The following is a 108,890-nucleotide window of genomic DNA, read 5'->3' as shown; positions in this document are numbered from 1 at the left end:
GTGTTTAGCAGCTCTGTCTTTGGTGGGCTTTCAGGGGTTTATTGAGGGTTTGCACCGCTGTGAAGCTGCTGCTGCTCGGTGGGGGGTTCCAACGTTTCGGTGACAGAGAGAGATGTTAACAAAGCCTTGACTGGAAGAAGAGGCTGGGAAGTCTTAAGTTAAGGAAGCAGATTCTAATTTGGTGACCTGGTCTTGCATCAATGTCTTAATTCAATGGCATCCCGGGAAGAATAGTTACGGAAATGTCTGTCACGCCGTGGCCCGCTTGAAACGCTTCAAGATTCAGTCATTATTAAACTCTGTGCTCCCAGTGAAAATAAGAGCAAGACAGCATCACAATATTAAATCATAGTTTCTCATTTTTACGTGATTCATTTGATGATCTGGAACGAAACAGGAGCACGTTAATAGGATACGAGCTCGAACAGAGGCATAGTAACGTAACTTTTTCTGAAGGCCTTTTAGTTCTTCAAGGACTCCTGAGTCCCAGTAGTACTCTGTTTGGGAACCGCTTTTTTTGCTTGTTCATGCAGTGGTGAATGTGATGGCGCACAAACAGCAAAAATGACTGAGTGGCTGCACTGCTTATGTTTTTTTTCTTGGGGAATGAATCCAGTGGGCAACATTCTCCCACTATGATGATAAAGTGCTGCAGTTTGCAGAAGCTTCCCTGAGGTCCTGAGAAATTCTGTCGCCCCGCAGAAAGCATGAAACAAAGCTGACAATGAGAACCCATGCTGGGCCAGATACTGCATCTGAAGAGATGAAAATGTAAGAGCCTACAACCAGTGAAAGATGGCAAGTTGTGATGTCGTCGGGACAATCTCCCCAAATTACAGTCTAACAGTTAAATCCTCATAGATCACCTGCACTGTAAAAATATTTTCCTTCTCAGTCGGCTTCTTATACATTTAATGACCTCTCCTTCCATAAAGTAAAGAAACATTTGATAACAATTTTGCTTTCAACCAAACCGTTAAAGCTAACCCCCCCCCCCCCACCAGCTTTACATGAGCGTGATTGTTTGGTACAATTTGCAGAAAGCTGCAGCGAGCTCTTTGACTTAAAGTTGAATGCTAAGAAAACCGAAGCCACTATTCTTGTTTCGACAGGGTTAAAATGTCACCAATGAGCCTGGAGGGACAATAACAGAAGACAATTACTACCATCCAGTTCCCCCTGCCTCCCACATCTAAGCACAGATCACAGCCATCCTTTATCCTCTTCAATGGGAATAGCACTGGGCTCACTGTTCGGCCTCAGCAGGCCATGGCATTGGGTTCGGAAAGCTGAACACAGTCTCGCTACTCCTCTTACCTGTTCTTCCTAGGAACAGTTATTTACACCGAAATCAACCACACAGCAAGGTCGATATCAAAGCTTCTTCTTATTGTCCTCCTCTGTCTCCTTTTCCTCTTCCTCATTTTCTATTCCATGTGCCTTTGCTTCTTTACTCCCATTCTGACTTTATTCTTGTCTCACTAACTGGTTTTACTACATCCCTTATTTTAACTCAAGTACACAGTCCTCAGGTGCATGATCATAGAGGACATATTAGGAGGAATGTAAGTTGCTCCCACAGACAGCGAGAGCCATCCTGCTAACAGCCACTTAAACTTACAATACTACAATTAGTGTTCAGAGTGCTGCGGTGATGCACTCTCTGGTGTTGTAGATGCTGCCGTGCAGCATCTGGACATGTCCAACGCTGAAGTTGACTCCACCGTAATTTGTGAATGGTAGTAAAACACAAGGTGGGAAAAGACGAGAGGCGTCTTGGTATCTGTCATTGGATGGTCGGGCCATTCATCGCTCTGGTATGCGTGGCTGAAAAACACAGGTTGGCAGTATCTCGGGGAGCCCAGGAGATTCCTACTGCAGCTGGAACAGTGACGTGATCGTCCAAGGGCAAAGGCATATTGTCAGAAGAGCTGCGATCGATGCCAGTGAAGTATTGATTCTGCTGATGATTGTCTGCGCGAGCGGCCCTTTTCAGGCCGCTTCACGTCTGAATGAAAGGCATGCATAGTGGCAGCAGTCCTCATATTGGTTTTGGTGACTGACTATGAATAGCAGAAATAAGAGCTTCTCGTGGAGATCATTATTTCTAAGGCGGCGGACGGAGACAGACAGCAGGGACCTATTCTGAGGCTTTACAAACACATCTGTCTTCGCTCCCAGCCCAGCAGCGTCCATGTTTGAAACGTGAACGGATAAGCTTCAGGTTGATTCCGTACATTTCAGTCTGTTGAAGATCTCTTTGGTTGAGTTTGATGAAATAAAGCCTTCAAGCAGTGATGAGTGTGCTCTAAAACTCACCCTGGTGTTTTGTATGACAGCACACACTTGGTGTCCTCGTTACACACCACTATTTGTTCTGTTTTTCAGTTCAGCAGGTTCAGGATTCTTTACACTGTTGGCACTGCAACGCTGACTTTAAGGCTTTGTGGCTGTTTCTTTGCTCGCAGCGAAAAGCAGAAAGGAAACCGTCTGCAAATGCTAACCTTAAAGTACAAAAAGTCACCTTTCTTTAACAAACAAGCTATGAGTGTTACTGGATGAAGGTCCAAGAACAAAAGTGGCAATAATGTAGGCAGAAAGGTTGTCTCCACCTTGAAATGTGAAAGCTTTCAAAGCATTTGTCAAAGCTCTGCTTCATCTAACAAGGTCTTCGTCATTTTTTTAGTTGCCTTAAGTGAATACCATGTCCCTCGCTATGTCGCGGTTCACCTTCACTGTGTCGCAGGTTTTCTTGCCAAACACATATATCTCAGATTTTCCTCTATTTTGTGGGATTCTGCGGTATATATAAAGTTTTACATTTCCACTATTTTCAATATTTTATGGATAACATAAGCATTTTCTAGCCTAAGCAAAAATAAAAACATTAAAAAGATAGTTAGCATTCATTCATTCATTCATCTTCCAAACCACTTTGTTCGTTACTAGGTCGCGGGTCGTGCTGGAGCCCATCCCAGCAGAGTTATTGCAGAGCCACACACAGACAGACAATCATTCACACACGCACACACACGCACACACACGCACACACACACGTACAATTTAGTGCAACCAATTCACCTAATTTGCATGTTCACGGTGGCAGGAGGAAGCCGGAGAACCCGGAGAGAACCCCCCACAGAGAACCCCCACAGAGAACACGCAAACTCCTCACAGAAAGGCAGCAAGTCTGATTTGAATCTGCAACCTTCTTGCTGTGAGGCAACAGCGCTACCCATTGCACCACCGCACTGCCCTTAAAAAGATAGTAAAAAACAACAACATGTAAACACATACAGTAATACGCTGCTGTCAGAAGAGCTGTAAAGCTCTCATCAGCTGTGCAGCAAATGTATTACAGTAGACTAGAGGGTGGGTTGGTAACAGTGCAGGGAGGGTTCATAAAGGCAAAAGTACACGGAAAATAATAAAATATGGTGTCGCTACTTTGCAAATTGTCATCAATCGCGTGAGTCCTGGAAGGGGAATAAATAAATAAATAGTACATTTTACCTTCACTTTGTTTTTGACATTGTGGCTACTGAACCAACGCTGAAAGTCTGTCTGTTCCCCAGAAACAGCCCTCATTTTGCCTCTCTGGCTGAAAGCACTTCTTGCTTTGAGTGTTCATTTCACTCCCAATATGCAGGCATTCTTTTTACAAGTCTCAAATGGATCGTAAAGGAGAAGTCTATCGGCAGTCTGTGAGTGCACCCACTTACAGGAGAGACACCAGTGGCATTCAGCGCTTTGAACGACACAAATGCATTTATATCACCTTACGGTGCATTCTCATCTTCGTTCCTCCTGAGGGAGTTGAGCAGAGGAATTCAAAGGTAATGATCCTAAATGAAAGAGATATCGTTGATGTGGGGCAACAGGTCGCCCAGCGTCGTTTTTTAAATCACCTCCTTGAAAGCAATCTGCACTCACTCATTTGAATGTGTTCTTTGCTCTTTCATTCCGAGTGCTGAATTTTCAGTTTTCTCTTTAACGTCTCTGCGGGATACACAAGAAAATATCCATATATTACTGTTATTGTTTTAATTGTATAGTTTTTCTGCCTTCGAGACTTTTCTCTTTAAAGTTCACCAAGACTGAGTTTTGTCCTTAAACCATTGGTGCGCTTGCACAGGGCTTTGAAAACAGATATTCTGATTAAGGATTAGTCACAATGCACGTATCACGTATATGGTTCACGCGGGACTCGACTTGATGCTCGTCTCTAAAGACTCCCATGCAGGAAGTCTGACGGACTCGAACGTCACTTCGGATTCTCGGGGGAACATTTCAGCGGTGCAACAGAGCTCTGAGCTCAGGGATTTAAAGCCACACATGAAGAAACTGCCCCCTTGTGACCCCTGGAAAGGCCAGCGTTGACACAGTTCAACTCACACAATAGACCAGCTGAATGGAACAGGTGAAAAACGGGAAGCTTTGGGTTTTATTGAGTGCGGCCAGAGAGAAGCAGGAGGAGGAGGAGGAGGGAGAGACCACTTGTTATTTTCTCTTGTGAGCCATGATAACGGTTTAACCGTCAGTTTAGGACGTCCAAGCCTCTTGAGGAGGAAATCGCTCAAATCTGTCACACACCAATGGAAATTTAGGACGATTAGTGAGGCAGCAGAGGCTTAACGTGTAGAAGGAAAGATTTTTCTGAAAGGTGGAAAGTATGCAGTCATCGCTCACATCAGAAAACAGAATGAATCTGTAATCAATAATTTTGACACCAAAAAATATTGTTTATAAATCCAAACCACAGACATGTGCTTCCTTGTGCAATGAGAGCACTTGTAATAAACACCAATGAGTCTCTCTTTGTCGGGGTGAAGTCAGGTGGTGTTGGTTTTAGTCTTTACTTTAAAACAAATAAAATAATCATGTTAATAACTTGTAAAGTGTGATGACTTTGTGTGAAATAGCATTGTCTGTTCTGAATTTATGATATTGGAACAAACTGCTAGACCAATTCAAGAAATAATGGATCAGCGATCAGAGCAAAATCAAAGATAAACAATAAATAATGAGTTAAGCAATATTCCCAAACATTATTTGTTTTCAGATTCTCAAATGTGAGTAGTTTGCTGCTGTTCTATGTCATTGAAAATTGAATATCTATGAGTCTTTGGCTGTTTCTGACAAAAAAAAGAATTTGAAGATGTTGATAATTTCATTAATAAAACAGCCGACTCAGATGCCCAAATATTTCCTTTATTTTTTGTCCGAATTTGTAAAGGTGTTGAAAAAAATTGATTGTAATTCATATTGTATTTGTGTCTTAAAGTGTTTCCCTGCAGCTACTATTGTTTGTTAAATCTACCAGCCAGTGGGTTTGATCAGGTATTGATAAAGCATGCCATGTCTTGAGCACTCTACCATTATTCTACCAAATATTAATTGTTGACCTCCCCTGGAAACGGCTGTTATTCTGAATCATTAAAGAGAATAACCTCTTTCGTTTGCGTTATTCAATGTTTACTAGATGCTGCACAAGGAGGCATAAGCTTAGCTTTTCCTCATGTACCGACACCTCCGTTCTTGACTGTATTTATATCTTAAAGGTCTGCAGGCTCTTCATGCTATGTAAAGCAGATGAGTTGGTTTGCAGGTCATTAGACACTGTTTACAATCTGTGTTTACTTCCTTCCTGCAGAGGTGTAACAATAAGGGTTTGATGATGAAGAAAGGTTGCAGTTACAGTGAAATCTACTTCTACTATATGTTGGGAATGAACTAAATCACGTGTCGGTGTACTGAAACATGCATTCCTTTATGCTTTAAGTATTTGGCATTAATTAATCAGATTATATATCAGAAAATCAATTTCCCAATATTGGTTCTATATTATGGCAAAAGTTTGAGCCAAGTTCATGAGCATTTCCATTTGAGTTGCAATCTTGGGTCAACTATGAAAGGAGGAGGAGAAAACTTTTATATACTCAGCTGAAGCTTGTTGCCATAACTCACTTTAAGTGCCCCTGAACATGAATGAATTCTGAATGGTTCACGTGTCGGAAGAAAATAAAAAAACACTGGACCTTGTCTCTTCACTTGCGACATATGACATACGCGTGGTTGTTGATTCCAGAGATGCCGCAAGACAAAAGTATCAGAGTTCAGCGAATCACAAGGTTTATTGAACAGAGAGAATGAAATATTTTCTTTGCAGAGGGTTCTTAATTGTTGTAGGACCTTACTTGGACCATTATCCGTCCAGGAGAGAGCCCTGAGAGTTGTTGCTCTTTAACATTTATGGGTCTAGGGAGTAAGGGTCGACAAGACAGTGGTGAGGCGAGCCATGATGGACGGCTTAGAGACAGTGTCTCTGAGGAAAAGACAGGAGGCGGAGCTAGAAGTGGAGGAGATATAGATGCTGAGGTTCTCCTTGGAAGTGACCAGGTTGGACAGGATTAGAAATGAGACAATAAGAGGGACAGTGATGGTTAGACGTTTAGGAGATGAGGTCAGAGAGACCAGCCTTTGATGGTTTGGACATGTCCAGAGGAGAGACAGGGACTATATCGGTAGAAGGATGCTGAGGATGGAACTGCCAGGGAATAGGGGCTAGAGGTCGACCCAGGAGAAGATACATGGAAGTAGTGAGGGAGGACGATGCAAAGGACAGGGTGAAGTGGAGAAGGTTGATTTGCTGTGGCGACCCCTCACGGGACAAGCTGACTATGCTTTGCATAACTATCTGGAACAGACTGACAAAGTGAAATCTGTGTCTCCACTTAGCATTTATGTTTTTTCTTAGATATTTATTACATAATTGAAAAACCTTCATTATACCGAAGACGTGTGAAATATGAAAGCATAGCATTAAGTATACAGGAACACAACATTATGGAATTAAATGACCTTACTCTGTTCTATTGGTTGTCTGACAGCAGTGGATGAACTTTAAAGCACAGTTACAATGTGCATAACACAAGTGCATGATTTAATGAATATCTTATCTGAAAATGTGAACGCTTTTAGAAGGACAGTCGTCTTTGTAGCTCTCTACCGCATGAAAATGCTGGCCTGTGGTTCTGAATTATTCATGTCTCGCACCAATTTAAGTACTTTCAAAAACTGACTGAAAGATCTTTTTTTCTTTTTAGTGGCATATCACTTTGATTCTGACTCGAGCAGTCTTTAAATTCCGATGAACAAAGCAGCAAAACTTACAATCTATATCAGTATTCTTGCGAGGAACAACCGACCCTCTTGAATGTCTATCAAATTACTTTTCAAGCTTTTGACCAAATTGAAGTCAACACATGTCCTTTATGTGGGCTGATCCTCATGGGGTATTTTCTCTTCAACCATTTGATTACCCCATTATCAAGTCTTGTGCTCCAATGAGAATCAAAGCACTGGAGGGCAGGAAGTTTGGAAGCAGAAAGTGTCGAACATTCTCTGATGAGTCAGTCAAGACCTTGGCTGCCACATCTCTTAAGAAGGCTGAGCAGTTTGAGCCTCTGTTCCGGCGCCTGATGAGGATGGTTGTATTAATGAGCAGAGACTCCCCAGGGCTCAACCTCCTGCAAAAGACTTCAGAATAACAGGGACAAAAAGTCCTGATTTGTAATTCTGGAGTGTGCAACTCTAAAATAATATGCCATTATCATTTCTCTGTTTCCTGCAGTTGTGTGAAAAAACAACTGCTAAATCTAACCTAGTGTAACGTAGCATAGCATAGCATATACAAATATTCAAAGTCATGAATTTTATGGTGCTAAAAGAAGCGCAATACTTCCAGCAAAGGTATTGCAACAATGGTGAAAAATGCTTTGAATAATGTAAAGTTGCTTTCACACCAGAACTGTTTGGTCCGAGTTCGTTTCCTCGGATAGTCCGCTTTGTTTGGGCAGGTATGAAAGCTCATCCGAACTCTGGTGCGGATCAAGTAAGCGACCTCTGGTTTGCCTAAAAACGTGAGTCTCGGTTCCCTTGCAAGTGAACCCTGGCGCGTTTCGTATGCAGTGTGAACCATGTGATGCTTTGTCCCGCCCATCAGCGTCTCTGAGGCATGATGATTGGATGATCTGTCTGAGGCGGAATCCCTTTTTAATTGACAGTGAAATAAGCGAATCAGCGATCTTGAAGCATAAAACACCCAAGCATTTTCCAAGTTTTTCATTCCGTTGTTCTGAACTGACCCGGAGACTTTAGCGACTTCGCCTTTGTTAAAAAACAAGAGAAATAGAAAAAAAGAAAATGACAAATAATGAGGACATAAAGCAAGAATGAAATATTGCAAAGACAAAACTGAGAAAGAAAGGAGACAATGAAAGTAACTACTTTAATAAATGTACTTCTGATAAAATATTTCTTTCTGACGTGAAGGGAAATACTTCTCTTCTACCACAGAGGGGAACATCGAGAAGTATTCGCCTCTAGTAAATCCTTTCTCTTCTCTAAAGTTAGACTGCACTACTATGAACAAATCGTGTATAATCCCTTGGAGGTTTGGGGCTTTGTGCTTCTCCTTTGCCACCGTCTGTCTGCAGGCCGGTCTTTGTCTACGACTCACAGCTATGACTGTCAGAACTCTTGAATAACTCCACAGTGACCTTCACAAACCATGTCAGGCTGAAAGCGTGGAGCTCCGTTAGTGCTGTACATCAGCAGAGTGTCAGAGAGGAAGAGGAGGCGGAGGAGGATGAAGTGCACGTCGCGAGAATCATTGGATCATAATACATACTCTGTCTGTTTGGAGGGTTCGAAGGGTTCAGTGGAACACCAAGGACGCAGTATTTTTCAGACGGACATCTGGAATGACCTGTGGAATTATGATTCAAAAGGCCACTTTAAAAGATGTTCCTTTAAAGTTTAAGAGGCGGCCAGTGAAGTAAATTAAGGTCAAAGTCAACGTTCACCGAAGCCTTAAATCTCAATCTGTGCTGTCAGATTTTATGAGAGAAGATCCTAAATTATGACCATAATCTTTTTCTTCACCCTTTATCATATTTCATACCAAATTTCCTGCTTTTCTTTGTTCTTCTTTATTTCCCTGTTCCCATTTGTCTTTCTTTCTTTTACTGTTTATCTTTAATTATCTTCATCACTTGCTTTTTATACACCCTCTTTTCCTAAATCCCTTTTGTTTTGAGACCTTTCTGTCTATTTTTCTTGTCTTTTTACCCCTTCATTAATAATTTCATCGCTCCTTTCATAGTTTGTTTTTTGGTAAAACAATCATTCATCATTAATTTTTCACCTACTTGTCATTCTATTAGCTCAGCATTCCTTTATCCTCTCCTCTCCTGTGTGGCAGTATTAAATGACGCCTGGCTGACAGTTACTCTCTTTAGGGAAATGAACAGCTTTGTGTGTCGCTAACACTTATTTTCCTCGAGGTGATACTCACGCTGCTTCTGCGCTGATCCAAACACCAGCCGCTCTTCTGTCTGAAGAATTAGCAACATCACAGGAGACGCAATCGAAGAAGATGCTCTTTCATTTCACCTTGTATTCATTGCACACTCGGGAAGACAAGGAATTGTTCATGGATGAGCTCCGACCCAAAAGCCTGGCTGTCTTAGAGCAGAGGCCTTTTGTGCTTTTTGAATCCCCCCAGTGCTTCCAAAGCAACCAAAAAGCCTCCAAAAACACGCTTTTGTCCAGCCTCATTTGTTCCCCTTTTGGTTTCAGAGTGACTCTGCTTTCCCTGTAAGAGGTTTGCAGTGATGGGCTGCTGTGGGCCAACCTGCAGCTCTGTTTATGGGGATGTAGTACCGACAACAACCCCTCAGCACAGCCCCGCTCCCTGACTACACACACGCACAACTGGATAATGAAATTCAAGGGTGGCTGATCCACAAGGCTTCAGCTTTGTGAGGAGGCTTTGAACTTGCACTGATCGACAGAAAGAATTCACTTTGTTGTTTAAACCCACAACACATAGTATTCACCCACCCCGCCACCATCTGTTCTTCCAGCAGGAGGGGGGTGGGGATTTGTGCAAACATGGTCCTGTCTGAGCTCATATCAGCGACCTGGCTTTGCTTTTGGTTCTCTAACTAGAGATGCGTTCCTGTCGACCCCGAACCCTACAGAGGTCACTGCAGATTCAGTATGTCAGAATGAAATCAGGGTCCACTCATTGAGACTGCAGTCCTGAACTCAGTCAGTTGGTTTGCTCTGTCCAAAGAAGCAAGCAAGCAACTGAATGACTGACCAAACAAGCAACCAACCAACCAATGGACACAGTAAAGATAATACATGAATTTATAATGTGAATAAACTATGGTTGGCCCTTTATCTGATTTTCAGAGGACTTACTTGAAACCAAGTTTTGCTCTTTTACTTACTGATAATTCCTTGACACTGAAGGGCATTTTCCTTTGGGCCCATGTGTTTGGCCTTACCATTAAAGACCACATGAGCCCCTAATGTGGCTTCATGGGCTATGATTTTTCACATTCTACACAGCTGGTGGACCATTCAGCATTCCATTTCTTGTCATATGTGAAACTGAGATATTTCTACAGCTCCCAGTACAGGAATACAGTACTACATTTTTGTTTAGTTCTCAGATTTCACTTAAACTAGAATCCCTTGCAGCCTTTCACAAATACCTGCTGCACCGTTTATCCACCCCCACCAGCGGTACCTGATGACACGTGATGCAGACACTTGTCAGGTGGCCTTTGACATGAGGGTGATTTGTGCTGACATGCTTGGGTGCTTCCTCCCACTTTGTATTTCCATCCCTCTTTCTGTTTCCTCCCACAGAGAGGTCACTGGTGTTGATTTTTCAACCACCTCTCCTGTCACCAAAGAAAATGTAAATCGTGGAGAAGGGCAACAGGTGGCGATTAGCCTCTGTCCAGCAGGAAATGATGCGAGCGCTTGGCAGATACATCCCCCTTTTGCCTCTAGGATAGAAGCACTATCCCGAGCCTAGATTTCTAAATTCAAGTGTCATGTATTAAGGTGGCAGAGCGTGGAAGAAGAACCAATAGCTTTCAGGGTTTTCTTCACCACTCAGACTCTCCAGAGCTATTTAGATTTAATATTGTGTCCAGCTTACCTTTCAAGCCCACCTAGTGCTCCCTGCTCCGATCAGCAGCCCAACTTTATTACAAGCTGGTAAAATTAGTGCACTGTAAGCTGTAAACGATATACCACACAATAAAGTCAGGAAAATTATTAATCGGACTCAAAATTTCCAGGGCAGGTATATCATACATTTTTAATGATAAGAGCTGAAAAAAGCTTCATTTAGGTTGAATAAATAAACATTTCCTTACATATACCATTAATACGACAATCAAGTCCATTCAGAATAAATTTCAGTGTGGAACTTTTTGTGGACCAAAAGCTGGGCCTTTTGAAGATGCATTAAAATCTCTATTTTAATTTTTCAATAATTTAAAATAAATAAAGGATAATTAATAGAAAAGGTAGACATCATTAGTTTAATGGTACTGTTCCTCTTCCTCTTTTAATAATATTTATTTTCATGGTTTTAGACTGGCTGCAACAGTAAAATGAAGAAATGTAGTAAAGAAAGAAATAATAAAGTTCGAAGGAGCAATAGGAGGGTAGAATAGGCAATTGATTGAAAATGCATGTGGGAGGAAAGCACACAGATTGGATCAGGAAAAGGAAAGATGCAGTAGGAAGACAAACAATAACGTGATCTGGTAAGAAAAGAGGGAAAAAGTTAAAAACTTTGAAATATGAAGTTCTAAAATCAAGATAAGGCTAGGAAGACGAATAAAAATTTTAAGACGAGAACTGATTTGATGATAAGACACGGCCTCAGTGTTGGTTTGAAATGATTAATGAAAGGACGACCGTATCAAAGAAGAGAGACTGGGGAATCTGGTGAGATACATGTGTGGGGTGATGGCTCGATTCCTGGTTCTGAAGTGTTCTTGAGCAAAGCACTGAGTGATGTTTGTGTGAATGACACACATGGTCTTCCTCACCACACACACACAAACACACTCCTCCATGGAGGATTAGGTATAAGCCGGAATGAGGGACGGAATCATCAGCAGGGCAAGCTATCCTTCCTCCACTTTATCCGTTCTTCTTGCCTCTCGGCTGCCATCCCCCCCTCTTCCCGCAGCAGTGCTACACTGAGTGACAGTAATAAATAAAGACCTCATTGGATTTGCGATATTATTGTAATTACGGCAAACGTGAGACACAGTTGAGCGGAGCAGATTGTCAAGAGGCCTCTGCTATGCATCTGTTGCTGTAAGACACGTTGCTCGATGCGGAGGGTCCCTTTATGGCACGAAGCAGGAAGAGAGTCGTGTATGAGAGCCTAAAAATACTCGGGCTATGAAAAAAATGGAAAACCTATTTACTGGTCCAAATGAGATTTAAAAACAAACCTGATGGTAGATTATGCTATTATGATGGGATTAGATTAGAATCATAAATTATGTTCCGTGCAAATTTGTGAGGAATATTACAGGCTACGCATTAAAGCCAGGACAACTAATGTACATGTAAACATAGACATCACGTGTGAATGATGTAGAACGGCTTAATAAAATCATCCGTAAATATTTTCATGTTTGCGTTTCCTCCTTCAGGACTTTGGCTAAAATGTGGAAATTATTCTAACCTCGGCATGTTGAGCTGATCTTCCTCCTTGAAATGCAGTAACAGAGTGCATGCTGGGAACATGGACTTGTTTTCATTAATAATTTCACGTTTGTGCAGCCTACTATGGAAAGATGGTGTTTCTCTAAATGCCCTGTGACCTGGTGTTAAATGTTTTAAATATTTCCCAACTCCTTATCCATGAAAACGATGTTATATCCTTTTAGAAGATATATTTGGAATGTAGGGATGATTCCAAGTCCAGGACTTATGCTGTGCATCTCATGACTGTTTGAGCCATACAAAATGAAAATCTCCTGGTGGAGGAGTAGCTGGTTTTTTGTCATACTACATGTTTTAATTGTTGTCTTATAACAGCAACAGAGCAGTTTAAAAAAAATTACAACACGATTTAAGTGTGCCAGATTACAAGTTACGAACTTTAAATTTAGGAAATTTGCATCAGAAGGAGTCAGCTGCTCTGGAGGAGCGCATACTAAGGAACAGGAGGGTGGCCTAGACTGACTCCTTCCTCCGTCCTCCCCAAACTTCCCCTCACCTCTTTGATTTGATTTTTTTTCATCTTTTTTGAATTCAAGGCCGTTCTGCTCATCTGAGAGCTCAATTTATTCCCCAGCAGAAGTTGAAAGAAGACCCCCCCCCCCACTCAGAGCTCTTTCTCCCACTGTGAGAGTGGTTTTTCTGAAGAGGAGGAGGTTTTCATGAAAGAAAGACAAATCTCTGCTCGTCGGCTTGATTATGGCGACATTCGCCCGGGGTTGAGAGCTACGGTTTCTCCAGGAGCTGGGCCTGTACGCCTACACATGCTAAGTGTTGTGAGTTTGTAAGAAATGATGAAGTGTGGCTCAGCAGAGGGATGCGATGATGATTCTGGCTTTGTCGGGGGATGTTTAAGGAATATATATATATATATATATCATGCTATTTGTCTGGTAGAATAAATGTGAGTGCTGGCTCAAAGATGTAGTTACGTTTTAAAGTAGGTACAGCCCACTCTGTCGGTAGATCACTTTATCGTCCAAAAGGCACAAAACAAATTGTCATGTACACCAGCACCCCTGAAAAATGAGCGGTGATCAGAAGCTGCAGGCAATGTGGCACAGTGCTTAATGATGATTTCTCCAAAAGTCTGGAACTGGTCTCTAAAGATCTATTTCCCTTTGAGTAATCGGGTCAGGTAGACACAGAAAAGCTCCATCAGGGAGTCAGAGAGCTGTGACTGGAATGTGCTCAGCTCCAGCCACAGGAATGCACAATGAGTCGGAAAGACGGTTCAGGTGCAGGTTTTGCATCATCCCTCCTACATGAAACAGGTTACACTATCTTTAATCTCCGACAGAGCAGTTTGACACGACTGCCGCAGCTCCTCTGTGACCAGGTTGTTAATGCGCTGATGCTGCGAAACGTCTTTATAGCTGCTGCAGAGAAACACAGAAATGAGCCAGTATTCAGGTTCAAAACACTTCAGGTGTCCTCAGTGAACACAAGTGATGCCTTTTACATTATATTGTCTGTGTACCGTCTGTATGCACTACCATTCAGGATGTTTATACTGTGTTTAGGGTGGTCTCATGATCTTTTTTCTGTTGGAGTCTTTGGCCTCAGCTGCAGACGGCTGCAGGAACAACAAGACTCCGGTACAGCGTGTTTACATATTTCACATAACCTGTGCTGGTGTGCCTCCAGGCACCTGCTGCACCTCTCACAATGCCTCACCCGGAGCAAAATATCTCGCCTCTGCTCCGACAGCCTACATCTGTTTGGTAAGACAGAAATTATAGCTTTGTACCGCTCTGCCATCCGGAGTGAGATTTCTCTGTGTTGACAGGCTGTGGACAGAGCGGTGCTGCTGCTCTGTGTTTACTGCATCTCAATGGCAGGAGGAACTTGTCTCTCCTTGTTCTGAACCTCCTCCTCCTCTTTGAACCTTCTCTGATTTGCTGACAAATCTGTAGCTAACGTTTTCCACTTAAAAATACATAGATCAGTTACTTTACATGCTTTGGACGGGTGAAGGGTAGAACTAGCCTCGGCAATTGTCACATTAGAATTAATGCAAATAGTACTACAGATGAACAAACAAAAGAAATGTCATTTATATTCAACAGATTTCAAGAAAAGTATTAGAGTTAACAGTTGTTTCAATAGAAAAAAGGAATTGTGTTTGAGAACATTGTTAAATCTTTTATTCAGGAAACTATAGAGTAAATATTATAAAAGTTATTTTAAAGTTATTTTTATATCATGATCACTTTATGCAGGTCATATTATATATTCAGAAAATATATATTTATTATTACATAAAACTGTAATGTGGTTAACTGGTCATTTAATTTATCTAAAGTGGAAAGCTTAATCTCCTCCTCCTCATCATCATCATCTGTTTTTTTTAGACATAACAGGAAAGACTGATACTGAAAAGAAAACTTACTCTTATTACATCGGTTTAAAGTTCAATTTAAATGAATAAAAAAAAAAATGTAAATTTGATTAAATATTTTTTGACATAATAAAAAAAACGAAAGCAAAAGCTTTTTCGGTGTCTCCGACTTAGTTCACAGTCTCAGTAGAGATGTCCATCCTCATGTTCAAGTTATTGTTGTATCTGTTTAAAGCAAACTTCACATACGCGTAAAGGAATTCGTTCTCACTGCCACACACTGATAAGATTGACAGCTGGCATGATGCATTCTGGGACATTTCCAAAGCATGATCCACCACTAGTCTCCTGTTGATTGTTCCTAAAGTGCAGAGTAATGCCAGTTTTCATCACCATATCTGTTCTCTCCCGACTGTCCTCACTGTGGCGTTTGGAGTATGTGAGTCACCAGTGGGTTCCACCAATCAGAATAGCTTTACCAAGAGGATTTTCTACCGCCTGTCTGGTACAAGGATTGTTTGTGGCGACCAATGTCTGGGAATCACAGCAAGCTGATTAATGAATGGAGCAAATGAAATATGAAACCTGTAGTATCAGCATCTTTAAATAGCTTTTTGTTTGCTTGCCCAACAGTTAGAAATAAAGAACCATTTAATGTACAATGATTTCAAAGTCAGGAAAGCTGAGAATAAATAATAATAGAAAAATCTAATAGTTAGTCATTCTGACAGGACAGAACCTTGTTTGTGTAAAAATTTGAAGTCGATTGGGTTACTAGTTTTTGAGTTATGCGCGCGGACAGACAAACAAACAAGCAAACAAGCAAACAAACAAACAGACAGACAAACAGACAGACCCAATTGCAATACCCTCACCTCCCCTTCGGCGAGGGTAATCAGCCGACCCCACAAAATTAAGGAAATTGGCACCGATCTTCCTTAATTTTGTGGGCCGATCGGCCAGCCGATCGATTGGTGCATCCCTAGTATTTCCCTAGTAGTTAGCGGCGCTATTGATGGATGGATAAAACGCTGAGAGATGGACAATGAAACAAAACCACTATGAGAATCCTATTCCTAATTTTTGTTTTGCTCTCATCAAAACTATGCACTTTATTGAATGCTCTTGTTTATTTAGTGCCGACCTTCACTATTAACTATGAAAAATCACTTTTAGCAGTGAATAACGGGATTAAAGATTGACATCCTGCAAAAGGTAAAAATCCTTCAATGACTGAATGCCAGTGAAACAAAAGCTGAAGTGAATGCTATCGTATCTCAGATCTAACATTTATGAAGTGCTTTCATCCAAAGTGCTTTGCAATTTTGTGTCTCATTCAAACACAAACACAGAATGTTACTCACTCGTAGCAAACTAATTAGGTAATTAGGCTATTCAGTGATCAGGGTGACCTCATCCCCTCCTGTGTGGACAGGAGAGTTTGGGAACTGAACCACCAACTCCGTTATTATTGGATGACCTTTTCTACCTGCTGAATCACATCTCTGAGTCCAGCAAACCCTCACTGGTGTGCAAAACCTCTAGCTTTCAAAGTTCTGTTTCCATTAAATAAAATGGCAAGTCTCAAGAGGTTCAAACAGCGATTTGATTAATTTCAATTTCTTTTACAGAGCGCAGAAGAGGAAAGTTGAGGAAAGACTTTCTAGTCCTTCTTGAACAAAACCTGTTGTAAAATCAGTATTTTAGGGAGTTAGTGATGCTACAATGAATTTAAACTAGAATTCCTCTGATGGAGTTGGTCCTTGGAGGTAATGCTGCGTTCAGAGTCATGCTAATTGACTTGAATGTGCAGATTTGTGATGAGGTGCCTATTTGAAGGGAGCAGCGGATATGACTGGCTCACAATGGTCATGTCAAACGTTGATCGGCTTAGATGGAAGAGAAAACGCCTTCAAGCAGTTTCAGTGTTTTGGAAGGTGGAAGCGGCCGTTCGCTCAGAGCGTAACTGAGGCTGCTAAATAACTCTTAGATGTACATGCGTTTTCATAAAACACCTTACAAATAACTGAAATGGATTGAGGAAAAGTTTAGGAAATATGCTGATTGACATTGAATTTTGAACCACATTCATCCGTATTCCTTCCCTCTGACAGGAAGACATTTGATCCAAGACAGATAAATGCAATACGGCGCCATTTCCGTGATGAGGCCACAAATAGTTGGCTTGCTGCTGCCGTCACCGGGTAATCAGCATCACAAATGTGGCAGTCGAGTTTTTGTTTTATATCCTCCTGAGACCCAGACCGTTAGCATGTCCTCTGTAGTGGACATTTGTCCATTACAGAGGACGCATGTCAACGGTCTGGGTCTCAGGAGGCTATGCCTTTCAAAAATTACAAGACATATGAGAATATGCATTTAAATTCCATGTGCTTCAATAATATCTGACGACTGTATTCCCACCCAGATATTCAATTACAAAGGAAAACTAAAATAGCTGTCATGTTTTCCTCATGGCGCCAGGCTGCAGCTGTTTTTTCTTTTCCCACAAGGGTCGAGAAAGACTTTGGGTTGGAGGCAGAGGGATAGTATGTGGAGTCGTCACAGAGCTTTGCTAAATATGGATGGTGCTGCCATAGCATACCATGCCTCTACACTACAAAAAGAGGCAGGGAGACACACAAGAAGAGATAAAATATCAAGTATGTCAAAGAAACAATGCAGCTAACATAAAAAAAAACAGTGAGAAAGAAAAGGCAGCAGTCTTTTCAGGACAGTATTAACAGTTCCGGTCCGTTGCCCTGCCGCACCTGAGTCACAAGCCTTCTCCGATGTCGCTCTCCTTCTAATGTACCCTAATTTGTTTCCTGTCTTGAGGTAAAAATATCTCTTCCAGCTTCTCTCCTCAGCTCTTTACTTCCTTAGCCAGCACTTTTCTGCTTTTCTCAAGGGTCACAGGAGTGTTCTGTTTCACCTATTGTCGGGACACTGACTCAAATCCTCCTTCCTGTCCTTTGGATGTTAAGTGGTACTGTGCAGAACTTTCTCAGTGCTCTGTAACACTTTTGCACGCTGGATATTCATTCGTAAGAAAACATCAGGCTCTTACGTGTCACAAGCAGATATTGGGTTGACAGATGGGGTATTATCGTCTGTATGTATTGAGCAACACATTGGCGCATTTGTTTCTTTCAATGGACTTGGTGATGTATAGAATAACACCACTTTACCGGTGGTAAGTGCCGCTTGAGAAGCTTTTGTCGCATTATATTGAAATAAATGTAGACTGCTCAAAGAATTAAGTGGAAACTGTGACTTCACTGAAAAGAAAAGATCAATTGTTGAAGCACCGCCATCAACCGTGAGCCACATTCAAGGAACCTTTGCTGATCCTTCTGGGGTCTGCAGCCCCAAGGACCCCCGGAGGGTCCTCGGAGGGTCCTTGTACATTCTTGACAAGTATCTCACAGTAACTGCATGTCATCTCCGCTGCCTGATTTTTCCTGTGGACTGGATGTTGTGTTCACTTGAAAGGTGATGACTGCAAATTGCTCCCTGAGGGGTATTGATTTGAGGAAATTACCTTCAGGGTGATTGGACTGATGCAGACAGTTGATTCTTTCTTCTTCTATGGGTAGTCTGGCGCTGGTGCCCTGCAAGTCAACATGTCAATCATTTCTAACATTTGTGGAAATACTTTTCTGCTAAAGCAGAAATCCAGAGAGTTTTTACGAGTTTATGAACATGCATTTAGGTTTTCTCTGCAGCTGTGTGAAATGTTTGAGAATTAAAAAAAATTAAATTTCTCTACTGTAAAATCCCTAAAATCCCATCAGCCAGGATAGAAAGAAGCTATGGTTGTGAAAGGAGCATGGCTGCTTGATTTGATTTATGCTGTGCAGCATTTTCCAGGCATTGACCAGTCAGCGGTGACCTGCACAGCCTCACATAGGCATTAACATCGCTGGCGTAGATCATTGCTGTAAATGTGACCATGCATTTTCACGCATCTCTATCTGGGAACCCTGTGATTAATGAGAAACCATTCTAAGATGTACCCACTCACACATTATCAGTGTGGATGCTCCCCCCATGACCCTGCAAATGCTAAACAGTTATAGAAAAGGATGGATGGCACCTCTGGTGATGAGGTCTAAGAGGTGAAGGTATGGTATAGGAGATGAATACTGTTCTGTTTGTGCATCTCATAGTACAATATCATAACATTCAACCCATGCCAACACAACTTGTTTCTTGTCGATATGAGTGTGAATATCTGCAGGTGTACCTCCCATTTGTACCTGTGGTATCGGAGCCAAGGGTCATGTGATAGGTGAAGTTCAGCAACTGAAATAATGATACTCTCCTTTTAGCCTTTTAGCTGTTTTTTGACAGTCTAATAAATATGGGATGATGGGAATGTTTGTTCTTGCCAAAAAGTTGGTGCAAGGCTAGATTTTATCTTTTTAATACATGCAGATAAATAACTCAACTTTTTTTTTTAAATAGCCTTTCCATTGCTTGTATTCATCCCTCAGTTTGCATTCTGTGAAATTCATACTTCAACTTATTTTCACCACCCACATATGAGGAGAAAGAGGACCAATTGATCATAGACCAATTGCCTGCACTCACCCACATGCTGATTCTCTCCATTGCGCCCAAATCCATAGCGGTGTAACGGACTGTGATAGAAATCACTGGGCCAGCGCACCAGTCATGCCTCGTCCTGGTCATAAATGCAGCTGTCAGGTCTCCAAGCAAATAATTGCCCTGATGCTACGCTGACCGTGTGGGCCGACATCATTCAATACAGCACAGTTGTCTGTCCAGCTTCCCTCCATACAGACTACTGGAGCCAATCCTTGTGACTTAAAAGGCTGTCAGGGAGACAGTTGAGTACAACGTCTGGGATTGATGCTGCAAAATACCCTTTTTTTACTGTGAGTTGCACCTTTTCCCCATCTACAGAGGGCAATAAAGCATGCACTCATTACTCCATACATTCTTCAATTCCCTACTCTGACAGTTAGATAAAAGTGCACGGGGCGATATAGTACATTTAATGCAAAGTAAAGGAGTTAGTGTGGAAACATTAAATCAAAAGAATATATTCATCACTGAATCATCCTTTTCTTGCTTTACTGATAATGGTTCCACCTCAATGATCAGACAAAAAGTATTTTAAAATATGCCTGAAAGATGCAAAAGTTTTCAGAAGAATGCTTTTCAAAGCCATCAGAAATGATCATGCTTAAATTATTATTTAAGTGTTAATGTATTTCTCCTCATTAAGGTGCGAAAGGTCGAGAATTTACATCTGCATCCATCTAATCTAGTACAGCGATAAACTGGATAAGGCACTACCCACTACACCACCATGATAGAAAAGTAGGCGTTATTCTAATTTTCTAAGGAGACAGACACGTGAATCTCTATCTTTTGCTGTCTTTTTGAAATGAGATAAGATAATGCAGGGTGAGAAGATGTTTTAAGATTACTGCAAAGCACAAAACTGAGGTCGTGATTCCCCCCCAAACAGATTTTGTTCTTTGCTGCTTAGAAGTCGAATTTTATTTTAACTAAAGTTATTATGGCCTGGCAAATTTAGGTCAAAATCAGTTTTGCTTACAACAACAACAAAAAAAACAACAGAAAAGTACTGCTACAGTGTCAGGATGCAATTGGGAACAACATAATTGTTACTGTTAATATACAGCTGGTTTGATGTAGCTGCTAGCAAAAAGAAACCCTGCAAAGCTGTTTATCCGTTCATAAATCTCTCTCTCTCTCTCTCTCTCTCTCACACACACACACGCACCACAGTATCCTCCAGCACCTCCAGTAACTCCAGTACGCAGCATGACGCTCGCTAGCATCACGTCTTGCACAAACTGCAGGCGTATCTCTGATAGCAGGGGGTGTTTGGAGTCTCTCTTTGTGTGTTTGAGTGTGTGACAAATGGTAACAGGGGATTCTGCAATATATTCTCACTCACAAATAAAAAAAACAAAAACAGAAACAAAATATTCCCTGAAAAGAAAATCCTGCCTGGGTTAGGTTAGAGCTGCTGAGCACAAAACTCAATTATAGAGGAGAGAGAAAGGAGATTGGATTACAGGCTACACAAGCGCGCGCACACACACACACACACACACACATGAACACCTGCACACGGCAGCTCATTCTGCTTCTTTAACTGTCCACCACTTACCCAATGATCAAGACACACATCCCAAAGTCCGGTGGAGCATCAGGTTTTGTGGAGCTGTGGCAAATGTGATTTCTGTGAACGGCTGCAGTGGACATGCACACACACACGCACACACACACACACGCACACAGTGAAAGCTGGTCCGTGGTTAGAAAAGTGAAATGTATGTTAATGTTGCAGTGTCGAGCAAATGTAATCCTCTTAGTGGTTTCCTGTGGAGATTCCAGCCCTCGCTCGCTCGCTGCCTCTCTGTTTGTACCTCTATCGCTCTTATTCCGGTAACGAGAGCAGTAAGGGATTCATATGAAAACTATTCTTAGGTGTGAACATTCTACCATCATTAGGAGGAAAGCTATGCGGTGAGGTAAACAATTCCAGGTAATGCTGAGATAAGCATTTTGGAGTTGGTTTATCTCATTTCCTAGTTGTTGTTGTTGTTTTTACATTTAACCTGGGAAGCATTACTGAGTGTTGTTATGCCACCTTTGCTTCCTAAAAGTAATCAGAATGCCTTGTTGCGTGGTTGATTTGACTTCCTCTCAGAGGGCAAAGCGCTCTCAAACGTCGCACTGCCACAATTTGTACACTTCTTCGCTTGATTGTCTTGTTCTTTTATTTAAGTGCTTCTTCTTTTTCCCTTGGTTGCGCGTCACACACAAGAAACAGTATTAAAATGTCATGTTGTTTATTCGATGCTGTTACCCCTGCTGCCAGTCCAGAAAGGGAACGACTGGGCGACTCGCGGTCCTGCGGCTGGTGCTTTTATTCTGGTTGTGTTGAGCAGTCTGTGCAGAAGGAGACGGATCAGTGTCCAGTCATTCAGTGCAAGTCAAGCTGAAGACAGAAGCTTTATTTTAAATTGGAAAAATAATCGGCCCAAATTATTTAAAAAAATCAATTATCACATTAAAGGCGCAGATAGACGAGATTGTCAACTTCAACTTTTCAAAGCAGTTTCAGTAGAATCCAGTGGATTATATTTTCCCTTGATATTAAGAATTAGCAATTTATTTATAAATTAGTAATTTATTTTTAATGTATTGTTATTTTGCATCAAGTTAGTAATTTAATATTAGTTTTATTTGTTAAATGTTAAATTGTTAAATGTCGGTGATTTATGTACTAAGAACTTTCAACGGAAACAAGACCGCAAAGGCTTTTTTGAAATGCTCCTCTTAGACAGGATGTTTGACTGTATTTGTACTGTAATACATGCTACTGTGTGACTGTACCTGTACTCTAACATTCTATCTAATAAATATATTCATCTTCATCAGCATTTTTGATGCAAAGTACAAGAAACCTGATTGCCTGGAAGATCCAGAGTATAATGTAATAAACAGTGAAGTGATGTCAGCTCGAGAGGGCGATGTGTCGAACACTGGAACTGAGCTATACTGTAGTGTGGAGTAGCAGATGAGGAACATCTGCCAAAGATGGATTCCTAATGCGGCATTAACGAGAGATAATGCGCGACCTCGAGTCAAACCAGAGTTTACAGGGCATTCAACAAATGAGCGAAAAACTTGAACTGCACATTATACTACATTTTATTTTGTTTGGTACATATTTTTGACAACCTACACTTCATAAAGACAGAGATAATCAATAAATCATGACGTTTAGGAAAGGGACGCATGAGAGAAGAGAAGTCATGCTCGTGCTGTTTGCTGAGCATTTTCATTTCAGTATGAGTTCACTGACCTACAGTGAGTGTTGATGCATGTATTCATAAGATGTCCCGGCATCCCTACAACCAGGGCATTCACCCATCAGCTTAATTCTGCTTTCACTCCTGCTCCTCGCACCTAAGCCCGATTACATATGTTATTTTTTTTGTGTAGCTCAAAGGGTAGAGGCTGGCATTCAAGATTCAAAAATCTTTATTGTTATTATGCTAACATCACAAAATTGTGTGAAGGACCACGGCTTAAGGCACACAGAGGAACATCAAACGAAAAACAAAATCTTTTAAAACAACGAGATGTATGCACATCAATGGAATCAAAAATCAACTAGAAGATCATGCACACACACACACACACACACACACACACGCACACTCATTGCTGCTGCTCCTCTCATTCACACGTTAGTACATCTCGTTTCCCGTGTCAGGTTCCCTTTAGCCACTAAAGCTGCTGCCCCCCTGGTAATCCACACATCCTCATCAGTATGTGTGTGTGTCCGTGTGTAGCCGGCCCATCTTGGATTTGTCACCCATAAACTTCCCACCCCTCTGTTGCAAATTTAGGATTTTTACCATCACCAACTTCTGGAATAGGTTGTGCCATATTTCTGGGTTTATATTGGCAGTTTTTATTTTACTTTTTTACTGCCCTGCTATGGCTGGCTATATTACTGATGCAGGTTTGCACCCTGCAAAGAAAGTTCTGTTTCTTATTTACAACCTGCCAGAAGGTACGGAGGGCAGAGTGATGTCTGCTTAGTCGAGATGCAAAATCTTGTCCAAATAGATCACTGTTATTTAATTAGATTCAGTTTGATCTGCACAGCACCCTTTTTTAGAATCTTTGGTTCCAAAGAAGACAGATTAAAAATCACGACAGAAATCTTTGTGCAATTATAGCCTAAGACCCAGAGTTCAGCAACCAGATCCATTCAGTTACTAAATCAGCCTATTAGCATCGTGAAAATGTCGCACGAATTAAATGATTTCTGTTTCAACGGGATACTGAAACTTGTTCATGCATTTATTTTTAGCAGGCACGATAATTTTAATGGTGTCTTTACGGGTCTTATTAAAAAATCAGTCGGACAGCTGCAGCTCATCCAGAACGACGCTGGCAGAGTCCTAATCAAGGGTAAGAAAGCAGAGCATTCAACCGATCCTCAGCTCACTACTCTGGATTTCTGCATGTCAAAGGATGGATTTTTGGCTCGCACCACTGTTTCTATGGTCCCTGTGTCTGTACGTAGTATGAAAATATGGCATTTCATTCAGATAAATATGATGATGCATCTGCAAAGTGCAGATCATTCAAAATAAGGCAAAACCTCACTGTGGCTAATATAGTCAGTGTGAATGCAAGCTAGAGTCCTGCCAACTCTAGCCAACAGGACATTCACTGACCCTTCCCCTTTGATTTGATGGGTCTGATGTTACAGGAGCAGCTTCACAAAACTTTATCCAGACGGGTTTCCTCCTTACATGGCGTGCATTACTGCTCACAGCTGCCCCAAATTAAAATTCAGTTATGTAAGCTCCCCACAAGATATCAGACGCATCAAAGTAGGTCACAAATCAGTCGTCATTAATTTTTAATTCATTTTCTACATTCTTATTACTGTACTTTCGGCTTGTCCCGTGAGGGGTCGCCACAGCAAATCAACGTTTTCCACTTCACCCTGTCTTTTGCATCGTCCTCCCCAACACCAGCCACTCTCATGTCCTCCCTCACATACGTCCATGTATCTCTCTAGCCCTGTTCCCTGGCAGTTCCATCCTCAGCATCCTTCTACTGATATAGTCCCCGTCTCTCCTCTGGACATGTCCAAACCATCGGAGTCTGGTCTCTCTGACCTTATCTCCTAAACGTCTAACCTTCACTGGCCCTCTTATTGCCTCATTTCTAATCCTGTCCATCCTGGTCACTCCCAAGGAGAACCTCAGCATCTTCATCTCCTCCACTTCTAGCTCCGCCTCCTGTCTTTTCCTCAGAGCCACCGTCTCCAAGCCGTCCATCATGGCTGTCCTCACCACTGTCTTGTAGATCTTTCCTTTCATCCTCACTGTCACACCTGATACTTTCCTCCACCCGTTCCAGCCTGCACACGACACTTCACTTCCTTTCCACATTCTCCATCACTCTGCTCTGTTGACCGAAGGTACTTGTAGTCCACTACCTTATTTAGGTCTGTTCCTTGTAACCTCACTGTTCCTCCTGGGACCTTCATTTTCACACACACACTCTGTTTTACTCCTGCTCACCTTCATTTCTCTTTTTTCTAGAGCAGACCTCCACTTCTCTAGATTCTCCTCTACCTGCTCGCTGCTCTTACTGCAGATCACAATGACATATACAAACATCATATTCCAAGGAGCTTCCTGTCTCACCTCATCTGGTAGTCTATTCATCACCATCGCAAACAAAAAGTGGCTCAGAGCTGATCCCTGGTGCATCCCACCTCTACACTAAACTCCCGTTACTCCTACTGCACACTTTACTGCTGTCATACAACTCTCATACATGTCCTGAACTACTCCGACAAACTTCTCTGCCACTCCAGACTTCCTCATGCAGTACCACAGTTCCTCTCTGGGGACCCTGTCATAGGCTTTCTCTAGATCTACAAAGACACAATGCAGCTCCTTCTGACCACTAATCCTTTGGGATTAATAAAGCATTCTGAAGCTGTACTTCTCTATCGCTAGTCTCAATGCAAACATTTTGTCTGTGATCCTCCTCAGCATAAAGCCATACTGCTGCTCACAAATACTTACTTCCATCCTTCATCTAGCCTCAACCATCTGTTCCCATAACTTCATCGTATAACTCATTAGCTTTGTCCCCCCCTACACTTTCTACGACTCTGTGTGTCTCCCTTCTTCTTGAAAATGGGCACCAGCACACTTCTGCTCCATTCCTCTGGCATCTTCTTCCCCTCTAGGATTGTATTAAACAACCCCGTTAAAACCTACCTCTCCGAGACACCTCCATACCTCCACAGGTATGTTGTGCTGCCTTCCCATTTTCTACATACCTCTGAGGTTGAAAACAATGATTCAGAAACTTAAATCTGTGAATATCCTATCATGACTCTCAGTGTCAATACAGGGGGGCTGATGCGTTATAGAAAACTATGTTCATCTGGATGTGAGGGCCTGCAGGTGAATCCGCAGTGAGAGCTACATTTAATTCATCTTTTCATGAAAAGGAATACCTATAGGATAAAAGAATACAAGAGTCACTTGCTTGCAAAGCGATCTACACAGATTAATTATTCACCTTTTCTTTGCTTAGTCTTGTTCTTGTTCCAAAGGGACACAGAAGACAACCGGCATTTGGAGGTGATGCATGTGGGCCGGTGGAAAGGCACTGCTTTGTGCAGCACAGACAGCTTGAAGCTGTTTGTCAAACAGATAGAAAAATATGTTTTCGATATTTCATCTTTTTCATTGGAATGAAAATAACTTTTGTCACTTGAAAAAAAATATTTCAAGTGTATGATAAACGACTCCCCCGTAAGTCATGCAATCAAAAGAAACAATCTCCTCAGACTGAAAGCCAGCTGCTTGAGTTATGCAACACAATGAGGAAATACAGTATGAGATTTACCTCCTGTGCTTTCTGTTCACCTGCATCTCCATCACTGCCAAGTTTGTCTCTCTTCTTTTGTGCTCCATATGCTGAATTCTTATGAGAGGCTAAGAAGTAGTTTCCTGCCTATTTATCCATACAATGTTGAATTGTCTGAACTAAGACTGAAGCGCAGCGGTCAGAGCAGCCTAAAAATGTTCTGCTGGACTTGTGGGGTTGATTGTTCATTGGAACTGTTGGGCGCTGACAGATAAATTCTTTCTGATTGCGGTCTCTTTGTTGCAGAGGTGCAAAGACACAAAGCCTCGCCATCACATCACACCTGCCTTTATCAAAGACCCTCTCAATATTTGCAATTACACAATTCTCTGTCTGTTGTTACCTTTCTTTTTTTGGTGTGATGAAAGTTGGAAGCTACTAACCAGCTTGTACATTTCTATTCCTGACCCTGCAAAATGGGTCATGACTGCATTCTGGAATAATCCACGCAGCACAGCTCAAAGCTCTAGTTTGGTTCTTTATGCAATAAACAAAATGTTTTGCTCTCAAGCAAGTGCTTCTATTGCATCAAACGATCTTTTTAAAATATACAAATGATCCAATTCTAACATTTCAATGAACCAATTCAGCCTGGAAATGTTGTCCTCTTTTCTATCATCACCCTCGCTGTGGCTAATCACTCTCTTTGTGGTGGACCCGCACATGGGCCATCTGTTTGATGATCCATAACCCATTACATGCTCGATGCTGATATTTGGCCGTGGGAGCGATAGCGGTGACGGTGGGGTGGGAGTAGACAGCAGGATTTATGGGCACTGGGAGGCCAGCGATCAGCCAGTGATTTGTCATGTCTTACCAGCAGGTTCTCTAATTGGACTGGAGGCACTGGGGGGAAGTTGAATCAATAAGTTAAGTCACAACTTTCCAATTCAGCCTTTCCCCCCCAGATGAATATGTGTGTGCATTAGCATAACAATGCTAACCCCATGGCAGAGCACAAAGTGTCCTACTTTACATTCAGATTCTTCAGCTCCTAACTAGCTGGCAGTGGTGACCAGATGAAGGATGGCTCTCAGGAAAGCCATGGGAAACTGTGCTCGGGCCATTAGGGATTCAGCCTGATCTCTGTGCTGTTTCTCACCACTTTGAATAGTTGGCAAAGACGGATTAAATCAAGCATCTTGGCAGATACTGTGACAGTTTTACAGTAGATGTCCTTCAGCCAGACGGCGCTATAACTTTACTTGTCTTACACAGCTCGCCTTTTGAGAAATTAGCATGTAATCTCTTGGCATTTGAAGGAAGTAAAGCAATTAAACAACAGCAAAAGGGTATGTTTGAATTAATTTTGACCCTCATTTCAAGGGTCCTGAATTCAAAATTCACACCTAAAATACTATAAACATGTTTTCCTGAATTTGTAAGTAAGGTGATGTTAAACCAGAGCAGATTTGTTGTCATGTAATGATATTGATTTGTCGAAACTTTATCCAGATACAGATTTCTGAAGTACAAAGAGATGTGGCCAGGTTGGGTGGCTGTAAATATAAAGCTGTGGTGACAGAGCCAGGCTTCCCTCAGGGAGAAGCGTGTGTGTCCCCCCCCCCTGCTGCTTGCGGGGCTGTAAACCATCACTTGCCCAGATTGAATTTGCCTCAGTAATAGCTTTGGTTTCTATCAGCTCCTTGGCCAATTTAAGCCCAATTACGCTTTGTTAACCTGGCAGGCTGCCTTTCTTCACCCGTCTCCATGTCTTAAATGAGTTCAAGGAGTATAACTGACAGCTGCACAAAACTGAGGCCTGTTAAAGTTTGGCTCAGCCTTTTTGTGCTTGATTGGATTTTAATTGAATCTGCAATTTAAGCCCAGTGTGGGGGCAAACGAGCTCTTCCTCCCTCTTTATTTATCCGTGGGGGGTTGACTCAAAGTTGCGGGATAATTTTCTGCTCCGTCCTGCTTGATTCTCAAACAGGCTCCTCACTGGGAGCCTCCCATCATGACCCCAAATTCTGGTCCACCACTTATCTTCATTCCTTATCACTAAACTGCAGGGAATATGATGCGAAGGCAGGAACCCCTGCCCTCCTTCTGCTTGATGAATAGTAGTTAGCATAGCATAAATATGAGAATTTGAAACCTGTCTTTGTCAGAATAAAACCCCCTTCTCCGTCAAGTCAAACTTTTAAATCATAATTGGAAAGCTTGTTTTACGTGACTAATCTTTTTCATTGTTGATAATTTCAAATAGAACTATTGCCTCATACGTTTTGCATTCAGGGGGTTTAAAAATAAAATAAAACAAGAACTGGAAAAGTTGGAAAATATTCAAACATCCTCCCTTGAATCCTCCTTAAATATATAATTAGTTGTCTGATCCTTTTAATGATTTGTTCAGCAAAAATTTGCATGTTAAGAATTTTTGCCACTAAAATTATAAAATGTAGTGCACAACTACTGGTTGTCGCTCGGTTCAGAAACACACTTTCTACATTCACTTTTGCGTTCACATATATCAGTTTGCCAGAGATTCAAATCGACAACTTACCAGCCAGAGGTCCAAAATCAAGAAGCACACTCAGCTCTGCTCTAAATGATATTCTGTACCGGAATGAACTCTGAGAAAGATATGGATCTATTTTTTCTTTATGTGCACTCTCTTTGGCTGAGCTGGATCAGTCTTAAATCTCATCAGAAGCAGATATCTTTCTCGGGGGGGGGGTTGGTCGTACCTGCTGTCTGCAGTGCAGACCCATCAGAGCAGGAGGGAGCAGGTCAGGTGATGGTGAGTTCAGCTTTAATGTGAAATGTTTGCTCCCCTTCCCCGACCACTTAAAGAGGTCTGTGTTTACAGCGAACCAGGGGTCAATCCTATTTTGTTCGGTGTCTATTCGGGAGGCAAACAGGACAAGGATTTGGAATTGAGTGCAACCTCCTCCTGCAAATCCCTCTGAGACGTCAGCAGAAATGGACTTGCCCTGTGAGCTGTGACACTCGTTCATGCCAGTTGAAGTTCCCTATGCTTTTAGCTGCGGGCTAATTATATACAACTCCAGTGAGACAGAAATATCCTCATGAATGACAGCCTCAGAGCCACAACAGGACACCGATGGCATGCCTGCATGCACACATATCTCTTATTAACACCAGTGACCTCTTTACCCAGTTTACATGATGCATGCATGATGCACAATGTTGTCATTTAACAAACAGCAAACTAGAAAAGCACTCAGAGAGCGCAGACCTCCGCCAAGCAGCTCATTCCCCTCATAATTGTATTTTCACCATCCACATGGTGCTCTGGATCCGCACCAAAAGGTTAACAATTGTTCTTGGTGTCTTTATACACAAACCGTGAAAGCAAAATTACTTTTAAACTGTTTGTCTAGCACTGTTGTCGGCTCACGTTTACACACAAACTGATTTTTGAATCCGTAAATGTGGTTTTCAATGTTAAAATGTAATTTTTTTTTCTGAACTCATTCTGGATCCGATCTAGATGAAATTCGGTGTAGATATAGAGGTCTCAACCCTACATGACTGTGTCAAATTCAATAAACATCGGTCAATAATCAACCGAGATATTAAGGAACAGATTCTGAAGCTCCATTATTAACTGTTCCTGGTAACGTTTCCAACATTTCCTGAAAATCAAGATCCGTCAGTAACCTTTTGAGTTATGTTGCTAACAGTCAGACAGATACATAAAGGCAGATATAAATACACATTAGTGCAACATGCACCCACAATCTTACCCTTTCTGTAAATAGCAATTCCTGTCAATCTTTTCCCATGAATTTATTTATTTTTATTCATCTTCAAGATGAGAATTACCCCGCAGCCTCAAGTTCTGCTGTTCTGGTCTAATTGGAAATGACTGCCCATTCTGAGTTTGCTTTGAACCTCTTTTCCCTTCATATCACAATCCAATAGAACTTTATCTGATCAAGAGAAGACTGCCACTAGTCAGAGCATGGCAGCTACGATCACATTGGATAGTAATGATTGGGATGCAATGCTGTCCTCACAGTAACTTCATATCCTTTAAGTTCAAACAGGTATGGTTGACTGTTTCTTGATTCAAACAGAGATTGGGAAGGATTGGCGTACTCAGTATGACAGACTGATCTCAATTTCTCCTTGCAGTGAGGACCCTTTACCCAGCAGCAGTTCCTCTGCCTGTCATGGTGCAGCCGTTTAAAGTGCTGCACCTCTGAGTGCCTGTCACAGTAAATTTACTCTTGTATTTTTACCAAATTGCTCCTTGAATACTTTTTATTTGTAGAATTTACTTGCTGCAAAGAAAACAAATTGCTAACAACTTCTGCAGTTCTAAGAAAGCTTTGATTTTACTTCACCTACAAATACACATGCAGATACATCTCCTTTAAGTTTAATGTTTGCAGAAAAAAATATAGCCGTGCAGGGTCTCCTCTACCTTCTGAGCTCCTCTATGAATTTATGTCCCTGAATTTGAAATGTTTTCAACTCAGAATGAAACTCTTCATCTCTCTGCCTGGAGAGAATGTGCATCTTTTCTTTGACTTTATGTTCATTCACCGTCACACTGGTGTTTTATGTTCTACCTTAACTTGTGTCGGGGAGATGGTAATTATCGAGCACAACGGGGACCTTCTCCCCCCCCCCCCGCCCCCCATCAGTTATTTATTTTGACCAAATAGTTTTTTTTGTTCCTTATTCTGCAGAGACCTTCAAGCAAACAGGTAGTTTGTGTCTCATTAACATAACACAAGTATTATTTATATACTGTTTGGCTGCCACTGCTCTGGGCTCACTTTATACATACAAATATGAAAACACTCTACCAGTCTATAAACCTGATTCAGATCTGAAGTGTGATGAGCTATCATTTTCTTTTATTGTTGTTGTGACATAAAGCTCAAGAGCAGTTCTGATTGGATTGAGCAAATCATGCAGTGGCTCATCTAGGGCCATGCCTCACAAATGAGGTCGATGTTGAGGTATGCATTTATATACTTGTGTGTAGACATTAAATCTCAGAATATAATCATGTAAAATGACATTGAACAACAACTGTGATTAAATCAAAATGTGGTTTTAAATACAAATCAATTTTTTAAGACTGTTTTCTTTCCAAATGATTAAAAATATTAAATCAATTGGACATAGTGAGCGACAGGTCCAGTTCCTGTTCTGTCCAGGCTGAGGCTGGATTGCATCCCCTCGGGGGTCAGGTGCACCATCGGCCCACCTCACTTCTCCACCCAGCAGGTGGAGCAGAAGGGAAAGATGCTGAGCTATGACAAGAAACTCTGGTGGTCTGTCCTGACCTGCCTTCAGCTCCTGACCTGGTTATACAACTGGAAAATTTAAAGATTGGTGTCAATAGTTTGAAATGATAATTTGTTTGTACGTCAACTAGTTTAGATTTGTTTAACAGTTAGTCCTTGTCAGTATAGTCCGAGGTGGTGGGTGTCTGTTATTTCAGTCAGAGGGGGCCATAGATCGTTTGGGAAAGATACAGCTTGAGAAAGATGATGCCCACATTCTCATTACTGCTGAAGGTCAAACCTCCTCTTCCTACTCCTCCTCCTCCTATCGGAGCTGGAACCTAAATGTGCATTGAGATTTCCCATGGCACATTTAGCCTTACATAAAACTCATTACACATCTGGCCGCAGCTGTGCAGCGATGCAAATACGCAAACTCACAATTAAAAACACACACACGTGCACACGCAGCTCCTTCAACGTTAGTGGGAAAGGATCATCTCCATGTAGATTGCAGCAGTTATATGAATGAAAATACATGCAGTACACTGGATGACAGTGTACTGCAATTCACCTACAAATACACATGCAGATACATCTTGTTTAAAAGCATGACTTTTGGTTCATCATTTAGTCCAAAGTCCTTTTTTCTTTGAAAATTCTATTAATTTTGTGAAACAAATTAACTTTCAGTGTTTTTTTATGTCTTGAATTTGAAAAACTCTGAAGTTCTGGTATGATTCTAGCATTTTTAAAGTTGTGTGGATTGTATCATTATATTTATCTGGCAAATAAAACCTTGTAAACCTGTGTAGGTCCTATATACATTATTACTTTATCTTAGGACACCCTGCTAGTTCAGATTCTTGCCAGTGGTATTTTGTCTTTTATTTTTCCACATCTAGTTGTCCCCCTTTACAAGTCGCATTTGCAAACATTCATTTACAGGTTTTCTTTTGTACACTTGGGAATAGCAAGTTGATCCCTGCCACACAGCCAGGGAACTTCAGGATAGCTCCAGGCAAAATAGACTCCCTGCTGCTATATACTATTGTATATTTTATTTTATTAGGACATGTGGAGCGTCAGGCTGTTACCTGAGGCTACAGTTTCAGTTAAAATGTCTAACTTTCTGTCCCTCATGGAGCAAAGTTTCCTCATTTGCTCATCATCCCCTCCTTAAGCCAGCTGTCCGTGGTTATCCCCTTCGTGAAGCGAGCTATTTATCATTGGGATGACTTGGATTTATGGACTGTTAGACGGCGTTTCTGTGCATGTGCGGCCACAGGAGTATTGATTTTGTTTTGGTTTTATTCTTGCCACAAGACATTTTCAGCTCAGTGTTATGAGTTATTGGCAAATAACAGACATGCAATAGGGTGCAGATTAAGTGACTGAAGTGGTCTCAAGCCCTTCTGCCTCTGTGCTCTGTCATCGTGCAGTTGGCCGTGGTGCTCAAGGCTTTTAATCAACCCTTAAATGGTTTCCCTTCGTATGCGGCAGGAATTCTTTTGTGTTTTACAGCCTTAACAATCGAGGATGATACGAGCCCGGCATGGGAGATGAATTTCTTATGGCGTAAACTGGAACATTAAAGCCTCACTCAGACGTTATGGACCCCAGAGAGACCATAGAAACTTGCAGAAAGCATGGAAACAGTTCTGATGCTCCTTTATGTGACTTTAATTTATATTACCTCTAATATTACCAGTTATGCCTTAATCTATTTCATAGTCCTGTTCTATATCTGCCATGTAAGATTTCTGAAGGACAAAGTTCAATTTGGAAAAGCTAAGCAGTCGAAGCAAAAGATGTTTTGCAAATGGAAATGCTGATTGCTCATTATATACCTGCAACTCTCAAGGCAACTATTGTTTCAGCACTTGAATGTACAAATGCAGCATTTCAACCCAAATGAGACATTTTATTGTATTCATATGCCCAGACATATATTTAGCTATCATCATAACTATGACAATTGGGTGTGTGTAAGTTGTGATAACTGGCCTTATTATAATTGGCAGACATATATCAAGCTGTGCGTTGTTCGTGTTTCATATCTGTTTACTGCTTTGTGTTGACAGAACGACACTTCATGGAGGCCACAGTCTTGTCAGGAGTGTACCTGCTACAGCGACGTGGCCATCTGCAGCCCCATCCACTGCCCCAACCCACAGTGTGACTTCCAGAAGGTGAGACAACTTACAGAGAATGTTTTTTTTTATTTTTTATGTTGGGATAGAAAATAGAGTGGATAGTTCTTACAGAGAGAAGTCCTTAGTAAGACCTTAGTAAGGGTTTGTTTGTGTCACTCACTCTTGAGCATCTTCTTCTTCCTCTTTCGCCTTGTCCCGTCAGGGGTCGCCGCAGCAAATCAACCTTCTAGAATCCGGATTGTTGTTTATTAATACCACCAATAATAGCTATAGTAACCTAATACCACATGTGGTGTTGAATATACATGGTCCCCTTTTAATTTCTCTTTCTTGCCCAACTTCACCTTGAAATTCAGATCCTCTTTAAAGGATTTAATTAATCACTCATCTTTGTGAGTAATGAAAAACCATTGTGCAGGGAAGTCTGCTGATTGCACCATACGATGACAAGAACTCCCAGACTCGCACTTCCAGCCTACCTTCTTAGCTCATTTGATTTCACGGGGAGTAGAACATGTTCCCTGAGCTCTTTTTTTACTTCATTCTTTTTTGGCTCCTTCTCCCTGTGCGTCTTCTTGATGTCCTCAAATACAATCCAAACCTGCAGCTAAGACAACAATCGATGTCTAATGAATTCCACTCTGGTGGCTAGCTACCCAAGGCTAATTAAAAATGAGTGCTCACCAAGATGTGTGTGTGTGTGTACCCCTCTAATTAGATAGCTCTTATAATGTGACACCAATGCAGTGCTATGGTGCCAAGGTTTTTAATCCTCTGCCTCTCTCTGACTGTAGGGCTTTCCTTTGAAACCCAATGCCGTGAGCTACAAGCTTCAGTGTCTTATAGCTGTCATGATCTGTACTGTACCCATAACATATCTGAAAATGGACAAATCAAACTTTGGTTGTTATTGTTTAATTGCTGTATGGCATAAAAGCAGCCGATCTTCCTATCAGAGATGTCAGAACCTGCATATATCAAATATATATTCTTTCAGAAGCAGATTTTTTCAATTTTATTCATGAGCTAATTGGCACATGGTAACAGCTCAGATTGAGATTTATTTTCCTTTTCATGAATTGTTAAAATTAAACTCCAAAAATGTCACAAAAATGTTGGCTCATTATTCAGTCCTACATTATTGCCATTCCATTCTTCCATACATTCAGCTTGACAGTTAAATTTCTCAATTCTTACCAACGCTATAATTACAGCACATATATAGCTTTAATACCTATTTATATGCTATCACCGAGATGACAAAGTGCTGTGTCAGAAATAGCATCGGCATGAATAACTTATCTTTTATTGTCTGGCAATAGAAAACCTTCGGAATATAGGAATGCAGCGCTCCAGTGGTAAATGAACTACTTAAGAATAAAGTTGCTGCTGGGAGAGATGGATTTGTCCGATGCTGTCAGAAATCAGTCAGTTGAATTCATTCTACTTTACTTTGATATTAAAATGTTATGTGTTTACATGATTCATGATTCGAGAACAACGTGAGGCCTCTGGGTGTTCATGACAAACTAACTGCTAATCTCAATTCCCCCCCATCTACTGCTGCTTATCCATTCATTTATTGCTTTACTGCCTGTTCACTTGTGATTTGTCTTCTGCTGCTGATTTGTTGCACTTCCAGTCAGGTTCTCTTCTGAAGCTCTTTTGGGATCGTTTTTTTCTCAAATTATACAAATTGTGTTTTTCCACTGCTTCTGTTCCCGTTCCATTTCTTTTTTAGTCATGAAGAAACAGCACATTAGCAGTTTCCTAGCTTTTACTCGTCTCCGATCTGGTTCCTAGTAGACGTTCGGCCCCAGCTGAGGGGCTGCATGTGGAATCATTGTAATGTGTATTTTAATGCACGCATCATACATTAGATCCCTATGTTTTCATTATTATTTTTGTCCGGTTGTGCCATGTGTTTCACCTGGATAGACTAATTGATTTGTATTCATGCTGGTTGGATGATTTGTGTCCTCTGTGTTGCCTTTCATTCTAACCAGTTCTGAAGGAAATCATAGATAGCTCAAATATAATTATTGCAGTTCTGAATATCCTTTCCGTGAGTTATAATTGTGTTCCAATTATATGACGTTACTTTCCTGCAATGTTAAGCCAACAAATTAATACTTGAATGCATTCATAATAATGACATGAAAATTGTATGAAATGTCATTTCCGATATCAATAATGTATGAAAATGTAGATGTCTGCAATGAACAGTTATTTATTGACGTAATCAAATACATTTGGTTTATAATAAGTTCTACCAGTATAATTTCTACTAGTCATTCTATTTCCATTGAATCCCACCTGATCTGATGTGGATTAAAAGGTTTTTGTTATGTGCGTGTTCACGCAGTTCTCCCACAGCTTCTGTGAATATTCATGATTACGTCTTTCTTCAAAGGGTGACCGTTTGAGGATTCCCGCTAACAAGTGCTGCCCGGAATGTGTCTCCTCCCAGGGCGCCTGCAAGCATGAAGGATCCATTCATGGAGTAAGTGACTTACCCCTAAAGTGTTTGATTGCAATTCTATAATACAACACACAAAACAGAGGAAGCCCTCCTACAATATATCACCTGCCAGTCCAACTTGATGGAGGACAGCTCATTGTCTTGCAGCATTTTATTTCCTGAGGCTCTCACCAATGACCAAAATCCAATCTCAGGTTTACTCATATCTTGTCTTTGGAGCTGGAAAGCCCATCCTCTCTCTGATCCAAAGACAGACAGGAAAGAGTGTTGAGAGAAGATCCACTGCAGTGGGGATCTGACAAGAACCAGCTCGGAGATTCCACTGGCTTTCAGTCCACTGGTGAAACGGCTCCTTCTTGACTGCATCTTCACCTCTGCTCCTTTGCCAGAAGGACGCGTTTCCCCACGTCACAATGGATGATGTACGGCTAGTTGTCCGTTTAGCCTATTTAACCAATGCTTTTAGGAATACTTGCAATATTAAGGATTTTAATTCTACCAGTAGCTGACTATTTTGTATCTGAAAGTATTTCAGATTATGAGTTTCACCTTTTTGCCTCTGGATATTCAGAACACAGACAGAGTCAGCACCCTGGAGAGTCATCATTTGGCAAAAATCTGACAGACGCCTATTTTCAATATTTAATACAAAAAGCATCAAATACTTGCTTGTTGTTTCCCATAGAAATCAAGAACACATCTCCATTAAAAATCCATTTAATGACACATTTTAACTCGACAGGCCAAAGAAGGTGTTGCTGCAGGTTTCCCAGCCGGATGCCTCAGAAAGCGAGTGAAGCCGGCTGCTTGCCTCTGTCCGTCCGACTGTAGGCAACGCTGATATCTCATTTAGAGTCAAAGAACCACACTGAATTCATTCATCCACAGGCCGATGTATAAGAGATGGGTATGGAACTCTATTTAACACCCAGATGGTTGCGTAACTATGGGTTCCGCTAATCTAGTTCTGTCATCTCGTCACACTCACTGCGTGCCTCCAATGGGCGTTGCAGTGAACCCCAGACCTGCTGAAACAACTTAATGTACTAAATTCAGCATATCAGTAATCGTGTTTGAAGTTAATGTAATTTGATGGTAATATGAACTTACTACAACTCATTTTATTACCCCCCCCCCCCCCCCCCATTCCCATTCTGTTCTGTGATTTGAGATTGTAAATTCCACAGAGAGCAGAACAGCTTTTCCATCCTCCAGCCTTTTTTTCTTATTCCTTTATTTTCCAGTGGTTAGTGTGTCTGTATGTAATTGTCTGTTTGTCCGGTTTCCACAGCACGGCAGCCAGTGGAGTCCCTCGCCCTGCACCGTGTGTGTTTGCTCCAGAGGGGATGCGTCCTGCGATGCCCGCCCCTGCCCGTCTCTCACCTGTCCTGCAGACCAGCAGCCGTTCACCTCACCTGGAGAGTGTTGCCCCAAGTGTGGCCGCGGTGGAGGTGAGGTCATTCCATTTTTCTCTGTTGATGGTGATCTTACTTTCTACTTGTGTGTTGATGCCAACTGAAGAAGAGCACACCGGTGAAGGAAAAAGAAAATGCCACAATGTAGTTTCGTGCAAAATGCATAAGCACATCTATAATTCAGCGCAACTCAATTTATTAGCACACCCAGACATGGTTATACCACATATAACCCAATGCAGTAAGCGTTGTCACATTGAGCACCCACAGGTGTGGTCAGGTGATGCAATGATTCTATGAGATACGATATGCTGTTTTATCCACCTGCATCATACCCTGGCCTACTTGATTGACCTGCACACGCAGCAGCCCCCCCTCTTCCTCGAATAAATATTGATGCACTTGCTCGCATGCAGTCGAATGGAATAGTTAGAAGGTGGTGACAGAGAATCCATGACCAATTATCCCTCAGCGAAGAAGGGTGCCGCTTTGGAGCAACTGACCCTCAAAGGGAATGACACTCTGGACGCAGAACTCGCGTGTATCGATTAAGAGTTTAAATACAACCATTATACACCTCATGTCTTACATTACACTCATATTGTGTTGTTGACCTAGCAAAGGGTCCATGGAAATACAGGGGCTCGTCGACGTACGGCCACAATTGGTTCCGAGGGTTTTGTCGTATGCCGACTTGGTCGTAAGTCGGCCCATGTTAAAATACCGTAAGTATATTATGCTGCACCGTGATTCTGTGAACGAGGAGTAGACGGAGACAATTTTCTATCAGGAGACATCGGGGAGTGAGACCGCAAAACTGTTATACACTCGCTCGATTTCCGGTATGTGGTAAAAAACACCTTGTAATCAGACACACAAAAACCAGACCTGTGCGGCATGAAGTCGGACGACGACTGTACTAAACGGCATTTACCATAGACTTTAGACCAGCCACAGCCACAGCCATGAACACCTCACATTAGCTCACTTCCTCTTTTTTTCCGTAAATTGGAGCTTCTGCTCTCTTCAAGTCTTTAAAGTGTTTGGTTAGTTCTTTTATCCAACTGACAGAGATTGATGCTCCTAAAGCACTGGTGCAGCAAGAGACCGAATGATTTCAAATCACCGACACAAGAGAAACCGACTTCTTAAATAAATAACAGTAATTCTGTTCAATGAATCATTCTTTCTCTGGAGACAAACCCCATTATGCATGCTGTTTTGCCTTGCGGAGATTAATTCACTTCCCTTAACACTCCAGATTCAGCAGCATTGTCACATTTATTATTTAGCAGTTCCTGGTGTGAGATCGCTCAGGTGCTCGTGTCCCACGGGTCGCGGTGTGTGGCGTCTTGTATCAGAACCGATGTTGTCATTGCAAACCCTGAGCTTTTAGAGTGCACAGAACAGAAAGGGCAGAGCTGGAAAGTTAATCATGACATAATGATGTCTTGGAGCTGGTATGATTCATCCCAGTGGTGAGCGGCTAATTAGTTACTGAGTATCAGCCCCACCCCCCCATTGTAATTCAATGATCGCGAGTGCAAATAATGCTTGAATAGTCAGCTCATTACCTGGCACCCCTTTTCCCAGGTTTCTCATTTTGTGTTAAACTACGTGTGTGTTTCAGAGTCTTGCTCCTGGCAGGGGAGCGTGTTCAGAGACGGCGAAGAGTGGAAACCCAGCCACTGTTCCAGATGCGTCTGCAGCAACGGGGAAGTCCAGTGTTCCGTTGCAGAGTGCCAGCAAGTCTCCTGCAAACCAGTGAGTCCCTGGAAATACAGAAGTGTTGTCGAGCCCCTGTATTTCCATTTTTGCTACGGTCACACTGACAGCAGCGGTGCTTCTGTTTCTGGTCCTTTCTGTGTCCTTTGTTCCGATTCAGAAGGCCTAACCAATTATCAGGCGGTTCCTTCAATGGCCAAAAGGCCTTTTATGCACGAAGCACCAGTCTGACACACTTTCACTGATTTTGCAGAGAAATCCACAATCAAAGAAAAACATCTATTCCCTACCTATATTCCTCTCCACAGACTGAAAATAGAAGTCTTCCATATAGACATATAAGACAATGCTGACCTTGTTTTCTGTCCCACTCCATCTAGCATGGTTGATTAGGTGCTCGTCTTCCCTTTCAATAATAGAGTCACACCTGTTGACTACTTTTCATGTCAAATCCCATTTTATAATGAAGTGGAATGTGATAATAAACACTGCGGCTTATCTGTTTGAGATTCATTTGGTTCTGTTAATGGATTCTCACACACAAAACCTTTTTTCTATTCAGCATGAGAACCTAGTGATCCAGCCGGGCCAGTGCTGTCCTCAGTGCATGTCCAACCCCTGTCTGTCTGCTGGCAAGCCACACCAGGTAGGTAGACAGTGTGTGTGTGTGTGTGTGTGTGTGTGTGTGTTTGCAGCTTGAGGGTGGTCTAAGTGTGTGTATCTTGGCAGCATGGCGAGCAGTGGCAGAAGACTGCCTGCACCACATGTGTGTGTGACCGGGGTCAGTCTAAATGCCACACACATACCTGCCAGTCCTTCACCTGCGAAAAGGTAAGTTGTTTCACACACACATTCTGCTGTATTCATGATTTTATTTTAAATGTTCTTCTTCTTCTTCTACTACACAGTTAAAATCTAACTAATGCCAGTGCAAGTCACTGATAAATAGATAAAATAGAGAATAAAGTTAGCCTTTATATTGTTAATGAAACAGTCAGAAAATCAAGGTTTGGGGAACCAGTCTAAACACTGGTAGCAATATTCTGGTACTTCACGCGGCTTTGGCTGGTTCTCTTTAGCTCTGCCCACGTCATTCCGGCGGCCTTCTCCTCAGCATTGATGTTTGTCTGGGTCGACCCACTTTCCGCTTTCTTGTGGGTTCCAATCGAGGGCCTGCTTGGTGATGTTGGGTGCCGGCTTTCGTAGAGTTTGCCCGATCCATCCCCATTTTCTTTTCTTGATGTCGGTCTCAATTGGGGCTTGACCTGTCCTGTCCCACAGTTGATAGGTAGCATCTTCATACAGTGGTTAGATGATGGTGATGAACTTTGGTGGAAAGCCATAATGATGACTCAGTGTTATGTAAAATTTAAAACCTTCTGAGAGCCCCTTTACGGTATATTTTAAAAAGTGTAAAATGTTTAAACCGTGAATGTTCTGATAAATAGGAAGACAGAAATTGTTTTAAGCCTATTTTCAGTCTTTTATCATTAAAGACACATCCACACTAATCAAAGGTCCAGAATTCAGACTTTATTCTCTCTTCATTAAAACGATGAAAACGAAATGCTTGGAGGAGCAGCTTATCAGACTCCCGCTGTCAAGCCAGTAGAAACCTTTCTGGAGAATTTTGCTTTGTCACACATAGTTCATATCCGCTTTTAAACTTTAAACTAAAACTTCAAATAAAAATAGTCACTGCTCTCAGCAAGGCTGAGGGTGTTTTAACAACCCATTCCCTCCACAGAAGGTAGTAAAAAAGAAAGACGAGACAGCAATGCAAAAAGAGGATCTCAGAGGAGGACTCCACATGCCTTTAAACCACCACTCAGAAATTCAAGGAGAAAAAATGATGTGCTAATTATTTTCTCCACACTTTTGTTAATAAATGTTGCCGTGATTTCATTAGAACATCACTGCCTTAAAAATAATATTTTTACACACACACAGAAAACATATTATTAGGAGCTCGTTTCTTATTCCTTCCTTCAAGTCATTTTGTATGATACAGAACACACAACCTACACTCTCTGTGCTACTTCCTCTCAGGGTCAGACCAAAGCGAAGCGTGCTGGTCAGTGCTGTGATGAATGCGCCACTGCCAAAGGAAGCTGCCTGTATGAGGGAGTGGTGCGTTACCACGGCGACATGTGGAACGGTACGGGCTGCGAGTTTTGCACTTGCAACCGTGGTCAGGTCGTCTGCCGTAGGGCCGAGTGTGCACGTCTGGAATGCCCACAGGTGAGCCTGACAGAAAAAGATGGAAACTTCTCTGTTCCTCATCTCACTGTCAAGTCCAGATGTTGCTTCTAAGTATTATTAGATCGATTAAACTTCATTACGTGAGTGTGGAACATCATCCGTGGATCAGAGGGGTCTATCACAGGGTCATCTATGTATGCTGGATCTCACACTGACTTCAATACTACAACCTCAATACTATAATACTATAAAATAATAAGGTGTCGCAGTAAATTTGTTGGCAGATTGCTGCAGTCTGTGTCATTTACTGCATCAAAACGTACCAGTGCTGAAGGTCTGATGCTATCACCTTCATTGGTATTTAAGAGTGAATTCAGACTGGGTTTGGGGGGCGGAATTGGAGACAGGGTGATCATTAGTGGTTGCGAGGTTGACTGCTTCCATCACAGATAATTCACTCAGTTTAGATGAAGCACATCGAAATGCAAGCTGAAACCATAATGATCTCTGTGGAGCTGAGCACCGCAGCAATAAATAAATAGAAATCACACACAGAAATCACTCTGTTACATCTACATCACCCTCATGTCTCATTTGGAATCTTTTGACTCAATGCATCACACGTTTCAATTTAGCAAGTGTAACACAACATGAACAGAACAGAAGCAACAGCTGTCACCTTCGTGTGATTAGATCATTATCAGACTTGAGATGTTGGAGTGGATGTTTTTTTTTTCTTTTAATACTAATATTTAATCATTTCTTAATTTATGAAGGCTTTTAGCCAGTGTTCCCATGGTTACCTATATCCATCCATCCATCCTCTTCTCGACGAGATGATAAAAATCGCCTCGTCTACAGCCGCTTATCCGCCTTGCGGGTCGCGGGTGTTGCCGGAGGCTGTGGGCGAGAGGAGGGGTACACTCCGGATGAGACGCCAGCTCATCACAGGGCCCCATGGTTGCCATTATCCCTTAAGTGCCACATCTAGGCAGCACCTTTTGAAATGTTGTCTTGAGTAAAGCAGATTTGGTAATATGTAGCTGCCAGGACCCAGCAAGGCCTCGTTTATTTATGTGTAACGTGGCTAAATAACAGCTGGTTACAGTCGTGAGCTGTCAGTAGCATCACCGACATTCATCCAGCTCTGGATTGACCAAGGTCGCCCTGCTGTGACGGCCCAAGACGATCCAAATAAAGGTAGTTTACTGGTTTATTGACAATGGGCAGAAGAAGGTGGTCGGCTCAGTTGCATTAGTGGTGTACAGTAATACGTTTGTAATATGTGGAAGTCAGATTGTTTTTTTAAATCTTTTCATTCTACATCCGGGTTTTTTTTAAAGGCTGTAAACAGAGTTTTATCTTCTGATTTTTAAACCTTATCATTCTGTATCTGTATTAAATTAGGACACATTTTGTCCAGTGTTGGCAGTACATTTTTTGAAGTGCATGTACTGAAAATAACATGCACTACACAGAATTTGACTGATGATTTCTGCTAAATTTCATGTGGATAAATGAGCTTAGTCTTGTGAAAAATAATCATTCATTAACATATATGTTACAGAAACACTGTTTATGGGTAAGGTGTCTTTTGTTATGCTGTCTCCTGTCATACTTTATTGTGCTGTTATGTTTCACAATGGTTTTCCTAGTTATTTGCATTATTAAATTATCTCAATGAATGGCAGAAAATAAAATTTTAATCTATGTTTTCCTACTTTTTAGGGCTCTGAGCTCATTCACCTACTGGGGAAGTGCTGCCCAGAGTGTTCTTCTGTGAAGCCTTCCTGTGTATCCGAAGGAAAATCGTACAAGGTACTTCTGTCGCAGATCAACATTTGACTTTGTGTCTGTGCATAAAAATGAGAAAAACTCCCACAGCGAAGAGATCCAAACTGTGTTCGTCAGTCGGATACCATCCCTCAGAAGAAGAAAAAGAAACGTGACAAAAAGTGCACGACAGAAACAAACAAATATATCAGTATTAAGCTGATATAAATATATAAGTACAAAGTCTTAACACAAGGAATGAAATTTGCAATGAGACAAGAATTAAATGTGTGTTTAAGACGGCGCCATCACATTTCTTTGTTTAGCCTTTAACAAGTATCTATTACACATTTTTTTGCATCAGCTTCATTATTTATAGGCCAGTTCTTGAATCCAGAAAGCAAAGGCTTGAATTTTTCACATACTCAGCCGGAGGGGAGATGCTGCAGGACGGTCAGCCAATCCTGAGCCTTGGAGTTCTTGCAGAGAGTGCTATTATCCCTTTCCAACAGACTTGTCTTTGTCTCCCTGAGGAATTCATTCCACCGGTAGACGGATACTGCATTCTCATCGCACATACACATATCAATACATGCAGGTCTCTTTCCAGCGTTTTCAAAAAGGCAGGTTTATGACAGTGATTCCTGATTTAAATTATCTTGTCAAGAAATAGATCCAGCATGCAATTCCCCCTATAAGCCGCTCCAAACCTGTGTTAGTTACAAGACAGTTTGCTTACACATTCAAATCAAATATTAGTCTCAGCGTGTAAAGACTCCTGTAAGTGTACAGATATGACAGCAATGCTGACTATTGAATGAAAGAATAACACGATAATTTTCCATGCAAATTAATGGGTAGATGTCATATGATGGTAGATTGTGAGGGAACAGACGGACTGAACGCATGTTCCTCATCTTTTACACCACCATGCGGGTGAAGCCTTGCAACGACAATGCTTCCCTGGCTGCAGATTAACTTTCCCTTTTAGCTCAAGGATTCCAGTTTTTTACGCAAGAAAGTTTTGTCCTTCACTACAAATGGTTTGCGAATGCCAGCCCTGCGATAAACCATTTTCTGACAATGAGAATACGCTTTTTGGTTTTGCATTCACTATTATCATCCTTGTGAGCCTTGACCTGCTATCATATTGTTTAGAAAAAAGATCTGCTGTGATTCACATAAAACATATCACTATTGGCATAAAGCAAGTTTTATGTGGCGTTTGTACGCTTTGACTGACTGCCTGTCCTTGGCGGGCCTCCGTCTCTTCACTCTGCTTTTAAAGAGAGTATAAAAGTCGTCAGGGTTTCTTTTTGGGTTACTTTTGAATACTGCTTTTTAGCATTCACCTTATAGAGACTGATGTTCAGGTTAATAATTCAGCCCTGACAAAGTGTGTAAACTTGCTTTTTCACTGATGTCTATCCTCCTCCCTCCTCCTCGTTCATTCCTTCTCTGGACGTTCCCTTTCTCTGTCAGGACTTGGCTCAATGGACAGACAGCTCTTGCCGGGAGTGTGAGTGCCGTGATGCCCATGTGACTTGTTATCTGCGTTCCTGCCCCACCTGCCCCCAGGGTACCCTGGCCATCACCCGGGAGGGCAAGTGCTGCCCGGAATGTCATCAAGGTTAGTCGTTGATGTTGATGATGCTGAGCGCAGCTGTTTGTGTGTCTGGTGTGTAACGCCTGAAACATTGCTGTGCCAGACCTGGTCCTTTCTTACATCCTTGATACCACATCTATCATGGATTAGTCAATGTGTTGGGCGTCTATGTTTGTATCTGTAAATTAGAGCCCCAGTTAGAGCCAGTTGTTACCCTTCTTGTCCTGGGGCTGGTGGAAGCACTGGCCGAGCTTCGCTCTGTGTTGAAGCAGAAACAGTCAAATCAAATCAATAGAACCTTCCCTCAGTTTTTCACTGCTTATAACTTTGAATTTAATTTAAACATTATTTTGCTTCTAATTTAATTAAATATGTAGTTTTTTTCCTTTTATTTGCTCTTCCTCATATTCATTTATTTTGACCATTAATATCAACTTTAAAAAACTAAAAGTAACTGTCAGGTAGTGAAGTAATGAGTAGTGAGTTAAATCAAACGCTTTTATTAAAATTATTAACTCAATTCTAGTTTGAACAAATGAAAATTCATTCACATATTTTTTTTAATCATCTTTCCACTTTCTGTCAACCTTTGTCAGCGGGAAGAGGGAAATAACAACAACACAATAACTGACTATAATAAATTGTGTATTTTTTCCCCTATTTAGCTTATTCTAACCCTCAAGAGTTTGAGGAACAGGTTTTTCTTGTTGTTGCTTTTTTAAGTTTTACTGTTAGGAACATTTTTCATTTCAAAATTTAAACAAACAAACCTAAAAAACACAAAATAGTATTAGGCAAAAATGTTAAAAAACAAGCGACATCTGAGAAATGTAAGGTAAATTGAGCTACATATTAGAGCGTAGCTTTGCTGTTATTTTAACTACCGTAACTTTGTTTCATTTAGTTTAGAGTCATGACTGGACTACGTACGTAGCGTTCCTCTAACTGTAACAGAACTCTGTTGTAAAATCTCAACCAAAAAATAAGCAGTTGGAAAATGTCTATCTCATGTTTATATTTATTTAAAAGTATAGTTGTCAGATATCAGACAGCAGCAACAAATCTTGCTGTGTAGTTTTATAGACATTCTGATTTGTATTTGCAGAAGATGAATGTAGTAACCATGAAATGATGACAGCCCATGTTACACTAAGCGAAGAGATTCCTCATCATCTGACGACAGCCTGAAAAGTTCTGACAGCTCTGATTGATCTGGCCGTGTACAACACTGATTCAGCTCAGAGAAATGTTAGCAGTTATTTCTCAGGTTAAACGTCTACTATAAAGCATTTGCTCATCTTACCTAATATTGTTTAACATTCGAGTCGTGATTCTGTGATTCGGTGTCCCATAAACCTTTATGTTAATGATTGTTGAGGTTAAAATAAATTGCCAATATACTAGAAAAATGTACGATTCTTTCCTTTTGCAGTAATAGTGCTTTAGACCTTTGTTGGGTCCTTTTACAGAGTCCTGAAGGTTCATGTAAATCAATCTTTACTTCATCCTTGAGGCCAATGTGTGAAGCGTTAGCTAATGGAGTCACGATGGAGACCGCTGAGTGAAGATGAATGAAATGGAACGTCCTTCACTCAGGATTATTTGTCTCTAAGGAGCTCTTTCTGTCAGCCACTGGTGTAAAATAATTTTAAGATTCTAATCCCCAAACTCTTTGCAGAGGAGGTCATATCAGCCATCAAGCTCTTTTAACCTTCATCAGCCTCCTCTTCCTCTTCCTCCTCCTCCTCTTACCCTTCCTTATATAACACACTTTCTGCAGAAGCTAAATGTTGTAGAGAAATATGCATCAGATTTACAGTTCAGTTCAGGTCTCATATGAAAGGCTGTTAATGTGAACCTTAGTTCACGAAATGAACTTTAGTTTCATCTATTTTAATTAACACAATTTGGATCAATCCAGCAGACAGATCTGAAGGGACAGGCAAAGGGAAGGTCCAAGAAAACAGGCAGCATTCAGAAATCAGGCAAATCAGATCAACCAGGCAGACGAATCCAATGGGTCGGTGCACAGCCAGGCAGGCAGGTTCAGGAAGAGTGCTGGAAAGTAGGATCACGTCACTAACAATCTGGCATTAACAGAGGCTAAATAGAGTATGAGCTGATGGGAGATGAGTTGCAGGTGACGCCCGGAGCACAGGTGACTGGAATGAACTGGTTGCAGGAGGAGGATCTGAGAGGACAGGAGAGGTTGCTGCATAGGAAAACACACAGGCCGGCCTCTGGCTCTGGCAGTAGTGCAGTGTGTCTACTGGCATCGGGCTGTGAAATCCTCCCAAATCACCAGCCCAGTCCTGCTAAACGTCGGCTGTGGCTGGGCAGCTCACTTATTCTCCAAGAAGGCGCCGTGGCAGGTAGCAAGAGGTCAAGCTTCTACTAACAACGACTACAATTGCCAGTTCACAGTTTGTCCTTTCACTTTCCTGACATTGAGTGGAAAAACAACATCCCTGTCAATCCTTCACCCATCTGCGGTTTCTCATCAGACGTTCGTCTAAATCAGGCGTCTCTGTGCAGTTAATTACGCCTGAAGCAACACCTTGGGATTATCTACTCTGCTCTACCTTTTGGTGTTAAGCCTAGCTGCAGTTTTTAATTTTGTGCTTCAGGGATTCGCTCTTGCGATGAACACAAGGAAATTAAAATGCAGTGTTTGAGCCTCAAGGCAGCCTTCTGTAAACACTGGTTTGCGTCAAAAGCGTTTGAATACTCAACTTGCTGTAATGTGGCTTCATCCCCAAGAGGACAAAAATCCAATCACGATTCACTCTCAGCTGTCATGGCAAGTAAAATGATCTTGTAACTCGTCAGGTGGAGTTTGTGTTAAAATGTACTCATTTGTTTCTGCTGTAGAATATTCAGGAGTGAATTGTTTGGGAGACATCGCCTTCGATGCAGAGACAATGCATGAAGGAAACCGTCTAAAGCAGACTTTGCACGGATTTGATTACTGTTAACTGAACCATTGAATAGAAAGATAAACACCCGACACATGATTCTATAAGCCTGTCGGTGGGCCAGAGCATAGCCTTCTAAGTATCTCTCTCAATATCCCACTTTTCCCACTCTATTTTCTCCTTCTTAAACCCCTCTTTCTGTGAGGGGAAAAGCATGGCGGGGTGAAACGAAAGGGTTATTGGTGAAAGAGAATGTGAATGTGAAAGAGAAAATGATGCTGTAAAGGAGAAAGAAGACAGATAAATGTAATAACGGGAGGCAGCAATACGAGAGAAATGGGGATTCTAAGAACATGACGCTGACGCTCTTATTTGTTGAATTCTCATCTCCTTTTTTCTCCCATTCTTATCAACTCTTTTCGTCAGCATTGTTTCCCCTCTTCCTCTGCTAGACAGAGGAAGAGGGGAAACATGGCTACAGTCATCACATTTTGCAGATCCCTCTGTCACGGTTTTACAGCGAGGTTTACCCCAAAATTCATAATGAATGAAGCAGTCGGCGTGCAATCTAGTGAGAGCAGACTCTTATCGTTTGCCTCTTGAATCATTCGCTCCACAATCCAGCTTGCCATCCTCAATTCTGTCATGCCTGGTGACATTTGTAATTTCTGAAACGTGTATTTTTTAGTTTGGAAAAAGTCAGACAGATCTTCAAAGGATCCACAAAGACATCCGTCACTCTGAAGCGTTGTGAAGCTTTGTGACCTTCTCCTCCATATTGTTTCATACGTGAATCGAATTTCATGCTGAATTGTAGCTGCTGCTCTCCATAATAAACACAGGCTATCTATGACATCAGAACTCTCCTAGTTTAAAACAAAACAAAACAAAAACTTACACAAACCCAGAGCAAGTTTTTCAGACTCTGAGGAAGTTTTCAAAAGGTTTCTTCAAAATAAAATGTTATCCTAACGCCTTTATTCATTTATCTATGTTATTAATAACTTAATTGTTACGCCCAGTCGACCTCGGGATGTTCACATGTATAATGCACCTTCTATCATTTTATTTTATTAATTAGATTCCTATTTATTCAGGAGAATAAAAAAACCCAGCATGGGTTTGATTTTACATCACGTGTCTCTTTCTTACATGTTCATTGTAGAGCTTATCAATGTGTGCTGACTTTTTTTTAAATGTTGGAAACTTTATTCTGGCTTCTCACAATTGTTTTTTTTTTATTTTTTATTTTTTTACTCGTTAATCTTTTCCATGCAGAACACAACTGACCAATCAGAGCTTTGTGTGGTAAAGAATCAGATAATGCTCAGTAACTGGTTGCTTGCTTTCAGTGACAACTGTGCCCAGTCAGTGATATAAAATCTGCATGTTTTCTACATGCAACCCCTGGATCGGACAACGAAAGTTTATTTGGTGGGCAAAGACAAAGGCTTGCTCATGAGTTTCCGGTAAAAGGTCTTACCAACTGGGAACCAGTGTGGGTTGGGAACGCTCATCACTGCATTTCAAATAAATGCACCAGTGGAGCTGCTTGCTGATGGGAGAAGCCTCGGGATCTACTCAAACTTCCCAGGAGGGACACTTCTTCATCACAGAACTTCTTCAGCGTCACAAACACAGTCTGACTGTTCAATCAGATGTACCGGCTGGAGTAGAATATTTGATTATAAGTGAATCAGTGTGTTTGTGAGCTGCCTCTACTAACCGAGTTCCAGAACCAAATCTATTTAGCATTTGTATAAAATTGAATGTCAAAATGTGTTTGTCATTGAGGCAGTCAGAGCGAATGACTTCAAGTTTTCCAGTGACCTGATGTTGACATGTGTGTGTGTGTTTGTTTCCTTTTCATTAAATGTATAAAACTGACTATTACTAAAATGATAATAGATTTTAATCCTTTATTTCTTTTCAGTTCAGTGCCATGACGACTGCCTGACATGTTCAGGGACTCCTCACCACTGCGACAGCTGCAGGGAGCCAAAGGCCTTCCTCCATCTTGGCCACTGTCTGTCCACCTGTCCGGCTGGTTACTACGCAGAAAGCGGACTATGTTTAGGTAGGACTGTCTTTTTAATACATGTACTGCACTAAAAAAAGTGCGCATTTGCCGGAATTTCCCGCTGGGATCAATAAGGTATTCTGATTGTCCTTATTTATTCATACATGGGTGTGTGTGAATCCATGCATGGATGGATGCAGCCTCACCACGCTGACCGAGCGCTGACCCATGGCAGAAACGGACTCCTCAGTGCATTTATACCTTCACATTGACTTGTTCTCCTGGTGAGGCATTTACAGCCCCACAGCTATTCGTGAAGCAGCGAACACTAAACACCCCGACACCTAAAACCCTCAGTCACAGACACAAGTAATAGCCTTGAAGTCCAGTTGCTACTTCTGGATCAGCCTGCTTGTGTGGACTGTGTGTAAAGGCTGCCAGTGTTATAAATGCTTTATAACCCAGAGTTAAGATCAGTTATAACAGGGGGATCCGTCTGATTCTCACGCAATCAAATTTGGTTGCGTGAGGGAATTTGGTTGCCTCAAAATAAAGCTTTAAGTCTGAACTCACTTAGTCGATAAGATCTTATTTTTCCTTCCTCTCTCCTCCTTTTTGTTCACGCTTCTTTTCATCATTCTTGGTTGACATATTTTTCTCTGAGATCTTGCCAATCTGCAGTTTCATTCAAAGCCTCTTTTATCTTCTCCTTCTCCTTTGCTATCATTTTTTTTTTTTTTTATCTTGATCACTATCCTGATCTTTCCTCATTGTGTCTTCACATCTCCACTTCCTCTCCTGTCCGCTTCCATCTATTTCACCCTGAGAGGGAAGTTGTGAGTTTCTGAGAGCTTGATCTTGAGATCTCTCACTCATGCCTCCCTGCTGGATTTTCTCCCCTGTTCTATACTTGCTGGTTTTGTGATTATGTTTATGTGAAATATCTGTTCAAACCCCTTTCCCTATTTCTCTGTGTCAAACACTTTGGCTGAAAAAGTTCATCATTTCTTTTAAAACTGTATTAAATCTATTCATTTTCTTTTCTGTCGTGCTTGAAAATATATTCTTGCAATTTTTCTCAGAACCTTTTCATATGTTTTGCAGGTTTCAAATAACCTTTCATATCTTTTGTATGACATGGTAAATCAATCAAAACTTTTTTTTGGTGCTGCCGACAGAACCTTGAAGCCACATGCGTAGGTGTAGGCAATGTAATCCATTTCAAACAGCAAAACGTTTTGTCACTCAAAACAGGGTTGGCCATGATAAAGATAAAATCCTCTGCTTTGCAGCATCTGTGTTTTGCTGCCACCCTGTAGCCTAAAAAGTTGCTTCCTCATTGGGAACTCAGCAATATATCAATTTAAAGGGCTTCTGACAAAAATCCCACAGAAATCAAATTGGAGCCATCTGTCTGTGGGCCGCAGCACCGGTCTGCGTTGATGTACCACTGTTACAGAGGCGCAGGAGGGCGTTTTACTGCCTCTTTAGTCACAATCTTATACTTCTCTCCTGAGGATATTTGCATAGCACGGTTGATCTGATGTACATTATTCCCTTTTGTGTGTATTCACTTAAAATGGATGCAGCATTTGTGTTGAAATCTGCCCCGCAGCCTGCCCTTCATCGTGTGCAGCCTGCTCCGGCGGGCTGGGCTGCCTGTCCTGTGGCTCCCAGCTGCCCCTTCTGAGCGCCGAGAGCAGCCAGTGCCTGGCGTTCTGTCCTCCTGGCTCCTACCAGCACGACCAGACGCACTGCCGCAGTGAGTATCAAGACACATGACTTGATGTGACGTTGTGGGGATAAAACAAATCTGGAGGTATCTTCTGTCAGTCACGATTTTCAAAAATGTGACTGCAACACAAACAAGCTGGATTCCATTCGACATTCCCCGATGCGCGTACATACACAGACAGATGGGATGGTGTCTGCTCCTCTGATCATTTTGTTCTGTTCTGTTGTCCTCTCCTTGGCCTTTCCATCTTTTCTCTTCGTTGTGCCTCTGAAAGTTTTTCGTCTTGATTTGTTTTCATCGTGTCTTTTGGCTTTTCCCATTCTCTGTAAAGGATTTACAATATAATCTGTGTGTCATAGATTGTACTGGATACACTGACTAAATAAATGTCAAAGGAGAGTGACGAAAGCTTTGGGAAAAGCTAAAAAAAGAAAATGAAAAAAAAAGACCATCTGCAGAAAAAGCAGCAGCCAAATGTTATACAACTTTGTGTTGCTGCATAATTGCTTGAACACGTTGGTTTAGTTTTGGTGTTTTTAAATGGGTGCAGAGTTTAAGCATATTTTGAATCACCTCTGTTGCCTCTTGATATTTCCTGGATGAATGTTTTGAAAACCAATGAGCACTTCAGAATGATTTTGGAGTTGAAAGCAAAATTATTTTGATCTGGAGTGTTTAATATTATTGCTGCTACGTTAAAGTCCCAGAGTCGGGATAAGAGATTAGGATATTTTTTATTTGATATAAAGAATGACACTGGAAATGGAAAGAGACGCCATTGAGCTGGAAGGAATCCCTTGATGTTGCTCCGGGCTTAATACCTGAGGCAGTGTGAGTTGCTTCTGAGCTACCTTTGGGACCCTGTTAAGTCCTTACATTTTAATTAGTAGCTGCTTACTCTCACAATCGATCAGCTTTTTCTCCCCATTTATTTATTTAATTCGTTTGGTATTCAATATGTTTAACTTCTCTCACAACCAGATACAGATACAGCAGGTAAGAAAATGGATGGATGGGCATTTGAATTCTTTGTTTCAGGTTTCATTTTTGGGCTTTATTACTATTTAGGACAGCTGAAAAGGAGACGAGTGGGCGGGGGGGTATATAGGCCCAAACAGCCTGAGCTGAACTCGCCCCGCTTTGTATGTTTCTGATGTTCCTGTTCAGTGAGGCGAATTTAGCTGCTTTACCAGCGCTGCTCATGCATGGTGGATTGACTCATTCAGCCCGTCTCAAATTACCGTGATCGCTTGAGACTGACCTTTACGGGATGACTTTAATCCCAGCTGATTTGTTAGATGTATTCTAGTCAGGTGTTGGACTTTAGTCCCCATTTTTCTGTGTCTTTTATAGAACAGGCCTGCGCTTATAGGACAGGAGCCATGCAACTTTAGGACAATTCATTTTTTTTTGCCTCTTCAAATATCACTGATAAAAATCCTAGCATTACAAAGAAGTTATAATTTAATGATATCAACTGCTGTGACTCCTGGGGATAATGGGTAGAAATATAAGGAGAGGGAAGGAGGATGAGTGAGAGAAAAGAGTAATCAGGATGTGATTGCAGCCAAATTCTCCAGCTCAATTTCACCTCTTCATGAATGTTGTCAGGAGGACTGGAAAACCAGACTACCCAGTGCACACGCCTCTTAAATAGGATACACAACAGCAGCTATTGTAAAAGCCCAGCTATGTTTTGTGGAGACTCATTCCACTTGTCTTTATGCATTGCATACAGTTCCTGCAGATACTGTGAAAATTCACTTCATATATTTCAGTTGCCTCTGTCCTAGTTTGGTTCATATCCGAGAAATCTCTTCCCATGTATTAATATATCTGCCCTGTATTAATACTGCAGATATTTTATTCTCAAGTATTGCACAGCTTAAATGAATTATTAATGTTGCAGCTGCTGTGCAGGAAATCCCCTGCTATGCATTTGTTCTGCATCTATGCCGATTTAATACCACATCCAAACCAAATTTGGCACATTAACTCCTTCCGTGTCTCATGTAACTGGGCACCAGCTCATTTAGTTTGGTTTTGTGAGAGCATGGATATGGGCAAAAACAGCAGGACTGTAAATTCAGACTCCCATTGGTTATGATTAAATTGGCAAGTCTGCCAAGGGTTGTGCTGGAGCCTATCCCAGCAGTCTACAGGCGAGAGGCGGGGTGCACTCTGGACAGGCCAGTTCATTGTAGGGCCACACACAGACAGAAAAACATGCATGCACACAGTCATTGACACGGGGAGAACATAGAAACTCCTCGCAGAAAGGACCCAAGTTGGATTTGAACCTGCAACCTTCTCGCTGTAAGGTGTAAGGCAACAGCACTTACCACCGCGCCACCATGCTGCCCAGGAAGAAACTAATTGCATTTTAAAGAGAAGCATTTTTCCATCACGGTTTATTGTCACTTAACAAGAGGAATATTTATTTGGTCATTATATAATCGTACAACAAAATTACAAGGTTTGTCTGGAGGGTTGGTCCTGGGCTGATGCATTCTAATTTTTCATTACATTGTGCACTTGACATTATTAATGGGGATGTGACTGCAGATCACTTTTGTTGTATGTGTTCATGGAGAGGAGACATAGAGCTCTCTCTCTCACAGACTAATTTGTTAAAAAAAAAAAAAATGAAAAGAAACTTGTGAAAATGCTGTAAAATCTCTCCAGAGTGCGAACCTACTGATGAAACTATTGTTTCAAATATTTATCAGAATGTTCGCAAGCTATTTCTGTAGCTTGGTTTCACCAAGGGAAAGAAACATTGAAAGGATCAAATCAGTATTTTCTTCATGCTGTTAAGATGAAAGCAGCAACGCGCTACATCGTTTCTGTTGTTCGTATTGTAGTTACAGCGATGTGCTGTATGGTTCCGTGTTCAGAATAATATATATATTTTTTAAAACACTCAAAGGCAAACCTGTTTCCTTTTCCAATTCCATTTCATTAATTGTGATTTGCCATCTTTGTTTTGTGCCTCCCTTTTCCTCTCCACAAAGCTGCTTTCCTGGTGCTTAGTTTCATTTCCAAATCTCTCATCACATCTCATTTTATTATTTGAGGTGTGGATGGATGTGAACCGTGACATTGCAGTAATCTCGTGTCCCTGCCCATCCCAGGACAGGGAGCGAAGATTAAAGATTATCCGCCGCACCGTGTGACTGTGCGTTCATCTCAGCCTCCCCTGGTTTATGCAGAGTAGGCTTTAGGCGAGGTTTCTGGCAACTGGCCTGCTAGGATTACATTTTCGGGCTGCACAGAAAAATAAATTGCTTTCCTGCAAGGGGCAAGGTAAAGGACATGTAATCCCCTTGTTGGCCGTAACCATTTTTGGATAAGAAATCTGTGTGTGCTGTATAAATGTAGTGCATCTCATGCAGGGTGTTTGTAGACGTGTGTTTCATCTATCTGCTCCATCTACATCAACAATTTTAGAAATGTCCAGCATAGCTTCTGCTGCAAACATTTGTTATTTGATCAAAAGATCTATCAAATATTTCTTGTAATTGTTTGAAATAATTTAACCAAAATGCCAGATTGTCACTTTAAAAATTATGAGATGGAATTAAATGATTTATCACACATATTTTGAAAGTGTCCCAATGTGTGTATCTAATTTCACGCGATCTGGCCCAATTTCCGATCACGTGATCGGCTCGGGACATCCCTAATTTCCAGTCATACTCAAATGTACAGTTTCAACACATTTACCGATAGCATAATGCAGTTTTTAATCTGCATCTGTATCCTTGGAGTCCTGATCGGAATAAACGCAAACTGAGAAGAAAAGAACTGATGAAAATAGAGACATTCAACAGATGAAAAAGAAAGAAAGAACAGACACGGGCACAGAGAGAAAGAGAGATGACAAGAAATCCAATGTGAAATTTAGGAGAGTCCGAGCGGGGGAGAGAGGAGAGAATAGAATGGGAGGTGGGAAAGAGTAGGACAACTTCAGAAAATGGGTGAGAGAAAGAAGATAGACAAGGAAATAATGGAGGAGACAGGAAGAAGTGAGGAGCGTAGAAACTGAGAAGTGGGCCAGGAAGGATTCTCACCTGTCACACTACCTGTCATATCGCAGGGTAGCTTCCAAAGTTTAACCATCACACAGAACTGAGCAGGGAACCTTACTATTCTCGAAGATTGTCGATTGTTTTATTTAATAATTGCATGCTGCATGTTAGTGCATGAATTTAACTATTGTAACATCAAAAGGCTCTCGATGCTCTTGGTTTTAATATGGTAAATGATAATATATCTGTTTCCATGCACTTACCGTAAGTTCCATAAGCCTGTTTTAAAACTTTGAGAGGTTTCAAGAACTTTATTTGCAGACTTTGCAGAAGCATTTTAAATTCCAGAAATTACAGATCCGCCAATATTTTTTTATAATAAGCATCCATGCTTATTCTTTGCCTTTGAGTTTTTATTCAGTCAGATGACAGCTCAGGGGTGCAGCAGCTTTCAAATGAGACTTTCAGCAGGCGAAGGTTCTCAAAAACACTTGATGTACCAAGAAAAGACTCATGCTGGATGTGTCCAAAAATAAAGACAAATATATTGACAGTAGTATAGATTAATTGTAAGGAAGAACTTTAAAGTCTCTTTCTCAGGATGTTAAAAAGTCCTACTGTATTGTACATTTTTGTACAATATTATTATTCATGTTTTTCTTATTTATAGTAAAATGAATTGGTATAGAACCCACATAAAAATTCACCAGTAAGGAAAGACAGCAGATTTGCTTTTAACTCTCTTTAAAAGTGTCATTGTAATAAAACGTAAAGCCAATTTCAAAGTGGAATGTCAGCCAATTGTGCATTTAGTGTTTGTGTCCATATGGGTGAGCAGGTGGGATGTTGTCACATTGAACCGTTTCCCTGTTTAAAATGATAGTGGAAACTATGCCTGGAAATGTACTACTGGGGAAGGCGTGCGTTTCAAGCTCATGTGTTCATGTATCCTCAGCAGAGCTACAAAACATTGCCAGAGACTCTTCACACCCGGGTCACAACTTGTTCAACCTGTTGCCCCTCAGGCCGACGCTACAGGTTGCACAAGACCAGAACAAATAGACTCAGGGGCAGTTTTTTCCCCCCCCCGAGAGCCGTCAGCGCTCTGAACAAAAACCAACATGTGTACTAAACAATACAACTACACACCATGTGTAATGTGAAGGTAAACAATGTGTTACAAATTAAGTGCAATACCGCCGCCTCCCCAACCTAATGTGCAATTACTAAATGCAAAGTGCCGGACAATCTATCTGCATGTACTGTTTATCACTTTCAATTTGTGTTGTTTCCCTGCTGCTATTTCTATTTTATATTGTACAAAAGCACCAAATGGAGCAGCGCTCCTAATCTCGTTGTATATCCGCAATGCAATGACAATAAAGGCTTTCTATTCTATTTCTATTCTATTCTATTCTATCATCTACATTTACGGCATTTCAATTTTGAAGTTTTAGCTTTCACAGCGAATGCTTTTGTTGCATTCTCAGCATCTTAAAAGAGCAACTCTTTTTAAATACTTTTAGGTCCCAAATTTGTTGGCGTTTGAATCAAATGTGAAAACATTATCTGTGGAAACCTCCAACATTTCCTAAGAGGCTTGTGAAGCTGACTGCACCCTTTATTAAAGGCCTCAACTAGGATTTGTTTCCACATCTAATTTTCACTAAGGAGAGTAAAACAAAAAATGAGAAATTAAAGAAATTAAATGTAATCAATTTGGATCAAATTACATAACTGCTGGAAGTGATGAGGACTGTGTTGTGTGCTTGTGTAATTTGTGCATCATTTTCATAGTAGGTGTTTCAAGTCAAGGATGCTGTTGGAATGCATGAATGTTATTACGTCTGCATCAAAGACCAGGAGGGATAAGACGGTGTATTTCACGCTGCTTTCCAACAACGTTTGAGAGAACACATTTGGTTCCTTTGGTTTGTGCCATTGATTGAGTGAGATTCTAATCAGTTTCCTGAATTCATTTCAATTCTCCCCGGGGTGAATATCCCTGCACCTTCATGTGGTGTTTTTTCTCACCTCTTATTTTATCTGAATTCCCTTCTCTTCCTTATCCCGTCTTTACCTCTGTTTTCACCTTGTGTCTAGTTGTTACTGTTACACGTTAACTTTGGTCTCAGAGGATGCGTAGTATGTGTAAAAAATCTTTGGGAGAATATTTAAAATCTAAAATTAAAATTAAATTACAGTCCTGAAGAGATTTAAAGGAAACCATCAGACATGTTGAAGGTTGGTGCTAAAATGACTTAGTGTCCTGAGAAGGAGGTTGTTTTATTTATTACCACATCTTGATATGAACCAGTTTAAATGCAGATGTGGTTTATGGGTCACTTTAAAATTTAGTTGTAAGCAGTTGTTTACAATCAGACATATTGAATCGGCGTGAAGGTGGCATCAGAAGTCACATAACGTCTTTTAATATATTTTCCCTTTTCCATCTTTATGAGACCTGCATAGAAAAAAAATGTTTCAGGTTCTTTTATTTTAATCAAGGATCACGATTATTTTTTGAGACGTTAAATTAACATTTGAAGGACCCGTAAGCTGTCTTTTGATGAGCATGGGAACATCTTTGAGGATTGAGTGCCAATTCTTTTTGGGCACCCTCTTAAAAGGTTTTTTAATTCATGCAAACATTTTGCAACACAACAGCACCAGCTTGTGATTGCACATCAAAAATCTGGTGTGAAATAAACAGTGTTATCGCTGCCAAAGCGATTTTTGTTGGAGCTGTAGTTTCCACAGCACTCCTTTTTCCTACAACTTGGATTTGGTTATCGTTTCTTCGTCGATGCTCTGGCATCTGGCTTTAGTCTCTGGACCGCTGGGAAATCATGTGTAATCATAGCAGTTGGTACTGAAGTAGTTGTGTGTGTGTGTGTGAGAGAGAGATCTAAAACAAAATAATTAGCCTATGATGCTCTCTCTCTCTGATTTCATTCTCTCTCTCTCACAGACCCACTCAAACAGACCACTTTACTGCACACACACACACACACACACACACACACACGTACACAACTCTTCCAGTGGCTCCCGGTTTTAATTCTTTTTATTTAGGGCCAGTCCTTTTTGTTAGTGGTTCTGTTACCACTTTAATAGAATCAGTGGGTCCTTTTGAGGCTGCATTATTCAGGTTATAAACATGTACACAGGAAAAACCCTAGAAAAATACAACAAATTGATTGTTTTTTTCCCTCCAGGCTGCCATGAGTCGTGCTCAGAGTGTCGTGGGCCAGGCCGCCAGGACTGTGTGACGTGTTCAGACCCGGCTGCTCTGCTTAAAGACGGAGAATGTGTTCCTGACTGTGGATCGGGTTTCTACAATCAACAGGGCCACTGCTACGGTAAAGCTGACACGAAAACAGCAGCTGGATACAGCATGTTTTTCTATTTAATGTTTGCTTCCACTCTTTACCTTGACAAAAGCTCATTTAAAAGCCCTCAACAAAGACCCAACTCACACTCACGTAAGGTTTTTAATTTTTAATTGACTTACTTTGTTGAAGCAGTGCGTGAGCTGAATTGATTACATCAATGATTCATTTTCCATACTTCAGAATTCTCAAAAATCTTACATCAATGTATGATATTTATCTGCATAATTCTTCTAAATAAGCTTTTATCAAGTACAATTAAATTACTTTTATTAATTTCTATTTGATCATCTTTAAAGTGAAGAAGGTGCAGTGGTAAGCGCTGTTGCCTCACAGCAAGAAGGTTGCGGGTTCGAATCCGACTTGTGGCCTTTCTGTGAGGAGTATGCATGTTCTCCCCGTGTCTGCGTGGGTTCTCTCCGGGTTCTCCGGCTTCCTCCCGCCACCAACAACATGCAGCTTAGGTGGATTGGTGACGCTAAATTGTCCGTAGGTGTGAGTGTGTGTGGCTGGTTGTATGTCTCTGTGTTGCCCTGCGATGAACTGGCGGCTTGTCCAGGGTGTACCCCGCCTCTCGCCCATTGACTGCTGAAATAGGCTCCAGCTTGGCCCGCGACCAATTAGAATAATCAGCAAAAACTGACAAACAATCAAGATAGATTACCTCTGTTTCCTGTTCATTTATATTGCACTGGTAATGTGCCAGTGCAATATAAATGAACAGGTTTTATTATTGGCGGCGGTGAAGGTTTGTTGCTGCGGAGCCTTTCACCAGAATTCACTCTACATTGTTTCAAAGTGATAAGTCAGCAGAAGCAAGAGTTAGCAAACAATTGGAAAAAAAACCCCTCCAATAATTAGCAGTTATTTCTTGCACTAATGAGGATGCAGAGACACTTTGAATAAAGAGATCCTGTATGAATATGGATAGTTTCTATTTTTGAGTGGTGAGATGAAGAGGAGAAAGAATAGGCCTCCCTCAGGGCAACAGTTAACTTATTATAGCAGCACATAGCTAAGCTCTTTCTTCAGTTAAAGCCACCTGCAGGGGTTAGAAAGAGTTGACACACTCTTTTAGATTTAAATGTCCAAACCTTGAGAACTTTATGAGAAAAGGTCAAATCCATTCGAACGTGCAAGTTTGATTAACATCTCAGCACGAGCTGAAGCGGTTTTAACTTCTGGATCTCCCCCTTCAGGGCTTCCTGGGTTACATTTGATTTGATGGGATTCCTTTTTTGTCCCCTCCAGCATGCTGAAGGGATAACTGTTTTTACCATCTGTGTATATATATAAAGGCAAAGTTCTGTCTGGACCTGTGTGCATGTCAAAAGTCAAATGGCAAAACACAGACTTTTTTAGATGGTGAAATAAATTTTATCAGGAAGAAAGAAAGACACTGACTTCACATGTTGCGTATTGACAGCCTGTGAGTCATCCTGCGCCTCCTGTTTCCCCGACAATCCAAAGTGCACAAGCTGTCTCCCGGGGACTGCGTTGCATCATGGGAAATGTATTTCTCATTGTCCACCACAGCATTACCTGGACACGCACAGCAGATGTAGAGGTAGGCTGATGAAAAATAATTTTCATTATAGTTAAAGTGATGTTGTAAAATAATTGAAGTGAATATTATGTGAAATGTTCTTAAATCCATTCATTTGGTGACACAAACAATTTTAAATAATCCTACAGTTAAGATATGCAAAATATATCTTTATCTTCACCAGCTGTCTTCGTCAAATGTTATAAAAATATTGTTGCGTCTATGGGAACCTTTTGATATAACTCTTTGCTCAAGCACATATTTATGTAAGGCAAGATCCTCCTTTGTTTATTAAGGACCATAAATCATGTGGTATACAACTCGCACTCGGCTGCTCTACTTCAACCCCATAGTGCTCTTTAAATAAAAGGATGTGGAAGTGAAAAAAGGAGACGCAATTCCAGTGTGAGTCTTTGTTCTTCTGTTGTCGTCAGCCTGCCACGTCTCCTGCTCCTCCTGTTGGGGCCCCGCTGTGTCTCAGTGCACCTTGTGTCCAGACGGACTGCTCCTCCACCAAGGTCAGTGTGTGGAGGCCTGTGGGGAGGGGCTCTACTCCCAAGACAACACCTGCCAAAGTAAGATTTACACCTCAATCTACATTTCTTTTAATTATACAGGCCTGCAAATGTTCTTTAGAACTTCTCCCTATTATATTTATAAGCCCTGCTGACCTCTCATCGCTCCTTCATTTAGATTGTCATCCCTCCTGCCGTTCCTGTGAGGGACCCTTGGCCTCAGACTGCCTTCACTGCCTCAAACCTGAGGAAGTCCTCCTACTGCAGGCTAGTCACCTCCAGCATGGCGTCTGCATGGCTGGATGCCCCGCACACAGCTTCCTGGATCACATGCAGACATGCAGAGGTGAGTCTGTGAGGTTTTTGGTTTGATTTCCTTCTGTTGGGACGGTATGTTCAGGACTATTATTTATCTTGGACCCAGATGCAGAGACACACATTGTTTAGGTAAGTGAAGGCACAAGTCAAACTAAACATATAAGACAGATTTAGTCCAAGTGTTCCTCCCTGTCGTGGAAATGGAGGCACAGTGCTTAAGAAAACCACCATTCAGGCATAGTGTTGGGAGGTCGTTTGGAATGCCATTTGTTTCTATGCAGCCGTCTCCTCTCAGTCCGGCGCAGTCTTAATGCCGAACAGACTGCAATCAGTGATTGGTGTTTTTCTTTTTTTTTTTTTTTACCTGCAGTCTGCTCCACAAATACATCCAAATCATTAATGCTGGTGTTTTGTTCCACGCTACTTTCCTCTCAGCTTATGCTTCATCTGTTGCAGCTGCTGCTATCTCTGAAATGATATAAAGCTTATGCTGCCCAACAGCGGCTTTAAAATGCTCTTCTTGCTAAAGTAGTTCTTGAGGATTTCACTTAGTAAATATGAAAAGACATTAATGTGAGTCTGGTTTACAACAACAAATCTGTCTCATAGGTGTGAGTGTGTGTGTGAATGATGGGCCGTCTGTGTGGGGTCCTGCGAAGAACTGGCGGCTTGTCCGGGGTGTACCCCGTCTCTCGCCCGTTGACTGCTGGGATTGGCTCCAGCTTGGCACGCGACGGAATAAGCGGTTGGAAAATGAATGAATGATCCACTCAAACTTAATTTGACTCAAACTAACATTTACAATAATACATTGTCAGAGCTGAAGAAAAACCTTTGTTCTTGTTACAACAGAGCGGTATAGACTATAGATTTGAGGTGTAAATATATCAGTACTTGTTGAGGAACCTCCCATTCATAGAGTCGACAGACACATCTGCATGTTCGGGTGACACATCAGAATGTGCATCCACTGCAGCGCTTCCGGAGAGAGAAATGACTGATGCACTGTGTGAGGGTATCAAGTGTCTGAAGACAAGTCATGTTAATGGATGTGTTTGTTCACATTACCCAAAGATCATGTTATTTACAGGCTGCTCCAATACGGAATGCTGTTAAATGTTCCTGTTTGCCCCCGGATTCCTTAAGCTTTGAATTGTTATAATTTACGGCTTCTGTTTGTAGTTTTTACTTTATTATTGAAGAAAGTGAGTAAGTTTGTTTTATGTGTCACAAATTACCATCTGTTTAAAAAAAAACATTTTTATTAATGTGTGCTTCTTATAGCAGTAAATATAAAATTGATGACCACAGCCTGACAGAAAATAGAAGTTGTTTTGTATCACTCGAGAGCGATTTCATCCAAGCAGCGATCGAGGCGTCTTGAGTTGCTTCACTTTAAGAATCTATAGCCTGAAGCTATTTGTGTAATAGCATGTTTTAAACAACAGTTTATTTTTAAGCTCATATTGACCCATGCACTAGGGAATTCTTTCTTTACTTTATCTAAATTGAAAAGTCATTAGCAGTATTGATTCTCCTTAATCACCCCAAAGAGAGAATTACCAATCAACGGGTGGTGTTCGTATCGAACATCCACTTATCTCTGGCTGTATGTTGGACCAGCTCTGAGCCGATACAGCGCCAGATCAGGTCTACCGCCGCTGCAGACACACAACTCTTTATCTCTAAACAAACACAACTCTGGCTATCGCAGTTTGAGCAGAGCACATTGAGTTGATAATCCGGCTTGGGTTAATTAAGGCGACCTCACTAGGCAATGTGATATTGTTGTAGTGGGAGGAGACCCAGGGGTGGACACGGGACATCCTGGAAGGATTATGTCTCTTGGCTATGGAAGGCCTTCGCTTCCTGGAGGGGGTGGCTGGGAAGAGGGAGGCTTTGAATGGAGGAGGAGGATGATGATGAAGAAGAAGACTATATGATTTAATCATTGTCTGGTGTTCATCTCTTCGTTCACTCTCTGTATTTGTGTTTCTTTCCATTCTCCACTTTCAGGACTGACTTCATTATTTGTATATGGAGAGAGGAGGGCAGTTAAAGCCCCTGAACATGGCAGCTTCTCTTCACACTTAACACTAGTTTGTTACACAGAGCTGCTTGTCTCAGCATAACTTCTACTCTCAGCTATTGAGTGAAACACTTGTCTCGTTTCCTTCACTCTGAGCCTCATGAGTAAGATTCAACACAATTAGCCGAGGATCAACTCGATAAATGACGTGACTTTAAGCCTCTATTTATAAATGCTCTCTTCACTCTTGTCTGAGCAACAAGTGTGTTCCCTCAGTAGCGAGTCAGTGGGTTCAGGTGTGTGGCTGGGAACAATGGAGTCTATTGTGTAAATGTGTGTGCAGAAAACCACTCGGCAGCTGCTGTCCTAAAGCAGGAGGAGGACGTAGGTCAGGAGACGCTCGGATTCGAGTGGGCTGGAGCCGACAAGCTGCCTGATGTGTCAGGGCAAATTCCAGGCTGTAAATCCCTCTCTGCTCCAGTCAGCAGCCTTCCTGCTCACAGAGAGTCGGTGCGTGGGAGCCCTAATGCTGCTCGATAGACGGGTGGGGCTCTCATACCGGGGGGGGGGGGGGGGGGGTAGAGATGTTGTGGTTGTTGGTTGTTTAGCGTATGGGGGAGTAAGGATCGACAAACCGATGCATAAGTCATGCAGGGGCAATCAAGGTTGGATTATGCAATTATAAACACACAAACTGTGTAGGATGGTTTTGTCACGCATTAAAATTCATAATTCCACCTTCTATTCAGAATTTCATACATTTTATTTATTTTTATTTCTAGCTCCATTGCAAATGATTATTTGTTATTCTTCATTAAAATATCAATGATGGACATAAGAGATCATTGCATGATTCGTTCGTTCATTCATTCTTCTTACCCACTTCGTCCGGGTCGCGGGTCGTGCCCGTTGAAAGGGCACAAGGCGTCGTTGCTCAGTGTTGCTGAGCCAAAGGGAAGCCTCTGACATGAGATGCTGCCCCATCATTAATTTAGTTCCAAACTTTGGGCACTTACTGTCTATACTGAAGAATGAGACTAGCAGAAGAGGTGTGGTTTGACTTCAGGGTGGCAGAGTGCAACCGCTCCTTTGCATGACAAACGAATGACCCTGGCAGTTGAAGCCGCTGGTAAAGGTGACCTCTTCACCTTTTTGCTTCCTGCGACTGGGGGATGTCCCAGCGTAGTTAGCATGCAGTAGCCCACCAAGACCAATGTGAATGACGGATGAGCCAAAGACTTCTTCTTTTCCTGCTGTGTAGCTAAAGTAACGATCGACCCTGCATTGTACCAGAAGGATCATTTGTGGAAGGCATCAAGGAGCACTCACCCACTCCAACTCACTCACAATCTCATCGACCGCGTCCACCTTAAATTATGACCCTATCAGCACGAAACAAAGTAATGAATCCGATTCTCTGAGCGCGTGCACCAAACGACGGTTGATGAAAATGCCTGCACGCACATGAATTCGTGTATTACTGGAATCAATATGCACTTTCCGCCTCACAACAAATTAGATATAAAACAAAGAGAGTTTGCCTATTGTTCATATTCTCTCCAGTATGACAGGAAGCCTGTGTGGCATGCACCCACCCACCTTGAAATGAAGGTGTGGTGTGTACGCTTGCTCAGATTGCAAACACTCGCCAGTCAGCGATGGTCTTTTTTGTTTCCCACCGCCAGCGTCAGACGCTAACCATTCCGTGGCCTCGGCTCAGGTGCCAAAGCTGATGGCGCCTCACAAGTATTTGTTTCTATGCTGCCAAAGCAGACATCAAAGGTTGCACAAAAAAACCTGTTTCAGGCCAGCGGTGATGTGCAGTGAAGTCTGGCGGGGCATCTAGGGGAAGGGTAAATAATCCATGGACAGTGTTGTTGTATGCATCTGAATCCAAGTGTGGGAAAAAAAAGAACAGCAAGCACAGGAATGTTGCAGCTACTGCCAAACCTTTTGAATTTATTACTGGTTAAATGTGCAATAGGAGCCCTGAAATGAGACGGATAGAACAGCCACTAAATCAGGTGTTTCGTTTTCTTATGCCTGTTTAACTCCATTCAGTTAAGCACCCTTCCAACCATTTGAAGCCGCATTATCTTGCATAACGTTAACCATCCTTCCAGCATCAAAACCCCCCTCAGATATTAAGGTATCCATCTGTAGTATTATGTGATGCCAAATAGTCCCAGCTAAGCAGTAAAGCATATTTCAGATGCCTTTGCTGGCTTTTGTCCCTTTTGGCTCTGCCTCTCCGAGCTGGCACTGACTCTGGTGTTAATGCGTAACTTCTGATTCGTGAAAGCTCGCCGTCGGCCTCATCCGAGCGCTACTATGCTCCTCACTGACAGCACTTAGAAAAGCTCTGACATTCAGATTAAAAACTCCAACAGGGGACAAACAAGATGCAGCAGAGTGGCTGCCAGTTAAAAAAAAGATTCAAATAGCAGTTAAAATTGGCTGCAGTTCAGGTGTAGATATAAATAGATTGCACCTGCTTTAGATACATAGCTTTATAGCAATACGGAGATTCTTGTATTCAATGTAGATGTATTAGTGTTAGTATTGTATGCAAGAAAACAACCTCTCAGTTGACTACAGTAGCGTTTCTGAGAGATCCCCCTCAAAAAAATAACCTTTTTCCTCGAGATTCAGAAAATGTCCTCTCTAAAAGGTTCTATGCTGGTGCACTCGAGCTTTCATTTCATTCTACTTATTTCAGTAGTAGGAAAGGTGAGAGGGGACGCAGCTGGTGAGCATCCTCTGTCTGCTCACGGCTTAATGTTTTTTTTTTTTATGCATAAAAATTGTTCTGTGCCCTCTTCAGAGTGTCACCCCTCCTGCTGGCTCTGTAGTGGGACATCTGCAGACAACTGTACATCCTGTCCCTCCCCATCCGACCTGTACCAGGACCGCTGTGTCCCCAGCTGCCCGCAAGGCTTCTTCAGTCAGGAAGACCAGTGCCAAGGTGAGCGCATCTTTATCAGCACTCGGACAACTTGCTTGATGTAACACTGAAAAGAAAAGGCTGTTACAAAAACATTGTAAGAATGAACTCTTTTCTAACGCTCTGTGTGAGGCTCCTCTCAGATAAATGACGTTTTGTAACACGCTTTATTCACATGAATAATGCATGCTTCAATTTAAGCTTTTTAGCTTCCAGACTTTTCAGTCTGCAGCCACACAGACTCTCTGTGTTGTAGGCTTCATCAGCTGCTACACGGTACTGCCGATAAAAGAGAGAGAGAGAGAGAGAGAGAGACTCCTCATCCCACTCTCTCAAATAAATAAATTATTATGTGTCAAGAAAAATAAAAAATAGAGAGCGCAGACCTCCGCCGAGCAGCTCATTCCCCTGCTAACTGGATTTACACCGTCCACATGGTGATCTGGATCATCCCCAAAAGGCTATAAATTGTTCTTGGTATATCTTTACACACCAACCATGAAAAGTAAAAGTGAATCGGAGTTGCTGTGTATTTGTAACTGAGTTTTTAATCCGTAAAGGGAGTTTTCAATGTTAAATGTAATTTTTTTTTGCTGACTCCATTTTGGATCAGAAATTCCCCGACTTTTTCATTAATGTCCGTCCAGAACTTTTTTATTATCTGTTATCTTGCTAACAGATGGACGGACAGACAGACAGACAGACTTAACCTCCGCCTCGCCTTGTTGGAGGTTACTATGATAAATATCACATTATTATGTCCATAATTTGCTTGAGTGAGAGTGACCGACACAGATACACTCGTGCAGAGGAATGATGAACTCTACCTACATGTCCCCTTGGGATGCAACATTACTCTTTCTTTACTTGGACTTGTGTCCTTTATGAAGTGTGGTAGTTGACTTTTATACGAGCTAATAAAATTTAGTCTTCAGTTATATCTCCATTAAATTGAAATGAATTGCTTTAATGAGTGGCTGTAAATCATGGCCTGGATTAATAGCATGCTCCCTGACTCAGTTGAGCCACCATGGACTTGTAGCATCAGTATATGTTTTCAGGTGTAGACAGAAAAATGAGCCACCTATTTTTTGCAGCAGCAACTTGGATTAGAAATGGTTATTAATATTTGGGCAGCCCTGAAAAGTTGTCTTGCTCCTTTCCTCCTTTCCTTCCACTCTACTCCTATACTTTCATCTTATTTCGCTCTTCACCGCTTAAAATGATAATTTGTCACTTGGTTTTGACCAATTTTTCCTGTATCATTACTTTGTCTCGTCCTCCCCATCCATCCATCGCCCAGCGTGCCACCCATCCTGCCAGACTTGCAGTGGCTCCTCCCAGGCTGACTGCACCTCCTGCCCTCCCCTGGCCTCCCTACATAGCGGTTACTGCAGGACGAATTGCCAAGATGGGCATTTCCTCAACACTGTTACTGGAGAGTGTCTTCGTAAGTCAGCCTGTGTGTGTGTGTGTGTGTGTGTGTGTGTGCATGGATGAGGTCATGCATATTTGTATGCAGTTTTTGTGAAGCTCCCATCTAACCCGCTGCCATGAGTGCTTACATTTATAGCCCGAGCGGTCCCAGCGGGAATAACTATGACCGAGGAAGACTTAAGAAAGTCTTCAAATAACTTTAATCATTCATGAGGATGTTGCTGAAATAATTCTATATTTTTGCTTCACCCTCCAAAGAAACACACAAAGTAGATTAGGTTATATAAAGGGAGGGAGGGGGGGTTAAGCAATTACCACTGCTGAGCAAAACACTATACTGTTTAAAGTTTTGAGTTTGTTTAGACTACTTTTTGAGATGATTGCAAGTTAATACTTTCTTGCTTTCACTTTTCAAATTATTTCAACAAAAGATGTGCAGCACAGCTGGACTCGGTCCTGAGTCACTCGCCAACCTAGAAGAAAGAAATCACTTAAATCCATCCAGTCATTTCCACTGGCAAGCGTTCAACCATGATGCGTTTATCAGCAGGTTTGTCTGCTGTAATTTAATCACAGCAGCTGCTGCAGTTGGCCAATTAAAAGTTCTGACTCCCACAATGTATTTGAGTAACTGTTGTGAAATCATTACATTCTGTTTTGTGCATCCCTAATGTGATCTGAAGTATTAAGCCTCACTCAGTAGATGAAACGGTTCAAATCCGTTATGTGACAAGTAAAAAAATAATATCCATCTTTATGTTGCAATTATTCTGTTATCAGATTATAACAACACATCATTCTGACTTTACTGCAACTTATTCTTCTGGAAACCAATAACACTTATATTGGACCTGATTTCTGCAATATCACAATGACGGCTATCGCCATAACTGGATCCTGGAGAATTAAGCGTCCATGTTTAAAATCATTTCCTTTATTTCATTAAAATTGTTCTTTTTGGTGGGAATTGAGTTTGAAAGGCTGAATATATTTCTGGAAATGAGGCACCTCCGTTTCCAGAAAAAGTGGAAGACGATTATTTCTATAAAGACAATATAAAAACTACAATATATAATATATATACTGTATGTGTATATATATAATAAAAAATAATATAAAACGCTTGGTGTGATTACGAACAAACAAAGTGGTTATGAGTTTCTCACTCAGTTACACATTTTAGAGAAACTCTAGCATCCTCTGGGATAAAGAAGCGCTTCCTTTAGATCTTTGCTGATAAAGCCTGAGATACCTCCTCTCCCTTCTACATATTCACAAAATATAGTCTTTACCTTTGGCATCCAAAAATGATAAATGACTAGCCAGTCGTAGCTCCTGATGTAGTCCTCCTCCTCCTGTCTAGGTAATGAAATGAGTTTTTACCTATCTGCATGACTGGCTATAGATTAAAAACAGGCGTATTTACATGGTAGAAAGCCGGGATGGAAGAGATAGCAGGCGGTAAACAGAGCGGGAGGGGAAACATTGACACGCTGACTTTTAATTATGGTACACGTTTTGATCGCATGCGCTGTTTGAGCTCTCACGCAGACACTCGACCAGCTACCAGTTTGTAGTTGATAAAAGATGCCTGATAGCGCTTTTGGGCCCAAGAAATCCTGGGGTCATCATTTCTGCTTGGCTACTGAGAGCACACACACACATACACACACACTCTTAAGGTGATGAGGGTCCCATTCCATTCACATGTTCACAGCACAGCAGCGATCTTGCGTTGGGTTGTTTCCCACTTTCCTGTGGTCTGTTTATCCCTCACTCTCCCCCCTCTGTCTGCCTCAGACTGTGTTTCTCCACCGGAACCCCTTTTTGATTCAGATTTGACAGCAGTATTCTCAAACTCCTCATTATAGCCGGCCAAGCGATTATCCAAATTCCACAAGCGTTAATCCACACCTCTTGTGTGAAACGTTTTCCTTTCAGGTAAACTGCTCTTGTCTATTAATGACAGTTTGTTGGCTCTGCTTGCTGTCCTTCCATTTTAATGTGTCGTTATTCTCCACGAAGAAAACACTGACTCAGCCGACTAAATTTATGGCAGCGGGACAAGGGGAATGGTGGGAAACAATTTGAAAGAGCGTTACATTTATTGTGTGATGACTTGCACAAAGGCGTGAGAGTGTGTAGGTTGAATTTATTGTGGCGCAGTCAGATACTGTCAGTCATATCACCAAGTAAAAGAGACTTGAATCTGTTAGTTATACTTCTGCAATCCATAATTCAACACCCTGTTGGGAAGTGCTCATGTTTTTTTGGCCATTCATTTCTGTATAGTACCGGTACAGCAGAGCTTCTCGCGGAGGATAGGAAATGTCAATCATCTGTGGGTCTGAACTGATTATTACCTCCGCCGAGGAGGTTATGTGCTTGCCGGTGTTTATTTGTCTGTCTGTCCGTCTGTTAGCAAGATAATTCGTAAAGTTCTGGATGCCGTTTGATGTAATTTTCAAAAAATGTAGGGGGTATTTCCAGAAACAGGTGATTGAATTTTGGTGAGGATCCAGAAGAGACTTTGAATTATGGATCAGTTCGAAATTTTTGTTAACATTGCAGTTACCTGGATTGGATCCAGAATGACCTTAGCAAATATTATATAAATATAAATATAAATATAAATAAAAATATAAAATATTACATTTTAACATTGAAACCTCCATTTATGGAGTCAAAAATCTGTTAACTTTTACTTTTCATGGTTGGTGTAAGATACCAATAACTATTTAGAACCTTTTATGATGATCCAGATCACCATGTGGACGGTGTAAATCTAATTATGAGGGGAATGAACTGCTTGGCGGAGGTCTGCGCTCTCTGAGTGCTTTTCTATTTATGATTATAGTTCCTGAATTAGTTTCTAAATGTGTACAATTTTCTCTTAATTCTCATGGTCCCTAGAGAGTGAAGCAAAATTTCCAAGTGTACAAAAAAACCCCTAAATGTGTGGATTGTCACTGCTCTTCAGAGAAAACGGTCAGATCATTCCAGCTGCAGGGACATGTCGGTCATGATGGCAGCGATAAGAGCCATTAGCAGGTCTGTCTTTGCTAAACAAAGCCTCCCTCCAGGTTGAATGCAGCTCGTAATTCCCATTGGAATAAACCCCTCACCTTCTTTCTTTCCCTTTCCTTTCCTCTGCTGTTTGACGCAAAGAGAATTGACTTCTGAGTCAGCGGTTTCTGCAGTCAGAGCTCTGAAAGTACAAGTTGAAGAGCTTCTGGAAAACCTCAGTTCGACCGTCAGACCTGCAAGAGATGATGATACATCTTAATCTGGTTGGAGCCATTATTTAAGAACACCTGAAGCTTAAATTTGATGTGCATTGAACTAGAGAAAGGCTTCGTCATCAAAACAAGCCAGTCCTGTAACTGTGAAATGGAGACAGGAACATGTCTTTCTGATGAAGAGAGAAATAGCCAACAAGACAAGTAGGAGTTTAAAAGAAAGAAAAATGTTATTCTGCTTTGAGTTATGATCTTTGTGAATCAATTTACCTGAATAAGTGAGAAACGAATTATCTTATTGGGAAACTGGGTTGACAACTTGAGAACATACTCACACTGACATTTTGCAAGTTATTTTCTTTTTTTTTGCTCTTTTGTGTATTCATCAGACATTTAGAGGCAGAATGCTTCAGTAAAAGGTGACAGCATTTTCGTGTGACCCTGAGTCGAGGCGTAGTAATAGAAAACATTTGAACTCACGAAGCTCTTGCTTCCAGTTTAAAGCGGTTAACAATATATCGAAGATATTCGCACAATTTATAAAAATGATGATGAAGTCTGGCTATAAATAGAAGGTGAAGACTCGAGCACAGAGCTGATAACAGCCCAAAACTAATGACACACTGCTGTTGAATACTTTAATACTGCGATTAATGTGAGCTTAATTTCTAACACTAATCTTACTGATGTCACGTGAAAATAGTTTCTCTCCAGCTCCTTTAAAAATGTCAAATGCTTTTAAATACACCCACAAAAGTTCAGGTTATTGTGTGCAGAGTCTTTCAACCAATATCCAAAGCGCTCTTAATCCTAGACATCCAAGACGGGAGTGTTTTATGTCTCTGGTTACCCAACCATGGCGCTTCAGCTCTCAGCATGAAGACAAAAGCAGGACGTCATTGCTGCATCTATTTTTTCGTTGCTTGACATGTCTTGACAGGGTGAAGTCAGTATCAGAGGACCACTGCAGCACTCTGTCTTCTCTCATGGCTGTAACTTCAGATAAAGACTTTTATTCTTCTATTATTTTCTGAGCTGCCGCTGCACTCAGGATCCGTGCCGACGGAGAGAAGGCAGGCATTACAGTATTCCCTTTTTAAATGCACACCATCACAGGGAAGACACAAATTCATAGACATTGAAGCCTAACCTTTCATAGATGACACATTGAAGAATGTTTCTGCTTTATATATTTTAAGAAATGCAGGGGAAAAAAAAATGTTTGACCCACAGCAGAATGTGGTCATCCAGAATCCAGAAGGGTAAAGAATGGCTCTTAGGACCCAAATAAATACAGTTTTAGTTTTATATTTGTCACTGATCTCCACAGTCAACAATCCCTGATCTCCACATTGAAGTCATTTGATCACCAGAAAACGCATTAAATGCTAAAAGCAATGTAAAATGTCCATATCCCTGTGACCTAATTACCGTAATTGTTAGAATAAATACAATTACAAGAACCAAAAGAAATGTATAAAATATAAACCCCAAAATAACCAATTCATTCATGGCTCCTTCACACTGAATAACTATTTGAAAATGGTCTCCTTTCTCGTCTTCCTTTTATTTCTAAAGAGTGATACCACTGTAACAATGATGAATAACAATGATGAAACTCATATAATCTTTAAAGTAGCCGGTTGTTAGCCGACAAATCCTGGAGAGGAGATCACATTTCAAACTTTCTGATTAACTTGTAATCCTTCCTGACTTTTTCCTTATTTATATTAATCCCCGATTATATTTATGGTCTTAACATTTCTTTTCTTTGTAATATTCCTACATGATCCACTTCTTATCTGCAATGCTCACCTGGCTGACATACAGCTCTTCACCTGCAGAGCCCTGTTGTTCTGCTGTTACGCTCTAGATTGTTATCTCAGCACAGGCAGATAAGTTTGTGGCGTCTGCCTCGGTGCCATCCGGACCAGATGCCATCGGATAGAAACACCAGGAGGTGTTCCTGGGCTCCGTTTGGGTGACCATGCTGATAATGTCTGTGAATATATACGAGTGTCCGGGTGGGGGATGAGGGACAGTGTGTGGAGCTTTTCAATGACTGAGGAAGATTTATGTTTGAAAGCTGAAAAATGAGGACATTTAAAGGAAGGAAATGGCTTCAACTTGCTTTTTGCATTGAGATACCAGTTATTTTCCTGTTTTCTTGAGTGGAACACCACATAAGATCTTCCCTCCAAATAAATAACGCAGGGAAATAAAACGGCGCCTGATTAATAACTGAGCGCTTCTCCAAGATGATCATGTTGGGAACACACCCAAAGGACGGCAGCAGTAATATGAAAGAGATGCTGACTGGATATTATCTGTGTCCAGCAATATCCCTCTTGTTTGCATCCTTCTTGCAGAATGCAGTTCAGACTGTCAACGCTGCACAGCCGACCTCCAGACGGGCATTGGAAGTGTTTGTCTGTGGTGTGAAGCGCCGAGGAAGTGGCTTCTGGGCGACCACTGTGTCTCCCACTGTCCCCAGGGACACTATGGCTGGCATGGCGCCTGCATCAGTAAGAGCCTTTACTGTCCTGCCCACTGAACTTTAGTCAGTCAGTTCGTTCCCTGGTTGTGTGATTCTTTTCTGAGCATTATATTCTTCAGTCTAATATACGGGAGTGGGTCAGTAGTATTCAGTCTTTGTAGCACATTCTCCATTTTAATCTTTTTAATTGTCTTTTTATATTTTTATTTATTTCTTTTGCAGGATGCCATCCATCATGTGAGGCTTGCAGTGGGGCGGGGCCTCTCTCCTGCACATCCTGCCCTCCCAACAGCGTTCTTTTGCTGTCTGGTCTTTGTGCGCCAAAATGCTCCATTGGTTACTATGACGACGGTCACGGGATCTGTAAACGTAAGTACCGCGGCTGCATCTGTCCCGAAACAGATATGTGACCGCATGCACTCGAGTGACAGCTGGTGTCACATGATGCATGATGGAAAGCTGTTACCTCACAGGAGGAAGTTAAAATAATAAAAGCGCCAGACAGTATAATTTGATGTGATGAAAACCGTTACATTTTTATTGAGATCCTCTGTCATTGACATTGATGATGTTTCACCAATGTTGTTTACTAATATCCTTTACCAGCATCTACATCTTTATGTGCGTTCACAGCGTTTGTAAATGACCTGCCTGCACAGGATGCAGCAATTCACTGTACTGCATATTTTTAAGGGCCTGTCTTTAAGTCGCACTGAAAAGAATTCTACATTTTATTCATTCAACTCTGGCAACAACACAACTGACTTAAAAAGCACTTCAGTATTCACCCTTAATCAGAAATGAACAATGTCATACTAGAGTTATTTTTTATTGCATTTTGGAATTGCAGTTAGCTGTTGCCTTTTCATATTTTGTCAGTCAACTGCTTTCTACTAAATATGCCGTACATATCTTGAGTATTTTTTGAGATATGTTATCAATTTCACCAACCAAATAACCGTAAACTTGTTGAATCAATAAAAGCTATAGCGATAAGACCACATAAAATATTACATCCTTATTTTTACCATCTGATATTATTTCAGTCTTGAATGATGTTATCAGATCCTGATGCCGATGCCTTTCACTGCATCATGTCAAACGAGACTTCCATGTCGACCTCTTTGTTTTTGGCAGCGTGTGACAGCCAATGCCTGACGTGTGACCTGGCCGGGGTTTGCACATCTTGCCGTGACCCGACCAGGGTTCTGCTGTTCGGGGAATGTCAATACGACAGCTGTGCCCATCAGTACTACCTCAACACCACGACCCGGGCCTGCAGAGGTACGGCAGCAGTGCAGGGAGGCTGAAGGGAAACTCTGGATTAATAATAAGGATTAATGCATATCCATAAATTACTCTCCATCCAAATTGCATGTAATGTAGTGAGCTATGTTCAGTTTATGGGGTCCATTGATCAAGTCATAAACTGTTGAACCATATATGCAAATCCTGAATATGTTGTGTGCTTTTTAATATTATGTCTTCCAGTGTGGAGGGCAGTTGATCAATGGACCTCATATTGGATTCACATCCATGCTAAATAACATTTCCTGTTGTAAAGTTCCAGATAATCGTGCAGATACAATAATAACTCTGTTCATATATTTAATTCCCCACTAACCAGCCAAAATCACATTATTCTGCACTGAATCGATCTCGATTATAGCAACCTATAAATAACGTGAAAAAACTATTTGTTTTTATCTCTCCATCCTCTGTGTCGGATTTGGGTTGAGAATGGGAACAACCCATCTGTGTATGAAATGGTGTCAGATTGCCTGCTACCCACCAACGACACCTTTAACTGTCCTACCCATATGTCCCAGCTCTCAGTGGTCCAGAGGAACTGGCCCCTGAAGCCACTGCTACCTGTTTGCAGTTTGATTAGCAGCTAAGAAAACTGCCAGTGGTTAGAATGGGACTTCCTGCGAGGCAGCTAGGCATCCCTTGCATTTCTGCAGGTGGTTTTCACCGCGCAGCCTGTGACACTATGCTTATGCCCCCAGCTTGCTGCAGCCACCGTCTGGGTGATCCAGCTGTGAACCTCGGATGAACCGAGACTGTTAGAAAGCAGCACTGCAAGCTACTATCTGAAAGTGAAAGGCTTTTGAGGAACCTCTGGGAGCTCTCAGTTTGTTTTCACAGTTCCCTCAGTGAAGTGCTTATAAAACATGTCTGTACTGAATAATCTACACTACAAAACCTTAATTTACCATTTGACTGCCTCTGCAAGCCCCCGCTCTTATTTCTCACTTTTTTTTTTGTCTACCTTGTCATGTAAGAGAAATGACTTTAAAGATGGTTAAGTGTGCTTTCAGGCTTCAAGACAAAATTATATTCACCAGAGGGAGACTGAGCGTTGCATCCTTTTAAAGGTGCAGTGCGTCAGTACCGGCCACCTAACAAGTTGAGTACAGTATAACCAGAGTTACCACAAACTACTGCCACAGAAAAGGGGTGTCATGGTAGGAATTCAATAGGGAGTAGGAGTAGTGCCACTATTAGCAATAGAACCAACCCAAGCAGGTTAAGTCCTTTGTTGATATTTGAATGCTATATATTACACCTTTTACATTTTGAATGGTAGCAATATAGCAAATAGTATGTTTATTTCAAAAGCGGCAAATTCTAATCCAATCATCTGATTTTTTTCCATGCGATCACCTCCGGCTGGTTGAACGTGCTTGTTGTACTTTAGTACGATTTCATGTATAATATTTACGGATGACATTTGTTGTGTAAATTCCTATTTCCTAACAGTATGGACAAAGATTAATTTGTTATTCAGTAAATGTTAGTTACCACGGAGTAAAGTAACAAGCAACAATTGATGATGGTGAATAATATTGCACAGCATAAATTTAAAACTAAAGCTGAGAACCCATCTCTTTCTTAAAACGTGTCCTGCTGATTAATGCTCACACAAACTTAGTTTACCGGTAATTTTATTTTTGTGTTAATATTAATGCATCACAGCACAAACGCAAAGGATGTACACAACAAATAATAATTATTATATATTATTATTATTAATGTGTCTCTTTCTCTTTCTGTCTTGCTTTCACTTGACTGCACAATCTCCCCACTTTTGATTTCAATGTCTACACGCACACATATCTCTGATACACACCTCTTCCTCCAACGCGGCTGCCCTCTGTTCTACTTCTAGAGTGCGACTGGAGCTGTAATGCCTGTAATGGCCCTCGACGGACAGACTGTCTGCTGTGCATGGAGGGATACGTGCTGCAAGACGGAGTGTGCACCCAGGGGTGCTCTCCTGGATTCTACCAGGATGGAGACAAATGCCTCAGTCAGTAAAATGAATTGCAGATAAGATGAAGCACATCTGAATTAGGTTTAGGAATATGTGCTTGTTGGACTTTCTTTTTTGTACCTAAATTACCACTTGCTACATGCTTATACTCTGTTCATCTTATTTAAACAGTTAGGGATCCATAATAGCCCTTAAAAACATCACAGATATTCTTAAAGTAGTTATTTAACAGTAAATTGCACTTTTATGTTAATAATAACATTAACAACTAGAAAAGCACTCAGAGAGCGCAGATCGCCGCAAAGCAGCTCATTCCTATCTGTAAATCGCGTTTTCAATGTTAAAATAAAAATACATAAAAAATTTAATCTGACCTCACTTTGGATCTTATCCCGATGAAATTTGGCAGTATGATAGAGGCCCCCACCTCATGACTGTGTCATATTCCATGAACATCGGTCAACAAGCAACCGAGATATTAAGGAACACATTTTTACGCTTGATTGACTGCAATGCTATAGAAAATTTCAAACTGATCCAGAATCCAGGATCTCTTCTGGATCGTCACCAAAATGTAATCATCTGTTTCATCAAGAGCCATCCGTAACCTTTTGAGTTATATTGCTAACAGACAAACAAACCAACGCCGGCGATTACATAACCCCCACCTTGGTGGAGGTAATAAGAATAAAAATAATAAGAATATAATTACAATGTCTGGGGTTGTAGGGTTTAATACTCCCATTGTATTTGTCTCTCTGTCAGGCTGTGATGATGACTGTATGAAGTGTTGGGGTCCTGGACAATGTCAGCAATGTCAGCCTCCGTACGCCACTCTGCAGGGTCACTGTGTGCTCAAATGCGGCAGAAACTACTTCCTGGACAAGTCCTCTCAAGTTTGCAAATGTAAGCCTAAAACATTGTTGATCTTGAACTAATCCTTCATATTTAAACCTATTTAAGGAGGCCAGGCCATTGTTTCTTATAAAAGGTCATCTGTGCAAGGTAATGGAAATGGCAGATGGCATTGTGGTTGATATAGTTTATGTTAAACCAAAACACAGCCATCACTGCTTCTTAGTTTGCCAAGAGATTATGTGCTAATAGCTAGTAAAATGCAGTCAAAATGCACCATTCCCTATATGTTATAGAAACATTGTGTAAGATTAGAAGAATCTGTGGCTGATCAAGTACATTAAAAAAAAGAAATATACTTTTTGACAGTACAGAGTACAACTGCTCTTCCTACACCATGAATTATCTGCTTGTTGCTGCTGATGACAGAAAATCTAATTCTAATCCCGCTCAGTTGAAGCACTGCTTTTGAAATTGTGGAGTATCTTTATTTAATTATCTCAAGAATTAGGTGGGTAGCTAGGTTAAGCTTTAAAGTGGTTTTGATTATATGACCGATACCAATATTTAAGTGTAGTCATAGATAACTCATCTTCTATGTAGATGATGTGTGGAGGACCCCATGGGTCTGTCCTTGCTGGACCACTTATCATTTTTAGGCACAATGTCAGTTTCCTTTCATATGCAGATGACACTTAGGTGTGTCTCATTCTTACCACCAATGATTGTAATTCAGTCACTTCACTTCTTAGATACTGAATAAATGACCTCAAATGCTGGATGGCAAGTTTGAAGTACATAAAAATAAATTACAAGTTTATAAACTTTAAACATTTCTTCTCTAGCTTGCTCATCAGACTGTGTGCTGTGTGATGAGATTGGAAACTGCAGTGCTTGTCATGACCAAACATACCTGATGGAAGGATACTGCACACCTAGCTGTGGACATGGGTATTACGCCAACCAGAAGACAAGGACTTGCCATGGTAATAAAGGGATGTCTGTCAGTTTTAAAATAAGATTACTGTGGAAAAAAAAACCAGAGCTGTAATTTCTGTTCTCCTCTCAAGGAATTAACACATTTAGTGGGGTTTCTCACGACGGTCAGTCAACCCACCTGTAGCCACACCTGCTTGAAAGACCTCAGGTCAAATTAATCACATCATTACAGATCATTATTTAGCATTATTTAGCTTAATTTTCTTTTTAATACCCATCAAAGCTCTGTTGGGCGTCTCGTCCAGTGAACCAGGTAACCAGTAAGCTATTTATTTTGAAAGTATTAGTTAACTGTGTTACGGCCCAATATCCTTCAGGATTGATAGAACATCTTTGATTTTGAATTGATTGAGGTCTGCATCAGTGACAGGTCACATGCAGTAACCATGTTTAGAGAAAAAGACATGTTCTTTTTAAGATAAAGTGAAAGACAGAAAGACATGGAGAGGAAATTGTTGTACAGGTATTTTAAGTTGCATGAAATGTTACACAAATTTACCGTGTACCTTACGATCTGACGCATCCAAGTTAAAGCACCACAGCGAATATATTCTAATTATATGCAAATTAAATCAAGAATGCCACATAAATAATACAAATGACCTTAAGATGTCAGAAGAAAAAAAAAATCCACATAGTTGGTCCACATGGTGTGTTGCTAGGAAACAGCACACCAAGGCATGCGGCAGTGAAGCTAACGTAAAACAATTATTAACGTGATGCTGTGGCACTGAGCCAGCTTGTGGAATGTAATGTTCAACCAATGCTACAGGTCCTTGTCTAATTCATTTAACAGCAACAAATATGATGTCTTTGCCAACATTTTATCCAGAATAAAATGACCTAATGCTGCCATTCATGTAGTGCCCATGATGAGCAAACTTTTAACCTAATGGCCAAAAACAGAATTAAAATGCAATCCCTTGCTGGTCAGCATTTAAGGGAATTTATGAAAGGCCTACATGAGATAAATTGCTGTACCGAAGGCCATTGATAGTTCGTTTTTTTTTGGCTCCGCTTTCAACAAGTTTGTTTAAAGTAAGGTTCTGCTGTCTCGTAAGTTCAGTTGGAATTACAAACTACACCATTAAGTACCCCACAAGAAGAATTGTATTTTTTTTATTGTACTAATTAGCGCTCCTGAACTTTGAAAAGAGCTTTCTCTGCGGATTCTGGTCATTAGTGGAGTCTTGTACTTTCATGTTCGAACAGCGGCTGCCAACCTGTAGGCAGAGAGGCCTGAGGCCTGCAGGAGCAGATCGAATTACCACCAAGTTCAATTCTAATAGAACACATTTCATCAACTGTCCCTATGGGTGACATTTGTCAGCATCTCGGCTTCCACTAATCTATAGATTGATCAAGTGTAACAAATGTCTGGAGAGGAAATACATTTTTGCAGCCATGCAGGGCGAAAAGTTTGGAAACAATTTTTTTTTAATTATGAACTCATTTTAGTATATAATTACATTGCCAAAGGTTTAATATTTTAGAATGCCCATTAACACAAGAGGTGTAATGTGGTTACTATGTGGCCTCTAAAAAGAGCTGATCTTTAAAAAGTTCCTGAAGCAAAGTTAGATCCAATTAATGGTGGCTCCTAAAATGCCATGTCAAGATCACTCATGCTAATTATGATTTCAGTCGCCTACACACACACAGAAATATGCAACAACAATAACATGCAAACCTTATTCTCTCTCTCTCACTCAGTGAACATCCACCAACCTGTCCTACAGGTAAACGGTTCCCTGCTCGTTCCCCTTGGCGGTTTTGCCCCACTGTCCCCCAGCTTGCTGCAGGTGAAGGACCCTGACAGCCTGTCCAAACAGCTTGTCTTCCAACTTGTCCATGGCCCAAGTAATGGATGGTTGGTTGTGGTGAGAGGGGAGGAAGGAGAGAATGGAAGGAAGTCAGCACAAGAACTGAGCAGGGACGATACCTTTACCTGGGAGGAGCTGAGAGCTGGCCGTGTCCGGTTCAGACACCAAAAAGACAAAGCCAGGTCAGTAGATCTGGGTTGGTAGTGCTGTTATGTGGGCAGCCTGGTGACACACCCAGACATTCTCCTGCAGCGACAGAAAGATTGCTTTATAAAACTTCAATGTCGCATGTCGGGTATTGTGTTCAGTTTCTTAGAACAATCAATAAGAGTCAAGAAAGACTAATTTCTATAGCGTCTGAGGTGGAGGGCATAAAATGGGAAATAAGCCAGCACAAATCACCTTTGATGAAGATAAACAATGTCGCTTTGGAGGCAGAACCTTTTTCTCACGAGAAGATTATTGTTGTTGAATAGTCATTCTGTTATCATTCATACAGTGGCAACATTTCACATCATCCCGTTGATACCTAAGATTACCACATAGACTTTATAACCACTGTAGTGTCATCAATAAATTGGGTCCATTTTGTACACATAATCTATTGTTCCTTTCCAATTTTTTTTAAATGCATTTTTTTTTATCATTCCATTTTAATAGATTGAATTGTTGACAGTTTTGCTCTTGCTTCTTTCATCCAGCTCACGACATCCAAAATCCACCCTTTCGCATTTTGCTTTTGAAAAGACCTGCATTGAATTTAACTTCACCAATCTTCATCGTGCTGCTCATTACGGCAATGCCCCCCACAGAACCTGCATGAATGCACACAAAAAGCAAAGCTTCTGGCCCGACTCACTTAAAGCTGTGCAGAGATTCATTTTTCATCAAGGAGTTACCATGAACCTCTGTAAACTGTTTGCTGGTACTTTACACTATAGCGGTGACTGTTGAATAAATTCACGTGTGTTTTGTTGCCTGACCTTATCCACCGTTTCCATTACTAGAGATGGAACAGATATCTCCTACCAACAGTTGAGTGTAAAAAGATAACTAAAGGAACGGCCATCCAGTATAAGATGATGGTTTCAGAGCTGATAATCACTAATCGTCTTTGATTTTTTTATTCAGTGTTATTGGGATTACAGCTGGTTGAATATAACAAAGCATAAATGAAAGGGTATGTCCAATTTTAAACGTTTTGATAAACATGACATGCCAGTGCCTCAGAACAAACATATTCCTGCAGACGTGGTCTGTATAACATCATCACTCAGCACAGATGTAATCGCCTTTTTTTCTGAAAATAAATTTGGGTTTGAGCCTACTGGCTGTTCATCCAATTGGAAATCGATTTATTTAAGACAATAGTCAATCCTGATTCAGCTCGTGTGCGCTCGACTGGCGGTGTGCCAGTGAATGAGCAAATTGTGGTGCTCTGCCCAGTTTTGAGCCATTGGATTAATTCAAATCTGCATGTTATGGTCATATTTTTTCAAATTATGTAGAGTAGGCATTAATGGGTGCAGACAGAGAGCACCAAACAAATGCGCTCACGATTTCCTGAAGCATTAATGTGCCCAATAGAGGAAAACAATGGGCTATGTCCAATTCTCCAGTGAAGACAAAGGTGATGGTGAAATGTATTATCCTGAAACCGTAATGTGAGTAATTTCATTATTCAACAAATGTATTTATGACATATCAAGTCTCAAAACACTAACAGGAACAGAATATTATTTCTCACATTACACACTCAAAGCTACATAAAGAAATTCCGTCTTTAATCTGTTTATCCATCCATCCGTCCGTCCATCCATCCATAAATTGTGTGTTATTATTAAAACACCACAAATGCTGAAAGGCAGCGACAGTTGTCACATTTAGATATTTTAATTAACAGAGCTTGATAATAGCTATGAGAATGTATAATATGAAGGATGAATTATAAAGAGGGATAGAGTAAGTTTTTTTCTGACGCGGCATCACAGCCAGCGAGTAAGCATTCAAGATGTTCATGAGGCCATGGTGGAAATACGGAATACTGGAAGGGGTTACTGGAAGGGAATACTGGAATACTGTATTCCAGTACAGTACCCCAGGGAGTGAAAACCCTGCGGAGTGGTGGGTCATGTGACAAATCTCTGATGATGTGGGGAGAAGAGATAGCGGCGATGACGAGGGACTGTGAGCAGGGTGCCTGTTTCGTGTGAATGCATTCACACCAGCTAAGCCTCACAGGACCAAACCTCATGGGTGGAATAAAGGCTGTTTCCAGGTCCTGCTCATTTAGAGTTTGCAAAGGAAAGAGAGAGAACAAATTACAACCTGTTCAAGTCAAGGCTGGGTCTTACATGAAATGCTTTTAAGTGGTTTGAAAATATATTTTGTTATCTTTTCAACTCTCTCTTTTCTCTCTTTCTTTAGGTCTGGTGGGTTCACCTTGCGTGTTGCTGACCCTCAGCTGTTTTCTCAACCTGAAACCATTCAGGTCCAAGCTGTATCAATGCAGGTAACATAAGTGCCTTTGACACTGACAGCATTGCTTTGTAAAGTCTGTGACATTAATAGATGTGTCTCCTGTTGGAAATGAGCTGGACTCGGGGATCTCAATGGGGACTGCTGTTTTATAGCAAAGAAGGCCAATTCAAAACCATTACGGAGAAGAGTAGTGAGCACCCATTTATTTCACAAGTTAGCATAATGTGAAGTGGCAGATTATTGTGTTGCCATAGTACTGGTATTTTTTTTTTTGTGAAGCAACATTTATAAGTAGCCTGCTGCTTGTATGACTTTATTGTCTTGTATTGATACGGATCAATATCTGAGAGATGGAAACGCAGTCGGTGGAAGGCTGCTTGACTAACAGCACATCTCACTTTTTATTACCTAAACAACAAAAGCTACAATTCAGCATTAACTTTTTTTCTACCATCAAATAATCTCCATAATCTCACTTGATCTGTTTTCCATGCAGAGCTACATTGAAGGTGTGTAAAGAGATACATTATAGGCTGCCAATGCGCTTTACATGCCGATTGGAGCCAACAAATAAGACAATCAATTATGTAGATGGTGCGTGCATGCCTGGCAAAGTCATCCACATCGCCTGTCAAGAGATTAATCTGTATATGTGGAGAATGTAGATGGGTGGAGAGATAACCTTAATATGAGAACAAGCAGCACACCACCATTGTTAATCTAGTAAATCTGACTCGACTCATTTTTTAGAGTGTTACCATTTATTATTATTTTTTGCTGCTTCATCCAAGCTGATCTGTATTCCTCCCTGTCCTGAGGCTCTGTCCCCACTGAGGAGTAACGGGGCTTTATTTTCCTAATGTCAGACTGACAGAAGACCATTACTGACATTAAGTTGACTGCTGATTTTGTCACAAATATGCAAGATAATGAGCAATGAGGGGATTTTTGATGGATGATTCTGACAGCTGTGTTACTCTACTGTGCATTTGTGTGTGTGTGTGTGTGTGTGTGTGTGTTTGTATGCGTATTTAAATGAAGGAAAGCGGTAGAATGAGGGTGGAATATAGAGACTATGTAAGGGGTCAAAAAAATGACTGCAGCATGAAGAAGAGCAGAGCTGAAAACATGTCTAAGGGGACTAAGTAATGATGCAATTCCCCGAGTGGAAAATTATTCATTAGTTTATCGGGAAAAATAAAATCATCCGTATCTGTTGCCAAGTGCAGACTCCCAAAAAAGCAGCCTGCCCGAGTGGTATTAAATAGATGTAAATAATGATGACTAATTAGAATTATAGATTATCTCAATACAGTGCACAGAAAATGCGCATGTGCATGTGACAAATCTTTTCCTGACACGGAAGGGCTGCAAACTTTAAATGAGAAAAAGTTGAACTCAAGTCAAGCCAGGTTGATTTCGTTATTTGCTCCCTTGTTTTACCAGCCACGTTAACGCATCCTTGTCTGCTGTTGCCGTAGTTGCTGTGGAGGACACTTTGAAGTTTCACTGCTACAGCGTTTCATACGAATGGATCTGTTTTATAAATGGAGCATAAATGCCTCCTTAGTTTTCCTGCGGATCTGATGTTAACATTAAAACAACTGATATATCTGGATTAACTGTAACTTGCTCTTCACATGGTCCATAATACCACTAATGGTACTACCTTCACATACTTCCTCTCATCTCATTTATTTTATAAATGCAGTAGTTGTGTTTTTGAGTGTATACATTTTGTGTGGGGTTTTTGTCATCTGTGTTTCTGACTGAAGTTCCGCTGTGCGGATGTGTTTTCATGTTAGAGACAGTGAAATGCAGCTTTCTAATATGAGGGCATATTTGCTGCTGGATGTGGGATACAACATGACTGGTGTTCCCATGTTGAACAATATTTGGAACAGGTACTGTGCTATTAATAATAATAATAATATAATTACAACAGTAATATAGACCAATAAGAGCTATTATTAGCATTGTTATTATTTGTAGTAATAGTAGTAGACTAACATTTAGCAACTCAGGCAACTCAGCACTGCAAAACTTCAACGCAATGCAATGTTTGATGTTTATCTTGAATGTCAGTCTTCCACAAGTAAATTAGCGTTGTGAGCGAGATAGTGCTTGAAAATTATTCAGAGGAGAAACAGCTTTTGGATCCATTTTGTGGCATCTACTTAATTATACCATCACTTGATTAGCTCATATTTATCAGGCAATATGAGAAGAAGAAGTTGAAAACACAAGAACAGTAATTTATGCACATAACTCAGCCTTGGTAACTGTCTTTTGGATGACAGTCTCGCACACACACACACACACACACACACACAGTATTGCCCACCTGGGCGGTGAGGTGTCTCCTGAATTGAATGCATATTTTACAAGATAGGCTTTTTTTTTTTTTAAGCCTCCATTATAAGTAAATGGAAAAATCCAGATGGTGACAACAATCCGGATCCGATCCGGATGTAATTCAGTGGTGAGATAGAGGTCCTCACCTTACACGACTTTGTCAAATTGTATAAATATTGGTCAGTAATCAACCGAGATATTGAGGAACAAATTTAGAAGCTCATTGACTGCAATGTTGATGAAACTTTTGTAGTGATACAGAATCCAGGATTTCTTCTGGATCATCACCAAAATGTAACCATCTGTTCCTGGTAACATTCCCAACATTTCCTGAAAGGTCCTTCCTTAACGTTTTGAGTTATGTTGCTAGCAGTCAGACAGACAAACAAACAAAAAAACAAACAACGCTCCAGCGATTACATAACCGCCACCTTGCCGGAGGTAAAAAGCCTTCACTGAAACAATGAATCCCTTCTGTTAGCTCCTCAGCCAAATATCGGTATCCTTGGAAAAACATGACTGAGAAATCTCATGGAAGATCTGTCAGCTTGCTACTTTACATTTTTCAAAGATACCGATGACCTTTGCTGAACTTTGTTTTTGAAAATGATGTTTCCTTTGTTTGTAATTTGTAAAATGTGAAGGTTCTTGGAGTGGCTTGAAAAGAAACCATTCATTGCATTGAAACTGCAGTTAAAATTCATTCTAGCTATCTCTGGATAAATGTGAATGCACATGCAGTAAAGATAGAACCGGCACTGGCAAACCACATTGTGTATTGGGCCAAAATGTAAAAGCTGTTAAGCAGGGTTGCATTCAGAAAAAGAAAATGTGTGCTTATGCAACCCTTGCAGCATAAGTAAAAGATGCAAAAAGGAAATTGCCTATTGAAATCTCTGTCGGAGCCCCAGCTGCTGAGTGGCTCCAAATATAATAGCTTTAGGAATGAAAGATCTCAGCTGCAGATACCCTTTCCCACTTCTGACAGGAGTGTCTGCTTCTTCTGAAAAAATAAAATTAAAATAACTTCATGCAAGTGTCATGTCTTCAAAGGTGGTCTCAGACAAAACACACTGGGCCTCGCTGAGTCTATGGAGGCTTAAAGTTTCTGTCTGGTGACATAATCTGAATTAAGCACGAAGATGTTTGTCTGCAATGTTCTGCACCGTCAATCAGGACTGAAGCAAGGATTTTATTCCTGATGAAACTCAGAGTGGCGTCAAAAATTAAGAATAAAATGTACAGAATAAAGCATGGCATGTAAAACCATGATGGTTCTAATTTCAATTTGTTTCAATTAGAAGCAACACATCCAATGTTTTCCATCGTGCTGAGACAGCTTTATACAAAATCAGGTGCGGATAGCTGCAGATAAAAGGCCTTGCCACAAACCAAGAGGCTTACAAGCAGACCAGGGAATTAAATGGATTTGACAAAATGGGCGGCTGTTGCTCAGTTGGTAGAGTGGGTCGTCCAGTGATCAGTAAATCGAATCCCAGCTCTGACTGTCCGCATGTCGAAGTGTCCTTGGGAAAGACACTGAAGCCCAAATTGCTCCCAGTGGGTCTGGCAGCACCTTGCATGGCAGCAGTCGCCCACTGGAGTGTGAATGTGTGTGTGAATGGGTGAATGTGAGGCTTAATTGTAAAGCGCTTTGAACACCGCAAAGGTGGAAAAGGCACTATATAAGTGCAGTCCATTTACTTGGTGGCAATGCTTCCACTCTTTTCATCATACCTCTGAATTCCATTTACTAGTATGAACACACCCGAAAGAACAAAACACAACAGAAAGCAATGAATGGGGTAGCACAAAGGCAGTTTTTCTTGTTGTTGTTGTTTCCATTTCCTTAAATTGTTGCAGACTCCCTAGGCCCCAAAGGTGATGACAGCTGTCTCCCATATGTGACCTTCACCTCCCCCCCTCACCCGTAAGGTGACGATCAAAGGGTAGCCCTCCCACCTGTGTTTGTTTCCTTCTGCCTCGGGGCAGAGATTATGCTGGTTGCATTTAGCGAGATAGCGTGTCTTAGCACGACGTAAAAGCAGCACGCTCTCAGCGCCGACCAACAAATACTAAACCTTTTTTTTTCTTCCTGGGATTTGCAGACATGATGCCACAGGACTTTGGAGGTGTGCCTGAGAGCCGAGTCAACTTTATCCTGTGTATAATATTCCTCTAGTGTAAAAATGAGTCCTGAAATGCCCCCCCCCCCCAAACATATTCTCTCTGCGTATAAAAGTGTTAGCCCGGCGGTCACTTTGGCTGGAATACTCACAGAGGTACTGTGTTCTTCTACCAACAAGTCATATTTCTCTGTGGCCCCAGATTGTTTTATACATCCCTTTGCTTTTGCTGCTGCTGGAGCTCAGCCACCAGCCATTCAAGGCAGCAAATTAGCATTCTCCCGAGCTCCTTGCCGAACAAATGGTTTGCTATAGTGACAGGGAATAGTGACATCCCTTAAGGCACAGCCCATCCATCTCTACCTGCGGTTCCATTGCTGCTAAGCCACTCTGCTACACCTTTATGGGGGGGTGCATTTGGCCTCTAGCTGCTTTTTTTGTCTTTTTGTACTATTTTTCTGGTAGGTATTCAAACACAGGCTCCCACAGAAATGCAAATACACGTCTATCCTTGAGGAAGTCTTTCAGTGACTGGTTCTAAAATTAGCTTTCATATCTAAAGACGATGTAAACGCAGAAGTGAGGAAAATATGTGGGACACGTGGGAAGTGCTAAAAAAGAACAGAAAAATCCTGTCATGATATGTAAAGAAATGTTGAAACTTATAAACACTTGTTTAACTTTTTGATATATATATAACATAACTGTAGGACGTATGAGTCAGTATTTTGTTGAACTATGGTGGGCAGAAAGGAAAACCAATGCAGCGCTGATAGTCAGTGGGGACTGTAGACGGAAAGCATTTTCGTAAAAGTTACCAACCTAGCGACCCTCAAGAAGGCGTGGATAAGCAGATGGATGACTCAAGCAACTTTGAGTTCTCAGAAAAGCGCTATATAAATAAAAATGTATTATTATTATTATTATTATTATTATTATTATTATTATTATTATCAAACGCACATTCTGAGATCAACAATGAGCCAAATGAGGCTAAAGACTACATATAACAGAAGAAGGGAGGGGGTTTAATCTAAAGGACCTCACTTTTCAGAAAAAGCCTTCCGAACACAGACCGAGGGGGACAGACAGGAAGAGCTGGTGGCCTCCCGCTGCTCTTAAAATTACTGTATTAAAGAGTCTAAGCTTTTCTGCCACTGTGGTGAAGCTCCAGTATGCCTGACTGCAGCTTAATGAGAGTATCTGCTTAACCTTCATCTTATTCTTCTCCCTCAGTGACTGGACACTACAACCCCAATGCCCTGACTCTCAGGGGAAAAAAATCATCTAACATTCCAGCTGTGTTCACAGGGTCTTCTTGCCATAGTTTCAGCCTGCCTTTAGAAATTCAGAAATGTATTCTCTGCACTGAAGCTTTGCGTACCATAAAAACTCGCTGTGTGAATAGTGTGCCTTTTTGTCCGCGTAGTAAATCATGTTATAACCCTCTTTTCCTTTATCTTTGAATCCTGTCTAGCCTCCAAAGGTTGTGACTCTTGCTCCGTTACCTGTAGAGGGTCGAGGTGCCATAGCAACCATCACCAAATCGGTCCTGCAGGTTGATGACCCCGACAACTCAGCTGATGTCCTGGTCATGGTCCTTGAACCGCCCCGTTTCGGCCGACTAACCCATCTCCACGGAGACAGAGCACTTAGTCGATTCAAGTTGGAGGAGCTGTCACGGGAGCAGATCCAGTACATTCAGGACGGCTCCGGGAGAACAGAGGATGGGATGGTGTTGCAGGTCAATGATGGGCACAGCTACATGAATGTTCTCCTCCAGGTCAACATTAATCAGAAGGTAGGTTGGACAATCAGGAGGATTAATGTCCCTGAGCGGATCCTGCGTCTAACATGCAGGGATAAATTCGTTTATTTTGTGTTTGAGAAGGAGTGTTTTGGTGTCTCGTGAGACAAGTCTAACTAACAATAAACAGCCTCTTGTTAAGTCTGTTATAAAGGAAACCACCAGTGTTTTGAAAACTGCTGGTTACAACCGAGGCTTACACTCAACACACGTTTAACTATACCAGCATTGAAAAAAAAAAACATTTTAAATGCTTCCTGGTGTTTAATATAAAGTTGCTCTGCTCCTCGCTCACTGATTCCAGATGCCTCTGCAGAAGTAGAAGACCTGCATTGGTCCTTTATTAATACTGGATGATGGTTATAGTACACAACTGAGTCGAGGCAGTTTATTGCACCTCCATGATCCAACATTTTAGAGTCAGTTACCTGGTCAACAAAGAAAACGAAACCTAAAAAAGCAAAAGTAACCAAAAAGATTCCATCCAGACAAAATTCACTCCTGTGAAACAGTCGCAGAATCAATGGTTACACAATTTTGCAACATTAATATTGTGATTTTTAAAAGTCTCTATTATATATAAAAAAAATATTCAGTAGCTCAAAAAAGAAGCAGATCATCTACTGGTAGCAGCAGCATGCTTTTGAAATGATTTTGGAGTTTATTTCCTGGAAGCATATCCTTGTTATCCTCTGGCAGGAGGAAACACAATGTGTGGAAGCATCAAAGCCAAATATGAAAATATGTTTCGCTTGTAATCGGTTTAAAATGGGATAAATGCCAGGCCCAATGCATATGTGAGCTATTCAAATTAGCTCGAGGATCATTCCGTATATTCACTTCCTCCAGAGGTCTAGGCTTCAGTAGATAATAAAATGTAGATATAAACTTGTAATATCAAAACATTTTCATACAAGGTCATGATGTTTTTGTCTCAACAGATTTGTTTTTTAATTATTCATCTGTAACAGCTCTAATACCTTAAAAATATGTATTTTGTTTTTAGTTTGCAACCTAATATTTATTTCTCTGTGAAATGCATTTTGACATCCAGTCTATTCCTCTAAACTCCTTTTAAGCACGTCGTGTTCAGCATTCAACACCGTGGCGTTGCTTGACGTCTCCTCACAGTCTGCTCTGCTGACTTTATCCCAGAAAGCAGTTTGCTGGAGGCAAAGGCTGATCCGCACATATTTAAACACTGTTACACAAAGAACAGGCTGCGCTTTCAGACTGGCTGCCATTATCTCTTCCCTCTCCTTGCTTCAGGTGAGGTTTTTATGATATAATCATCTGGCCACCATGGCTGTGGGAAGGACTGGGGGTGTTTGGCATGACGCGGATATGGCAGCTCACCCGGTTGCCAAGCATATGGATTCAAAGGGAGACAAAATGGGACCTGCTCTCAGTTCTGTCGAGACAAACACATATAAAACAAAAATAAATGCCGAAATGCGTGTGATTGTGTGCCATTTTACAGATTGGTTTCACTTCTCTGGGTTAAGGTTAGTCGGTTTACGAGTTAAATAGGTTTCAGGTCTATTGTGTCTCTTAGATCATATCATTGGTTGTGGTGTGTTTCTATTTAATAATATAGATAAAGTAAAAAGCATGAACAAATCAATCTACTATCAATCTCTGATCTGGTTTATGGTGATGGATAGATGCTTTTTGCCAGCTCAGTTAGGTGTGCAGCTTATGTTAACATAAACACGAATGGCTTTAATGAATATCAAATCATATCTATCACATAGCATTCAAATATACCTCGATATAATTGCTTTCCTTGCGCTTCATGCAGACTTCATGCAAGTCCAACGTTTATTAAAAGAGCAAAATGAATATCTGACTTGGACACAAACTTTTAATGCTGTTCCAAGATTGCAGTAACTATGTGCTTGGTTTAACTTTAAAAATCAACATTTATTGATACCAAGTCACATCCCACCCCGGTGTCCCATGTTATACTTTTCAATGACGTTTTTCTGCTCACACGCTCATCGTTTAGGTTTGGAGGGCAGCTCTGTTTGTCTGGCTGCATGCCGACAACGTGCTTCAGGCTCAACCCCTTTGCTTTTATCCTTCTGTGAATCAATAGCATCCCACACATGCTGTCTGTCCCACACACACACACTCAACAGTATCCATTCACTGTAAAATGTCCTGATGCTGCATTCCCTCATGCATTAGACAGGGCAGGATGGACAGCATGATGGACAGCTGAAAAAATGCCCTAGATTTATGTGCTGGGGATTTGTCTCAGCAGTCACGGCGTTCACATTTCAACCTGGTTGCTTCACTTGTGAACCATGCAGGTAGATCACCAAAGAATAGAGCTCAGTAAGGGAATGTAAGGAGAGGAGTACCGGCAGTGATACCGTCTTCCACACACGGACAAAGGGATGTGGATAGTTTAAACAAGAAGTGCCTTATCCAAATGATTACTTACATTCAAAAGGACCTTTTTCAAGAGCATCGAGAGGGAACTCCCAACAATTCCACTGCCAGCACTGTAAAGATTCCTCTTTTGATATTGTCTTGGTTTTCCTTCGCTGCGATCCAGCAGCTGTGTGTGCTGAACACAAACATCTACTCAAGTTATCCAGCTGGATTGTTGGACAGCCATGTTCAAACTTCACAATGCTCAATTTGGCACATTAAGCAACTAGCCCGTGTGCCAGGGTGACTAATGCAGTAGCAGCACTGCTGGCATCTGGGGGTCAGGAAGCCATTAGTGAAAAAGCAGAAGAGTTAGCTGGAAGCATGCAGATCATGAATGTGGAGGGGAAGCATTGGGGAGATAGCTATGCAAAAAGAATCAGTGAGAAGAACAAGAAAATATATCATGAAAGGTGATGAAAAATCTACTTGAAGAACCCTTCAATGAAGTATTCATGAACTCTGGCTGCACCCTCAAAGCTTTAAGACTAAACCTCGGGTGATTATTGGCTCCGCCTGGATTTTAATGAACCTGAGCTAATGGATCCTTAGTGCTCGGAACAAGGAAGTCTTTGTATTTCCAGGCCCACCATCCGGCCTGCAGCAGCGCTGTCGATGCCAGGCTGTGTCGACAACAGCCTTTGTGAAAGTTGGATTACTGTGCTCTAAAGCAGGAGACTAATCAGGCCACTAATGACCCTCTGATGGATGGACATTCTTTCTGCTCAGCCTGAGCTGAGCTGGAGCACAGCTGAATAGCAGCAGGACCCCTGGCTTTCAATTACTGTCTCGGAGAGAATGCATCGAGCTTCTGGAAAACCCTCAGGCTTTTGCTGCTCCCTGGCAGAAATGGTATTGTAGGTTTACTGATCAGGAGTCCAGCTTCTGATGGGTAGTTGCATTTCACACAGAGGAAAGAGACCGAGTGCTTCAAGTTTAGCCCTTTACCAGTCGTCATCATCATTGCTACCATAAAAAAAAAGATTTTGAGATTCCTTATTTCCCAAAGTCTATTTTTAGTTTTAAGATTGCTCTGATATGTTTGGGATACAGCTCGCTCCCTATCTTTTTGTTTTTGTTACATACCGGTACTCTTTTTTTTTTGTTACATACTCTCCTGTTTAAGATGTCAACACAAAATTACTTCTTTTTTTTTTAGCAGGTAAGGATTTATTATTCATTCTGTGGCTTTCGGTTATTGGTTGACAATAAATATTGTCCCGCTATCTCCAGTTGAATTTTGGGAATGTGAGTGAATCTCATTATCTTTAGAGCAGCCTGGCCATCACAGCTGGCAGCTAACCAATGTTTTATGGATGGCTGCCAGACACACCCTAGTCCTCTCCTTCCTGTCTCCCTGATCACCTTAGCTGTTGCAGTCCAGTCTTCAGGAAGTGTCTCTTCCCCACTCAAAGCCTGTCTCACCTCCTTCCTGAAAGCCACACAACAATCTTCATTCTTAAGCCTCTACCACTTTATCCTCTGTTCTGCCTTAGTCCTCTTCATCGTCTTCACCAGCAGCCTATGCTGGCTGGCTACACTCTCTCCTACCTCCTTTAAACTGCTCTGTCTACACTAGATGTAGCCCACCTGTGTGCTCCTCCCTCCACTCTTTTAAATCACCCTATGTTCTAGTCTCTTATGAAAACAAGTGTCAACTATTGCCATTTCCATCCTTTTGGTAAAGTCGACCACCATCTGTCCTTCTAGGTTCCTGTCCTGTATACCAAACTTGCCCATCAGTTCTTCATCTCCTCTATTTCCTTCACCTACATGCCCATTGAGGTCTGCTCCAATCACGGCTCTCTCACTGCTAGGGATGCTCTGAACCACTTCATCTAAGTCACTCCAGAACTTCTCCTTCTCCTCTAAAAGATCCTTAAGTTTGGCCCTTGTTTTGTAGAATGTGCTGTTTGTGTCCTTCAGAGACTTGGGTGTTCATCGGGGGACATTAATAATCTCCTGGATGTTGTAGTTCTCTGAGTTAAAAGCCTGTCATGTTGACTTATGTGTTTTCCCTTTCTGGGCTATCCGCTGCATGTCTGCTGTTCTTTTCCTGCTGCTCTGAAATGGTTTGATTTGGATCAGCCGAGCGGCGGGGAGAGGAGCCGCAGATGTGCTGGTTGTTATCTGCAAATGCAGCCTCACCTACACACACACGCATTCTCACACGCCTGTGCACACTATTATGTATTACCACCTACCCCTGTTTACGCCGTTACACTGATTGTCTGTGATAAATAGACAAATTTAAGAGGACATTTTACCATAAAGGGATGCCGTGCAGAAGCCCTCAGGTGGATAGTTAGCTCCTCGACTTTTAAATGTAGAACCTTTTGTTAATCATGTTAACGTACCGATGTGTTGTCAAGTTTGCATAATTAATGATATTTATAGTGTAAATTGGTTTTGTGTCGAAGCAGTGCAGACATCCCCTTTAAGTGATGTGACAATTTAACATTTAATGGTTCTTGCAAATTGATTCGATTTAAAGACACCCCGGTGGTTTGTAACTAAGTTAAGGGCCTATATATATATTTAAGAGCAACTATTTACAATATGGTGTCAAAATGAATTTTAACAACGTGTGTGTGTATATACAGTGTATATATAATACACACACACACACATTGAGCTAACAATGTGTCAATTCATAGTTTTGGTAAAATAAGAATACAAGTTTATTTCCATAATTGTTATAGAAGTAGTCGTAGTTATAATTGTCAGAACTTACAATGTCTGCAAAACACTTTTCTGACTCTGACCACATGTAAACTGGAGGGTCTAAAAAAAATCAGTTTGGGTTTATAAATTCACAAAAATCAGGTCACGCTTGTTTTTAGTTCGGCGTCAGGGCGTCAGGGCGGCATGGTGAGTAACAGGTCTGGTCTGAAACCTTCCGGCAGCAGGTATCGTCCCTGCGTTGCTGAGTCACCCACCAGGCAGTAAGGCTGTCTGGTCCTGCTCGTTGGCTGCTTCAAAGGCAGCTCAGCAAAACAATGAGTCATTCTGTCAATATCACAATATCACAAAAGTGATTCTGACTATCATTATGGTGCTGCTCTCTGTATTCTGTGATGTTGCTGATTGGCTGAGCTTCGTGACTCCTGGGATTCACAAACTGGAGGTTATAACAGATGTGTAATAAAAAACAAGCTCCATAAACTGCGGCAACGCAAAATGGAACTATCATTAGGTTGCACCCGAGGAACAAACAAACTGTTTTCATTGCTCTTCATATTTCCGTGCCTCTAGCTGGGATTTAACATGCAATGTTTCATTTGGAGTCATGCTCAATTGCCCAATTTAACATTTTAGAAAGTAGATCTAATGCAGATAAGTCTTGATTATGCTGCTGCACCTATGGTTTTTATATTAGGTCTGAATACTAGACATCTGTTTGAACTCTTTCCAGACAAAAAAATAAATAAAACATCCTGTGACTTTTTGTACGTTAGTTGGATTTAACAGCACACTATAATCTCGTGGTGAAAATCACACACACAGGTGGTGGTTATGAAAGGGAATGAATGACCCACTCTTTTAATATCAGGGAATTAGGAGATGACAAGCTGTGCACTTGGCATGTACGCTGACAGGTGAATTAATTGAGAACTCTAGTGTAGAAAAACAATCCAGTAATTACCAGCAGTGCTACAGCTGGCGAAGCAAAGACACCTCTCAACGATGAGGATGTAGTATTATTAGTAAATAATATGTATATGTGTGTGTTTTGTTTTCAGGCTGCTGACTCTCCTCGCATGCTGTCTGTGCCGATGACCTGGGTGAAGGAAGGAGGAATGGTGCGATTAGATAAGAAATACCTTCAGACGGACTACAAGGGAGTCAGCTCTGATGGCATTGTCTACACCGTCCGTGCTTCAGAAGGACAACCTAAATATGGTACAGCCTCCTAAATGCTCACTCAAAAGTCGTCTTCACAGAGAATGTTTGAAATGTCGTTTTCATCAGTTCAACTAGAGCATATCAGTACGTTCCTGAAACACTTCCAACATGAGTAAGGATCAGGATCAGTCCTAGGAAGTTAGTCCCTCAGGTAAAGACCATGCATTAGGAGAATGCATGGTTTGGAAGGCTGGCTTGGTGGATTAAAATCAAACGGGCAGAAAAGCAAGAATGCAGAACAAGCAGTTGGTGGAAGGCAAAATACTCTGAATTGTCTCAGCAAGTGATTCCAATTATGGATAGATGCATTGAGGGATTAATGAATGCGATGCAGGCGAGGAGGCTGGACGGATGGATCTGCAGTGACGAAGGCGTTAGAGAAACAGTGAAGCTAGTCCAGTCTTCTTAAGGACATCATAGCGAACATGAAAGCACTGTTGCCTCCTAGTCTGGTCAGACAGGTTGTGGAGTTCCCTAATTCTGTTATGACTCATGCATTTGAACGATTAGAAGCAGTTCATCACCTTCAGGTTCTCCATCCAGGTGAGGTGGTGCTGGTGTCCATGCCAGCTGACGGCCCTGCAGATGGATGGAGCCCCTCGCTGACGGATGACCAGGGCTTCACTCGGACGACCTCCTTCACCCAGCAGGATGTCAACGACGGCACCGTCTGGTACCGGCATTTTGGGAGGGGGACAAACAGTGACTCGTTCCAGTTCCAGGTCAGTGCTGGCACTTGTATTTTTACTGGGAGTGTTGCAGCCGTGCGTTTGTGTCGTCCACCACTTTATCCGGTCACAATCCGGTCAACCATAACAGAGCTACACGATAAAACTTGAACTATAAATGTGTTTTTGTTGAATCTGTAAATTGGATGTTACTATAGATAAATACTATATCAGGAAAACACATGGAAATGTTGCTGAGTGTGTATTACTACTATTATGCGTATAGGAATATGCTAAAAACTCTGCTAAAGGACAAAAAAATTATGCAAAAGACACCAGGAATCCTCAGGGGGCTGATGAGAACGTCTTTCCGTCAACGAGCGAGAGGAGGAGATGGTGACAGAGACGCATGTCGTCGTCCTTGTTGTTTGCTCTCTCGTACCCGCGTCCTCGCTCTTTCTAGAGCGCAGTTTGAAGTTCACTATGTTGACTCGTTTTTACCTTCTCTCTCCTCCAGTCTTCCACCTCTCTAACCCTCCCCCCCCCTCTGGGTTAATTTAGTGCTCACCCCCCTCTTCTTATTCTCATGCATGTCTTTGTTTCTCTTCTTCTGCCTGCCTCCGCTCTTTATTTAATTACGTTTCCATATAAACAGAAAATTATCTCTGTGTCCATCTTTGTACTTTATCTCGAAAGTCAAGATCCACTCTGCACTCAGGACTTTTAACAACCACTGTGACTTCTCCTGTTTGTCTTTAATAGCACAAAATTACCTGCAATTTGGCTCCAAATGTGAGGCAAGCAATAGTGATTTGTTACGCTGCAGTTAGAGGCTTTCAACAATCCAGTCTCTGCTTCTATTTGACTCCATTTAAAAAAAAAAAAAAAAACCCTGGACCAGGCTACGGTCTGAAGCCACATCCAATCATCTCTCTCCCACCATCCGGCCTCCTGCACTTTAGCTCCATCCATTAAAGAAACTGGATTTCAATTACTGATCGCTGGAGTCACATTAAGTTCTCAGGTGTCTAATCTTTGACAGGACATGGGCAAGTAAAAGGAAAACGAAAAACCGTCACAAACTGATTCCCTGGAAGAATTTCTGCCATTTATCAGATGTGGTGATTAAATTTGATGGTTTGTCAGGATGATATTATTGTCCTCTCCTGGCTTTTACCCCTGTGAGGGCCCTTGTTGCAAGTGATGGCTGCAAAATCAACTGTGCTTGTGCAACTTAGGGGCTGAATGGAAGTAGGCTGAACTGATCTAACATATTACACGACCGTGTGATCTAACAAAATAAAACTGTGTTCAAATAAATCAATTAATTGTCAATATATCTGGCATGAAGTATTTACATTTTTTTGTTTCAATAGTCTTTAAAGATTTAAATACAAATAACCTTTATCCTTATTTGTTATTAGTAGATTATTACTTTGCATTACAGCATAAATAAATGCTTGGTTTTGCATTTTTTTGTGGTGTACCTATAGAGTAAATGTAAATGAAATATCTAAATCATGTTGCCTGCAATAAAAACAAATAACAATCAACTTTTCTGTTAGTGGTGGACCAACAGTGTCCAGCTGCTCCTGATACAAGTCTTTCTAGCTCAATCCTGCTTTCATCACGAGCGTGTCTCACGCTGCGTTTGTCGGCTGTTGTTCAGGTTGTGTACTTTAGGTTTAACAGACTTGTTTGCTGAATCGAGCTGCACAGCGTTGCTAACTGGTTTTCACTGTGGCGACTAAACTGTAGAATAAATGTTCTGAAATGAAGGCAATGAAATAATCATGTCAATGAAATAAGCAAAAGTGCTTCATGATAGTACTTAGATATTCAAACTTTAAAACTCACTTGAAAGTATAAGCACAAGCCAGCGGAACCAATTGATATATATAAACTATATATAATCATAAGAGTAATAAATCACTGATTACAGCTGGATTGCTAAAAAATGTGAGGTATGAATCTTGTATTTATGTTGAAAAAGCAGGTTTAATTTAACTAGAACTTCTTGTGAAGTAAATTCCTTTTGCATTTCAGATGATATATAATTTACAATTAGCAAGTAATTCCTCCTTTAGTCATGATCATGTTCATTCCTTATGCTGAAATATCAATTTATCGTGACATTAAAATGTTGCTCTCAGCCAAATTAATGACCCGAATCCTCTTGAGAACACCTTCACACACACACAAAAAAGAAAAAGTCCCCTCTGGAAAAAAGTAACTTCTGCTGTGATGAACATTATGAAATGGATCCAGGACTCGTGTCGAGTACAATGATGAGATTACTATAAATGTATTTTACAACCTCAAAATATCAGATGTATTGTTAAACAGTTATTCATTCATTCATTCATCTGTTGCCGGGTCTGCTGGAGCCTATCCCGGCACTCAACCACTAATTGCTATCTTTCTATTTTAAAGCTCCATCTCCATGGCAGCGTTAAACATTGCCTGACAATGACTGCAGGTCATTTGGATATGAAGTCGAATAGAAGAAACAATTTTCATCAGATGCTGCTGTTTGTTTGAAAAGGAAGGGAAATCATTGTTATTTTCAATTCACGCCACCGAAAGACCGGAACATCAGCGCGAGCTGTTCGGGCCGATCCGATTCACAAACGTGCCGCCTGTGTCCTTCATGCACTTCACTTTGTGAGGTCATGTTTTATGGATTTTGGAAAGTCATTATGCACAACAAATGTGTACATAAACGATGGTCAGCTGAACAACAAGAACATTACCTTGAGTTTCAAGTTCGTCGTCTCCATTTATGTTCTCATGGCACAGATGAGGATTTATGGACTGAACCTTCAACCCAGCCCAAAGCCAAGCTCACTTTCTGTAGTCACCGTTGTTTGACTGTAGCCTTCCTGCCTCTGATCTGTTGCAACGTCCCGCTGGTTACTCCGGAGAGCCTTTCTTTGGCTCTGTCGCTCACACAAAACACGAGGCAGTTTACAGAGCCGTATTCACGTCATGCGCTGCATATTGAGATTTCAAACCTCACGGTAAAAGACGTTTAGAGCAGGCAGAGCATGAGATGAGGGAGAAGGGATGTGAATTGGAGTTCAGCGTGTATTTATCAAGAGGTTTTTAATCTCTTAAAAAAAAAAAAGACTTGATGTCTTTACTTGTCTCCAGGTTTCCACAGAGGCAGCTCCGCTCATACAAGGCAATGCCCAGACCTTCACCATCGGAGTCTTACCCCAGATCCCAGGATTCCCTCAGCTGGCTCCAGAATGTGACCTGCAGCTCACGGTATGAAAAGTGGCAAACTTTGCAAACATCTGGGTTAGTTAAAGGGGGGGGGGGGAGTTTTGAATTCACACACATCTGTTGGAAAGCATTATTCTTAACGTACATCATCCTGGGCTGCATCTGGCTCGCTAAAGTCAGACTTACCTGAGCTTGCTGCATTTTCATGTTATCATGATGTTACACCAAATTTTATTTGTTAGGATCAGAACATTTGTAGCGTTGAACTGTTAGCGTTGTTGTTTTATAGTAGGGAGGCAGTGTCACTGCGGTCCATGTTTAATCAACATGAGGCATCCGTTGTTGTTTGACCTCTGTTCTCACCTGTGTGTGTGTGTGTGTGTGCGCAGGCGCTGGAGGACAGGGTGACAGAGGTAACACCTTCAGCTCTGTCCTTCATCGATGCCGAGACTCCCAACGAGAAGCTTATCTACAATATCACCAAAGCTCTACCACCAGGACAAGGTCACACACACACACACACACACACACACACACACAGAGCTTTAATGTTATACAAAGCCATCATAATGCCGTTCCTCATTATTATTGTAGTGCTCATGAGCATGGTAGAATTACCAAAGTGAAAATGTTGTTCATCTTTACGATCTGATCTGGATGAATAAAAATAAGTGTTAGACTGAAGATGTTTGAAAAAAACAGAACATAATTCAGTGCAGAATTGAGTTTTCCCCAGCTAAACTCTAACAGTGCAGTTATTATTATTATTATTATTATTATTATAAGGAATCACCATCCTTCAAAGTTATTTAAAGACTAACTTTAAATCTGGACATTTTAATGCAATTAGCTGTTCATTTTGCTGATTTTCATGCCATTCATTTCTGTATTTAGACAGTCCGACAGACTGATGTGTCATTTCCAGCTCTCTGCCTAATTACTGAGGGTCATATTTGTCTTCGTAATGAACCGAGGAATTGGCATGGAAATCATTTTAAACAGAGCCAGTGAAAGGGGGCGACACATTCACATTGAACAGCAGCATTTGTCATGAGCATTTAATTTTTATTAGAAGATTTATTCTGCTCTAAGGAAATATTTTTCTGATCTGAAGATGCTGACTAGACATAACCTCATAACATGTAAATGTGAATCATGCAAAGGATTTCATTTCTTTGTTTCAGTACATATTTTCCTGTACCATTATTCACAGATACAGGTTTTGATGCTTGTTTTTCATAGATACGGTTGTACATATTAAGCAAATAAAGATAACATATAAATTACATTATCTTTCTAATTATGCCCACAGTACTGAAAATTGGCTTCTTGCTTGCTTCCTTTCTGCTTTTTTCACTAATGTGTTAGCTCTTAAAAAAAGAAGCTCTTCATCTTTGATTCCGTTACCGAGGCAACAGTTTATTTGTTCCCTGAGAAACAATCGTGAATTTAACACTCTTGCATTGGTCACCAGATAATCCTGCTTTGCTCTTGTCCTCAGGTGCCATCGAGCATCGAGACAGACCGTACACGCCGGTAAAATATTTCACTCAGGCCGACGTTAATGGTGGGAAGATCATCTACAGACCACCACAGGCCCCTTCACACCTGCAGGAGCTCTACCAGTACTCCTTCATCGGTGAGTTCCAAATATGCACACAATAACAGAGTCATCTATTTCATTCCATTCATGATCCTTTTTTTGGAATCAGTCAAATTGTAAAACCCATAATTTTTTATTTTATGCCCTCGTTTGTCAAATCCATAACAGCAAGATGTAAACAATAAATCGATGAATAGAGTAAGCAATGAATTGTTGAACAGCAAGAGAGGATTTCTCTGTTAAAAAAAAAGAATATGTGTGGGTTGGTGAGACATTTTCAAAGTAAACCCGAGCTGTCTCATTCCAAAAGATAACCCATAATCCAAGATCTATAATGACTTGAATTTCCCTTAATCTGGGTTCGTGGCGTTCCAACGGGAAGCTTTGCGGCGGTAAATTATCATTGTTGCCTCCTGGGTTTTATGTATTGTGGCATCATCCGCTCAGTTTTTATGCCGGCTGCAGCGCCCTGTCGACTTTGCCTGAACTTGCTGTTTTTCACTTTTATCACTTCGCGGCTATAAAAGTTTTCTTTTTCTTAATCCTGACAGGTCTGCCAGAGTCACTGAGCATCTATTTCACAGGTAAATGATTCACCTTCCTCGGTATAGAGAGGATGAGGAGGGCGGTGGAGGAGGATTGTTTCCTTTCTGCCCTTTATGCTCTCCTCTTCAGTGCTTCCAAACATCCGGCACATGTTTCTTCCACCTCCTGTCTTCTATTCATGTTAAATCCTTATTTTCCATCCTCACTTCCTCCTCCATCCTCAGCATTCCCCTCCCGGCTACTCCCTTGAACCCTTTATGTCTCTCTCGGTTCCATCATTTCTTCTCTCCCCCATGTGTTCTTTATTCACTGCCTCCTCCCCTTTCACCTTCACTTTTATTGCAGTTCCATCTTCTTTGTTTGATGTTTTTGATTTAATGCTCTCAACTCTTCTTGCTCCTCTTCCCTGACCTCTAATTCTCCTTTTTTCGTGTTTTCATCACGGTCGCATTTGCCATTCTTTGTTGATCTCTTCCTTTCTGGTTTCCATTCTCGTCCTTTCGGTCTTTCCCATAGATCGTCCTTGGTCCTGTTCTTTTTCCCCCATCTCTCCTTCCTCTGATTTTCCGGTCTGGCTCTTTGACCTTTCACCGGATCAGATCAAGTCTCACACTGGATTCATATGTCTAATCTGTTTTTGCTCCACATGCAGGTCAGCTGTTCTTACAAAACAGTGTTTGGCATGTTTAATCAGAAACACAACAAAAGCTAATTGAGTACAATTCGCATGCATGACATCAAATTGGATTTACATATAATGGAGCATTGGCCTAATCTGCACTTGTATACTAGCAACTACATTAGCATAAAGCTAATTTATTATGTTTGCAAACACTCAGCATAAAGGAAGCAGCCATAATGAAAAGGACATTCTTACGAGCGTCTGTTTTCTGATGATCGAATGCCGACCTTTTGTAGGTTGAAAAGGGAATTGTTCAAATGTGTCCTTTGCAGAGAACAGCAGAGCGATTTGATCCGCTTGGGTTCGTGTTTGTTAAAGATTTTTGGTAACAAGACTCTAGGGTATAAAGCCAAGATCAAAACATCCATACAAAGAAAAAGTAAATAAATAAATAAATAACCCACTGCTACTCTGTGTGTTCCAGAGACGTGTCAATAAAGCCGGTGGCTTAACAAGATTCCTCCTGATATTGCTGTGCTGTTATTGATTGTCACCTGATTGAGGGAGATTTTTAATCACAGCTTCGGTGATTCTGTCGTTTTCTCCACCCCTTTCTCATTCAATTCAATTCAATTCAGTTTTATTTATATAGCGCCAGATCACAACATAAAGTCATCTCAAGGCACTTTACAGGATTAGCAGGGAAAGACCTGCAGGGAAACACAGAACCCAACTTGACCCACAAGAGCAACGGAGGCAAGGAAAAACTTCCCTTTAACGGGCAGAAACCTTGGACAGAACCTAGGCTCATGGTGGACGGCCATCTGTCTGGCCGGCTGGGTTGAGAGAGAGAGAAAGAGAGAGAGAGAGAGAGAATGGCAGGTCGGAGACGAGTCAAGGAGATGTATAGGGAAGTGATAGTGAGACAGAGCAGGAGCAGACAAAAACTAAATGCTAATGCTAGCGACGTGGACATCAGCGCTGAGGCCACAGGTCCAGGTTCTGCGGCACCACGGACATTATTAATAATCTTTACAAAGGAGTCGATTCAAGGAAGCTGATTAGTTTTCAATTAATATCAGATATGTATGCTTTAAAAATATATTCTTGCTCGTCTCATTAATCATAATTTTTTGGACCGCTTTCGTAGTTCTCTGATTTATTTTCTGTGATCCGTTTGTGTGTCTCAGTGTCAGACGGAGAATACATCACCCCTGAGCTGGACTTTGCGATCCTGCTGTTGTCAAACCATCAGCAGCCGCCGGTGTTTCAGGTTCTCGACCCGCTGTTGGAGGTCAGCGTGGGAGGACAGGCTGCTATAGGTGAAATACAAAACACACACACACACACACAAAACTAGTGCGCACTAATACTAAGTTCTAAGGAGACGGCCTGTGGTTAAGAGGGTCTAGCAAGTGGTGAAGTGATGTGCGTGAGGTAGTGAGCCCAGAACGAGGCCCTGACGATTAACAACACCGGCAAAAGAGTCATATGTGTGTGTGAGCGCACACGTCTGATACAGACAGCTGATTTCCTCCTTTTCCTCTTCCTTCTCCTCGTCTGCGTTGGTGTAGGAGGTCAGCAGTTGGCGGTGAGTGACGCTGACACCGCTCCAGATGAGTTGGAGTTTGAGCTGGTGGAAGCTCCCGTCCACGGAGAGCTGATTAAGACCGACGAGAGAACGCACACCGGCATGACCAACGGTGAGATGATGCACGCGCACACACACACACACACACACACCAATTTATCCTTCTTTCTTCAGCAATACCATACAATATGATTAGTCAACACTAAGACACTGATGGCTACAATCATAGTGTCACCTTAATCCTAATGTGTTTTGCAGATGTTGCTTTCATTCCCCTCGGGGTTAGATAATTATATTCCTGAGTGAGAAACAATTACTTTTTATTGATTACAAACAGACCTATCAGTATTTTCAAAGCAACAACTTTGAATTGTTTGGCAACATGAGCAACCTATAAGAATTTATTTGAATTTAAAAGCTACTGGAATTTAACAGCAGAATAAAAAGTTAAATAGCTGCAGTTGTTTTGTTGTACTGGTTATTTAATTGGTAATTAATCTACTAAAATATGTTTACTTAAATATCTGTAGTGCAGTAAACTTTCAGACAAGTCAGGAATAAACAGTGCAAGTCAAGGTATTAAATTCCCTCCATCCCATCAGGTGACACCTTCACTTTCAGCGATGTCACCCGCAACATTCTGCTCTACCAACACTCCGGCCTCTCCACCCTGGATGATGCCATCACCTTCTCGGTTAGCGATGGCATGTCCATGTCAACCGCAGTCGTGCAAGTAATGGTGCTTGGCGCCGGGGGCGACGGGCCACAGCGAGAAACTTTAGCCACGCTGTCAATGGAAGTTGGCGAGAAAAGCAGCACTGTCATCAAACGCTCACATCTGGCTTACACTGTGAGTGAATGACCAATGACAACTTCATGTATTTATACGGTGTCACTGTTTTCACAGTCCAGTTACTTTTTGAATGCATTCAGCCAGTCGAGGTGGCATTTTCGGCACAATAAGATGTCAATGGTTTTCATGGAGTATCCTTTGATCTGATGTGCTGTTGAAATGAAATCGTAGCTTGAAACTGTTTCTTTTTCCTTCGCAGGACAACACATCCCCAGATGCCCAGATTCAGATCCATTTGGTGTCGGTACCGATGTACGGCCTACTGACCAGGAGCCTGCAGCAGGAGCACGAGGAGCTGAGGGAGTACTCTTCCTTCACGATGGAGGACATCAACAAGCACCGGATCAGGTAGCGTTTAAAACCGTCACACAATGAAGAGTTCAAGCAAATCTAAAGAGCAAAAAGAGATATATTATATAATACAATACAGCTGATGATCACACCCTAGCGTCTTTATATTTATTTAGACCAGAGAAATCATTGCTTTGTGATTTTGAAGTGTTTGACTTTGTTTCAAAGTCAACAGTTGGCAATGAAAAGGACCCCCAAGAACACTTTTGGTTCTAGCATTGGGCTGCAGTTTCTTACAATGGTTTGAATGCTGCCTCAGAGGCATATAAAAACAGAATATCCAGATAAAATATTCAGCTATGAAACAAAAAGAACTTTAAAGGACTCTGTTATTACTCGACGCAGTAATTGTGTAAGCAATAAAGTTGCACGAGGGTCCGTGTAAAATAGAAAATAGTCTGAATTAGCACCTTTTTAGTTCTCCAATAAAAATTAAAAGTGCTCAGAATTCACTTCAGCATTCCCTCTTGATTGCAGGTTTTGACAGAATGAGTTTGTCCAAAGCGTTTTAAAGGATTCCTGCTGTAAGAAATGTGTAGACGGTAGTATAATCATTGAAAAAGAAAAGTTCACTGAGAGCATTTGTTAGCATGGAATAAAGAGGTTACTTTAAATAAAAAAGAAAAGTCTGCTGTTGATTCCACTTTGTATGATGTGATGATTGGAGGGTTCTTCACGCTGTCAAAGCCACGGCCAGCTCCTCTGATTGCAGCGTTTCAGAGTTCTCGGGGAGACAACATTTTCCCCTCGGTATAAACGCAGAAGAGGATGCAATAATTGTTCAGAGAGACACGTTGTTTTCCTTCAATCTAACATTTCTTCTTAAAAGACAAAACCTCGTACAAAAAATAAAAGAATCACCGGGGAGTCATTTAGTCGCCTTTTACCCAATTATGTTCAATGACTTTTGGCACAAGCTATTTCAATTAGTGTCATTCTGGTCTTACCTACCAGAGGTATTCAACCCCCAGTGAGTGGAACCAAGAGGAAATATAAATATGCAAACTACGCCATTTCCATAATGCAGGCCTGATTAGCTTTAATGTAGCACAAGCTCCAGGGAGCAATCTTTAAATCAGCTGTATTGGTTCTTTTCTCTGTGGCGTTTATTCAAACAAACAAGAACCAGGAATTGTTTTATGAGAATTAAATGGGATTAGAGAATATTATACAAGTATGTTTTTGAATGTTATGAGTGCGTTGCGAAGATTAGTATCGTTTTGGGAGCGCTAATGTGAAGCTCTCCCAAGCCAGCTATCAATTTTGGATTTGACACAACTCAAGTCGATGCATTCATTTAAATGAAATTATTGTATCAAACAAAATAGCTGCAATACATTTCTAAATAAATGCTATGAATGTTTCCCTGCACAGGTACATCACTTCCTTAGAGACGGGTAGCCAACCAGTCACCGACATCTTCCACTTTGTTGTTTATGACGGAGACAACAATCGCCTTGACAACCAGATGTGTACCATCACCATCACCTCCACGCCCAGGCAGCCGCCAGAAGTCACGGTCCACAGCAGCATCAAGGTATTTTTACACACAGTATACAACTACTAAATGATCCTAATGAAGAGGAAAACAAACTGCACATTATTTCCTCTCCATTACCCTGCCTACTCACACATCCCTCTTTTGAGTTGCTTAAAGCAGCGGCTCCGTTAGAAACAGTCGTTAGCGAGACAAATGAGGCTGAAGAAAGCAGGAAACGCTGTCACCTGTTGTTTCTCAGATAATGAGGAATCATCACGGTTTGTTATGTACGTCTTTCTTTTATATCTGAAAGACATGTCAGCGTTCAATTCTTGGGTTTAATACAAAACCACTTACGATAAGCACGTTCATCCTCTCAGCTCAATTTCAGGACTTCTGTTTCCAGCTTAAAGGAAATCCCATTGTGTGATTCAATGAGCTACTCTCTGAAACTTGCCTGACCTCGTCATTGCATTTTTTTTTTTTGTCTTTATTTAAAGGTAAAAAAATATGACTATACCTTCAGGGCTGAATCCTCTATTAGCTCTGCAGAACTGAAAGATATGAAGTGAAATCCCAATGGTCTCTGGGAGGCATTTCTTTTTCATCCACGGGCGGAGCAATCCCAAGAACAGTCTGGAAAAATACAACACAAAATGGAACTCCACTGGTTGTACATAATGAAGGTCGTTCTTGAACATTTAGCAATAAATTGCCAACTTTATTGGGCCTTCGAACTTACTCTGATAGAACAAAGTTTGAAATTGTGTATGTGTTATAATGTCTTTATTGCTCTTTCATTGCAACTGCCTCGCTGAATCAGATTCAGATTCACGTTATTATCACTTGGATGTACTGTTTAGGTACATAGATGTGAAAAACATATGCTCGGAAGCTCCAATACAATAAAACATGATAATAAAAACACGATACGAAGAACCTGAAAATACTCGGTAAGTAAACTAAAAACAGTTAATAAACAAACACAGGGCAAAAGAAACAGAACGTGCGTGCACGGTGCTGAACTATTACAAAGTCACTTTTCAGTGCCGTTCTGATAGCCTGCCGCAATTAATTCTTACTTGACTGTACAGTCTATAAACTACACCTTTCAATATCAGGAGCAACAAGACTTATTTTTCCTATTCTGTCATTTAGGTAAAGAAAGGAAGTCGAGTGCAGCTGTCAACCAATCACATTACAGTATCTGACCTTGACACACCCAGTAAGGACCTGCTGGTCTGGCTCGTCAGTCCTCCAAAGTATGGCTTCATCGAAAACACCCAGATAGGTGAGCTCCCTGTTTGTGTGTGTGTGTGTGTGTGTGTGTTGTGTGAGGGTTCCTGTGTGACACGGAACGACACCTGTGTCTGAACAAGGTCGTGACTGAACAGTTTCCACACTTCTGTTTATGGCCCACAATGTGAGCTGAATTCTCTGCGGTGCTTCTGCCATCTGGCACAGATTGAATGTGTTGTGGGTAAGTCCTGCTCGTTGGATGACTACAGCTGGGGCCATGTTTGAAGTCCAAAGTTTGAGGACAGATTTTCTTTTGTCCCTGAATGGAACTGTTTGGGGGGAAAAAGTGAAAAGGATGAGATGAGTTTGAAGGGAATTGATGTATTGTAAATAACCTGAGACTGAGAGTCAAATATATCAAGCTCTGCTGGTTTGATTTTGACCATTCTTATCTTCATTTGTCTCGCTTCATTTGTACCCAACTCTACAAACAAAGCGGGATCCTAATATGCTTCATTCTCATTCTTGAATCTTAAATCTAAGGTTCACCTGCAAACTCATCTTTAACATCATTTCACCATTGTGTAGTGAGGCTTGATATTCTGACAGGATTGCAGCTGAACTCCATGACATCAGCGCAATCTCTTTTAGCATGATGAGGATGTGGAATTCAGCAGGAAGAAGTAAGTTAGACATAACTTTCAGAAAGAAAAGACATTTTAAAATTCAGTCACACACACCACAAATCACCCTCCTACGCTAGATAAAGAATAAGCATTCGTGCTAATACAAATTCAAACTCATGGCTGCAGCAGAATAAAATTGCCCTAAAACAAAAAAAAAAAATTGCTGAAAGAATACTTGTCGTGTAATGTTGATATGCAAAGCAATACTTTCAATTATAGATGTGAAGCATATACAAATGAGGCTCTGTCATATTACATGACACAATGGGCTACCTGCCGTTGCAATGAAGGATGCATGGAGCTGGATATTTACATT

The 108,890-nt window shown here is 41.3% G+C and overlaps 1 protein-coding gene across 1 annotated transcript; it reads left to right on the top strand.

Annotated features, from left to right (window-relative positions):
- Positions 1 to 33,746: 33,746 nt before the first annotated feature.
- LOC137915724 (extracellular matrix organizing protein FRAS1-like) lies at positions 33,747 to 107,940 on the top strand (the record flags this gene model as incomplete). Its single annotated transcript, XM_068758842.1, has 38 exons — positions 33,747 to 33,854; positions 36,232 to 36,321; positions 37,592 to 37,751; positions 39,346 to 39,479; positions 40,003 to 40,086; positions 40,170 to 40,271; positions 41,490 to 41,681; positions 43,371 to 43,460; positions 44,898 to 45,045; positions 49,870 to 50,013; positions 51,572 to 51,718; positions 58,941 to 59,084; positions 60,541 to 60,681; positions 61,095 to 61,235; positions 61,354 to 61,521; positions 66,347 to 66,487; positions 67,770 to 67,916; positions 73,512 to 73,667; positions 73,862 to 74,008; positions 74,777 to 74,923; positions 76,812 to 76,952; positions 77,682 to 77,822; positions 78,617 to 78,757; positions 80,484 to 80,775; positions 83,021 to 83,105; positions 89,033 to 89,356; positions 95,545 to 95,704; positions 96,251 to 96,429; positions 99,529 to 99,645; positions 99,993 to 100,107; positions 101,105 to 101,242; positions 101,758 to 101,790; positions 103,565 to 103,696; positions 103,949 to 104,077; positions 104,568 to 104,815; positions 105,018 to 105,166; positions 106,544 to 106,706; positions 107,808 to 107,940. Coding segments are annotated over 38 exons (5,551 nt in total), but the record flags the coding sequence as incomplete, so codon positions are not given.
- Between the last annotated feature and the right edge of the window lie 950 nt (positions 107,941 to 108,890).

The sequence above is a fragment of the Brachionichthys hirsutus genome, unplaced genomic scaffold (assembly GCF_040956055.1).
Source record: "Brachionichthys hirsutus isolate HB-005 unplaced genomic scaffold, CSIRO-AGI_Bhir_v1 contig_724, whole genome shotgun sequence".
NCBI lineage: Eukaryota > Metazoa > Chordata > Actinopteri > Lophiiformes > Brachionichthyidae > Brachionichthys > Brachionichthys hirsutus.
Note: the sequence above shows the minus strand (reverse complement) of the source record. Positions and strands in the feature narration are given on the sequence as shown.